This window comes from Pollicipes pollicipes, unplaced genomic scaffold (genome assembly GCF_011947565.3).
Source record: "Pollicipes pollicipes isolate AB1234 unplaced genomic scaffold, Ppol_2.1 Scaffold_7262;HRSCAF=8765_pilon_pilon_pilon, whole genome shotgun sequence".
Taxonomy (NCBI): domain Eukaryota; kingdom Metazoa; phylum Arthropoda; class Thecostraca; order Pollicipedomorpha; family Pollicipedidae; genus Pollicipes; species Pollicipes pollicipes.
In genome coordinates, this window is record NW_023597055.1 from 3,361,962 (window position 1) to 3,487,745 (window position 125,784).

The 125,784-nt window shown below is 57.5% G+C and overlaps 9 protein-coding genes and 1 non-coding gene across 11 annotated transcripts in view; 6 read left to right on the forward strand and 4 right to left on the reverse strand.

Moving 5' to 3' along the window:
- The window catches only part of l(2)09851 (WD repeat-containing protein 1 l(2)09851), a 7,989-nt gene extending 6,432 nt beyond the window's left edge, over positions 1 to 1,557 (reverse strand). For both annotated transcript variants that reach the window (XM_037237691.1, XM_037237690.1), the window contains exons 1-5: positions 1,508 to 1,557; positions 1,268 to 1,301; positions 768 to 835; positions 528 to 561; positions 166 to 197 (exon numbers count right to left, since the gene is read on the reverse strand). The gene's annotated coding sequence lies outside the window, so the exon portion shown is untranslated. The remainder of the gene's footprint in view (positions 1 to 165; positions 198 to 527; positions 562 to 767; positions 836 to 1,267; positions 1,302 to 1,507) is intronic.
- A 1,673-nt stretch (positions 1,558 to 3,230) lies between these two features.
- Mrgn1 (Mahogunin ring finger 1) lies at positions 3,231 to 19,862 on the forward strand. The gene is given in 14 exon segments (XM_037238314.1): positions 3,231 to 3,311; positions 4,769 to 4,928; positions 5,896 to 5,927; positions 5,929 to 6,015; positions 6,797 to 7,029; positions 7,708 to 7,892; positions 9,657 to 9,811; positions 10,509 to 10,663; positions 11,121 to 11,193; positions 11,564 to 11,694; positions 12,435 to 12,506; positions 18,441 to 18,576; positions 18,621 to 19,289; positions 19,836 to 19,862. Coding segments are annotated over 13 exon segments (2,043 nt in total). The 5' UTR covers positions 3,231 to 3,311; positions 4,769 to 4,840.
- TRNAV-AAC (transfer RNA valine (anticodon AAC)) lies at positions 8,273 to 8,345 on the reverse strand. Its single transcript has one exon. It is a non-coding gene; the product is annotated as a tRNA-Val (tRNA).
- A 489-nt stretch (positions 19,863 to 20,351) lies between the features above and the next one.
- LOC119113919 (uncharacterized) lies at positions 20,352 to 21,724 on the forward strand. Its single transcript, XM_037238144.1, has 2 exons — positions 20,352 to 20,434; positions 20,950 to 21,724. The coding sequence occupies exons 1-2, from the start codon at positions 20,366 to 20,368 to the stop codon at positions 21,268 to 21,270; spliced, it is 390 nt and encodes a 129-aa protein (XP_037094039.1). The 5' UTR covers positions 20,352 to 20,365; the 3' UTR covers positions 21,271 to 21,724.
- Positions 21,725 to 40,323: 18,599 nt separating this feature from the next.
- LOC119114036 (cysteine-rich motor neuron 1 protein-like) lies at positions 40,324 to 50,406 on the forward strand. The gene is made up of 4 exons (XM_037238266.1): positions 40,324 to 40,427; positions 46,434 to 46,537; positions 48,874 to 49,021; positions 49,505 to 50,406. The coding sequence occupies exons 1-4, from the start codon at positions 40,370 to 40,372 to the stop codon at positions 49,534 to 49,536; spliced, it is 342 nt and encodes a 113-aa protein (XP_037094161.1). The 5' UTR covers positions 40,324 to 40,369; the 3' UTR covers positions 49,537 to 50,406.
- Positions 50,407 to 60,494: 10,088 nt separating this feature from the next.
- Positions 60,495 to 76,183, forward strand: LOC119114096 (uridine 5'-monophosphate synthase). The gene is made up of 11 exons (XM_037238315.1): positions 60,495 to 60,515; positions 60,820 to 60,975; positions 62,476 to 62,589; positions 66,308 to 66,451; positions 67,077 to 67,199; positions 68,284 to 68,392; positions 69,528 to 69,700; positions 70,132 to 70,253; positions 71,108 to 71,322; positions 71,888 to 72,090; positions 76,169 to 76,183. Exons 2-11 carry the CDS (start codon positions 60,826 to 60,828, stop codon positions 76,181 to 76,183), a joined length of 1,368 nt encoding a protein of 455 aa, XP_037094210.1. The 5' UTR covers positions 60,495 to 60,515; positions 60,820 to 60,825.
- A 112-nt stretch (positions 76,184 to 76,295) lies between these two features.
- Positions 76,296 to 95,918, reverse strand: LOC119114097 (uncharacterized). The gene is made up of 9 exons (XM_037238316.1): positions 95,767 to 95,918; positions 82,320 to 82,419; positions 81,756 to 81,924; positions 80,479 to 80,637; positions 79,883 to 80,025; positions 78,840 to 78,887; positions 77,776 to 77,886; positions 77,186 to 77,311; positions 76,296 to 76,691 (listed from the first exon to the last, which is right to left on the reverse strand). The coding sequence occupies exons 1-9, from the start codon at positions 95,916 to 95,918 to the stop codon at positions 76,539 to 76,541; spliced, it is 1,161 nt and encodes a 386-aa protein (XP_037094211.1). The 3' UTR covers positions 76,296 to 76,538.
- Positions 95,919 to 96,221: 303 nt separating this feature from the next.
- LOC119114098 (centrosomal protein of 95 kDa) lies at positions 96,222 to 105,131 on the forward strand. The gene is made up of 11 exons (XM_037238317.1): positions 96,222 to 96,234; positions 96,493 to 96,582; positions 97,143 to 97,212; positions 97,576 to 97,707; positions 100,237 to 100,437; positions 100,767 to 100,888; positions 101,174 to 101,280; positions 103,072 to 103,362; positions 103,420 to 103,510; positions 104,568 to 104,702; positions 105,060 to 105,131. The coding sequence occupies exons 3-11, from the start codon at positions 97,185 to 97,187 to the stop codon at positions 105,129 to 105,131; spliced, it is 1,179 nt and encodes a 392-aa protein (XP_037094212.1). The 5' UTR covers positions 96,222 to 96,234; positions 96,493 to 96,582; positions 97,143 to 97,184.
- Positions 105,132 to 106,136: 1,005 nt separating this feature from the next.
- LOC119114387 (centrosomal protein of 95 kDa) lies at positions 106,137 to 111,849 on the forward strand. The gene is made up of 8 exons (XM_037238581.1): positions 106,137 to 106,263; positions 106,688 to 106,820; positions 107,329 to 107,433; positions 107,703 to 107,854; positions 109,009 to 109,124; positions 109,417 to 109,528; positions 110,205 to 110,527; positions 111,132 to 111,849. Coding segments are annotated over exons 2-8 (876 nt in total). The 5' UTR covers positions 106,137 to 106,263; positions 106,688 to 106,819; the 3' UTR covers positions 111,199 to 111,849.
- Positions 111,850 to 112,560: 711 nt separating this feature from the next.
- Positions 112,561 to 121,483, reverse strand: LOC119114099 (putative PE-PGRS family protein PE_PGRS54). The gene is made up of 8 exons (XM_037238318.1): positions 121,435 to 121,483; positions 120,614 to 120,950; positions 117,895 to 118,967; positions 116,688 to 116,798; positions 116,101 to 116,235; positions 115,579 to 115,718; positions 114,202 to 114,310; positions 112,561 to 113,099 (listed from the first exon to the last, which is right to left on the reverse strand). Exons 1-8 carry the CDS (start codon positions 121,481 to 121,483, stop codon positions 112,801 to 112,803), a joined length of 2,253 nt encoding a protein of 750 aa, XP_037094213.1. The 3' UTR covers positions 112,561 to 112,800.
- Positions 121,484 to 125,784: the final 4,301 nt, after the last annotated feature.

Here is a 125,784-nt window from a genome sequence, read left to right on the forward strand (position 1 = left end):
GCATGTTAAGTTTCAGCTTTTAATGTTGATCAGCTTAAGGGCTTATATTTGCTTACCATGTTGATTGTTACAGCCAAAGAATGCACTTAACTGCAAGCACAAGACTAGTGCACCATCAATACCAAAATAAGTATGGCCACAAGGCCATATAACTGTGTATCTTACCTTCAAAAATTACTCAGCCTTGTGCCACAACTCTGGAATCAGTAACAGTGAGTGTAAGAAAGGGGGGGCTGCAATCTTCACAAACAGCCTCAATATAAGCATCAGTAACATGTAAGAGGCATCACACATGCTCAGAGTTGGATATCGGTATTCATCATGTTTGTCACAAACACATGATTATGGACATATTTCTGGGTAGGTTGTGCTCAACATTGCGGCATGTTAAACTTCAGATTGGCATGCATATATTAGATCAAAACATTGATTACTGCTGCCAAATAATTGTGTAACTGCAAACACAAGATAAATACACCATCTATATGTAGACAGCAGCCACAAAGTGAGATGGCCATATAGCTTACCTTTAATGAAGATTTTCAGGTTTGCTCAACAACTCTGGAATCAGTTAACACTGTGTATTAGAAATGGGGAATGCAGGGCTCACAAACAGCCTCAGTACTAATAATCAGTAACATGTAGAGGCATCACATATGCTCAGAGTTGGATATCGATATTCATCATACTTGTTACAAACATCTGGACAACAAAGTTCTGTGAGCCTCATCATGCCCACACCAGACAAGAGAACAGATTACACTCACCTGGTCCCAAAAAACAAGGTCACCTGGGATATACAAGTACAGGTTCAATAGCTTGCATCACATATCCCCTGTAAAAGGGCATCAGTCAGCTTAACCTGTGACTGCATGCTAACAACACAACTGGGAGATAGTGATGAAGATTGCAGCTGGGCTTCTGTGGTCTGTTTGTGTTGAAATTCATTAATCATTGCTCTATAAAAACTTAAGACTTGTACAAAATCCATAAATATAAATAAGCACAATATACAGAGCATAGACTACAGTGTGACCAGAGATTTCACTAGCAAACTCATCATGTTTGCCACAAAGACATAAATATGGAGATATGTCAGGGTAGGTTGTGGTGAACATTGCAGCATGTTAAACTTCTGATTGTCATGCTTATATTAGATTATAACATCAATCACTGCTGTCAAATAATTGTGTAACTGCAAATACAAGACAAATACACCATCTATATGAAGACCACAACTGCAAGGTGAGATGGCCATATAGCTTACCTTTAAGGAAGGATTTCAGGTTTGCTCAACGACTCTGGAATCAGTTAACACTGTGTATTAGAAATGGGGAATGCAGGGCTCACAAACAGCCTCAGTACTAATAATCAGTAACATGTAGAGGCATCACATATGCTCAGAGTTGGATATCAATATTCATCATACTTGTTACAAACATCTGGACAACAAAGTTCCATGAGCCTCATCATGCCCACACCAGACAAGAGAACAGATTACACTCACCTGGTCCCAAAAAACAAGGTCACCTGGGATATACAAGCAGAGGTTCAATAGCTTGCATCACATATCCCCTGTAAAAGGGTATCAGTCAGCTTAACCTGCAACTGCATGCTAACAACACAACTGGGAGATAGTGATGAAGATTGCAGCTGGGCTTCTGTGGTCTGTTTGTGTTGAAATTCATTAATCATTGCTCTATAAAAACTTAAGACTTGTACAAAATCCATAAATATAAATAAGCACAATATACAGATCATAGACTACAGTGTGACCAGAGATTTCACTAGCCAACTCACACATGCTCAAAGTTGCATTGGAAAGTGTACCATGTGAGCTAGGGCTTTGCTCAATATATTTACATATCAAATATCTGAGCCTGATCAATAAATGAATCCATAATAAACACACACTATGGCAGGTGGGTGGGTGGGTTGGATTCCTCCAAAAGGATTTTGCAGAATAACTACTGAATGGTTTTTATAAATTTGGTCCAAACCCTTTGAATGGATATGTAAGCCTGATCAATATATAAAAACAATATATAAGCCTGATCAATCCATGAATCCATAATAAACACACACTATGGCAGGTGGGCAGGTGGGTTGGATTCCCCCCTAAAGGATTTTGCAGAATAACTACTGTTTTTTATAAATTTGGACCAAGCCCTTTGAATGGATGGATTTGTGGGATCAGCACTCATGCTAAGTGGTCAATTGTTCCCCATCTATTTTCCACCAATCTCATGGTCATTCCTGTTAAATTGTAAAAAATCTGGTCAGACATGTTGCTTTGGCACCTGTCATTTGACCCAGACTGAGATAGTCTGCAGACAGTATTACTGCTGCTCAAGATCAAATGAGGTCAGAGGCAGGGCAGTTGACACTGTGCAAGCATTACAGCATATTAATTTAAGCAATACAATTCTGCTGATTCACCAAAATTTAATTAAGTGATAGTGGTGTCAGGGATAACCAAACAAGCCCTGCTTAGTGTATACTCTGATCCAGGAATGAAATCTATGAAAATGTTGATAATTAATATGTCTTTGGAGACACCACACTGCCAAGAGAATTACGCCCACTGATGGCTAAAACGGAGCACATCTACATTAGTAAAACAACGAACCCAATGCAAAACGGAACCCTCACTTTGATTAGCAGCATGTTCGTACTACATAGGTACCCCTTACTATCCCCCGTTGAATCAAAATATATTTCGCAAACGAAGCTGCCAGGAAGAACGAGAAGGGCGCAGCCAACCGGTTGGCAGGGTTTGCTAAGGAGACAGCTAAACAACTCACAAAAACAGCAATTCCCTTCCAGACACATAGGATGCTGCTAATTTGCACCAAGTCATAGTAAAAACAATTTCCCAGTATCTCCAATTCCCAAATCCCAAACCTCCATAAACAACCACGTGGCCCACGCGCTCACACGTGCTGCGGCAAAATGCAAGGCACGAAGTTGTACGGCTTAGCCCAACTGTTGTTCGGTAAAATATGATGTTGACCTCAAGTATCCTATCATTGGTTGCTAGAAAAATTCACTGACAAGATGAGCATTGTTCATCGCAGCTGACAGGGTTAGTGATTGGAGACACTGGAAATCAAAGTCTATTATATGCTTTTGAAAACTTATTTTATCCAATGAGGGACAAGAACTTCGTATTTAATAGAGGCTGAACAGGCTGGTTTTGTCTAATGTGCGCCGTTATCTATTTGTTTGGATTCATTGTTTCGTCTGCTACCAAAACGAGTGGGGGAACAGTGTGCAAGGGCCCAGAGCTGAGTGTGTGTACAGCCTGACTGGTAATTCGGTTTGGGTGTGGTGCTGCGGTGAGAGAGCTGTGGGGGGGGGGGGGGCGAGGGACTTGATCTGTTGTTTTTTTCGAGAAGAGCTATTGCATAATTACGTGCAGCCTACAGCACGGCTTGCAGTGTTCCAGTCCAGTTGCTGTCCAATACTCACCATGCCTAAGACATATTTTCATGGGTGTTTCATGGGTTCATGTGGTTTATGAAGCCAATCACCTGACCCAAGTGCTCAGTATGGTTAACAAGTACAGATAATCCATTCAGGGTTGTAGTTTCCTATGCATTTCAGGTGAGGGGGGGGGGGGCACCAGACCCCAAATTTGGGTTCCAGCCCCTCCCCCAAACATTGGCTCTGCCCCCTCCCCCCCATTTGGGGAAGAAAGTGGCCCATATCCATCAAGAGACTTGTTGGCCAGATGTTACAAATACTTCCATCCCTGACATGTGGTGCAACAGCCACACAGGGCAGCTATTTCAGTATGTGCACACCACAAGTCTGTGAGCCCAGAGTTTGCAGCACAGTTGCCACCATGATGGCATGATAGGCAATGTTTCAAGATATTATAATTTTGTTAGAGTATTTTTGGGCAAAATACTTCTCACTTATGTTCTCTAGAAAGAAAATTAAAGATTAGAACAATTTATCCTGGTTTGGGTTTGGTATATGCCTGTTCCAGGGTCAGTACATCAGTCATGTAAACATAAGTGTATAGTGGATGGAGATGTTGCAGCCTGGTGTCTTGGCACATTTTATGGTAGGATAAGTAATTTTTCACTGCTCAGCCTCCTAACCAGGGTTGTGGTTTCCTATTCAGCTGGGTTTATCAGCCCCCAAGCATTGAGAAGAAAGTGGGCCATGTGCTAGGAGGAATCCTGGGCCCTTAAACCCCAAACCCTGAAACCCCCATCTTCCACAAATCCTAGATATGTGACATTAGGATTAGGATATGTCACTCGAGAGAGTGAGTCCGCAATGATTTACACAAGAACCACCTCTCCCCTCCCCCACTGTGAGCCTGAGTCCCACCCTCCCTGGCTGCATGTCTCCACACAGACTATCAAGCAATCCTCCACCTCATGGTAGTGTTTGTGAGACTGTGCCTGTCCTGTTCTTAAACCAATATGCGTACATAGGTATGCGTTGAGCACATGCAAGTAGGTTATGTAGCAGTCAAACTTTATTCCTAAGTGTCATGGTTACAGCTTTTGTGTGGGTTTTGTGTGGACAAACTCATTGTGCCATGCATCTTGGGGATATAGGCCCTGCCCCCCCCCCTCCATTGAATTATGTGACTGTTGGGCTTTTTGGTGGTTGTATCAGTGTGTATGTGTGTGTATGTGGGGTAGGGGAAGGGGGATAAGGTCAGTGTGCAGCTTTGAAGCATAAGCCCTCATGCATACATGATGTTGTTTATTTCTGAAATACAGTTTGTGTGTTCTTGTGTCTGCAGGCAGCCATCAAGTACTGGAGTTAGCAGAAAACTTGCACCACACCCATCAGTGGGAGCATCAGCTGTGCCGCTATGGGGTCTCTGGCCAGCCGTCAGGAGGGCACCACCGAGGAGCTGGACCCAGAGCATGTGCACTCCTACAAGTACCCACCAAAGTCAGGTCAGTTTACAGCTCTGTGTGTCTCCAGTGTGTTGCTTCTAGCTTTGTGTGTCTCCAGTGTGTTGCTTCTAGCTTGGTGTGTCGCCAGTGTGTTGCTTCTAGCTCTGTATGTCTCCAGTGTGTTGCTTTTAGCTCTGTGTGTCTCCAGTGTGTTGCTTCCAGCTCTGTGTGTCTCCAGTGTGTTGCTTCTAGCTCTGTGTGTCATCAGTGTGTTGCCTGCATGTATGTTGGCACCTAGAAAGGGGTGTGAACCATAAGGTATTGCTAAAATACCTCCTCATAGAATCATTGCCCCCTTCACTCTCAAGACTACAAGTGAAAATTACAAGTACTTGGCCAACATGGGCAATCCCAAACCTGCTGGTGTATGTTAGTTACTTTGTTAGCCTGCATCAGCAGGTACTTTAGCCCAGGTACTTCAGCCTTTTGTGTCTTACTGCATTGTGAATTTTGTGTTTCCCATTTCACAGCAGCATTGATGTACTAGTATATGATATGTCAGTGCAATGTGATTTTAAAAAAGTTGGTCCATTATGTTATTTGCCATGGGCACCATGTGATAGCATGCTGGGGTCCCAGACATCCCCCATGCATAACTTGGTCGGGGGAGCAGATGCAGTGCTTGTTGTGCAACTCATAGGTTGGTCTGCAGAATCACATTACCCATACCTCTTGATCATGAGATCATAATGAGCACAATATTAAAGCCAAAGGTGTGATATTAAAAGTATCACTGTCTCAAAAATGGGAGCTGCATAGATTGTGAACCCATGTGCCAAAAACCTCGGCGAATCTCTCTTCATATGTGCCATGGATGGCATAAGTGCCTCCCTCTCAGTTGAAGGGTGCATGGCATGAAGGTATATGAGCACTGGGGTGCAGCATTGCCTACTCATTACCTGAGGAGCTATTATAGTGATAAACTGGTAGGCTGGTGTGTTATTGTATGGCCATTGCTCATTTTCAGGCAATTATTTTGGCACCCATTTTATAATGGGAGGGTGACAAGTTTGAGACACCACAACCGGAAGCCTATCTGTTTGGAGAGAACAGCGACCTGAACTTCCTCAGCAGCAAACCGGCGCCGGTAGGTGGACCGCCTTTGGGGGGTGACATGACCACCTCAGTGGCGCGCCCACGCACCCCAATAAACAACAAAAAGTGGACTGCCTAGCAGTAAGTCTATTCTTGCCGCATTCCTTTTTTACAAGGCTGTGTTGGAAGTCAATGCGCCATATAGATTTGTTATCGCTCTACGCTCTACACTTTAACACTTTAACATTTTATTGGGAAAGGATACGGGAATGCCGCCAGCCATTCGTCGGTTGCCGTGTTTTTGTGTTATGGAGAAAACTAGGAACTGCTGGTTGTTTTTTTTCGCCAGTAAAAATGAAGCGAATTTTTTCCTGGTGACCATTTCCGTCTGTTTGCTATGCAGCATTTGCCACTTGCAGGATGCTATACTACCTAACATTAGATAAATGAGGTGGCTTTTACAGGCAGTTTACCTCTGCAAATTTCAATTCAGTTCCTGTAAATCTATCTGCCAATAAATGTTTCTTCGTGGTGGACGGACTTGTATGTCGTATGTTTGCCATGAATTTGGGCGTCGTATGAAATAAGGATTGTAATTAAGTTTTGTGTCATCAAATTCATTCATTGGCGTGACAGGTGGACCTCGTCATGACAGGTGGCTGTCATATGACATCAGGATGGTCAATGAGTTTCGTGTCATCAAGTTCATTTATTTGTCTACTTGTTAACTTCTTTGTGAAAGGTAGCAGGTGGAAAACGCAGTCCTTTTGCACATTGGTCGGCTTTATGCGATGTGGTGTCCTGTATCCTGTTCATTGACTGGTTGTCGGCAGTGTCCGTATGCCCTGTCGGCGCCTAACGAGCCGTCGAAAACACTCAAGTCCGTCATCAACATCCGCAAGGACTCGCTGCGATTGGTCCGCTACACGCCGGAGGGCGGAGCCAGTGCCGACGGCTCGCCCAATCAGCAGCTGTTCAACATCGAGTTCACGTTTGACTGCGACGTGCGCTGCTCGATCACCATCCACTACTTCTGCAGCGAGGAAGTCACCCGGAATGGCCTAATGTAAGTCGCTAAACGTCGGGCGAGAGGTCGAATTTCCTAGGCGTTCTGCGTACTAACTAAGCTTTGCCAACCGCGAGCTGTGATCATATCGAAAAGATGTCGTTTTCTCTGCCCTTTGGCTGTATCTGAACGACACCTGACGGCGTGGGCAGTGGCGGTGATTATGTTTGGGACGAGGACACGTTTTGTCCCACCGCCATTTGTATGGGTTAGGGGCGTTGGAACGGGGATTCGTTAGCCCCTCTGCACCCCATGCTCCGAGAACGCCTAACAATTTTACAATGGGACGCATGGAAAGAAACCGGCAAACAATCGGCTTTGGTGTTCCCAATTTATGAGACGCTCATTCGCCTCTTGTTATGACCTGTAGTGCATTGCGAGACGGCGGCGGTAACAGCTGAGCCCATTGTCCGCCGCGGGGCGCGAGTCCGGAGGGCGGCACCCAGCCCATTGTCTGGAGCGTGAGGCCGGTCCCGGTGTACGATACCTCACAGTGGTGGCGGCCTGTCTCAGGAAGGGGGTGGAGCAAAACTCTCCCGTACCTAGTAATGCATCAAAAGGGTCGACCTTAAAAGGCGCGAAACCTGAGACGATGCCTGTACGCCCATGCCGCGGTAGGCGGTCAGTGATGCGGGGTGAGGGTGCAGTGCGTGACGCCTGGTGCCGTGGCGGCGGCAGGTACCGGCCCCGGGACGCCTCCATGTCGTCCGAGACGTACCGCTACAAGTGCGGCGCGGCGCAGACATTCAGCCAGCGGCAGCACCTGCTGGAGCCGGCGCTCTACACCGACGCCGAGCTGGCCTACAACCCCGACGTCGAGCTCTACCCAGTGGTGGTGGTCTGCCAGGCGGAGGAAGGGGACGGTAGGTCGTGCTGCACCTGATGGTGGTGGTGGTCTACCAGGCGGATGGGGGGAGGAGGGGGACGGTAGGTCGCGCCGCACCCGGTGGTGGTGGTCTGCCAAGCGGAGGAGGGGGACGGTAGGTCATGCGGCATGTCGACATACTGGCAGGGCAAGGGACGATCGGTCGTGAAGCACTGCGACGCGACGGTGAAGGGTGCAAGTCCTGAGCTATGCAGCGTAGATCATACTACGCGAACACGAGAATGTGGTAGGCTGTAGCGTGGGTCTAACAGTGGGCGTTAAAGAGAGGTGGCTTAGATATTGCTTTGGGTTGCGGTGGCTGCTGAATAAGGGGCTGTGTACTTTGAAAACTGGATGGGTGCAATTTTTTCAAAACTCTGTTTCCGCCCGGGATCGAACCGGGGACCTTCCGCGTGTTAGGCGGATGTGATAACCACTACACCACGGAAACAGCTGACCAGTTGCCTCAACCAGTGCGATGGGCCACAAGTGGTTACGGTCCATGGTTGCATTGAAGTGAACGATATTTTCGGCTTTCGTGCTGTATCTCTAGATAGTCTAGGTTTGCCGGTACTCTGTGCGGAATCGATGCAGTAATGTTTCACATTCTGAATTAAAAATAAGGCAAACTCATTGGCTATGTGAATCGGCGTGGGGAAAAAAGCTAATACATCCAGGGTATGGACATCAGGAGCGGCGAATTAGTGTGTGTGCTACGTGTGTTGGGGATGAGTGGAAGACATAATCCCTCTCCCCAACGGCCAACCCAATTGGACATAAACGCGATGGGGATGCACATAATAAAACAAGGTAGAGACTGTTCCCCAACCATCTCCACACAAGCTCAACAAATACCACTGCCGCCAATCAAGCTTCCAATAAAAAGCAAGCAATCCCGTAGAATCAGCTAGCAGCTGAGAACGTCTCGTGTGGAAACGCCCAGGACGTCAGGCAAAGACTGGGGTTTCCTCACAACGCTCCCGCTTGAGGCCGTCCACGGCGGTCCATTGAGCTGCCTCATTATAGTCTTGGAAGAAAACCGGGCACCTGTGATGTGCTAGGGCCTCTGAAAAGGCTATCGGGGCCTGCTCTGTACAGCATGATTTGTAGGAAGCTGCCAGCAAAATGCGTGGATGATATTATGGTACAGAAATAAGAGAACCAGATCAAATTCTGGGATCAGGACCTCATCGCTTATCAGCCCATGCAACCAAAGAAATTCTTGAGGGACTAAAGTCCCGTGAAAACTTCCTTGCCCTGACACGTTTCACCTTCCTCAGACGTGCTCAGGATAACCAAGCTTTGACATCGATGATGGCAATAATTACAAGCTTCAAATGCACAACAGACGTGCAGACATGGCTTCAACCATCGAGCCTTCATCGTTTTTTTTCGTTTTTTTGTTTGTTGCCAAATTTTTTTTTTCTGGACCTGGATTTTTTTCGTTTCTGGACACAAAATAAGTTCAAGTAGTGGCTGCAAACACCATTGCTGAACTTCGTGCTCTACAAATTGCGGAGGGCCAGCCCCCCCCCCCCCCCCGCTTCTACTCAGTTACCACGCCTGTGGTGTTATGCCCAGCTTTGGCTGACTTGTGGTCCTCGGGTGCGTCACGGCCTGGCTAAGTCGCAGAACATCACGCGGCGCGCAGCCTCGGCCTGTCGCCGTCACGCGACCTCAGTCCGCCAACCCTTGCCAGGGTCACGTGACTGCGACGCGCCCACAGCTCCCCCTGTGACGCGTCACGTGTTCCGCACCGCAGATCCGCGCCAGTGTCACGTGACCACGGGCTACGTGGACCGGATGTCGGACGGCTCGTACATGCTGAAGCCGCTGAAGCAGAAGCAGTACATCGACGGCCTGGTCTTCCTCCTGCAGGAGATCTATGGCATCGAGAACAAGCTCGTCGACAACAAGGTGGGTGGGAGGAGGAGGGAGGGGGGGGGGGGGGCTCGATCCTGGTGCGATGCATTATCGGCCGTGTCTCAACCCCGGGATCCTGAGCCAGGCATTGCTAGTCTCCTGCTCAAGCGTGCCTTTCCCCACTGGCGCTGTTGTGTTAGCGTGGTCAATTACAGTGAAAAATGTTACGCGGAGGTGGGTTGAGGGCGTGGTTGTCCTTCCTTATGTGGCGGTGGTCATCACAGGATTTGAATGATGGGTACGTAGTTCATCAAGCACCCTAACCCGTGCTTCGTTTTGGCGCAGGGATGATTCGTTAGTTAAGCTTGGTAGTTACTGTTAACCACACTGGAAAAGACGCATTGCCTAGTGTCTCTGCGCGTCAGGTCTGACACTGTAGCACACTGGCGCCCGGGGATGATAACACGATCGCTGGGAGCCGAGAGTGTCATCTGTATGTCAGATATGACACACTACATGTGTCCTCCAGTCGGTGGACGGCGACGCGGAGGATTGTGTCATCCGCATGTCGGATCTGACACACTGCACGTGTTCGCTAGCCTGTGAACGACAACACGGAGGGTTGTGTCATCTGTATGTCGGATCTGACACACTGCACGTGTCCGTCAGTCGGTGGACGACGACGCGGAGGACTCGGGGGCCGAGTGTGTCATCCATATGTCGAATCTGACATACTGCGCGCGACCCCCAGTCGGTGGACGACGACACGGAGGACTCGGGGGCCGAGTGTGTCATCTGTATGTCGGACCTGCGTGACACGCTGATCCTGCCGTGCCGCCATCTCTGCGTCTGCAATTGCTGCGCCGATCACCTGCGCTACCAGGCCAACAACTGCCCCATCTGTCGGTCAGTCGGAGAGGTGCCGTCTGCCAGGCTGGCCGACAGGTGACACATCGGCCAGCTTGCAAAGATGGCGTGAGCTCAGTGTTGGCTGCAAGGCCGTCAGCGTTCAAACTGGTCGGCATCAAGGTCGGTGTGGCTCGGGGCTCACCAATTATCTCAATACGAATGATCAAGTCACGATCCGAAAGTTGTTTTTGCCGTATGGCTCTTACTGAAATGTCACTTCCATTTTTACCAGCTGATGATGATGACGATGTTTTACGTCAACTTCACACATTATGTGTGCATGAATGTATTAGAAGGTTCTCACTTCTTCGCTTGTGTGCAGCCCAAGTCCCCAATATATGCTAGGGTGCAGGTCATCATTGTGCCTCTGCTGACATCGGGTGTTGACCTGTGCGGCCCTGCGCCGTGCCCCGGCCGGGTCGGCCGCTGACTGTGGGCGTGGTCTCGCGTGCAGGGCGCCGTTCCGAGCCCTGCTGCAGCTGCGGGCCGTGCAGAGGGTGCCGCCCGGAGGTCAGCCGCCGCTAGAGGTCAGTCGCCCCCTCCCGGCCACGGCATTATCGCCCCTCCGGGCACGGCGTCCCCCAGACGCGCGCGGCAGTCGGCCCAGACTGCTCGGCCGGCGCCTTCGGAGGTCTGAGCCGCGCTCTGAGTGGCGGGATTGCCGTCTGTGTGGCGTGGCCAGACGCGGCGTTTTGGCGATGCCGCTACGCTACTAGCTTCTCGTGCGCCTGAGGCGACACAACGCCGCGCGTGGAGTGGAGTGTTGCCTCTCGCTGGAGCCTCACCAGCCTAGCGTCCCTGCCCGGCCTGACCCGCAGCGCCAGCGGCGCGCCGGGGGGGGGGGGGGGGGGGGGCTCGCCGCCGCCGGACGCTCACCGTCGCCGCGCCCTTCGGCAGGGCGTGGACGGCGTACCGCCCGGCTACGAGCCCGTGGCCCTGGTGGAGGCGCTCAACGGGCCAATCGCGGCGCCGCGCGACGCCAGCTCGCCGGTGACGTCACGCAACGCCTCCGGCACGGTCCGGCCCCGGTACGTCAGCCGCTCGGCGACGCTGACGGGCCGGGCGGGCCGCTGTGGTCGCCGGGAGCGAACACGGCGCCGGCGAGCTGTTCACGGGCTGCTCATGCCGGCCAGGGCCGTGCGATGTGTTTGAACATGTGGTAGAATGGCAGCTGCATCAAATCGATGGGCTGCTTTTAGTTGTTGGCAATTTTATTTTGTCGTCGCGTCCGCCTCTGTGATGTTGTTCACTTGGCCGCTGCGGCTCTTCGTGGTGTCCCTGCCCACTCACCACCGTATCGTGTGGCGCTTCTCCCGTTGTTGCCGGTATCCTCTGTGATGCTCATCACCTACTCGCCGTAATGTGCTGTCTGCCTGTCGGCCTCGCTCCTCGGCAGCGCTCCCCGTCTGTCGGCCTCGCTCCTTGACAGCCTCTGCCTGTCGGCCTCGCTCCTCGGCAGCGCTCCCCTGCCTGCCGACCTCGCTCCTCGGCAGCACTCCCCGCCTGCCGGCTTCGCTCCTCGGCAGCGCCCCCCCCCCCCCCCACCTGTCGGCCTCGCTCCTCGGTAGCGCTCCCCGCCTGTCGGCTTCGCTCCTCGGCAGCGCCCCCCCCCCCTCCCCCACCTGTCGGCCTCGCTCCTCGGCAGCGCTCCCCGTCTGTCGGCCTCGCTCCTCGGCAGCGCTCCCCGCCTGTCGGCCTCGCTCCTCGGCAGCGCTCCTCGGCGGCGCTCCCCGCCCTCTAACCGATGCATGTCCCGCCTGTCGGCCAGGCCGTCGCTGAAGCGGAACCCGTCGGCAGTCAGCGAGAGGGGCGCCAGCCGCGACGGCCTGCCGCCCGTCACCTCGGCCGCCGTCCCGCCCGAGGTAGGTGGCGCCACTGCTGCCGGCGCTTAGCTTGTGGGTAGTGAGATGGGCAGTAGAGCAGTCAGCGGCACGTGCGTGGCCATGAAAGCCCAGCGTCGTGCTAGCAAAAACAAAGTGCCGACGCCACAGATCCAAGCACACAAGCTGTTTGCGCTCGTCTTCGGGCGCACAGGCCACATTTTGGTGATGGGTAAGGGTGTAGCAACAAGTGACGGTTCAGCTCGCGCAGAAAACGTGGTGACGGGTCGCCCTATCGGGGGTGGGTGACGTTACACTGAGTAGGGGTTTAAAGGCTGGACAACGGAGGTGCTGCCTGGCCATCTCGGCGCGTGACTTGGGGGACGCACCGGCCACAGGAACGCCCGATGTGCGGCTCAGGAGTCCCGGCATCGGTCCCCAGGCTGGCGTGAGGTGGGATGCGCAGTGCTCTGCGCTCAGACAGGCTTCAAAACGCACCCGCCTCGTTAAGCTAGGGGTCTAGGACCAGTGTGGTGCTAGTGTGAGCTCATACAGAGAATGTGTGTAAACATGAGCCCGGTAAAGATAGTGAAATGAGATTAACATGGCCTTGAAGTCAACGCGTTCCACGAAGGTTCAGTTATCCAGAGGCCCTTGTAGACATGCGTAGATGTATACATCAAGCTGGGTCTATATTTTTGAATTTGCGTTAACCACACGTGTGGAGCTTGGGCTGCGATGCCTTCCGCTCGGGTCGGTGGGGCGAGCCTCCGCTCCGCCGTTCGCTCATCACTGGTCACTAGAGGCTGGGACGCGACCTGTGCGGGGACATGGAGGCCCGAGAGGGCCGCAGCGTGGCGTTAGCTCTGGCTGTGTCTTGTGCTGCAGCGCCCTGGGCTGCGCCGCCGAGCGCGGTCCAATCTCTCCGGTCTCGTCATTCCCGGGGGCTGGGCTCGGGAGGGCTGGCAGTGTCCTGGGCCGCGCCGCCGAGCGCGGTCCGATCTCTCCGGTCTCGTCATTCCCCGGGGCTGGGCTCGGGAGGGCTGGCAGTGTCCTGGGCCGCGCCGCCGAGCGTGGTCCGATCTCTCCGGTCTCGTCATTCCCCGGGGCTGGGCTCGGGAGGGCTGGCGGTGTCCTGGGCCGCGCCGCCGAGCGCGGTCAGATATCTTCGGTCTCGTCATTCCCCGGGGGCTGGGCTCGGGAGGGCTGGCAGTTTCCAGTGCAACGAGTGGTCACCGAGTCCAGTAGGATTTTAAGTGTTCCGGCATTCTTTGGCTTTTCGCCACGCATTTTGTGACCGCCGGCGTTTTTTACGATCTTGTCGACGCGCGGAGTGCCCGGTGTGTGCCACGCGAACGTTTCGTTTCTTGTCCTACGCCGGTGTAGCGCTGAAGAGATGCAAGGGAGAGCTGCGTTTTGCATACCGTGAGTATGAAACCTTTTTTCTCTCTTGTGGCGTGGAGCGCTCTTCTTTTTGTTTCCCGTGCAATGCCCCGATGCCATTTTGGTCAGCTCCAACAGAATGCATCGCGATGTCTATTCAGCTTTCCAAATTGTGAACCGAGTTGCTGGTCATTATAGGCTAAACAGCGATTTGTTGTGACAAAGTGACAAATTATGACTGTGCCATTGAACCAAGGTCCTGTTCTGATATGTCGGTCATGTCGCCTCATTTGTCTGTGGCTCGTTTTCCGTGGCATCGAACATTTGGGGCATCGTGGCGATCATACTACACATCGAGGAATTAAAAAGCCATGAAGTGGCGACCCTGACTGCTGTAGGGTATGGACGTTACTGAAGGTTTGCCGGCAAGCGACATTTCATGTTTGAAAGGCACGGGCGCTGACAGAGGCGCTTCGTACTTTAAGGGTGCGTTCGTGTTGTGTGCCATGAACGGTCACGTGACTATACACACCTTACGACACAAAAACCCAGCTTTGTCGCAGAAAAGAACTAAGTAGTTGCGGGCGCAACGTGCGGCTTATTATGTCCATAATTGGACTTGTGCCGAGGCAACTATAAGACTGCTTCACAGCAGCCTGCTTTGCCGCAGCCTTTTGTGTGTCGTATAGCCTGAGGCGGTACAACGAACTCTATCTACTGCGCTGATGGCTGAGCTCGGACAGCCATAATGTCTGCGTTGCGTTGCTAGGCAACGGCAAGACAGCGCACCTGGGCGCGGCCACTGGACCGTACGACGCTTGCGTGCCTGCTCGCCCGCGCCAGAAGGCGGGTCTCGAAGCGAAAATGCACGACACGTCCCCCCACGACGGCGTCGTCAAACTATATTAGACGGACATAGCCTACATCCGTAGATCTGTTTTGGTTATTTATTATTAAAGAGTCAACATCAGAGTACAAATCGGGACTGGTTCCGACCCGCACCCACCGCCTAAAACCGGAAGCGCCTGTGCTCCACCTGGAGATACCGTCACATGCGGGGTTTCGCCTTCGCGCGACGAGCATGCCTGCGCCGTTCCACCAAAAAGCGGCATTCATCGTTCTGTTGGTGTCAAGCGAGCGACTGGGGGCTGAAGCCGGCACGGGGCGTGGCGCGCCGGCTGCCGGGTGCTCCCCGGGGCGTGCCGGCCGCCGGTCTGTTTGACTTGCGCCCATTGACCGGCCCGGCCGCCGCCGGCTTTGTCTCAGACCATTACCTGTCGCGGAATGAGCGGCGCGCGCCCCCGACGTGGATGGGCGCAATCCATCAGGCTGATGAGTGACATTGGCTGTGACCTGTTAGTTGGGGCGGCCGCGGGCGGGCGTCCGGTGTTTGAATGCCGCTGTTTGCCGAGCGCCGAGTCCTCCGCCGCCCTTGTTCTTGTCGGCGTTGGGGGTCAGGGACACCGTTGGCGCCGCGGACCGCCCGGCGGGCGGCGTCGTTTGTCCCGTGGCTAGTCTGTGCCGACGCGCGGACCGGGTCGCAGACCGGGTCGGCTGCCGGCGCCGCGTTCAGGGTGAGCGGTGAGCGGTCAGAGGGTTAGTAGCGCTCGGCAGGCTGGCGGCCGTTTCATCGAGCTCGCTGGCTCCCCGGGCGCCGTCCGTGGGCTGCTTTGTTTGAGGATGTCCCCCCCCATGTCCACGCTATGTCCGTGTGTGACGTAAGATGTCCCCTACCGGTTGCGCCAAGCGAAGGGTCCCTATTGGAACACTTTTTTGGAATGGTCCTGATGATGCGCACCTATTCAGGTAGTTGAGAAATAATAGCGGTAGGCGGAAGGGGTTACGTCTATGCATCGAGGATAAGGATTTTGGACTGTCATTCACGAAACTGGAGTGGTTGCAGAAAAAATGTGCTTGTTTGTATGGAAATGGTGTGATATGTATTACTTCTGCTATTATTTATAGGGAGGCGAACATTTTTTAAACATGATGTACAGGGCTCGTGTCGCCCCGGCTGTGACCGGCGCCTCAGAAGGCGAACTTTGGCACTGTGGGCCCGGCGAACCCGCAGAGCACTACGCTGTCTGCGAATGAACACACTCTGTTGTCAGACCGGCGCAGTGAGCCGTGCTCTGACGGAAGACCACCATACTTCCTAGTTATTCGGCCAGAGCCGACGGCTTTTCAAATGGTAAAAGTGTCTTGGCGATCTATCGCACAGGCCCAGGGCAATGTCAGCTGCTTTGGCCTGAGATAACCCCGCCCTCTTTCACGACAGCTGAACCGACCTGGGGTCGCCTCGTTTCGTAGTGTACCGAAAACTCATTGTTGCATCGAACGGCGAAATCTTGAAAGCGATCGTATCCGTTTACATCAGCGGCAAGTCTGTGGAACATCAACCTTGACTCCCCGGGGGTGGAGTTGACCTGATAAGTCCTAGCACACGCTCAGAACATGGAACTGCTTGCAAATGCACGAGCGGCGTTTGACAAATGGATTTAGCGGCGGTTGATCTGGCTCAATGTCTCCATGCTCGGAGGCCCCGGGTTATCGATGTTATCGATGCAGGTCATCGGGTTAGCGATGGCAGTTCGACTGATTGCGTGTGTGACCGCGAGCCGAGGGAATTTTGCTTTAACTTTGGTGAAACTTTCAACCTCGGATGGCCTGTCCCGATCGTCACTCCGTCTAAAAGCTGATAAACTACTGATCGCAAGTTCATGCAACTTTTGGCGGCAGAAAGTATAATTCCTTAAAGACTATATATGAACAGTTGCACATTTACGTGCAAGCTGTTTGATCAGGCGGGCTTGCCATGCAGAACTAGTCACCTTCAGTTTCGTTCCCATTCGCTTCAGCAAAAGCGTAACATTATCCACGTGAGAAGAAGCTGATGAACACGTGGGCTCCGATGGAGCGGGAAACGGACCAGTGTTGTGACAGGAACGTGCGGCGATATGTCTAGGCGGTAGAGCCATAGCGAACGTCAACCACAGGTTGCCCGGTCTGGGACGGTTTTGAGCGTTAATGTCAGATGCCAGTGACCCGAGCAAATTAACGCAGATGCAACATAATCAATGTATTTTATTTTGCGTAACATGACATTATTTTTACGTTATTCATTTGTGTAACATAAATTGTAACAAATTGACATAAATGCAGCGCGCAGGCGAATACAGCGGTCAGGTGTTGGCCTGCATCTGCGTCATTTCAGGCATCTTTCACGTGACAACGGCTGACCATTGCTTCAGCTGTGATGGCCTCGGTAGTCCCGCGCCGCGTAGCCCATCTTACTGGCAAAGGTTTCGCTACGCCACATGGGCTGAGTGCACATAGATTTAGGTCGTTATGGTCATCGCTTACCGTTCTATGCTGTGTGTGCGTGAGTTTGTTTTCCTCCAGCTCCACGTTGCCCAACCAAAAAAGTCGAACACCCAAACTGGCTAGGACGCATTGCTTAGACATTTTTGCTATAGAGTAAGTGAACTCGCAACCCGGAGGAAGATGCTGTTTTTTGCAACTGCAAGTCAACAACGATATCGGAGCAACTGCCGTGAGCGTGTAACAGCTTGCTGTACGAACCATCAGATTAAATGCAGCGTTTCTGCTATTTTTAAAATAAACGGGTGTTCCGGCAGCATTTTAGCCACATATAAAAATTATTCCCACTTGCAAAGAACAGTTACAATGAGGTGGTTAAAATTGCCACACTTGCTGTCAATCATCCCGGCGTTGAAGCATGCCTGTGGGGACATGAAGGTATTTGCGGTGAGGTGCTATCGTTGCGTTGCGCAGTTGCGTGATTTAACTCGGTTTTCATGAAAAATCGGGCACTTCCTGTATGGTACATTCTGTCAGCATAGTGTGGCAGAAAAGACGAGCGGAAGGAACTGCCGAAGTGCCATGTCAGTACATCTTCGAGGCTGCACTCTCCTTGGTGTAAATATTTCTGCCGGAATACGTATTATTATCCCTTTTCGACAATGCTGTCGGTATTTTTGTAGTACTCGATATGTCGACATATTTGCATGTATTTAATGTGTATAATGTATACAGGATAATGTATTCAATATTATTTGGTAAGTGGTAAGTGGTGGCTGATAATGCAGTCGCAGCCAACATGTTCCTGTCATGGTTGCATGTATCTATTACCATTGTATCTAGGATATAGTATGTCAGTATAAAGCATTACGACACTTAATGATGACGGGAATAGTATATATTTGTTGGCGTGCCTCTGCCTTGTATCGAATCGTATCGATACAGTATCGAAATTAGCACAATCCTTTCCAGCAATGAATTACATTTTGAAATAATAACTCGCCTATATATCGTAATCTGGAAATGCCGCAAATTTTGTGTTGTGCCTGCCATTTCATATCTTAAATGCATGTTTCAGAAACTCTCGAGTGGCCAAGTCCGTGTGCTTCCCCGGGGGCCGTCCGCTGCCCGTGCCTCGTGCACCGCCGTCTGCCAAACCGTCTGCGTAACCGGCTCCACTACCGTCTGCCGAACCGTGTGCGGCCCGTCTACGACACCGTCTGCGGCACTGTCTGCGCCACTGTTTGCAGCACGGTCCGCGCCACCGTCTGCAGCACGGTCTGCGCCACTGCCTGCACCACTGTCTGCGCCACCGTTTGCAGCACGCTCTGCGGCACCGTCTGCGCCACCGTTTGCAGCACGGTCTGCGACACCGTCTACAGCACCGTCTGCGCCACCGTCGCCACGCCGCCCCGATGCCGTCGTTGCAGGCGTCGCTCCGCTCCGTAGTGCTGTCCACCTGCCAGGTGGCTCTGGGCCTGGCCTGGCTGTACGTGGCGTACGGGCGCTACCAGCTGCAGCGGCGGGAGCTGCTCACGTCCAGCGTGGCGGTCGAGCCGGTAGCCTTTCCTGCCATCACGGTCTGCCCCGAACTCCAACTCAACTACTACCGCGTGGTCAGCCTCAACAACGGCACCGGGTGGCCGCGCGACCTGTGGCGGCTGTACCGGCCGGCACGCGACGGCAGCGCGGCGGATTTCCTGCTGGGACTGAGCGCGCGCGTCGAACAGCTGGTGGAGCACTGCTTCGGCGCCGGCTGCGACCACTGGCGCCCGCTGCTGACCCGCGAGGGCGTCTGCTACACGCTGGTGCCGCCGGCCGGCGGCGCGCACGGTAAGCAGGTGGAGCTGAGGCTCAGCTTGTACCGCTACGTGAGGGGACTGGTGTGGCCCGGCTGGAGCAACTACCGCGTGTTCGTGCACGGTACGGAGCGGCCGGTGGTACTGCAGGACGGCTTTCTCAGCCTCAACGCCTGGGTGCTCGTCGACGTGGGCGATATGAGCATGCACCCGGCGGTGCTGGTGAGCGTAAGGCGCACCGTCACCAGCAACATCCGCCGCCGCCCCTGCCGCGAGCAGCCCGACTACCAGCAGACACTGGTGAGGTTCCGGCGGGCCGGCGGTCTCAGCGGCGCCGCGACCGCCGCCTTTGGCGGGACGGCCTCCGATCAATGCCTCTCATGCTTGCAGTCGCCCGTCGAAAGCGACGCTCGACACAGCGGGAAGGCCGCGTCGCAGGAATGCCTCGGCGCTTCAGACGAACATCGTTTGCCTGCCGGATGATGCGTTGTGGTGTATGATTACGAAAGCGGCCGAGAATGAGGAATGTCACGCGTGGCCCAGTTCGCCAGCGTTGTCTCACCGTTGATCGTGGTGGCTCGGAAGCTCGTGATCAACGGCGTCACAGACCGGCCGTGAACCGCCAGTGTCTGCAGCGGTGTCTGCGTTACTGACCGCCGTCCGCCACCAGTGTCTGCAGCAGTGTCTGCGTTACTGACCGCCGTCCGCCACCAGTGTCTGCAGCAGTACTGTGTTACTGACCGCCGTTTGCCACCATTGTCTGCAGCGGTGTCTGTGTCACAGACCGACCGCGAACCGCCAGTGTCTGCAGCGGTGTCTGCGTTACTGACCGCCGTTTGCCACCAGTGTCTGCAGCAGTGTCTGCGTTACTAACCGCCGTCTGCCACCAGTGTCTGTAGCAGTGTCTGTGTTACTGACTGCCGTCTGCCACCATTGTCTGCAGCAGTGTCTGCGTTACTGACCGCCGTCCGCCACCAGTGTGCAGCAGTGTCTGCGTTACTGACCGCCGTCCGCCATCAGTGTCTGTGTTACTGACCGCCGTCCGCCACCAGTGTCTGCAGCAGTGCTGTGTTACTGACCGCCGTTTGCCACCATTGTCTGCAGCGGTGTCTGCGTCACAGACCGGCCGCGAGCTGCCAATGTCTGCAGCAGTGTCTGCGTTACTGACCGCCGTCCGCCACCGGTGTCTGCAGCAGTGTCTGCGTTACTGACCGCCGTCCGCCACCAGTGTCTGCAGCAGTGTCTGTGTTACTGACTGTCGTCTGCCACCAGTGTCTGCAGCGGTGTCTGCGTTACTGACCGCCGTCCGCCACCAGTGTCTGCAGCAGTGCCTGTGGCGGCGCGCCGCCGGCCCTGTAGGCTGTCGCGGCCCCTGGATGCAGCTGGATGAGCTTCCTCTCTGCACAAATGGAGACCTGTTGCAGACGGTCGCCGACTCTGAACGAGTGAGAATCGCCCCCCCCCCCCCCCCTCCTTTCCCTGTCCCCTCGGGCATTCGTTCATCCGTCCGTCCGTCCGCATGCTTGCGCGCATGCATGTGTTCGTTCGTTCGTTCATTCGTTCGTTAGTTTTTGGCCATTCGTTTGATCAATCGTTCGTTCTACAGCGGTTGTTCTCCGCCCGCCCTTCATTGAAAGCCGTTCTTACGGGCGCCATATGACCATTGTAGTCGGCGCTCCCCAAGCCCAAATCATCATCACGAGAGCCGTCCTTAAAGCTCACAGCAACCGATTCAACGGCCCGAGCATTCCTAGTACGTTCTGCTACCCTGCAGTCGCGCCGCGCCGAGGGAGTGACGTAGCTAGCAATGCGCGTCCACACAGTCACCGCTGTCTCTTCGGCTGGCTCTCGTTCAGAGACTGCCGTGTGTGTATGTGATCCGTCGCTGGTGTCATGACACTCCCGGCCGTGTGCGCTGTCCCGGTGCTGCTATCGCCTCGTTCTCTCTCTCCGACGGCAGACACAGCTGCGGGGCAAGTCGCGCGTGCAGCTGGAGGCAATGTGCGGCTGCCTGCCGCGGTGCTCTGTCGACACGGTCATGATCGAGCGCCACACCCTCAAGCGCAACCGTAACAACGTAATCCAAGCGGTCGAATTCGCGTTCGACGAGGAGGTGGAGGTGGTGACGAACTCGTTGACGTACGACATCCCGGCGATGTTGTCCGAGGTGGGAGGCAACGCCGGCCTCTACCTGGGCTACTCGCTGCTGACCCTGCTGGACGCGGCTGTTGATCTGCTGGAGTGGAGCATCCGCAAGCTGCCGGCCTCCGCAGCAAAATAGCTCGGGTTACGAGGCTGAGCCAGCGCCAGAGGGCCCGGCGGCTGCGCGTCGTGGCGGCTCTCCAGATGCACTAAAGATGCTGATCACCACACCGGGGAAGGATCATGATTACGACCACATTACACGAGATGCTGATTAACACACCGCGGCGCGTTGGCATCAAGGCAGTCGTCATGTCAGAAGGGGAGTAACGCATTTGCCAACATCATGCGGTTCGTAACCGTAAAAAATGTTCTCACAGTTATGAAAGACATGGCGATAAGTGTGATGATATTGTCGGTATTATAGGGCTTGCGTTGACTTTGAGTGGTCGACTTTCGCACTCTGGTATTCTCGTGAGAAAAAGACGCCATGCTGATGATCTTACGCTAGATTAAAACTGAGAGCGACAAAACGGGCGCCAGGCACGTGGCCGCCTAGGTCACGCACGGTCAGGCGAGAGTTAGCGGCGCCGTCTGGGCTGCGCAAGGGTCGCACGCATGTGCGCCACGGTCAGCTGCGCGGCAGTGGGAGGGGGGAGGGGGCAGCCCCCGACGTTCGTGGTGTCACGTGCTCGTCGCTGTGCACCACGTGACCCGCTCGTGCCCACACTCACCCTGTAGCGCTTGCGTCTCTGGCGGGGTGCCGGTAGTGTAGTGGTTAACGCGCCTGCATTAACCAATGCGCGTCTGGGAGACGAGAGATACGGGGTTCGATTCCCCGCGGTGCCCGCCCTTCCTGCCAGGGTGAGAGGCAGGCGGCGCCATATAGCCTCAGCAGCTGAGTGCGTCGTAAAGCCCCAGTGGCACATACGATTGCATCTCTGGGCGAAACGCTGCGTCACTCGCATCAGACGATGTTGAAGAAGACGGTTTGAGCCTGCTTGACGGGTATCAGCGGCCTTGGTGTGTCGTCGATATGGGATCTACCTTTTTATGTACACTTCGTTTGTGCATTACCACTCTTATGAGCACACTTTCCTCAGCAGTCGGCGCCCGGAACCGCAGTTAACCAAAAAAGTAAGTTGCAATTTAAGCATGTGAGCTATGCTCGTCTGTTCCTTGCAATGGCGCTGAAACAGGTGATACTTGGGGGGCACACGTGTGGTGAATTTCGGTGTGGGTTTTATTGTTTTTGGTATTGTCTCGCTAAATGTGGTGACCCTGCGCTGTCTAGCGTTTCAGGCAGTTGACGTCCGTTGCTTGGAGACCGCATACGCGGTATGATCGTTGCGTGTCACTACCACGGACGTTGTTTGGCACTCCGCACCACGTGGTGGTCGCCAGTGACGATGATCACTGGGCCTTCACCAAGGGAGCGTCCTCAGCATACCCGCGCGCGCTGCTCCTAAAGCCCTCCGCTCGAAACGCAGCCGGTAACCTTGGTAACCTTGGTAACCGGTAACCTTGGGCGCGCTCTCGCACCGTGCTGTGGTGCCCGGCAGTGAGGCCGCAAGAGCTGTGTGGCCGTCACCGTGGGGGCGTGCCTGTCATCGGTGTCGCGCCGGTGTCCGACCGGCTGTGTCTCGGCCCGGGGTCGCGGCCGCCCGCTCGCGGTCTGCCGCCGTGTGAGACTGCTGCTCTCTGCCTCCGGACGTGTCGTACCAGGGCGTGGCGTGCTGCACTAGTGTTACGCTCTTCAGCACATCCGCAGGTGTCGCGCGTGTTTCGTGTCGTGTTGTCGCAAAATATAAACGTCGTCAGGCTGGAAGGCCAACCGCTTTTGTCACCGTCGCCATTGCCTGGTGTTTGGAAACGCCCTGGTCCAGCTAGCGTGTTAGTCCCATGCACTGGGTAGTTACGCCGTCGTGCCCGTGTTAGAGGCGGGAGTGGGAGACTGTGCGCCGTTGTCGCGGAAGCCTAGGATCTCCCCGCCTAAGACCACAGTCCCCTCAGAGTAATTTCTTCGGAGCATCAGACGATGCGCGACTGGACACGCAAAGTCGAGTTCCTGGGTGAGCCTGCAGCAAATCAACTTTACTGCAGAGAGATGCGTTGGCGGTAGCTAATCAGTCGCGGGGAACCGGTAGCGAAGTGGCTAAGCCGCGCATCTGGGGAACCAGAGGTACGGGGTTCGATTCCCCGCAGTGCCCGCCCTTCCGGCCAGGGTGAGAGGCGGGCAACGCCATATAGCCCCAGCAGCGGCGTGCGTCGTAAAGCCCCAATGACGAACCAACCGTCTAATCGTGCAGTTTTAAGTTGCATTCTTACATACCTATTGCTGGGATTTTCAGGTGCATCTTGTGTAACTGGGAGTCGGCTAGGTAGTCAATGTTTCTTTTTCGTGAGTTGCGACACTGGTTGAAACCCCGAGACTCACGCTCATGGACACTGAATGACAATGCTACGTCACTTCTTGTGTTCGCATGCTCACTAGCTGCTGCAGAGAACAAATCATTTGCCTGCGTCTGAACATATGTGCTAAATTCAAAGTGTTTCAGCCTTGTGCCCAACTGAATGGAATATGACGATTTGTGTGGCGCGAACGGGGCAGACGGCTGCAGGTCTGCAAGCTGTCAGCCGTTACGTAGATGATGCCAAGAGGCAAGCTCAGTGAAATAGCACCTGTGGCACCTTCAGCAGCCGATATCACCGGTTTTCATCGATGCGTTGATAGGTCTACCTTTCATGAACATTTTTAACGAATGGAAAGCGCTCATGCGGCATTTGCTTGCCAGTTCACGAACAGTTGACTCGACAAATGAATGCTTATGGGTGGCGTCAGGTCCGGCTATAGCAATCGAGGACATCGACGTACTCGCGTTTATCTACGGTTTTTACAATTTGGACCAGAGTATTGCAAACGACAATATCTTGCGTGGCTATGTGTCACAATAAGCATGGCTGCGCGCGTGTGTAGCACTCATGGCCAGTGTTCCATCACGGTCGGTCTGCCGGCGGCTCCGCCACATCCACGTGCCGCTGGGTCGCTCTGTGGCATCGGCCTGACTGGTGCCCGCACCACCCCGCCCCGCCCGGCAGGGGCGCTGGGCACCACAGGGCCGCGCGGTTGGGTGTCTGCTTCACCTGTCTGCTTGTTTGTTTTTGTGTGAAAAACAAACGTATATTTTTGTGTGTACAAAGGGGACACGACGCACGTCATTGCGCACCGTTTGATGGAGCGTCAGCGACTGCGTTATCTAATGAGTGCGAGGGGAGGGGGGGGGGGCATTGGTGCGACTGGGATTCGAACCTGAGTCTCTACGTGGGAGCCGAGGGCGCTAACCACCCGGCTATCGGCGCGGGGTGCGAGCGTGACCAGCACCAGTGCCGGCTCGTCCGCCAGGTGCGCCGCCGCGTGCTGGAGGAGCGGGGTCGGGCCGAGCTGGAGGTGACCACCCCGGAGGGCGCCACCGCCGCCAGCCGATCGCGCACCCCCTCCCGCGAGAAGGGCAAGCAGGAGGACGGCATCGCCGGTGACGCGGAGGAGGTGAGCACGGCGCGATCCGGCCTGGAGTCCTTCCGACCGGGTCTCCTCCCTCTCCTTCTCCCCCTCCCCTCCCCCTCCCCCTCCCCCTCCCCCTCCCCCTCCCCCTCCCTCAACGAATATGTGGTAACGAATCTGGTTGCGTGGAGATCGGTCCGTGGCGACGCGTGGCAGGTCCACCGTCACCCGTCACACACAGCGTGGCAGGTCCACCGTCACCCGTCACACACAGCGCGAGCTGCCGTGTGACGGATGGCGGTATGAGCTGCAGCTAGTCGGCTGCGGCGCGGCAGCTTGCTGTGTGATGCGAAAGCCGCTGTGTGGCGCGGCAGCTGCTGTGCGGCGCGGCAGCTGTTGTGCGGCGGGCGAAGCTACCGCGCGCCCGCTGAGCCTCTCCCGACAGGCAAGCTCCGCGCGCTGCGCGCGCGGCCGCTTCTCAGGAGTGTGACCCCTGTGACCCCCGCCCGTGCGCGCAGTGCGAGCGCCGCTCTCTGCTCGAGTCGCCGCCGCCGCCGCCGCCGCCGGCGTCCGACGCGCCGGGCCCGGCCTGCCGGGCCCCGACCGGCGACTCGTCCGACTCGGACGACTCGGACGCCAGGAACTCGCGACTCGTCACCGTCATCCCCATCGAGCACGACTCCCGTGAGTTGCAGAGTGTGCTGAGTGTGCGGAGTGTGCGGAGTTGGAAGCGGAGGCCGGTCGTCAGTGTCGCGGGCGGCGGGGGTCGGAATGAATGAGCGTTTGTAAGTTGGCTGATGCGTGTGCTATGGCATGAATTTGCGAGAAGGATACGTCCGATAGAAATGGAGATAGAGAGGGATACCGGGCGGCCTTTGTGTTTAAAGGAGTCCGCGTATGTTTGGACTAACTGTATTAACTGCGACACGTCCTGTTTCACGACCCACATCCACCGATAGGCCATCCTGACAGGTTCTCGGAGAGTGGACGACGCGGGCCCGAAGCTTGTTCCGAGATTAACCATCCAGCTTGCCGCTTTTCCCATTGAGCACCGCCTCTCTCCATTCTAGAGACATGGGCGAATTCTGCTGTCGATTTTCCTGAACCGAAAATGGAAGACGCTCGAGGCAAGTCGGTTTTGTCTTGTGACGCTTGTGGCGCGCACGCGGCTTGGTCGACGCCGTCCGTGTACGCGCGGGCTTGTCGAACTTTTGATAGATAGCATCGGTAGAGTGAATTCTGTAGATAGTGCGTGCAACTCTCTAGGATGTAGAGGCCTATGCCATTCTCCATATTCTGGTTCCATAAAACGAAACCACGAACCCGCAACTTTTTAAGGCATGTCGTATGGGCTTTCAGAGTGGAAATGGGTCAGTTTTCGGATATGTTTAATTCATGCGCCTTTCGCTGGCGAACGGGTCGATACCGCCTCGTCACTCGTTGTACGCATGCTCATGCGACGTGGCTTAACATCACGTAGACTCGTCGTTTCGGCGAAAATCGCCGTGGTCGCGACCAGGAGGGCGCATCGGCCGTAGTTGGCTTGCCCTGCGCATATCTTGTCCCCGACGGAGCGGTGATGGTTCCGCTCTGTCGTCGGTTCGAGCAGCCGCGCTGGCCGTTCTGCTGCGAGCGCACCTTAGCTGGACCGCCTCTCCGGTGGCGCGTGCGGCCTAACTGCGCACATCTGGGGCGTCGGCGGCACGCGCCAGTGGGGCGGCGCGCCGCCGGCCTGTCCTCCGTGCGTCCGCCGCGGCGGGGTGCAGCAGCAGGCGGGCTGGAGCCTGCGGCGACATCGTCCGGAGGGTGGCGGGCGAGCTTGTCCCTCGTGCCTTGTGTGTGTCGAATTGTCAGTTTCCTTAAAGCCAGCAAGGCGCAAATAAGGTCATCGCTACGATGAGTTCGATTGCTCCTGCGATTTATCCCGACCGCAGCGCGCGCGGCCGTGTTTCCGCGCGCCGTCAGCGCTCTGACGTTGTCGACTGCGCGTGTGTCCTCAGACATGCAGCTGGAGGAATACCAGGACACGGAGGATGAGACGATCGAGGAGCAGTGTCGCCCGGGCGACGTGACGCCTCCCAACACCGCCCAGACCGTTACCAGCGCCCCTACCGGCCAGCGGGCCAAACACAAGGTGATGAAACACAAGGAATGGGAAACACACGGACCGAGCGGGACTGTCTTTTCGGCGGCCGGTCCGCCGCTGGGCGCGGCCAACCCTCCGTGCGTTGTTGGTGTGTTCTGCTCAACTATACCTCCAGGGTGCGGCAAATTCATCCGATCGCTTGTGAGACGTGCGTGTTGATTGTCTGGCCCTCTGTGGCTTGTGACCTGTCAGGTGATCTCTGACCGCTCCCAGTCTGCTGAGGCTTGTGTGCGGACTTGTGGCTGACTCCGCCTGCCCTGTGGTCTGACTACGGTGCCCGGATTTTCGACTTTGTGCGACCCTGTGTGACCTTTAATCTGGCACTGTGCGACCCGCAACCCCTTCATTATGCGCGCGATAACCGTGACCCTTGTGTGGTGCGCGCGATGGCTTCTGTCTGACGCTCTGTGACGTATGCGTAACCCTCGTAACCCTGTTTTAGCCTCCATGTCACCTCCGCATCTGAAGTGACCTCCGATCGGCCTCGTCCTGCTGAGGTGCGCGTGCTGACCGTGTGTGACCTGCCTGACCCTTCGTGACCCCCGCCCGCCGGTGATCGTTGGCGCCTTGTGACCCTGGGCCCTTGACCTCTGATGGGTCACAACGTTCTGAGGTGCTCATGGTCACGCTTACTGGACAGGGTATAAGCCCCAGCTTTTTACCAGTGTTGTGTGTCATCGACCTCTGTGAGACGCCTGGCCCATCAGGTGACCTCTGTTCAGCGGCAGAGATCTGAGGTGTGCCTACTGTCCTATTCTGGCCCTACTTGACCTCTGGCCGTGAGGTGACCTCCGATCAGCCTCAGTCCGTTGAGCTGTGTTACTATCCCGGTCTGACACTGTTTGACCTCTTGCTCTCAGGTGACCCCCCCCCCCCCGATTGGCCCCAGCCCGCTGAGGTGCGCGTGATGTTCCGTTCTGACCCTGTTTGACCCCTGACCCTCAGGTGACCTCCGATCGGCCCCAGCCCGCCGAGGTGCGCGTGCTGACGTCGGAGTCGCCGGCCAGCCGCTCCAGCCGGGGCAGCCTCAGCAGCAGCGGCAGCACCCGACTCCTCATCTCCGGAGTCTCCCGCGAGACGGAGATGTGAGCGTCACGCGACGCCGAGATGGAATTCGTCTTTGAAGCGGACGGGGGAGTCGGCCCAGACGCTGGGCAGGAGACTCCCGGCACACGGAGACGTGTCTCCCGGAGCGGGTGATATGGGAGCACAGAATGCTGAGAAGTGATTTCTTCCGGATATTAGATACGGCTCCGAAGGCAATGGAGAATGAGTCTCCTCGCAGCGTCAAATAGAATGCCCTGAGCCCTGGAGGGGGAGCGCCTGGCTCCCAGATGTCAGCTTGTTGATGGCGGACGGAAGTCTCTTGAGATTTGAAGAAGTCTCGTCTGTCGGAGGCCAAGCCCAGGACTCATTTCTAGAGCGCTGGCGGTGCTCGCCATCCGCGGTCGTCTCCTAGGCAGTATGACGTAACCTCTCCGTCTGCACCAGCACCGCTGCAACCGATCTGGGGGCGTTCTAGAAAAGCGCGGAAGCTCCCGTGCCCAGAGTAGAGGTATGAGTCTCATTGCGGGCGATGCGGTGGTCTCTCCTGGGTGGAACAACGCGGAGCTGCCCGAAGGACTTAAGTCCGAATCTCGCACAGATCGGAGACGCAGCTGTCTCTGAGAGGCCGACACGCCTCTCGCACCTGAGTATTCGCCGAGGCCCGGTGAGGGCGGCGCGCCCGGCGGCAGGCGCGAGCCGGTTGGCCGGACGTCTGCGCCAGTGCCGGATGTGCTGGGGGTGCCGCGTGGTCCGGACGCTCCAGGGGGGACATCTGCACAGTGGCGGCGGCGGCGGCATCGGAACGGCGTGAAGTGTTTTAACGCCGCGCTCTTCCGATGCGTTTACTTTCGGTGACTGGCTGTTAGCGAAGCGGCGCGAAGTCCGCGTGTCCCGTGGTGACACTGAAGCACGGCTGTCTTGTAGGCACCTGTTCGCTCTGAATGAGCCGCCATCATGGGAGCACGCCCGCGTGCGCTGGCTTGCGCTCATTTAACGCGGTGGCGGACTGTCCACCACGTGCGTGGGCCTCACAGCTTCACCGTTGTCAACGGCCCGCGGCTGTGCGGCTGTGTAATTCCGTTGCCCTGTGCGTCTGCCGTCCACAGGCAAAAAGGCCGAAGTTCCATTGTTTAACATAGCACTTAGGCCTTTTTGCCCTTGGACAGCAGTTGTACTGTACATGCGCATCGGCTTTGTCAGCCATGTTTTAGAGGAGACCTGCTGGCGTGCTCCGCGACCGCAGCGATGGCGGCTTCAGACCTGCGGCGATGCCGTATTTCCTCTGGCGGGTTCGGTCTATGTCGGCCCAATACACGGGACCATGCGGACTGGCCGTGTGTGTTTGTTTTTTACCCAGCGGACCCGGGTCAGCAACGGGGCTGGTCTAACTTACCTTCAGCGGACCCCTTCCTGGAGAAGAGCATACTGATCGGTGCAGCCCCCCCCCCCTCCCCCCAGCGTGCTTACAGAGGGGGGAGGCAGGGAGATGTACGCAAGCTGCAGCGGACGAACGGGATAGGGGAACGTGTTTCGCTCAACTGCGGGCAGATGGCGATAGTGGGTGATTCTACTTGCATTATTGCACTCAGCAGTACTGCGCCGCTGCTGTGCACCAGTACTAATATGTGTTGTACACCCGCCGCACCTATAAGATTAAGACCCATTAGCGCCGCTGCCATTCTAGCAACATTTCGTTTTTAGAAAAACAAAGATGCCGTTGAAAGTAGGCCGTGATTGATGCATCGCTCTACGTGTGTTAACAATTGTTACGCATTCAAAGAAGCGAAACAACGCGCTCCACCTTATATGTAGAGTTTTGACTGATCACCAAGATGCGTGATTTCCGATTAGTCATTGATTTAAACCTGTAAACTTTCTCAGTCGCAGGACGTTTGTTAAGTAATGCACGAGTTATCTTCCGCTTGTAGTATCTGACATATCCATGACAGAAACGGCGCCGATCGCATGAATCCGAACATTGCAAATTGCTATTTACAAGTTGATGTGCACGGTATTATATTTAGTGAACTTGGCTAACTGCAGTGCTCAAGAATCTCGAACTAGAGCCAACCCCGCGTTTCGACGATCACTCGGTGGGAGAAGAGTCCTCCCACCTCATCTCGTATCTAGGACGCGTCAACGAAACTCGTGGGCTGCCCATCTCCTCATCCAGTTCCAGCGCGGTTGGAGGCCATTTGCGGCACAGCCTTCACCACAAGTATCGCGATGCCGAGAAGAAAGTCGAACAAAAGGGGCTCCGCGTCCGGCCCGCGGGCTGTGGTGCCAGAGACCGTCATAGTGGAGCCAGCCGGGGACGAGCCTCCGGCCCCTGCTCAGACGCCGCCGCCGCCTTCCGAGGCAGAACCCGAGCCGGAGCAGGACGTCCAGGAGGACGAAGATGAAGAGGACGGTGAGGAAGAAGAGGAGCAAGAGGAGGAGAAGCAGGAGGAGGAGGAGGCAGAAGACCTGCTGAGCTCTCTGTTGTCGTCCGGCCTGTCGGAGCTCTCCGTCTCGCTGAAGGAGGCCGGCAACGTCTGCACCCGGCTCACACTGACGCATAAGGAGATCGAGGACATCAGCTACATCTCCTGCTGCCCGAGTCTACGCCACGTAAACCTCTCTCACAACAACATCAGCGACCTTACCCCGCTGGGTGACATCCGCTACCTGATGACGTTGGACTGCAGCCACAATCGACTGACGACCACGCTGGGCTTCAGGCCGGGCTACTGGCTGCAGATGGCCGACCTGTCTTACAACACCATCACCAGTCTGCCCGACATCGGCGGCTTCTGGGCCCTCACAGCGCTGCGGTTGGACCACAACAACATCCAAAGTCTGGGTGAGGACGGGCTGCATCAACCGCGGGGAAGGGAGGGGAGGCGGACCGGTGCAGGCCAGAGAACGCGAGTCATGTGGGCTGCTCTATTCGCTCACCTTTTTAGATACATCAAATCAGTCGCTGTCAACAACTAGGCGTACGCCAACTTGCAACTTACCAGAGTATTAACATGCCAAGTGTGACGCATCATGGAGCTGCGCTTTTGTCAACAGCTTTGGCACAACCTTGAGAAACTCGGCATCCGGCATGTGCTTGGCACAACTTCAGCGGAACCGACTCCGACTCCGACTCACAGGGCATGGGCTGACTCCGTACAGCACAACACACGCTCCGACTCCGACTCAAAGAGATGCGACCAAAATCCGGAATGGATGTATGAATGGACCATCGGAAATAAACGATTAGGATGTAGCCAGTCCTGATGACAGAAATTATTTGCTATCGCAGTTGTAGTTGAGTTCACTCACTGATGGCTCGGTTGACTAAATTTAATATCTGGTTTGCAATGAAGACTCAAAGGAATCGGATACATCCTGACTTAACGCAACTTTGATTAGTTCCGGAATCCATTCATTTCCCAGGATCTGCTTGGCAGCATTACCTTCCACAAAATTTTGTCGATTCTGTACACAATGTAGTACCAGCCAGTCATCTGCAACTCAAGGCCCTGATAGTTACCTGCATTCTATGATCCAGCGTCTATTCTGCGCGCATGAACCGAGAGCACCATCTCAGAAATATGCCGTGGCACCAAAGCTAGTCACCTTTTCACCGAAATGTACATAAGTAGGCACCCCGCAACAAACAAAGCAGTCCTTTCATGCTTGCCTTTCACGGAACACGCCGCCAAGCTCCCTCCAACTCCCAACGCCTTGGCGTTTAAGCCATACCTTGTGCTCTTCAGTTGTCAGATCTATTTTTGATTATTTCAGGTGCTTCAATTAATGAAGACGAGTGCATTTATTTCGGTGTTTAGGCTGCTTCATATAATTTCTTGATTTGCATAGCTCTAACGAATTCTTCCAGTCCCATAAGCCAGACGCGTCGGGTAGCTGTACCCGCCCGGGGCATTCTCAGATGCACCGATGCAGGGCCCGCCGGCTGTCAGCCGTACTAAAGCGACCGACTTATTCCGTCATCCACAGAGGGGATCCAGGGCTGCAAGCATCTGCGCGTGCTGACTGCCAGCCACAACGAGCTGCGCCGGTCCGACGGCGTGCAGGGGCTGCCGCTGCGAACGTTAGACCTGAGCCACAACAAGGTGGAGACGACCGCCCTGCTGTGCACGCTGGGCCAGCTGCGCTACCTCGACCTCAGCTGGAACCGGCTGGAGCGGCTGCGCCAGCTGCGCGGCATGAACCACCTGCGCCGGCTGAGCCTGCGCGCCAACCCGGTCGCCGACTTGAGCGAGCTGAACGGCCTGCGCGAGCTGCCCAGCCTCACCAGCCTCGACCTGCGACTCTGTCCGCTGGCCGACTGGCCGTTCTACCGCGCCGCAGTGCTGTTCCACCTGCCGCTGCTGACCTGGCTCGACCAGGAGCCGGTCGCCGACCGCGAGATGGTGGCCGCCGCCAACGCGTTCGACCCACGGCCGGCGCGGCGCGCCGCGGTCGATCACGCGCACCTGACCTCGCTGCGCCTGCGACGGCCGGCCGAGCTGGCGCCGGCGCCGCCGGCCGACGCCGCGCCGCTGCCCTGGGACGCGCTCGTGCTGGTCGGCCCGCCGGGCGCCGGCAAGCAGCTGCTGCTGCACAACCTGCTGGAGCGGCTGCCGGCCGGCCGGTTCTGCCGCGGCGTGTCGCACACGAGCCGGCCGCGCCGGCCCGGGGAGACGAGCGGCGTCGAGTACGTGTTCGTCAGTGCCGAGCACTTCGCGCGGCTCAAACACAGCGGCCGCCTGCTGGAGAGTTCGGAGGTGTTCGAGAGCCACTTCGGCCTGTCCGAGGCGGCCGTGCACCGGGCGCGCCGCTCCGGCCGCGTGCTCGTCACGCACACGGACCTGGCCGGCGCACTGAGCCTGCAGCGCCGCCTGGTGCGCGTCCAGCTGGTGCTGGTGCTGCCGCTGACCGAGTCGATCCATGCGGCGCGGCTGCGGCAGAAGGAGCGCACCGAGGCCGACCAGCGGCAGCGGCGCTGGCGGCGGCGCGGCCTGGCCGCCGTCGAGCGGCGCTCGCTGCTCTCGGAACACCTGGCTGGCGATGCGCTCACGCCGAGGACCGAGACGCTGGCGCCCAGCGACGGCCAGATCACGCGCACCGCCTCGCTGGACGAGGCGCGCACGCCGCAGCTGGCCGCGCAGCAGCTGCGCCGCCGCCGCGCCACGGTTGTGCCCGTGCTCGAGATGGAGCGCACCTGCGAGGTGACGTCTCTGCAGTCGGTGCGCGGCTCCAGCGCCGCCTCGGCTGGCCGGCGCGACTCGGAGCTCGACGCGTTCGAGGCGGCCGCGCCCGACACGACTACCGAGCCGACCGACTCGCGCGGCGACTCGCGCTCCGCCTCGCCTGCCGCCTCGTCCGCCGCCACGCCCGCCGCCACGGCGGAGGCGCAGGCTGACATGGACGCGCCGCTGGCGGCTGCCGACGCCGGCTCGCCCACCGCGGCCTCCTCTGAGACCGGCGCGCCCGCCGCCGGCGTATCGCGGCCAGACACGCCCTCCGCCGACGCCGCGGCCGACGGCGCCGACGCCGCCGACGCCGGCACGACGGCAGGCTCGTCGGCAACCGGCTCCGGGTCTCGCACGCAGGCGGCCTCCGCCGGCGGGCATAGCGTGCGTTTCCCGGACGAGACGACCTCGGGCGAGACCGCCGCGGCCGAGGAGGAGGCAGAGGAGGCAGAGGAGGCAGAGGAGGAAGACATCGTGGTGCCGCGCGCCACCGACTCGCTGTGGAGCGTGCAGCGCTCCTGGTTGCGCTTCCCGGACACGGACGAGTGTGCGGGCATGACGACGGAGCGGCTGACGGAGATACCCAGCTACGGATCATTCAGGTCAGCGGCTGCCGGCTGGCAGAGGTCGCCGGCTTCGGCCGAAAACGAGGCGCGTTTGTCATAGACTTGCTGCGGTCACGGTCCGCCAGCGGGCAGAGGCAGGTGGAGGTCCCGGACCGACGGCGGGTATGAGCACGCGGCCGTAACATTCGCTGCCACAGACATGGACTATCGTGGATGGCAGCAGTTATGGAAGCAGGCAGTCGGGGCCCAGTCAGTCACTGACACGACGGTCACGGTTCGGCTACACTCGCCACGGGCAGCTGACGGCGCTGGCCTGACATGAGTCACGCTTACAGGAATACCATTAGAGAGCAATCATGCACCCACGGCAGCCACGCGGGCAAACACCAGTCGGACACGCACGCCCCGAGCGTCTCGCATCGTTCCGACGAAGCCCCGGGCAGCGGAAGTCACGCCCGTCGGCAGCTGTCACGAACGCGGGTCACGTGTCGTTGATTTCTGCTCCGGAGGCGGGGACACGTGGCGGGCGCCGCGGTCGCGCTGGCCGGCGGCGTCGGCGCGGCGGTCCGCTGGACTCCCGGCACCGAGCGGGCACGGTCCCAGCAGCTGCTAGGGCTGCGCGCAGCCGCCCAACGGCCGTCGTGGCTCGACCGGGATCAGCTGTGTGGCGGGCAGTGATGTGCTGCATGCCCCAGCGGACAGCTGACGCCTGTCGCTGTGCTTTGGGCAGTAATGGGATGGTGGATTTTGGACGTCGTAGGTATAGGAGGAGAGGCGGGGCGGTGTTTGTGCGTGGCATGAGGCATTCACTTGCCGCGAGTACTGGCCGTTAACCTACGACGCTGCTTCGAAAGAATCGGCTTCAAAGTTGGTCAGCCAACCAACGTTCTGAGAACTTCCTTTGCTTATTCCGGACACTGTGACGGGACGCTAAAGTGTGGGCCTTTTTATTATAACGGCGGTACAAACCGTGCGTCATAGTGCGGTTTTTGTGCAGCGGCGCCACTACATGGCCAAACTGACGCCCAACGCCCACAATCACATTGGAGAGTCGAGGCCCGGCCTGAACTGCAATCCGACGGTCTACCGACGCTACCGCATCACGCTGCCCACGTGCGCCATGCTGTAGGTTCAACCGGCCTGCTCCACTGACGGGAGCTGAGCTGCCGCGCTCGCCTGGCGGACGCTGTGACGTGCAGTGTGCTGTAGCTGACCTGCCGCGCTCACTCGGTGAAGGCTGTGACGTGCAGTGTGTTGCGGCTAAGCTGCCGCGCTCGCCTGGCGGGGACGCTGCGACGGGCAGTGTGTTGTGGCTGACCTGCCGCGCTCACTCGGTGAAGGCTGTGACGTGCAGTGTGTTGTGGCTGGGGCCTGCCGGAAGCTGTGACGTGCAGTGTGCTGTGGCTGCGCTGCCGTGCTCGCCTGCCGGACGCTGTGACGTGCAGTGTGCTGTAGCTGACCTGCCGCGCTCACTCGGTGGACGCTGTGACGTGCAGTGTGTTGTAGCTGAGGCCTGCCGGAAGCTGTGACGTGCAGTGTGCTGTGGTTGAGGCCTGCCGGACGCTGTGACGTGCAGTGTGCTGTGGCTGAGCTGCCGCGCTCGCCTGCCGGACGCTGTGACGTGCAGTGTGCTGTGGCTGAGCTACCGCGCTTGCCCTGCGGACGCTGTGACGTGCAGCGTGTTGTGGCTGAGCTGCCGCGCTCTCCCTGCGGACGCTGTGACGAGCAGTGTGTTGCGGCTGAGCTACCGTGCTCGCCTGCCGACACTATGACGTGTAGTGTGTTGTGGCTGAGCTGCCGTGCTCGTCTGGCAGCATGATGGACCGATGGGCGCGCGCCGGCGCCGTGCCGGAGGTGCTCGGCTCGCCGCCCTACCTGGGCGTCGAGAGCCGCGCCATCTGGGAGAAGTCGGAGCCCTGCCTGCCTATCGAGGCCATGGATAGACAACAGGTCAGTGGGCTCCTTCGGCACATCACTGCCGTCCTCGTCCAGTGTCCTACTGACTTGCTGAACAGCTATTGTGCATGACGGATGGCGTGATTGCGTAACCTGTCGTCCTCGTGTAGTGTGCTAGTATGTACACGGTTCGTTCACCTGTAGTGATTCCGCCTTGGCACGTCACTGTCGTGCTTTATCGTTACGTCGTTGTGACGTCACTGTCCGTCTCCATGTATTTTACTTCTTAAAAATACGTCCTTATCACTGTAGGTGCCTCGGCAGTTGCCGAAAGCAGGCGCAAAGTGCCGACACTATCGTCATTCCCGATGACCAAAGGTTTTCTATCACCTGGCGCGGTGTGTGTGGCCGTTTGGTAGCCCTGCACTAGTGCCGTCAACCGCACGTGGGTTCGCCTCCCCCGCTCGACAAAAACTTTCTTTTTTAAAACGGCACGGCAGTTTTGGCACCCGGGTTTCCAGTTGAGTTGTGCCGTCACTGGTGTCCTCAGCACTTGTTTTTATTAATCCGACTTCATCATAAATCCGTGTATACCTCTCGGCTCAGGGGACATGTTCCTTATAGCCATAAACTGAGAGGGGCAGAACTACCGACCAAACCTGTAGACTACCCCATGCTTTGATCCTATGGTGCTGATCGACACCAGACTTTCACCATTTGTGCCGCTTGGTTGATAATCTGTTCTTTCCAGAATGTGATGACCTTGGGTCAGACCAAAAGTCACCGAAAATAAGAAAAACAGAAATTTATGGTTGCAGATAACCCGGCACAAATCCTTTAGCAATCGATGCATCATGGTCGATACCCTGTGATTTCCAGAGCATCGTGACCTGGGATAAGGCCAGGGATCCCACAAACGCCTATTGCCAACAAAGTTGGCTTCAGACAACCCCATGTACCGAGCCTATGGAACCAATCGGTACAAAACGTTGACCAATCAATGCGCCATGGCTGGTGTCCTATCTTTTCCAGAGCATGATGAGCTTGGGTCAGGTCATAGGTCACCAAAAAACGGTCGAAGCCACCTAGAATTAGTTTACGGACAACCCCATGCTCCGAGCCTATGACACCTGTCGTCACGAATCCTTCCCAAAGTGCAATTCGAATTCTGATTATCTAGTTTATTCTTTAATTGATTATCAACAAAAGGTCTCGCTTAACTACAACAGCGCATGGTAATCCAGAAAAGGGCCTCCCGATGCATAGAGAGGCCTCCAAATCCGGAGCAGGATGCTTACAATGCACGAAGGGGGCTTCCGAATCTGGCCAGGCGGCCTCGCTGTCCCAAAACAGGGCATCCTGATCCGGAGCCGCGGCCATCTGACGCATGAAAGGGCCCCTCCTGTCCCAGAAATGAGGCGTCCTGAATAAAGATGGTGCCTCCTTAGCAAGGCATTGGGTCTCCTGATCTAGAGCATTGGCTATCTCATTCGTAAAAGTGGTCCCAATGCCCAGAAAACCATTCATTGCGCAAAACCATCATATTATCCAAACTCTAAATGTTTAGCAACATGTATGCATTCGGTTATGCAAGGGTTTTCGTTGACTGTATTTGCTCGTATAAACGCTGCCATTTGCACAAATGCGTTTGATGAACGGTTTCGTTCCAACCACGGCATTTGTTCGCGTGGCGACTTTGCGTGCATGACGGTCCGTTTTTGTCCAGATACGTTCGTTCATACGATGCACCATTCATACCAATAAGTCCATTCGTACGAATGCATTCGCATCTTGGTATGTATGTATCGGTACAAATGTATTGGTTTGTGACAATGCGTCAGTTTGCACGAAGGCATTAATCCATGCAAATGCATTTGTTTACAGAGAGCAGTCTGTCTAAATTCGTAGTTCATTTGCACAAATCTATTGGATCTCACAGGATCATTTGCGTCGGTGCCATCACGTCATTACGATGCAGGTGTGACGTCACACACGAAGCCTGTCACCTTCCGATGTCGAAATGCCCCTGATTGCCTCGGCATAGTATGCGCTGCATGAGAACCCCAGCCGTTCATCCTGCACGACGGCAGAGCCTCCCGACATCCATTCGACAGCCTCTGCCATTTGTAGCGCCTCGTAATGTGATTTAGGTGGTTTAAACTGTGAGGCAATTGAGATGACACTGAGGGAGCAATGTCGTGACAACCGGACACAAATCGCTGCTCGTGCGTGCCTTGTTCGCCAGGCGCTGCGGGGTGACGCGCGGCTGCCGGCCTACTCGGAGCCGCAGCTGGCGGCCATCCTGCGCGAGCGGCAGACCTACCTCTCCTACCACCTGGAGCAGCCGGGCCTCTTCCTGCTGGCGGTCAACTCGGACCGGCTGGACGCGGCGCTGCAGCAGCTATGCGACCAGCTGTCGCGCCGCCTGCCGCTGCAGCCGGCCGAGGCCAGCCAGCCGCGCTGGGCCTGGATGGAGCGGCTGCTGCGCACGGCTCCGATCGTCAGCGACGCAGCCGCCCAGCAGCTGCGCCAGGAGCTGCGCGACATGGAGAGCGTAGCCACAGGCGGGCGTCAGCAATGACGGCAGCTGCAACCGCCCAGCAGCTGCACTAGGAGCAGCGCGACATGGGGAGCGTAGCCACAGGCGGGTGACAGCATTGACGGCGGCTGCAGCCGCCCAGCTGCGCCGACGGCTGGGGGCATCATTGGGCGAGGCCATACGCAGCCGGTAGCGCTATGGGAAGCTGGGGGCGCCACTCAGCAGCTACGAGCGTGGGGGCGTGGTTACCCTCGGACGGCGGCAGTTGGAGCAGCTGACCAGCTGTGAAGTTGGGCGGGGTAGGTGGCCGGTTGTCTTGCACAGAGGGCGGTGCAGGAACGGTCGAGTTAAGCATGGGGAAGAGAGCGGCGGGATGATGACGCATGTTTCTGTTTGATGGATGAAATATAATTAATTGCTGAGTGACTGGTTTGATGTCTGATTCGCAAAGGATGACTCCACCCGCTTCGTAAGAGCCGTCCAGGCAAACTGCCAAATGACAAGTGAATGACCATTGTAAGGCCATCAGACCGCCTTCCCGGTGTCTAAGTGCTGCGCGCAAGATACCTTCCGCCCCCTAAGATGGCGAGCCATGACTTTACGAACCTTACTTTATGTGCATGACAACAGTCCTGGCAGGCTGTTGGAATCAGCACCAGCGGGCTTTTCAAGAATGCAGTACGTTGTGTGCGTCCCGTGGGAGCGCTAACGAAGCGAATTATCACGGAGTCGAACGTCCTACTTAGTGCCCAACCACTTTGTTTTCAGCGAGCGTTATCTTGAAAGCCTGCTGCTGATCATAAATCTAAGCTGTCCCCAGTCGCAGATTGCAGCATTTTTATTTTCGCACCCTTGATTTGCAGCGCGTTTTGACGACAGAACTTCACACGACCGCGAAGCTTAGCCTGCAGCACTGCAAACAGGTCCCGGCACCCCGGTGATGGAGAGCCTTCTCTGAACGCGTTATGGCTCTCGAGGTCGCCCTTTGCCCCGCCGGTCTTCCGCATTGTGCAGCGGGTGCAGGGCGGCGAGGGTTTGTGACAAGCGGAGGTCTTTGACTGGCGGCCGGAGGTAGAGCCTGATATGCTGGTCGGACCAGTGGCTGCTGCTAATGGCCTCATGTCTAGCGGTGAGAGCCGTGAACATCGTGCAGTGGTGTCTGTTTTAGCGCTCAGAGAGGTGCTAAAGGGCCCTCGGTCTCTTCGGGACGGGCTGAAGTGTCAAGAGAATTAGCGACGGGCTGAATATCTCACCCGCCTGCCCCGGCGACGGCGTACATCATCATTTCACTCGTCACTCGTGCTCGAGAAATAACACTACGCTGACGCTGAACAAACGGCGCACCTCATTGTAAAGAGCTTCGTCAGGGGCCTACGCTGCGGCCACTGAGATGATGTCCGTGATCTTGGGCGTTCATCATTACGTACCGCGGTAACAGAATGATAAATCACCGACTCTGCATAACAAAGGGGTGTGAATACCACTACCATGACTATACAAATAGATTAGACACCATCGTTCATCCTCACACTCCAGTCACGGTCACAGCCAGCCTGTAAAGCTGCTGTCCATGAGTTGAATCACCGGGATAGCATCAACTAATCTGAATGAATCTGATCTCTGTGTCAGCCGTTGTCCGCGCGCTGCTCAGTGACGGAAGACGGCACAAAGCGACAGGCCTCTCCAAAGCTAAACAATGGGATACTATTGAAGTGTCTTCGAATCATGTGATGGCTTGATGCTACCGTTAGAAAAATAGTGCGACGCACGCTTTATTTCCAACACATTGGAAAAAATGGAACCAGTTTAAGGAAGTGCATAGTTAACGTGCCATGAGCGATGACTGACTGTTCTTCATCGACAGCGAAGCCCGCTTCGTGTTTGTGTATCACATATTTTGAAACGGATCAATGGTCACACAAACTGACAAGCAAAATCAAACTATGAACATCTTGAAGATAAACTGATGTCGTAACGACACTCCAAGGCAAAATTGGCATAGCTGCACTTGCATGCGGCGCATGTCTTCATGCCGGTGCGAGACATGACATTGCTGAAGACCATCTCATCAAAGGTCAGAGGTCAAACGCTCCTTCAGCGCGCCGACCCCACCCGGAGAGCAACGGAGCCGAGTCGAGTCAAACCGAGTCGGGTGAGTCTCGCGAGTCGCGTGTGTCGAGCCCGTCCGGCGCCGGTCCAGTCCACCGCCCCCAGAGCGGGGAGAACCGGCGGTGAAAGCAGTGCGCCACCGCCGCCGCCGCCGCCGCCGCCGCCGGTCGACAGGCGTCAGTCAGCCTCCAGACGCCAGCCGCCCGACATGTCTCCGCTCGGACGCGTCCTCGTGCCGCTGGCGCTCTCCCTGCTCGCACTGTCCGGTGAGTCAAGTCTCTGTCCCTTCTCGTGCACCGTCCGTTCACTGCGACATGTGGTGCGTCCCCTGCCGTGCGTACCCTATCTGATAGTGGAGTCGCTGACATCTTCTCGCTCTCAGCCTGCACTGTGAATGCTACCATCATGCAGTCCTCTGCAAAGTCGGCTTGTGGCTCCCCTCGCACTCGTGCTCTCTACGCAAAGTCAGTCATGCCTCGACTCTACGCAAAGTCGAGGCATGTCTAGATAAAGCCAGTTATGCCTCGACTCAACGCAAAGTCGAGGCATGTCTACACAAAGTCAGTCATGCCTCGACTCAACGCAAAGTCGAGGCATGTCTAGACAAAGTCAGTCATGCCTCGACTCAACGCAAAGTCGAGGCATGTCTAGACAAAGTCAGTCATGCCTCGACTCAACGCAAAGTCGAGGCATGTCTAGACAAAGTCAGTCGTGCCCGGACTCTACGCAAAGTCGAGGCATGTCTAGACAAAGTCAGTCATGCCTCGACTCTACGCAAAGTCGAGGCATGTCTAGGCAAAGCCAGTCGTGCCCCGACTCTAGGCAAAGTCGAGGCATGACTTTTGACGACATGACATGACGGCATGATGACATGACATGACGAGCCACGTTGTTCGGTAAGGCATGTCCCAGCTTCCTTTTATGTGCTCCTCGCCTTCTTTGACAAGTGCCATGGCTCTGGCTCATCTCGATAATAATTGTCGCCACTTCCCCACATGTGCCCGAGCAAAGCTCTTGGGTGATCGCCACAAATGGAGTCTGCACTTCAAATGGCGCGGTGTGTGGGCGCATCCAGAGACGAACTTCCCGTCGCTCACTGGCCGGTTACGGACAGACGAATGAATGAAATTATGAATGAATGCTGCTGGATTACTGAATGACGTATTCCAAAGCAACAATGCGAGTTCTTTAGCTATTCAGCTTCCATGATGCGCACAAAAGTACGGCCGTCGTCAGTGGGGCTTTACGACTCACTCAGCTGCTGAGGTTATACGGCGTCGCCTGTCTTCCACGCTGGCAAGAGCACCAGGCACCGCAGGAAATCGGACCCTGTATCTCAGACTTTCCAGAAAGTACGGCGCGAATTAAATTACCAATGCATCGACTTACCAATGCTCAAGCTTATGCTTAACATCAGGGAATGAGAACATGATGAGTATTGTGAATGTGGATGCCCGCCAGTGGCGTTCAATGCGTATGGTTCGCTTTGCTGCGTATTTCTGGTCGAAATCACTAACATCGACATTGTCAGCATTATTACCACCGTTGCTGTAGATGTCATTATTCGCGCTTTGAACCGAACTACCCATTCCGTATGCCAACTGAAACATGTTAGTTCCGCGGTTGTTAGTGCCTGACGCAACAACGTTGACCCGACCCCAGACAGGCTGGGCCAGCCACTGACCCCGGGGACCAGCCGTGGTCTGCAGTGTGTTCCACCTGCTCCCAGAACGTCGCCCGTCTGCAGAGCCAGCGAACTGTGTGCTCTGGGGCATGGCTGACCGAATGTGTAACTGTGTAACCGCTATGTACACCCCGGCGGAATGCATGATGTACGTCGTATAACAGATCTTCAGCTAGCACTGCAGGTCCAGGGTACCGTAAGTTTAGCTTTGGTTTTGACTCGAAGAGTTTATCTTGAATATGCACAGCGATGTACGCTTGCGCTTGACTTAAGCAAACGTGCACGCTCCGTCAATTATCAATGGTCAGTTTTTCTGCCTGACCTGCGCAAAGCTGTGGGATGGGTAGTTGTAACCGGCAAGGATGCATCAACTGAGATCATATCGCATTCACCTCACTTAAGTAAGGGCTCTCCAGTTTTTTTTTTCTTTTTGTTCTGCTCTGCTGGCTGGTAGTTCCGAAAAAAGCTAGGAAAATCACAGCGCGTGAAACTCTCCACTGTCGGTTTTCGCCGACGGCAGATCCTGACAACCGGTCTGCGTTCAGTCGGAGCCCAGTCCAGGGATGAGCACCGCGCAGCCGCGTCCGGCCGGCGCGGGCGCCGCCCGTGTTCCGGTCCGCGCCGTCACGCCGTGACGCCCGTTCGTGACGCGTCCACGGTCCGTCGCCGCCAGCTGATCAGCGTCGGAGTTCCGGCAGCGGGGGCGCTGAGCCCCCCCCCCCCCCCCCACCTCCGAGTACTCCTCCGGGCGTGCGATGGCTCGGCTTGCCCCGCTTGCCCGGAAAACTCAGAGCATCAGCATACGGGAGAGCCGTTACCGGTGGCAGGTGGCTGAGTAACGTTAGGCAAGGCAGGGCAGCGGGTTTGCTGTTCATACGGGATGAAGATATATTCCGACGCTGAATGTCATCGGCATTGATGGTGTGATATTGCAATGAACAAAGAAACGCAGAATATATGTATATATATATATATATATATATATATATATATATATATATATATAATTGTAGGACTATGCCGTCCGCGGAATTCCGAGATTTTGAATCTTCGTTTTGAAATAATTGTGGCAGCAATTGTCTCTCTCAATGTTGGCGCTACGACCCGTGTAGATGTTGTTTACCTTTGACCAAACTTTGTTCGTATGCAACCCGCGAGTGATATGCAAGCTAACTATAATGGACATTATCGTCATGCCGTGGGTTTCGCTTGCATTAAATGGGCAGGCCGAGCGCCCCCTCCCCCGAGTTCTCCGAACCTCATGGACCAGTCTGACGACTAGATTTTAAGCGAAAATTAGCGGTCCGACTCAGTTTTTCTTGTTGCAATTCATATGGCAGCTTTTGTTCTCCCCATCCCATGATGGATTTTTTTTCTAGAAATACTCCAACTCACTGGCAAATGTAGAGAGCAAGAAGCTGGTTAAGAAATTATGTCTTCACCATAGCATTGAAATATGTATAAACCATAACAACTGCCCCTCTTGCCTTTTATCCCTGCAGCCGACGTCGGCTATGTGACTTATGCATCCGCCTCTGCGGCATTCGAACCCTGCTGGAGCTTCGTTACCACTTGGTTATCAATTAATGACACGTTTGAAATAGTCCAGGTTAATATTTAAACATCGCCTGCTTAGCAGTACTCAGTTCCGTCTTTCTAACCCCTATCTGTGTCTTTAATATTTCTGCTTGTGTTTCTGCAAAAAGCAACGGCAGTTAAAGCAGTCTTCAGACCCTTCAAATCTAGAACATTTCAAATATTGCCGTTTTGCGCTTTGTCTTCGGCCGCAACATTGTGGACTAAAACAATGCCACAATTCAAGTACTAGCACGTGCTACTCGTCCCTTCCCAGGCATTGTGTCTAAGTGAAGGCAAAAGCTTTCCACAATTATTATCATGTAAAGAGTAGCGCCAAAAGAAGTCCTGCAGAAAAAAAAACAACAACACGGTAACGCATATGTAATTTGTCTGGCGATTTCCTGATCAGCCCAATGTCTCCAGATTAAAAGCCGGTTTGCTTCCACTTTTGCCATATGCCGGCGCCCCGACACCGGGCCGTGCTAGGAGGAGCGCGTGCTGTGCCCTGTGCCCCCCCCCCCCCTCTCAACGGTTCGCTGCTGGCGCGCGTTACCCACGCTAAGGCACGACAGTCAGCTGAACGACCTGTGACCTCTGACCCGCGCACGTGTTGTGGCGACCCGTGACCGAGCCCGTAACCGCGAGCGTGCTTGAGGTCAGCGTTCCTTTTGCATTTTCCGGACTCCACCGGCACTTTATTCGTCTTCACTTTTTATAGGACACAACATTCACTTGGAAGTGAAATACCACTCATTTCTTCACACGCTTGGCGCGGCCGGCGGTGCATTTACATGCAATACATGTGTAGATCTGGCAGATAAACGCATTTGATCACGCTAGTATCCTTTGACAACTTGTTATGCATTATACGTATTCAAGGGGTGTAAATGCACCATGAAACACAGTGAGCACAATCTTCCCCAATCGGGTCCAAAAATGGTTTGTATGCGCATCATACCAACGAAGATGCGCTTGTATCGTCCCGCGAAAAGCTGAGCTACCTACCGCCATCCTTGCACGCGACTTGTGCACACCGTTCAACAGTATCAGGTCCTGCGCAGATCGGTTATCTATGCGTGGCTGTAGATTAAACGTCAGCTTCGACGTTGGAGCTGACTAGTTGCCGCATTTGAACATTGTTCTTCTCCATCTGTCTGCTGGTCGAAAAGACAGTCAGGGGTATCTTAATATGTGGTGTGCCGCGAACCCATTTCACTCAACATTTAACTTCGCACGTGCACTCAACATTTTAAACATGCCGTCGGTATTTTTATACACTACTTGGGCCTACCCGCAATTTCCAGACGACACTTTTCGGCCAGCTCGGCAGCGCGGTCAATGAAGCGTCGGAGGCGTTCCAGGGTCTGGGTGTGCTCCACGTGTCTCCGACCTGATGGAGGAGTGGAGTGGAGAAAACGCGCCGCTTTTAACATCCGATAATCTGGAGCCGTAGTGTCCAGACCGGGCGAAGCGTATCAACTTTCCCTCAATACCCCATATTCCCGATTTCTACCTCTATCTTTTCCTCCTCCTCCCTTTATCTCGGGCCACTTTTCACTGACTGACCGGCTGGCTTCTCACTCGCCCATTTCCACCCTTACTCGCCCACTCCTACCTTTCTTCGCACTCACTGACTCACTCTCGCTCACTTCTGCCGTGCGAAGCTCACTTACTCGCTGTAGACCAAAGCAATGACGAATCAGCCACATGGCCAGCCTTCGGCGTGGGGGGGGGGGGGGGGACGGTGAATGCCCTGATTCGACTCGAGGTCGGATCGAGGTCGCCGGCCCGGGACGACACCACCCACCAACACCCCTCCAGCCCCTCCCCCCGCACCCCCGGAACCCAGTCAACGCCTCATCACCTATCCACTTTTTTGTCTGCACTATAGCGAACTTTTCCTTGGGCGGTTTTTCGACAGATCGGGTGAAAACCGTACTGTATTGTATCACGTGCCGGTAGATCCACCCACACTGGTGGCCATCCATACGCCCGTCGCAATGATATAAATTAGACGATGATTAGGAAGGGTAGGGAAAGGCAAGACAGAATGGCGAATGACAGGACGCACCGCAGTACACGGTTTGAGCAGACGTGGACGGTAGCCAGACTACACCGATTACAAGACGCCGAGCAAATTGCGCGTCGCCATCGGAGCGTTGTTTTATGGTCCCGTCTCGGGGGCACCGTGCACGCGCTGTACTCGGGCGTGATGTTTGATGTCCTGTCTGACTTGGTGAGTCATGTATAGAACTGCTCCCGAATCGTTGCAGCACTTTTCACCGAGTTCCGCGCTGAATCTGGAGATTTGACGAACCATATTGCCCAGGTGGGCTGCTAAAACCTTCTGTACATGTTGGAGGCCTGGTGTAGCTTACCTCAAAATGCGGCCACTGGTGAATCATTCGCTAGTAGGCTCATAACTTGTCCATCCAGTTGTACGGTAAACTGCCCAGAAATGCTGTTAAGCTGTCTGGTAAGCACACCAGGAAGTTATACAGTGAAATGCACGGTTGACTGTCCAGCTCGCTCACCTGTCCAGTGTGTTTTCCGTCAGCTGTGCACCGACTGTTCTTACGCTCTCGGGTCAACTGTCCGGTCACCTCCCCAGTGAAGCGTGTGGTTGTATCACCGGTGAACTGAACACTTGCCCTCCCGGTGAACTACCTGGTCATCACCTGTTGAACCGTCCGTCTTACCGTGGACGTTCTGTTCATCTCCCGGCAAATCTCTTCGATGAGCTTTCCGTTAATCTTTCCGGTGAATTATCACCTGCCCTGTCTGTCTGGTGATATCCCCAGTGAACTGTCTGGTTGCCGTCCGATAAGCCTGCCCCGCTCTCGCTGCTCTGTCTCGTGACGGCCCGCTGCCGGCGCCCCCGCGTGGCGGCGGTGTGCCGGCCGTCCGGACCACGCGCTCGGCCGGGCGCCGCGCAGCCGGCCACCGCCCGGCCGGAACCACCACATGGTGGAGGCGGCGGCAGTCACTGACCGCGGCCCGCTGTCCGCAGACGGTGCTGCCGCCGGGCGTCGCCTCCAGCGCTCGCCGGAGGCTCCGGCTCAGGTCCCGCCCACCTGCCAGCTGAGCCGCATCAGCTACAACTCCGGCGAGATGGTGAGCCGGTTACCATGGCGACGACAGACGCGGGCAGTGCTCTGGTGGAAGGCTTACGAGATCATGGTGGGGGTGGAAAACTCAGCCGTGAATACTGCTATTGTTTAGTGCAGGTTGACATCGCTGGAGATTACAAGGGTGTGTGCATGCTTCATAATGCTTCCAGTACGGAGAATGCATACCGAGCTGAGAATTCATAAATATTATTGCTTTCGAGCCGGTGTGCATTACTTACTAGACAACTGTCACATCCATGCCATTACCATTATACCATACCATACCATTGTACCATTATTGGAAATTCCTTTAGATGTCACTAATGTTCCACAGTTACCAGCGTTAAAAGCTGAAGCGCATACGGCCCGCCCACTTCGTGCTGCATTTAAAGTGCACTATAGTCAGCTGTTAATTCGTGGAGACAGTGCGAAAATGAACAGCCTAAAAATCTTGCACATAAACAATAAACAAATGACGAGGCACAATCAACGGTCACCAGCGTCGCTAGCTCTACGTACGACACCGCGCTGTGCCAGTATCCCGCACCATGAAGAATGCTGATGATTCTGCAGCGCGAATGATGCCCCCCCCCCCGAGCTATGCCACTCCGTGCTGTTCCCGTGGGACGGCTGGTGGAAAGCCGCGTGCCCTGGGCGCCACTTGGGACGGCGAACTCAGTGCAATCCGAGAAATTACCGGACGCGGTCGCGGATTGTGGCAACAGCCCACGTGCAGAATTTCGCACGTCCTCGGTCCGAAAGTCGGCATGCCTCCCACGAATTCCACAGTGGGTGGTCTTTCCACGCTTTTCCACACTTTCGGCGCCTCGCGTGGAGGCATCCGCCTTTGTCCCACGTGGTCGCGGTTTCCGTTTACCAGGCTGACCGAGCTGGAGCGGATGTGGTCCGAACCATAAATCTCGCCGCTTTGTTTCCATCGCCTCTTTTTACTTCCCGTGTCAGGTCAACCACCTGGCGCCTGCTGCCTTCGTGGCCGCCGATTTTATAATTAGGCACGGACCCAGCCAGGTCCCGCAAATTGCTCGCGTCCCGGGCGAAACAGGAAATCTCAGAGCAGTGGGCACTTGGGCGAGAAATCTACAGCCCCTCTCTGCCAACCTGGCCATGTGGACAGGCATCGATTTTGGAGAGGAATCTGTTGCCCCTTCCTGCTGACCTGGCCATGTGGACAGGGGCAGGCATCGATTTTGGAGAGGAATCTACTGTCCCTTCCTGCTGACCTGTCCTCGTGGACATGGGGCAGGCATCGACACTGTTCTTTATGCAAACCGATGCCGACAACAGACGATTGGCCGGGCAGCGGACGCCCCCTTGTACGGTACCGCCCCCCCCCCCTTCCCCTGTGCGACAACAGACGTCCTCCCCGCCGCGCGGCAGCAAACAGCGGGATGGGCTGGCGGTCAAGCGCTTTGCGTTGCGCATTGCAGCCTGACAGCAGCAATGTAATCGCCGCGGTCAGGCGGTAAATTAATTGCTAAATGCTTGCAGCTCGTAAACTCAGCTTAGCTTCTCTTACGATTGTCAGGTAATGGTTATCCCACGTTATGCCTGGGTGTCCTGTAATGAGCTGCCTCAGCTTCTGTCTCACCGCCAAAGACGATTCAGCCCTCGTAATGCAAGCTCATCAAACTGATGCTTCCTATTTACCATCATGACTTGTTATCACTTATGGTTTCGAGCTGTTATTTTTGGTATATCGCTTCTGGTATATGTTCCCTATTCGGCATAGATCATGACGATGCCCCTTTGGTCAAAAATATTGAGCGTTACCGACCGTTAATTTAATTTTATCTTGATGGTCGAAACCTAATTGGGTCACGTCCAATCTAAAGTCCGACTTGCCACTGCCTGACCTTCGCGACCGCCGCTCAACGCTGTCCCACTGCGCTCTTCTGGATGACAAACCTCAGTAACCCCTGTATGGCCCGAACCAGCCCCGTGTGGCCCGTGTGACCTCTAGGTGACCTTGTTCCAGGCACATGTCGAGAGCACGGATCCCTGTTCCTTAACTCTGGTGGCTCCTGCCCGACCACTGTAACCTGCCTGACCGTTAGGACATTTGTTTAGCCGTTTTAACAGCTGACTACTCCACGTGACCTCTGTCTGACCTGTGTGATCCCTTATCGACCCATGTGATCTCTTACCGACCCATGCGAGCCCTTCCGATCCGTGTCTTTGCATGACCCGCGTGACCACTGGTTGAGTCATTTGACCTCGGGTTGACATGCTTGACCATTGGTTGACTTGCTTGGCCTTTGCTCGACCCCTTTGACCTGTCCGATTCGTGTGAATCCGGGCTGATCTCGCTCCCCGGCACAGATCGAGCGGAAGAACCCGTGCGACTTCTGCTTCTGCTACAAGGGCGAGGTGCTGTGCTGGAAGAAGCAGTGCCCGCCGCCGCCCCAGAACGGCGACAAGTGCTCGCCCAAATACGTGGAGCGCGAGTGTTGCCCGCGCTACATGTGCGGTGAGTCCTCGTCCCAGAGTCACGTCATAGCTACTGCAGCAGAGCTGCTCTGTGAGAGGGGAGCAGGGGCGCTTGGTGTGTGGAGTTTGTCTCCATGAGCAAAGCTTGAAGCGCCGAGTTTTGCCAAAATGGCCAATGCTTTCCTGCTGACGTCGTTTAAGCAGTATATCCTGGTATACGGATCTTGTTAATTAAGAGTCGACTTGTGAGAGTTAGCGCTCACTGCTCACATGCTGACAACCAGGAGGGCAAGGACTTTCTTGCTGATATCAAGGCGTTTGTTGTCTGGATCCATGATCATTTCTTAGAAGACATTGCTAAGACTGCATCCCGTCGTGAGTACAATTTGGGAGCAGAAATTCGAGCTGATTGGATGTTATCTTTCTTTGGAATGTTTTGCACCCATCAGTAAACACCTCAGGTCTGTGACACCGCGAAAAGATGGCGGCATTCCGTGACACTGACGTCATTTCTGTGTTCCAGAGGGCATGGGTGAGAGGTTCAACCTCATTTAGTTGGCGAGCCTTCGTGACGCCCAAAGGGCCGCCAGCTGTAACAACAGTTGGCTGCACCGTGGCGCGGCGGCGTTATTATTGTTATTATTATTTCCGTTTTTTTTTTTTGCTTCTTGCTTGAAGGTTGTGAGAGTGACCGGAAGCGATGCCGCTGTGACGAACAACGGCGACGGCACGTGATACGATGAGGTCCCGTGACCTTGGTGATCTGAGATTTGGTCTCTGTGGAGATCGGACTAGCAGGGGCGTGACGTGGGGGTGCGAGTTGACCCTGGCGGCCGCGCGGACGGCGGCCAGCCCGGGGCGGAGGAGCGACATTTTGTAGCGAGCGGGGTCATAGCGGCGCGCAGTGTCATGGCGCGCGTGGTATCATGCGGTGTGTGGCTTTACAGGGCGGTCGACGTCGAAATCGTCATGCAGCCTGTGATAAAAATTGAGCAATGCAAGGCGGAAGGTTGGGCTAGATTGCTCCCACAAGTTTGCAGTTCTGTCTCGGGTAATGGCGTCCCACACATCTCAACGTTAACCGATCGAAGTTCTTCAGTTTTTTTTGTGAGGAGAGTCACGCACGACAGAGTCGAGCACCTATCCGAAGCAGCGTGCACCCCTCCTTTGGCATCTCTGTGGCCGCAGATTTGGTAGCGGAAAGCGGTTGCCAGGTGCTAAAACAAGCCTTCCGCCAATTGTGTGCTGCAAGTTGGGTATGCTTCGTAGTATTTAATCAAACAGAATCATTGAACGTGGCGCAGGCATACACTGATGTCGAAAATGGATGCGCATTCCGTTTTAGACGAATACGTGTTTTGAACCTACTGGCTGCATGTCGTGTAAGATGCTGGGCAATTTTCAAAATAAATGCGGATGACAGTGTGATTTCTATGCCCAGCGCACAAACCGCGCTCCAACTGGGACAATGCAGAGAAGAAAGCTGCGTGGCTGGCGAAACGTCTGAACAAGTCAACCGAGTCAACGCAGTCCTCGGCGTCGTCGCAGGGTCATCTCCAAACATCATCCGAGCCAAAGCAGCTGATGGTTGCGAAACATCCATCGCTCGGTATAGGAAACCAATACCCGCCTCACGCGACGCGGCGGGGAGACGTGGTCACCAAAAAGGGTCGATATTCGGCAGAACAGCCCAAGCCGTAGCGGCAGGGGTACGGACGGTTCCTTGATCTGCACAGATGGCATGGGTCGTTCCGAAACGAGGGCATCGTCCCGAAACCAAAACAAACATTGGAGGTGTCATCGATAGTTCACTCACGCGAGTGCACGTATGTCTAGGCTTCTCTGAGGCCCCGCAGGTGGTAAGTATACCGACATCAATATAAGTGAGGTCAAACCTTCAGACACTTCAGAACGGTAAAGACACAAAGACGCCAGCAGCTACGTGTCCTGACAGGTTAGACTTAGAAGTGACTTTCACCTGATTCAGAACCGGTCTTGTCTGCACTCGCCGAGCGTCGTTGGTGCCGATTGTCCAGAGAGTCCAGAGGCCGGCGCCGGACCGGGCCTTGGGGTCTGGGGCGGAGTGGCTGGGAGGGGTCCATGCGTGCAGACCAGGCGTTAAACATTGACATAAAGTGAGGACCACGGCCGGTAGTTAAGGTTGGAAGAGTAAGCAGCAGTGGATAAAGATGAGAATATCGACAGTCTCTTCGCCACTCGCATTACATTTGTTTGTGCAGAGCCGAGCTCCGAATGTTTACCGTCAGTAAACTAAACTGAACTGAGTTGAGCTAATAAGCACACAACTCGCAAACTGGTCTGTCGTTTGCCGGAGCCGGGGTAGGTTTCATCGTCATCCAAAGGTGGTCCTGGTTGGTCATTCAAAGGCAGCGCGAATGTATCAAGTCGCCGCGCAACGTCCGGAGAAATTTGGTTAAACCGGAAAAATCGGTGAACCGGCTCCGCAGCCTTAGTTTTGAGCTGTTGGAGCAAGGGGCTTTTGGGGGCTAAAGCCTCCTAAGGCATTACCAGAACTTGATCCTGATGAGCTGATCGGACCTAGGCCTCCAGAGCACAACCTGAGTCTGACGCATAGGTCACAGGCTGCCCCCCCCCCTCCCCTCCCCAAGTGACAGTTTGCTGGTGCTGAATGCGCGACCTGCGGCCAAGGGTAATACACTATTACAAACTATTGGAGCAGTCTCACATGGACTTTATGATTTTGCCACACAAGGTCCGTATTCAGAATGAGAGCCATTCCGGGAGAGCACCTGCCCTTCATCGTGGCGGTGAGGGCTAAAAACCCATACCAAACACGGCCTGACCCATACTCGAGTGGTGACCTGACCTGCGGCGACCTCGTGGCCAGACTGATCCGACCAGTCGGACGGCATGGGCCAGCCGGCGCCCCGCTCATCCTCGCGCGAATCGGGGCCCAGCGACGCAAAGCCCGGCTGCTCCGGCACGCCCGGTCGCCGAGCTAGGCCGGGTCTGGCGGCCCATGTCCCAGATCACGCCGGAGCCGGCGATCCGCGCTCCTGTCGAGGACCAGAGCCGGGCTGGCAGCCGGCACCGGCCCCGGGAAAGTCCGCACTCGCATGTAGGGCGCCGCCGCACCACCGAGCGAGAGCAGATCGTTCTGCGCGAGGCGCTGCACCGGATCGGGGCCAGCAAGGCGCGGAGACAATACGGAGGCCGGCGCCGACGGCCGGCGCGCGCGGCCGGTGGCCGCAGATGAGGCCGTGATAGCCCTGCCGTCGGAGCGATCCATCACGCCTGGATGGATCACAACACCCGGCGCTATTGTGGGCCTCACCCGACTGGCCGTGTCGGACATCGGTCACGCCTGATTGGTGGGTCCGGCGAGCGGCGCGTGCTCGATGTTGCCGCTCCAGCGAACGGGTCATTATGCGACGGTGCTCAGTCGGAAGCTCGCGCGCGCCGGCCGAAGCGCGTCCGATGCCAACCGTTCCCCGAACGCAGCCGCCGGCCGTCCCGTTACTGCGACCAGTTGTGCGGCGAGCATCGGGCGCTTTCGGCTGGGCGAGCCGCTGGAGCGCTGTCGCTTGGTCGTGACGTAAGCCTCCGGCGCGGATGCCGGCCGCGCAGCGTCCCGACCCGCCGCCGGTAAAAGCGGCTTGCAAGTACCGTTGTTCGTAAGTGAGCCCATTCTCGTCTACGCTCGCGTGCTGGCTCGCTCATTTGGGTGCACACAAATCAGTTACACGCTGGTGGGCCCGACAGCTGTGCACGTCATGATCGCGCTCGGCCGCGCTCCACGAACCGAGCGCCGGACTTGGCGCGGGGCTCGAGATGGCCGGCGCGCCCGCAAGCAGCTGTCTATGTAAGACCCGCTGCTGCAGTGCAGGAATCGTGCCGTAAGAGGACGAGTAATTCTGAGGCACCGCGCGTGCTTTTAATGACGGCCGCTTCGAGTCCCGTACCCCGGTTTCATCCTCGAAATGCATCCACTTATCGCTGCCGTGCTTGATGTGGAGCCACAAGCTGCCACCCTGCCCGCTCCCACGGCGCGAGCGAACGGCGTGTACACCTGCCGGCGAATCTGGCACTCGGTCCGTCGGCCCCCGCCGCGGGCGCTCCGAGGGGTCAGAGGTCAGGCGAGCAGCAGAAGTAGACCGCGCGGCGCCGCCGCCCGCCGCCGGCGACCTCTCTCATCTCGGCCGGCGGCAGGCGCGTGTCGAGCGGACCGCCGAGTGAGGATTGCACGTGCGGGACGGTGCGGTGTCAGGAAGCAGTGTCAAGCGGTGTCAAGAGGTGGGAAAGTGTCAGTCACGACTGCGTGACATCCCTTGTGACGTGGAACTGCAGTACTGAATTTTCCAGCAATGTATCTTTTCACCGCCGAGGGGCAATTGTGCTCTGGTTTCATGCGGCGTCTCCGCGCCAGACAGAACTCTGGGCTCGCCATTGACGCGAGTCCGTGAACGCAGCGGTCAGGGCTGTGCCTCGGGCGCATGCGCCGCCTGCTGGTGGGAGGGCGCCGCAGGAAGACCGGACGTTTGCCGCCTCGGTGCGCGCTGATTTGGCCGCGTCGGTTAAGGCTGCTGCCCGGCGGCGTCACATCACAAGAACGCGTCGTGCACGTGACGTGACGTCAGTAACGTGCACCGCTAAATATAGCCGGCTGCGTTTGCTATTCAGTTCGAGGGACGGCAATGGGCGCAGCCAGACCCATGGCAAAGGGAGGGGGGGGGGGGGCACAGTTAGCAAAAGACCTTGACAGTGAGACTGCTCCCCCAGGAAGAAGAAAAAGACATCGCCGGATATGTCTCATTCATTGATGAGACCATGTTTTCTTCCGTTACTTCTATTTTTTGCTTTTATAGCATGGACAGCAGCCAGAAGCGGCCGCGAGATCAATTCTGTCTGAAATTCGAAGTTAATGCACTGAAAAAGTCAAGCGTCAAACGACTGTATGAAATAGATCACCGGCGCTCTTCATTTTATAATGGCCCAGTCGGCTCTTCCCGAACCGATAAAACTCGAAGCCTTGCCGGAATCTAATCTAGGTTCTACAGACGTTCGAACCCCGGGAATGTTGATCGCGTATCGAGATAGGTTGGCAATTTGCATCAACATGGGCAAGCCAAGTTTGCCTGGAATTGATCAACATTCATTCAGAGTCGATAAGTGTTACAAATTATGTAACGTAGCTTTCAACAAGCGCGCATGCAGATATTTGCAACAAAACCTCGACACCAGGCGTTGCAGTCTCCGTAGGCCGCGCAGCGCGGGCCCCGCAGCTAGCTCTTGGTTGTGGCCAATGGGTGAACGAAAATGACAACGTATCTAAAAAAGTACATTTGAAAGCGTTAGAACATCAGATCGTACATTTAGGAGGTAGTGCGGACGTATATTTCACATGTGCGATTTTTAGATTGATGATAGGAGCGAATTGGCCTTCACAACAAAGAGCCCCACCATTGTTTCAGGGGCCCAGCCCAATACAAATCGTGGCCACGGCTTTGGGAAACGGCTGCTTGGGAAGTCCCCCCCCCCCCCGGGGTTCAGATTGAGGGGGAGCCAACCGCTCGGTGTTAGTGGTCTATGGCCGACTGAGGGCACCCGCGTTGACTTAAGGGGGTCCTCAAGAGTTCAGGAGTCCTGAGGTATCAGGCGGAGGGCCTCTTCCAAAGGCCCTCTGGCTGATATTACAGGTCACGACCCTACGGACCGCAAATATTCATGTGGCCTGAAGCTAGACCTTCGGGCTCTTATGCCCTCCAACCGGGCTTTTGATTGTCGTTTCCGGTGGGCCGCCCGGACCTTCTTCGGGCCTCATCAAATGTTACCCGTTGTCGGCTTCGGGCTCCTTGCGAAACCGGAACCCCTTGCTAGGCGATATGGGCCCCTGACAGACACAGGAGCCTTACCAGTGTGAATCGCTAGCCCCGGCCCTGCATCTGATTGGGAAGTGGGCCCTCAGGACCATACCGGCACGGAGCCGACTGAGCGGTAATGGTGGTGCTTGACCGACGTATAGGCCCATATACGGGACGTATAGGCCCGTATAGACGTATAGGCCCATATCGACTCAGGGCTCCGCGATCGGCGTAAAAGGCCCTCTTACTGTGATTTGAGGGCTCGTTCCCGCAGGCCGGGACCCCTGAATAAGACTACGACCAGCCCTTCGTGCCCTTAGGCCATCCCATCGGGCCCTGGATCGTCGGTCGCGGTGGGCCCTCTAGGCTCTTTGGGCCTCCTCGATTTCTGCCCCTGGTTGACTCTGCGTCCCTTGCCAGCACAGAGCCCTCTGTTAGGTGCTATGGGGGTCTGACAGACGCTGGATCCGCGACCAGTCTAAACCGTTGACTCCGGCTTCCTGTGAAATGAGCCATCAGGGCTCAGGCCCATGCTAACGCGGAGTTGGCTGTGCGTTACTGGTCGTGTCTGACCGACATATAGGCCCTTATCGACTCACGGGGCCGCCGATCAGCGCGCAGGGCCCTCTGGCTGGCATTGGAGTGCCCGACCCTGCGGGCCGGGTCCCCGAATACGACCTCCAACCGGCCCTTCGGGCCCTTCGTGTCATTCAATCGGGCCCTTAGTCGCAGGTTCCGAGAGGCCCTTTGGGTCCCTCGGAACCTAGGTGGAGGGGGGGGGGGTTGACATGGCCCCCCTGTGCCCCCTGACTGTGCCACTGTGGAAGGGGAGGGCTAGCCCCCCCCCCCACTTTGAGAAGAAAGCGGGCCAGATCCGTGGAGAAAGCAGTTTGCTGACATATTTTGAGACAAGTTTCGTCATTTCTTACTGCTCAGCCCCCAACTCAGTTTGCGAAACTACGACCATGAATGTAGCAAAGCATAGCAATTATTTTTAAGTCTGACTTAGCCAGGCTCGTTACCAGCCTGGAACACGGGGTACTAGTGGTGGTCTTTGGTGGTCAGTGTGAACTGGTGGCCGATATGAACTGGTGGCCGGTGGTGACCGTTCTGGTGATCAGTGTGAACTGGTGGCCGGTGTGAACTGGTGACCGGTATGAAGTGGTGGCCGGTGGTGACCCTCCTGGTGGCCGGTGTAACCTGGTGGCCGTTGCGAACTAGTGACCGGTGGTGGTCGTCCTGGTAGCCGGTGTGAACTGGTGGTCCGTGTGAACTGGTGGCCGGCGTGAACTGGTGGCCGGCGTGAGCTGGTGGCCGGCGGTGAACCACACGTCCTGGTGGCCGGTGTGAATTGGTGACCGGTGATGACCCTCCTGGTGGCCGGTGTGAACGGACAAGTGTCCGGGGATGGACGGGCGGCGATGTGTCACTTGTGCCCGCCATCCGTGCCCGTCCCTGAATCATGGGCTGAAGGCCCCTCCGCCAGGGCAGACGGCCGTGCACGCGGCTCAATGCGCTGAAAATGGCTCCGTCGTGATGGGACCATTTCAACACTGAGTCACTGCAAATAAAGCGGACTCGTAAAAGGAGATGTTCCAGAACCATTTCAACACTGAGTCACTGCAAGCAAAGCGGACTCGTGAAAGGAGATGTTCCTTTCTCGTGTCGACTTGGACGAAGCCATGGGCGTCAAACACAGCCAGCAAATAAAGAACGGTGGGTTTGACCACATGGGCCAATCACTGCCAACATTGTTCTCAAACATTCTCAGTGACGGACATATTCAGCCAAACAAGCAAAGCCATTATCATTCATACTGGAGAACGTTGCCACTCATCCAAGACATCGAGAGTTGACCAGAGCTGCGGAGCCCGGCCTGCGCTGCGGGACGGGCGCGGGAGGGACGGCGATGGCTGTGGTCTGGGCGCCGTTGGCGGAGCCCGGTCTGCGCTGCGAGTCGGGAGGGGAGGTAGAAGACGCCTGTGGTGTGGGCGCCATCGGCGGGGCTCGCTGCAGCGGGCCGGCTACGGCGGCCGGCGCTGACCCACGGCATATTGCGTCCAGACATGCCCGTCCCACGGCCACCGTCGGCTGGCCCCAATCCTGCACGTTCCGGGCACCGACAACCAGACAACACGCTGTTATAAGCTGCAAGAAAACGGTGCTCGGTCGTCCCGCTCGTTATTTGGGGTCTGCAAATGGTAAAGCTGTCAGAGATGGCTTCACCCTGGCTGAGACCTGTCCGGCTGATTAGGCTAAGCCGGAGGTCAAGAAACGGGCAAAAGGCCGGCTGGTGGCGAGCTTCCTGTTGAAATCTCCTTTTAGAAGAGTCGGAATGGCAAGGGTGGATCCGGGGGAGAGACCCAGGAGGGCCGTGGCTTCTCCCATGGGAGGACCTACTAATGGACTGCGTGCGTGAAGGTCCCCCCTTAGAAGACACGGGCCTGGTGCGCAAAATTGCTGGAGTTGGTTCTTGACTCTGGGAACAGAAAGAACACCGTGACTACTTTGAAATGAAGGCAGAGGTCCAGCAAACAGAGGGATCCAAGAGGAAGACCCATCTCGGGGCTGTGCCGGGACTCTGCAAGAACTCAGATTCGGTGTCAAGTACAGGGAACCAGCGAGGACCAGGCGATGCTTGGCATTCCTAGCAGGGACCAGTGCGCATGTAAAAAATGTCAGTACATATGCACATACATATGTGTATATACAACACGTTTAACTGTAAGCACTGACAAATGTAGCCCGACCTGACGTTCATAAATGAACCAATGTGAGCCAGAAACTGGTCTTCAATAGGAAACAAAAACCAAACCTTGTTTCTACATAACAACTAATGGGAACCAGGAACCTGGATTTAGTTTATGTCAAAATACCATAAAGTATCTGGCCAGATGCCAGAGTCTAACGCTGGTAAAACTTGGAAACAACCCGTGTTAACCAAAATGCGATAGAAGCATTGGGCAGCTACTTTTGCACGTGCGCAAATGCCGACCGTTTCCACGTGCCCTGCGCGTAATAACTATATTACCGAGCCTTTTATGTGTTGTTTCGTAGCCTTGCCAAGTCTAAGGTCTCCATAATGCCTTATCTTCCTTGGATTATAAATTTCGGCGGATTATTTGCGCTGTAACGTTGCAGTTGATGCTTGGTTTGACCAATCCTGTCGCAACTCAACTACGTACTTTTCTATACGATCCCATTCCTTCCATTCGTTGGCCGCGCTCAATCTTAGTGCGATTGATGAATATTTATAAACATCTGTTAAAAGCGCCCTGTTGTTGTATTAAACTTCACATTTTACAGCCCAAAATGTCATTATCCAATTCAATCATTTCTCCATAGAGTGTTTTCTTCGGAATATCTTTATCTTGCACGTTTTTTTAACCTGTACGTTTAACCTCCATCCAACGCGACATTCGTGCTGTTTTATCACTATCCCGCACGGTCTCAATCTGGCGCTTTATCTCCCCAGCGCGAACTTTGTCTCACAGGTTCTTCATCAGCTTGGTATAAGTAACTTGAACTGTTTGTATCGTTTTCTCTCTATTCTATCGGCTCTTTACATGGTTTATGTTGTACCATGTTACATTTAGTATTTGTCTCGCGTGATCTTTATGCGTGCGATCTTTACCTTGGGTGATGTTAAATCCGTTTTGCCATGCGGTTTTTACGGTGCCTTTATCTTTGCAGCACAACTCGTTTTAGAACTAATGCAATCTTCAACCCAAGTCATCTACTGGAAAGTCGCAATCAGGGTGACCAAAACTGACTTTCCTTGCTAAAGGAAAGCCTTACAGCGCTCATGGGAAGTACCAAAGGCCAAATTTTGCACAAATGCATGAAAGTGTGCTGTTTATTTTCACCATGTAACTCTCTTTTGGTGATTTGCTATGTACGTTGTAGAGGGAGAGCAGGCGTAGTATAACCGTACCGAAGTTACGAATTTCAGTTCGTTATGCTCAGACTTGTGCGTGACTCTGGGGGAAGTTGTGCAGACCCCTGGAATCAACCACATATTTGTGAATTCAGGAAGGAATCGCGGCTTTGAAAAAAAATTGCATGAGTCGGATGTCGAAGATGACTTAACCGTTTCTCCTGTAATTTTGGATGACGTTTCACACACATAGAAATGTGGGTAGGTCAACAGCTCATTGTTGTTCAGCTGGCAACTCGTAGACATACGAACAGACGTGATGCATGGCCACTAGATGTTCCGCAGTTTCACAAAAGCACACGTGAACAGCAGGCTTTTGTGTCCCAAAGAACGGTATGGCTTCTGAACCGTAATGATCTGATTCAACTTCATCGGTCAAGGAACTATTCACCGGAGTCAGATTACGGGTGATGCCGCCGGGTAGGCGAAGAAAGGCCGCTGTGGACCTCGCAGTCGACCGTGCTGCCGTCGGGCAGGGCGGGCGAACGCGTCTGCTTACCCACCATTCAGGTTCGCGAGGTCTCCCGAAAGCCGTATAGCTCTAGCATAGACTCATATTCAGCAGCCCGAGCCCAAAGGTCGTAACCTAGGAACATCAAAAGTTTGACGCATGTCAGTCCAGTCAGTCCAGGCCAACCTACTCCGTGAATTCGGTGTCTCTAGCTTTCATAACTTTCTGAGATCTCAGGGGGTCAAGCTGACCTTACCCGAGCGAGAGGCATTCGCCGGCTACCACGGTGTGGTGTTAAAAAGTAACATTCGGCGTAAAAAACTCTATAACTAAATCACATAGCGCCCAGAAAGGCTCGTACAGAAGGGTTCGTACAAACGCAGGCGTACACCTATCCACATTTGCATGCTCATTTTCGCTCAACACAACTTAAATCATACCCTTAAAAAGTCACCGACCTCATGTTTAAAGCGCCTATGTGGCGCCACTCCGGCGGCGGCGGGTGTAAAGCTACGCGGCTCTGTATAGGGGGCGCCGCTTACCGGCATGAACTGTCGGAGATCCAGATCAATGTCCTTGTGATTTTTTCAAGAGCGGAGATCGTAGAAGTCGAGGGCAAAGCGAGAGCCTGTGCTTCTCCAGCACTGCAAATGTAAAGGCCTGTACAACTGGTGGGCAGCGTACCAGCCCTGTTTATGTCACTGGCGGCGTCACGTCCGATCCCGCTGGTGTCAATGTCCGTCCTGTCCTGTTAGATCTTATCCGGTCACCTCCGGTCCTGATCTAGCTGATATGTCCTGTCCAATGGCGTACCTAAGGGGAAAGCTTATCGGACCTTGGGCCCCTCTGTAGGTGGTGGGGCCTCCGAGGCCAAGGGTTCCAATGCCCTTAAGCTGTTTAAGACGCCTGTGGATATTGTTCAACACAAAGCAGTGTCACGGAGGAAAGAATAGGTTGCCGAGCCTGAACAGGTCCCCTTAATCCAAAAAGAGGGTTCCTTTGACGACGAAGTGTGGGCTCCTTAGCTGAATGGGTACTTTTTCACCCGCTTAACACCCCCCTTCTCCTGAAGGAAAAAATGACTGCGCCAGTTGCCACAGACTCTGCCTCAAAGCTCCTTTTGATACTCATTCTTTCGACATAACCGCCAGTGACGTAAAGCAGTTGTCGCTGGGTGGGAGTAACCTTGAACCCTATCGGCTGTCAATCTGGCAGCCTTGAATCGACCAATGAGATCACATCACTCGCCGGCAGAGAGCGGAGGACACGTGGGTCCGGACGTGGTGCCGGGCGTCAGGCAGCTGTGAGTCCACGGGCTGAGGAGCGCGCGGCGTGCTGTCTAAAAGAGGTTGTTGTGGAGTGCGGAGTTCACGTCGAAACCATACGTCACAACAACATTGGGGTGGGAAGATGAGCATGTTCTTGTTTCGAGGATGCTTGTTTTTGGTGTCTAATGCGCGAGGTGAATGTTTGTTTTTGAGGTTGCCGCGTCAGGGTCTCACAGTATTGATGCTTGGGACCTGGTGAGACGTCTATACTTTAAAGCTTATGGCCTGTGTATCGCCAGAAATGACTGGCGTTCACTACAAATGAGATGTTCGTTGCAGGCTGACATGATGTCATTTGAGGAGAGGGTTGAAGATGTGGTACTGCGCCTCTTTGCTGTGGAGGGAGTCAAGTTTGGCCAGTTCACACTGAAGAGTGGACTTCTGTCTCCAATTTATTTTGACCTAAGGGTAGTTGTCAGCTACCCTGAACTTATGGTAAGCATGCAGAGTATAAGTGGGAGTTTGACGCAATTTTGTCACTGTCATATCTGTCATGGTGGCTCATTCTGCAGGTGTTTTGGTGATGTGACTTAAAGACAGTTGTCCTGGTACTTTTTGGTGTACATCAAACACTTGTCCTGTATGAATGGAGTTGACTGTGCCATGGTGTGATACATTTGCAAGTTCTCTGTATTTGACATACAGAAATTTTATCATTTTTAGGTTAGCACCTTCCTGAGCTATAAATGTTGTGTACTCCTACTGGTTTCAACCTTAAGGCAGCCCTACTGCCTATAGACCAATTTTTGAATGGTTAAGATAAATTGATTTATATTTTGAACATAAACTAGCTTTCAACTTACTCCTGGTCTCTTTATTCTTTTTGAACTGCACAATATTAAGGGATTAGTTCCCCTATTCAGCCTATAAAGCCTCCATGCTGCTTCTGCTGGCAGCAGCCCCATGCTGATTACCATCCCCTGCATCGAATGGCACCCCTGCGTTGTTCCTGACAGTAACACTGTGCAGAGCAGTCCTTTGGTGAATGGTGTCCTCGGTGTTGTCTCCAAGCACTAGCTTGTGTTTAAACCTGATCAGTGAAGCACTAGCTTATGTTTAAACCCTGCAGATGACTTTTTCCTCAGCTGGAGTGCATGCTAGCCTAGCCATGAAAGTGTGCTGACAGGAGTGATGACCTGACCTGACCTGACCCTGCCTCCAAACTAGGACTCTGGCTCACCTAACCAAGATCTTGATCATTCATAGTGCCCTGTTCTGTCTTGATCCTCAAATTGTCCCCCTCAGGATTCTGTGACTAAGCTGGCTTCAGCTGTGTCCTGCTGTGTCAGCTGTGTCCTGTCATGGATGGCCTTCCCAGACCTGACCTCACCTCCCTGGCAGACATCTGGGGCTGAGCACACCATGCAATCATTCACAGCAACATGCCCTGACTTGGTGTCATCATGTGGGTACTGCAGAAGTCAGCAGCAGACCTGTGGCAGAGGTGGTAGTGCAGGCATGGTGACCCCATCTTCCCATCCCATCCTGGCTGAACCATATTCTTTCACATCAACCCAACTGACCTGGCCCTATGCCCCCAAGAGGGTCTGAAGCTGACCTGTTGTGGGAGTGCTAGGGCAAGTCTGTGACCCCTATGCAGTACCCATGCTAATCTAACCTCATAACCCCCATAGTACCCTGACCTGACCTGACACCATGTCACTAACAGATATCAGTGATGCATTCCACTGTGGGAGCACCAGCCTGACCCTGGACAGCTCTCCAGTCTGACCTGACCCCATGCCCGCCAGCAGGGGTCGGTGGCTGACCTGCTGTGGGAGCACTGGCCTAGGTTCTGACCTCGCACAGCTCTCCGGCCTGACCTGACCCTGTGCCTGTCAGCAGGAGTCGGTGGCCGAGCTGCTGTGGGAGCACCGGCCTGAGCTCTGACTCCACACAGCTCCCAGTCTGACCTGACCCCATGCCCGCCGGCAGGAGTCGGTGGCCGACCTGCTGTGGGAGCGCCGGCCCGAGGACGTGCAGTTCGCCTCCGTCTGTGGCGTGCCGTACACCGCCCTGCCCATGGCCACCATCATCGCCACCAAGCAGGTGGGTGATGACGGCTGCTGCTCGGGACCGGGTCGCGGCGCTGACGAATGCGGCAGGCCGCCGCTGCTGCCTCTGACGCAACGGACATGGCTGGAAATGGGATCAGCAGTCCGCGGAGATCAGTCCCGGACCCCGAGCTTGATGGTGGTGATGATTCGGACTCACGTGCGCATCTTCTGCTCAGTCATATTCCGCCAATTCTGACTCAAAGCAACGCCCAGTTTTCAGCAAACGTCTCCTGTGTTCTCGATACTTTTGGCCGAGGGTACGAGGGTATTGGGCCGCACCAGGGTACGGCCCAGTTCCTTGGTCCATTGCATTAGGCCTGCTTTATTTACAGCGGGGTGGAATGTAACCATGTATGCTAACTACGTGCAAGCAGCCCCATACAAGGCCTATGTGCGGTAATTTCAACCTCTCGATAACTTGCCCATTTGCCGCGTGTGTGGTCGGACAGAACAGAGCTGGGGTCGTGGCGTGCCGGCCGGTCGTCTTCGGACCGGCCTCTGGACAGCGCTGCCGACACAGGCCGCGTCAGCTGTCTCGGTCCGCCCGGCCTCGGTGGCCGATGTTGGGTGCGCGGTGGGCGGTGCGCCGGGGCCGTGGCGCGGTCTCCCGCGCCGGCGTCTGGCGCTGCCGTCAGGCCCGGCCGCGTGTGACGGGAGCAGCGGACGCCACAGCGGCCCGCGCCGGGCTCGGCGCCAGCGGCGGCGACTCCGGCCGACTCCTGGATTACCGGGGGCTGGCTCCGTCCCACGGCCAGAGACAGCGCGAACCTTGGGCGGGCGCGGCGGTTTGGATTCTGATTCTGACTCCGGAGATGCTGACCAGACCGTGATTCATTTACGGCGAAGTCGGGTCCATAGTACTGCAGCGCGGCTCGTGATGCGCTGCGGTGCAATGGTCCATGCGGGGCAGTTGTTTATACTTTCAGACGGGATCTCACAACCCCGCTCCGTCAAGCACGAGTCTGGAAGCCGGGCGTCGGGCTGTTGAGTGTGCTGGTTTGTCGTCCCCGGTGCCCGGGGGGTCGGGGTGTGCAAATGCCGTGACCGGCGCCGTCACCCGACACTGACCGGCCTGCCGGCCGTCAACCCAGCTGCTGATGCGGCGTCTGGAGAGGCCGGACGTGTCCACCATATCTGTTGGGGTGTGGGGGGCACGACAGGCAAGCCGGTGATGGGTTGTGGGGGACACGACGGGCAGGCCGGTGATGGGGGGGGGGGGGGAGGGGGACACGACAGGCAGGCCCGGTGATGAAGTGTAGTGGCACCACAGGCAGACCCAGTGATGGGGTGTGGGGGACACGACAGGCAGGCTCGGTGGTGGGGTGCGGGGGACACCACAAGCAAGCCGGTGATGGGGTGTGGGGGACACGACAGGCAGACCCAGTGATGGGGGTGTGGGGGACACGACAGGCAGGCTCGGTGATGAGGTGTGGGGACACCACAGGCAGGCCGGTGGTGGGGTGTGGGGGACACGACAGGCATGCTCGGTGATAAAGTGTGGGGGACACTACAGGCCGACCCGGGGACGCTGCGTGCCGACCCGACCTGGCCTCGTGCCGTCCTGTGGTACGGCAGAACAGCCTGCTTTGGGTCCCTCCCTACACAGAATGGAGCGATACGCTGTTTCGCAGTACCGCGGGACCCTGGACCTCTCCCATACCTGGTCCATGCCTCGCGGTCGCAATCCCTGGCCAGCAGGCTCACGTTCACGTTACGCTCAGGGGGTGCGTGGTGATATGGACATCTCCCCCAATCATAAGATGGTATTGACGCTCTCGGCAGCGTTTGAATACCCTGGTGCCACATGCTTTTAGCGGTAGGCATGGGGTGCATTTGCGGTGGTCTCCTGCTGCCGGAAAATCCTGTTAACTCCGGTTAGAACAGCGGGAGGTTCGCTGATTGTGAATTCGTTGATGGGATGTTTCCGGATGATCGGCACGACATAAACTGACCACTTCCTTCATTCGTAACTCCGGATAGCCAACAGTACTGCTACGTCACCTGTTAACGCTTCGGAGCTTAACCCGCTCTATCTGACTCTTCCTTTTCTATCTCTTCCTCTCCATCACTCCTTGTACATCTCCCTCCCTCCCAGCACATCCCCCTCTCCCTCCCTGTATACATCCCTCTTCCTTCCTGTACATATCTCTGTCGTTCTCTGTACATCTCTCCCTCCTCTCCCTCTCCCTCTCTCTCTCTCTCTCTTTATCTCTTTATCTCTTTCACTTTCCCTCCCTCTCTTTTTCTTTCTTTTGGTCCTCGTGTCCGGTTTTGCAGACGTACACAGTGCGCACGCAGCCAACGCGTCGCGTGCCCTTGACGGAGGTCATTGCATACTGCGTCTCCTCGGTGTTACACGCTAGCGTTACTGGGCTCTGTAGTGGTCTGCAGCTGGCAACGCGATGCACCTCACCCCGTAGTGAGGGCTGAAATCTGGCTAGAGCTGTTTTTATTCATCATATTTTTGCCAGGCTTTTTGTGTAAGCGCAGGACAATTGCGCTCGATTTGACCCCATCTGTGACGTGATTGACGTTGCGCAAATCATTAGTCTCGGGGTCAACCATGAGCATTAGACAAACGCGCATGCGTAGAGGCGTCAGCGTTCTTAAACAGAGCGACAGCCACGTGCCGATCCTTGCAGGAAAATCATTGACTCGCAGTCGTTGAAAATCGCATATATTGATGATTGCAAATCGGAAAACGGAAAATCGTGGAAAACCGCAATATACTGATGACTTATATCGAAATGCTCGTAGTCAGCCCATCTTTTTGCATGCAACATTAGCGACAATGGGTGAACGGAACAAGGGTCACATCAGGCCGGTACAACTGCCAGATTTCCGTGATCGCAAGGCATTGAATTTGCGTAAGCCGCGGGAGGACTTTGACCTTGCGCTGCCTATTCTAACAGATCGCACACTCCGTGCACGGTTCGTGAGGGGCTTATTGCTACCAAATCGCACCAAAACTGAGATCTTGCGCCAAAGGTCACGTGTCCGTGGCTGAAAGGCTCACCCAGCGTAAGCTGCACGGTGTCCTACCAAAGACGGAGCATTGTTAATCCCTTACGAGCCCATTAAACTCCTACTTGTATCTGGCCAACCACATGCAATTTCCTGTTCACGTGTTAGAGTCCCAGGCTGTCCAGCTCCCTAGGGTGTGCGGAAGCGGGGGGGGGGGGGGGGGGGCACGAGATTGTTAAGGTTGGCTTAGCAGCCCGTGACAAACAGAGGTCGGATTAATGCGGCCGGCACCGGTGCCGCCGTGCCGTCCGGACCGGAGGTCGTCGACCCGGCGTCCGGCTGTTGCGGCTGCAGACCAAGGTGACCTTGAGGACGGGTTCGCTGGGAGCGGGCGGGCCGGCGACTGGGGTGGGTCAGTTCCGCTGCTGCGGACTCCACGGGAGGGGGGGGGGGCGGTGAGTAGGTCAGTTCTGTGGCCGCCTCCTCTCCTCCCCTCCTGGCGGGGTCAGGGTCGAATTTGCTGCGGACAGGAAATCGCATGATTTTATGAGTTTGCATGGCAAAATACCTCGGCGGCGGACCGTGCCTCGCGGTGCGCCCCGTGACGTCGCGACAGAGACGCCCACCGCCACACGGCGCCACTGAGGCCTCCACCCCCGCCTACAGAAGCTGCCGATGCTAATACGGCGGGAGAAGAAGTCGTACGCCACCAAACGGCTCACTAACGGCTCCACTCCCGCCTGCAGAAACTGCCGATGCTGATCCGGCGGAAGGAGGAGAAGTCGTACGGCACCAAGCGGCTCATCGAAGGCCACTTCAAGCCGGGCGACAACTGCTTCATCATCGAGGACGTCATCGTCAGCGGCTCCAGCGTCTATGAGACGGCCGTGGTGAGCGCCCCGTCCATAGCATGGCTGTTGCGGACGTTGGAGCGTGTTCGGAGCAGCGATAATCTTCTGCTGGGCGTGGCACGGAGTCCGAAACGCGGATAAGTGTACTGTCGAGATATGTGTAACACTCGGGTTGCGTCTCACTGCTGTGCTAGCTTTCGGTGTGTGATGTTGGGGTGTGGTTCACACCGAGCGTCGGGAGGTGCGTGAATTCCGCGTGGCCCATCCGATTGACCCCTGGAATTAGATCGGAGTGGAATTAACTAATCTCCGTCATTGTAATCCTTGATTTTGTCAATGCAGCTCAATCCTAGTTACGAAAAACGTCGTTCCGACTCAATATCCCCATATGAGCGTTCACCAGCTGATTGAATGGTGTGCTTTCAGCTCGCCCGTTCGTGCTTCCGTTTTTTGAGTTATTTCCGTTATAACCTGAGGATGTCACCGGAACAACAAACTCTCTCATGGGCAGATTTCAGACGAATCTCGTGCTCGGATGCCGTGTTCGGCATCAGTTCGCGTCTATAACTCACCTGTGTATCCAGTGCGTCTCCGCGCGCGCCTGTTCCGTCCGCCCCGACCGGCTGACATGTTGACCCCGGCTGACGGGCGGCGCCGCCGGCAGTCGCTGCGCTCCTGCGGCTTGGAGGTGACGGACGCCGTGGTGTTCGTGGACCGGCAGCAGGGCGCGACGGCCAACCTGCGCAAGCTCGGCGTCGCCATCCGCTCCGTGTGCGACATGCAGCAGGTGGGGCGTGCCCGAGGCCGCGCCAGGGTGCCAGGCCGGGTATGAGGGGCGTGTACACGGTAGGAGCGGGGCAGCGTCCAGCCCCGGGGGGTCACGGTCTCTTGGGCGTGCCCGGGGCCGCGCCGGGGCGCCCGGCCGGGTATGAGTGGCGTGTTCACGGTAGGAGCGGGGCAGCGTCCAGCCCCGGGGGGTCGTGGTCTCTGGGACGCGCCCGGGGCCTCGCCAGGGTGCCAGGCCGGGTGTGAGGGGCTTGTTCACGGTAGGAGCGGGGCAGCGTCCAGGCCCGCGGGTCATGGGCTCGGGGAAGGGTCGCCGCCGGCCGGCCGGTCCTCGCCGGTCGTCCCTGGCCGAGCCTGCGTGTTCCGGGATCGCTCTCTGTCGTTGTCTACGGTAACGAGACACGTAACCAACATTTGCTTCAGTGGGGTAGGGCGGGCGTATGCCAAAGTTTCTCCAAAATCGTGCGAATTTGGACCAAAGTCCTGCAAAATTACCCAGTATATCATGTAAACTGCTTGCCTAGGATGGGAGGGGCCAAGGAACATGCTCCCTTGGTCCTCCCCTTACCCACGTCCCTGGTTATGACACATGAAGGGTGCCGCCAGTCAGTGCGCGCAGTGAACAGCTGGCTGCTAGGCATGTTTAAATGGACTCAGCTGGTGATAAGTAACCGATCAGGTGTTGTTCCGCCGCTGTGGTGACGCTAGGTGCGCTCGATCCTCCGAGCGAGACATCAGCTGACCTGTCAGTACCGGCCACGCTTGTCTATTATCATCGCTCCGCGGCGCGGTAGCAGTGGGGGCCCCTGTGTCCTGATCCAGGCCGCGGTGGAGACCCTGTGCGCTGGTCCAGGCCGCGGTGGAGGCCCCCCGTGTCCTGGTCCTGACCGCAGTGGGCCCGTTTTCCGTGCCAGGCCGGGTTGAAGGCCCCAGTGTACTGGACCATGCTGCAGTGCAGGCCCCCTCGTCCCGGTCCGAGCGCAAGGTGGAGGCCCCGTGTCCTGGTCCCGGTGCACGGTGGAGGCCCGTGTCCTGGTCCCGGCGCGTGGTCAGCGTGGTGACACCTGGTCCGTTATGCCGGCCAGATGCTCGCCATCCTGCTGCGACACGGCAAGATCGATGACAAGCAGGTGGAGGCGGTCAACGCGTTCCTCAAGGACAGCCAGGAGACCATCATCCGACGGGAACCGAACGGTGCGCGCACCTCCCCGCTGTGCCTGTGACCCATGTGACCCCGGCACGGACCTCTGTGATCCCTGTGTGACCCCTGTGACCCCTGGTGCGACCTCCCGGGCCCACCGCGCACGCTGGGGTCGCCGGCCAGTGTTAAGGTCAATTTCAGTAGGCAGAGGAATATGGAAAGCGTGATCACTGTTGTCATCACCGCGTGTATGTGCCTGCGCGGAGGGAGAGATGTGGTTTTGAATGGCACATTCCAGTGTGGCAGGATGTAGGTCGTGACTTGGTGTGCCATGACGCTTGTTGTGCTGTGATGTGTGTTTTACTGTGACGCGTGTTGTGATGTGACTTGTTTTGTGCTGTGACGTGTGTTGTAATGTGACGTGTGTTGTGCCGTTGTTGTGACGTGTGTTGTTCCGTGACGTGTTGTGCTGTGACGTGTGCTGTGATGTGACTTGTTTTGTGCTGTGACGTGTGCTGTTGCTGTGACGTGTGTTGTTCCGTGACGTGTTGTGCTGTGACGTGTGTTGTGATATAACTTGTTTTGTGCTGTGACGTGTGCTGTGATGCGACTTGTTTTGTGCTATGACGTGCATTGTAATGTGACGTGTGGTGCTGTGACGCGTGATGTGCTGTGACCTGTGTTTAATGTGACGTGATCCATGCCTCGATGCGAAGTGATGGGGTCTTGTGCCGATGCGATGCGGGATGCACCGCCGTCTTGCAGTGTTTCAAGACGCAACGCCTGCGCTAATCGCTTCGGCACCCCCGCCAAATGAAGAATTTTAGCGCGAGTGCCTGTTCTGCGAGGCTGTAGAAGCATGAAATGTATAGGCAATGTGAAAAGGCCATATTTCCGTTTGTCTCACAAGACTTATACAGTCCTACGTATGGTGGGAGGAGCCTTGGTTGCACGCGCTTAGCAGATAAGAGTGAACAAATACGAACTGCGGAGAGACGCATAAAAACAGCTGCGTGTCATGCTGCACCTGAATCGGAAATCAATGACATGCCATGTGCCTGACCTGACCTTGGCCTGAGCTGACCTGGGGTGGCGTGCGATGCGCCGCGGCGGGGCGGCGATGACATGCTGTGTGCCTGACCTGACCCCGACCTGAGCTGACCTGGGGTGACGTGCGACGCGCCGCAGACGGAGTGGCCGAGTCGGCCGGCCGCCTGCGGATGTCGTTCGGCGCGCGCGCGGCCACCACCTCCCAGGCGCTGGTGCGCCGCCTGCTGCGCCTCATGGAGGAGAAGCGCACCAACCTTTGCGTGGCGGCCGACCTCGGCACCAGCCAGGCGGCGCTGCAGCTGGCCGATCAGGTGGGTCCTGCGGCGACACGGGCGCCGGGCCCGGCCGTCGCGGCCCGGCCCGGCCGTCGCGGCCCGGCCCGGCCGTCGCGGCCCGGCCCGGCCCGGCCCGGCCCGGCCCGCTCGGCGCGCTGTCAGTAGCAGGAGGTGGACCGCGCTGGGCTCACCGGCACGGACGGTCGCCCCGGGAGCGCCGTACCGGCTCTGCTGCGGTGCTCGGCAGTGACCGCGTCCTGGTCCGTGTTGAGTGCGCTGTGCGCTGTCGTTGGTGCGTTGCTGGCCACACGCCGGTTTCGTCCGCCCCCGGCCGTGGTCGGGGGGTGGGGGAGGGGGTCGTGTCGCAGCTCGAGACGACTGAGCTGGTGCCCCCCCCCTCCCCGGCCGTGGTCGGGCGGTCGTGTCGCAGCTCGAGGCGGCTGAGCCCGTGCCCCGCTTCCCGCCAGGTGGGGCCGCACATCTGCATGCTGAAGACGCACGTCGACATCATGACGGACTTCAGCGAGGCGTTCCCGCGGCAGCTGCGCGAGCTGGCGCTCAAGCACAACTTCCTCATCTGCGAGGACAGGTGGGCTGCGGCGCCGCCCCGCCCCTGCCGCCCTGTCAGCTGGCGGTCGCGGCGTCAACCCGCCCCTGCGGTCCTGTCAGCTAAAAGCGGGGTCTGTGGCCGTGGATGATCACTGGCTGCTGCTCCCGCACACGTTATGCTGGCATCAAAAACCGGACTTCTCGTGCAGCACACTCACGTTGGTGTGAGGAGAGCTACGGAATTTTCTTAGAACCGTAGGGGCTGGAACTAGTGTCTTGCAACATGCCAATTGTGCTGTTTTGGCAAATGTGTGATATCCAGTGCAACAAGTAACGGATGTTTTTGGAACGACTAGGGTACTTTCGGTCTCATGTCAAATCCATTTCGTGACAATTGCTGTGGAGACTTATCGTCTCCACGCATCCGTATTTCTAACCTTCGCCGATTGGTAGAAGGTTGGTAACGCTCTGATGGTCCGTACGACTCTTCCAACCTTCACAATCGTGCTGACATCCCGTGATCCCGGCTGACCTCCCGGTGACCCCGTCTGACCTCTCATAATCCTGGCTGACCTTCCGTGACACCAGCTGACCTCGTATGCATGTATGACACCAGCTGACACCATGACACCACGTATGCCACTAGCTGACCTCGTATGTTCTCTCGTGACCCAGGCTGACCTCCCGTGATCCCAGCTCGCCTGATGATCTCGTCTGACCTCTCGTGACCCCGGCCGAACTCCGCTGACCCCGGCCGACTTCCGCTGACCCCGTCTGACCTCCCGGCGACCCCGGCTGGCCTCTCGTGACCCCGTCTAAACGTTCGTGGCACCGGCATACCTCTCGTGACCCCAGCCGACCTCCGCTGACCCCGGCTGACCGCCCTCCCCGCAGGAAGTTCGCCGACATCGGCAGCATGTCGGCGGCGCAGTTCGCCGACGGCCCGTTCGCCATCTGCGACTGGGCCGACCTGGTGACGATGCACCCGCTGCCGGGCGAGGGTCTGCTGACGGCGCTGTCGGCGCGCGCCGAGGGCCGCCAGCGCGGCGCCCTGCTCGTGGCGCAGATGTCAAGCCGCGGCTGTCTCGCCACCGCCCAGTACACGGCCGGTCAGTGGGCGCCGGCTGAGGGGCGGGAGGCGGCGCGAGCGGGCGGGGCTTGAGGGGCTTGCACCGGATGGTGCTCGGCTGGCGGAGGTCCCTCGTCTGGCAACGCCGGTGCCGGTGCCGCCCATCAGGGCGGGGACGGGGCGGGGGAGGGGGGGGGGGGGAGGGGTGAACAGGACAGGACTGTTGGTCGAGCACGTGTTACCAAGGCGCTGTCGGCTGCCGGCAGTCCCGGGGCAGCCCGACCATCCACCGGATCGTGGCGTGGCGCTCGTCCGCCGCGGATGCTGCACACTGCGGACAGGCCTGTGTGCCCCGGTGTCATTGTCTGTGAAGGGGGCCTGTGCACGTGCGTGCGCGGGTTGCCCAATCCGCTCGTTGGAGGCGCCGCGCTAGCCCTATCATGACTGCTGCCGCTCTGAGGTCTGCGTTCGTCACCATCACCGTGCTGTGCAGTATCATCACAGCGTTGTGTGACGTGTGGTTCGCCTCCCTGACTGCCTGCGTCCCCCTGCCCATCCCACAGCCGTCCCCGCTTCTAACGCCCCCTCCTCTCGCCTCTCCGCAGCGGCGGTCAAGATGGCCGAGGCGCACCCGTACTTCGCGTGCGGGTTCGTGGCGCAGTCGTCGGTGACGTCGGACCCGCGCTTCCTCGTGCTCACGCCGGGCGTCAGCGTCAGCGCCGCCGCCGACGCGCACGGCCAGCAGTACAGCTCGCCGGAGCGGGCCGTCGGCGAGTGCGGCGCCGACGTGGTCATCGTCGGCCGTGGCGTGACGCGCGCCGAGAGCCCCGCGGAGGCGGCCGGCGAGTACGCCCGCCGCGCCTACGCCGCCTACCTGCAGAGGATCGGCTGACCGGGCCGGGGAGGGGCGAGGCGGAGGGGCGGAGGGCGGAGGTCGCGGCGGTGCGTGGAGAGCGGAGCGGTGACGTCGGTGGGGATGGGTTGGCGGTCTGTTACCGAGCGTATACGCAGCGCAGCGGGCCCGCCTTGATGGAGGCGGTGGTAGGTCGTGCGTCGGCTTGCGTAACTGGAGGTCGGAGGCAGCGGCGGGGGAAGGCTGGCGGCATGGCGGGTTGCACCCCGCAGCCGTCGAATAGTACTGACCACCCCGCTCCCACTGGCGGGATGTTGAGTAGCTTAGATAACGGTGGCGGGTTCGATGTTTTATACGCCACGTCACGCCTAGACAATATTAGCATCAAATTATCCATGGTGTATCCGATGTATGCACAAACTAGCGCTCCCATACACAGCGCCGTGTGCCGTGTCATTGATGCCGTGGCTGTCATGGTAGCATTGCCATTCTGTGGCCTGTGCGAACAGGCAGTGGACGTTGGAACTCGGCAAGGAGACGGCGAAGGTCACGAAATGCATTCCAGTCAACGTAGACGGCCCACATTCCATGCGTGTGTGAAGCTGCTGAGGCAATTTATGCAGGCGACGCGTAGGGGCCACCGCTGCCGAACGGTAGCCACAAACTTGTTGTTTTCGTGATGGCGCATGTGAGGCATTCCACATATGGCTTGCGCATTCCACGTGCAATGTATACCCCAGTCCCTGGAGAGGACCCGCTCAACCCAGTGCCATGTTATCAGTGCAACCAGAGCAATACAGATCTGACCTTTTTTGTTATTGTCGCGGACTTTTGGTGGGCAGTGCTCGTTGAGGCTTGCTCGCTGCGTTTTCGTACCCGACGAGTATAGGCAGGAGTATACAGACAATACCGCCGCGCCATTGGTTAGCGTTTCGAAAGGGATACCAGTCCACCAAAGAATGAATCGCCTTTGGCCTACGCCCACCAGCGTACAGGCGTCATCGTCTGCACGTGTATAAATATATACGCCTTATGTATGCAGCTTATATGTGCAGCATATATATATATATATATATATATATATATATATATATATATGTATGCAGCGTATCTATGTATGCATGTCGATACGTTATATGTATATGGCGTCGTCTAAGGGTGTAATTACCAGTCAGTTCCCCCTTAGCAACACCAGTTCTAAGCCGCCAGGGTGGGCCATCCGGACGCCGGGGATGCCGCGATCTGCCACGTCACGTGACCACGCGATCACACAGGCGGACCGCGGCAACGGCCAGGGTGCCGCAGTCTGTCAGACCACGTGACCACGCGATCACGCAGGCGGACCACGGCAGCGGCGATGGGTTGGTGCTTCTGCCTGGCCCGTAAGGGGCGACAGCGCGGTGCCGTGTGTGTCTACCGTGCGAACACAGGCAGGGAATACCTCCTCTTTCCAGACCCTTGCGGAAGGACCCCATTAGGCAAGCTTATGCTTGCTTTTATATAATCCATTTTTAGATTTGATCTTTGTTTTGACTGTCATTCCTACATTGACTGCCGCCCTGCATGCTTGTGATGCTTGTAGCCCCAACCATGCCAGTTGCAGGGACATCCTCACGATGGTGTGTATCTGTAGCGCTGTTGCGTTCGCAGCGCCACTGTCGATTCTTTCCGGTAATCTCGGTGCGGCTCGGCATGCACACAACGGTCACCACTTCCCGTTGGTAGACAGCACAAGGCGTTGTCGGTTGAGCACGGCGGTTGTTCCCCTGGAGTGGGCCTTAGAACTAGTGGACCAAACCCATCGAGCCGATAAACTAGGCATCAGTGCGTAATTAACGTCTTCGAACTGCCGCCGTCAAATGACCACTCCATTTGAGCACCACTGATCTCTGCTCCGCGCACTGTAGCTCTACTGGACGAGGCGACCGCCTCAAAGGTTTGAAAGACATGTCGGACATGCGCGTTGCTTGAAAGACCACATTAGGCATGCGTTCCAAAACCAGGCGAGAACCAACCACCGCTCAGAAGAGGGACCAGGACGGAAACCCAAGTTTCTTGAAGCGAACGTGATGAGCTTCGTCATGCGCACGTCTGTGAGGCACCGGCGACTGCAGCAGCCATATTTGTGTACTTAGAGAGTACGGTGCAACCAGGATTCGAGCCCTCCCTTTCATCCACGTGATGGTGGATGGTATTTTTCCACATGATGGTGGATGGTATTTTTCAAAACATTTTTATCACCATTGTTAGGATCATACTTGTCGATAGCGTAACCAATTTGGGACGGGAAATGCTCGATATAACATCTTCTTTGTCTTTTATCACGACGATACGCCATCCCATGAAGCAGTAAAATGCGTTTTACGGCACATGGCGAGCGGGTGATCACAGACTTGAGGGATATGACCATGTAAACGACACACAAATAGAAACGATTCCAGTCCGCCGCCTTCGAGAGCCCGCACAAAGGCACGGCGTTAATGTACGGCATCACCGCACCTCTACCAGACGGCATGTACGGCACCTCTAGCAGACGGATCGACGAATTCGGGGCAGCTTACGTTTTTGGTACATGTGACAGAATCAGTGAAAAACGCATATATTCTGGACAGATATTGGTTGCACAACAGCGAGCCTCAGTCCATGCAGTTTCGTTGGCAGTCTCCCTTGATTTAAGCCACAGCGTGCTATACTCGGGGCCGGTTTCGAGAAGTTCAAATCGACGGCCCAATTTGCAACTGACGCACTTTTTGGTCGGACCTGGGTCGGACGGTGCTGGCATCGTTCATCATTTGTAGGCGGTGCACGCGCCTGTAACTGGCGTCACGTGCACTGGAGTCGGTTTTACGCCTTTTCTCGCTCTGGCTGCCGAGGTGACTATCGCAAAAAAAAACATTCCGAAGCGACGGATCCATGCTTTCCATCATCAGTGCTTCACTGCAAACATGGGCCCACATTTTTGTCATATAGATTACCTATTTTCTCTCCCGTTAAGCCGCGTTGGTCTTTCGTCGCTACTGCGCCTGACCGTTGGCGTATCGATCAAGTTTCCATTAGTGTTTTCAGCTTCTTCGCAATTTCAATATTTTCCCACCCAACCAACCGAACCATGGGACGTAGACATAATTAGTGATATCGGATTATGGAAAAGAATCTCACGCGATCATACAGCGTGCATACTAATGGCTTAAAAACGTTACAATGCAGGCTTCAAAGCACTGCGCCGCTTATTGCCGGTGCCTTTCCAACAGGGCCGGTGAGTGCAGTGGTTGAACGACGTAAGCTCGCCAAAAATCTGGCAGGATGGTCCAAGCCATTGAGGCCACACAATTTCGGCCATTCCATATAGATCATTTACAGCCCGCTGGCACGCCTATCTTTCCGTTCACGGTAATAATGATCTTACAACGGCGCTGGCAAAACAGCTGCTAGAGGTATTACTGCCCATCGTGGATGAGACCAAGGAGCTCTGTATGTCAAGACACCAGCCAACGACTTTCCTGGCGGTCTGAAGGAACGCTGCGAGGCACGCTATAGCCATAAATACGAATTCAACTCACTGAAAGAAAAACTGAACCGAACGGACACAAACCACCCGTTTAGCTGGCATTAGTCCACGGGTTAGTGCAGTTCACGTTGCCGCAATAGCTTACGCTTAGCAGCTACTGATCTCGAAGGAGCTCATCCCTACAAAGCAATCGGTCAAATTGCTGAAGAGCATAATGACACAGCTAAGCGCATATCCCACGCGGGTGCACTCCACACTGAGTGCGGAACAGAGGCATAGACTACAAAGCCCCAGATTGTTCAATTTGGCTGCACTCCAGCCTCGTGCGAGCGTACGCGCTGGAAACGAGTTAGGCGCGTGAAAAGCAAATCAATCGGCTAGCAATGAAAAGGAGCCAACGACGCATTTGACATTTTCTCGCCGTGGAGCTGAAGTTCGTGTACGGATAGCGCAGGCACGGGCAGCTGTCAGGCTCACACCGAACACAGGGCAGCGTGCCGTCTCCACCCGCGTCTTACTCCGCAGCTGCCCGGCCGCTGAACCTGACCGGACGTCCGCAGTCGACGGGCGCACCTCCAGCACCGCCGCGTCCACCACCGCTCTCCGGCGACACCGCCACTCCTCTCCCCAGAAAACAGGCGGCTCATCGTCTGAATGTATTGTGTGCGGATGAGGGGCGGCGCGACCGCCGCTGGCGCGCCGCCACGGCCGCGCCGCCGGCCAACACTGGAATGGAAACGGCCCGCCAGCCCGCGAACGCCCGTCCCGCCGCAGAGGTATGTCTATAAAAATAGTCGCGCCGGCGTCCGACGGCCCAGGCGACGCGTCCCTGGCATAATGTGTACTATGTGTGTGGTGTAGTGTCGCCGGCGTACGCGCGTCCGCCGGCCGCCGCTTACTCGGCGCCCGGCCCATCCGGCTTGGCGCGCTTGGCCGCCGGCTCGTCCTCGCTCTGGCGCTCGTCCGCGCTCCGCTTCGGCTCGTCGGCCGGCTCGTCGGCGGCGGGCGCGGCCGGCGGCGGCATCGAGACCGAGTCGTCGGCGGCCGACTGCCGGCGGCCGGAGCGCGGGTTAGCCGGGAGGGGGTCGGCGAAGCACACGGGTCAGAGGAGCGGGGCCGAGCACGCCCACCCGGGGAACAGGGCAGCGACCAGACAATGGACACATGTACAGTGGTGGGCACACGGCAAAATCGAGCGCATAAGATGCTTGCACACTTGTGGAATACACAAACAACTCCAGCACGCAGCAGCCAGAGACCACGTACTGCCTACATCGCGTGTCGAACAAGATCTTTAAATAAACCTGACATGACGCCATCTCATTTTGGCCATCCTACATTCAGCGTCTAGAACCACAAACATTGATTGTAAGCGTCGTCATGACCGGACCTTTCTAAATGCCACAGCAAACTGCACTAAAGCTGCTCACACACCAAATGACAACATTTCAGCTGCTGACAAACAATGCACGTGCTCGGCGGCCTCTGCCGTCCTGCGCTGAGCAGGCCCAGCCGCCAGCCGCACCCTCGGCGACCGCTCACCAGAATGCCGTCCTCCGCCGTGTTTGATTCATCGCCGGTGTTTGAGATGTCTTCAAAGTTCGACTCGTCGCCCATGTTGGAGTCTTCGAACGGGGCGATGCCCGAAGAGGCCTCTGTTGACGGAATCTGCAAGCACAGGTTCGTCACGGCTCTGTCACACCGCCGGCGGCGTACCGGGACGAGCTCGGCGGCATCGGCGCCGTCACTGGACCGACTGCTGAGCGAGGGGGACGAATAGAGGTGCTGGTGCAGCCGCACGACTCCGGGGACCGTAGCGCGCATCGGACCGGTGGCGTCGCGGTGGGGGAGGCGGTCTCACAGCGTACCACACCAATAGACGGCCTGCACACCGCGCAAGCAAAGCGCGACGCAAGCTTGTGCACAATGTATGCAACATGAACAGATGACGTAACAGAATTCACGATGACACATTCCGTACACGCCAGCCGCTGCTACGCTGACACACAAACAACCCAATCTTTGACAAACGTTTGCAGTCGTCCAACAGCTCAGAAGAAGACGGGATAGGGACCGTGGATGGCCGGCAGAAAGCGAGCGAAGCCGGGCGACAGAGGCCGGCGGACACGCACCGAGTCGTTGGTGCAGTCGTCCAATTCGGCGGCCGAGGTGGAGGCGGCGCCATCGCAGCTGTTTTCCGTCGAGCCGCCGGGCTCGCCCGGTAGGCTCTGGTCGCCGTTGGCCTGCCGCCGCACGTGACCGCCCATCAGACCGAGCCCAGCTCATCACGGGGGACGCCGGGGAGAGGCAGACGCCGCCACACGTGACCGCCCATCAGACTGAGGTCACAGCCCAGCGCCAGGGGGACGCCGGCACGGAGAGAGGCAGACGCCGCCACAAGTGACCGCCCATCAGACTGAGGTCAGCTCAACACGGGGGACGCCGGCACGGAGAGAGGCAGACGCCGCCACACGTAACCACCCATCAGACCGAGGCCAGCTCAACACGGGGGACGCCAGGGATACGCAGACGGCGGCGGTCACGCAAGACTGCGGTACATCTCAGAGTGCACAGACGCCCACCGGGCCAACGCTGCCACAGCAGACAGGAGGCGGGAAGAGACAGCCACAGCAACAGACACACACACGGAGTCCGGCATGCGCTCCAACACCCGATCACAGCCCACAGCGACCTCTCACGGGACAGAACACAAACGGGAGCACCGACGAATGGTGCGGAGACGACTCTGGGCTGGGCCGGACTGGGCTGGGCAGCAGTACTGATTCACTGGCTTCACGAAGCGCCTATTGTTTCATCCAAAGTGGATCAAATACGTCATACGCGCGACTGTCGATCAAATACGTCATACGCACGACTGTCGATCAAATACGTCATACGCACGACTGTCGATCAAATACGCCGTACGCACGTCTGTCGATCAAATACGCCATACGCACGACTGTCGATCAAATATGTCAAGCGCACGACCGTCGATCAAACACGCCATACGCACGACTGTCGATCAAATATGTCAAGCGCACGACCGTCGATCAGACACGCCATACGCACGACTGCCGATCAAATACGTCAAGCGCACGACCGTCTATCAAATACGTCCAGCGCACGATCCCAGTCCGTGTATCGGACCATCTCAACCGCCGCCGCTCGTCCCGGCCTGCGCGGGGCGCCAGCTCACCTTGGCCTCCGTGTCCACCTGCTTCAGCTCTTCCACGGCGGCGCCGTTCTGTGGTGCGAGAGGACAGCACAGTCAGACCGGGGTGCCCGTGCCCAGAAACAGCCAGTGGCCTTCACAGAGGATGACACAGAGGGACCCGCCCGCACGTGCCGGCTGGCTCACACGGAACTGTGTGGCAAAGCACTCGCCCTACGCGTCCGAGCGAACACGACACACTGAACACGCCGCAGTAGCTTCAGGGGCAAATGCCACTAGTCGCAGTTCCGCGGCCGTGTAGAAGCAACATTCCGGGCCTCCGTCGGCGGCTATCCCAACGGGAACACAGTACGGACGACGGGACGCACCCATCCCGCGCCAACATCGTCACTAGTCCTGCACTGGCTCACAGACGAGTTCCCCAGCTATACCGGGAGCCGCTAATGGCACACACGCGTCGCTACGGCGTCAGGCCTCCCCTGGAACAATGACCCCCAGGCAACCGCCTCCAAGCTTTGCGCAATGGCCCATCCCGCCACCGCCGGTGTTCAGGGGCACGTGAAACCGCCAATGGCAATAGGGTGCCCAACTGTGGTGCCAGTGCGGACCAGTGAAAGTTTCCTCAAGCCGGCACTGAACCCACTTGCATCCCCTGGTCCATGACATAGGCCTTTTTAAGGGAACGCAACGGACGTCGTCATCCTCTTTTCAGAAGCAACAGCAAGCTGTATTGACCATGTAGCACTCAGGAGCCGTGTTCCTACCAGGATTCGAGCCCGGATCCCCCTCCCCCACGTGGAATTCCAGGCACCGACCATCCGGCCCTTACTCCCTCCCACCCCCCCCCCCCCCCCGACACACACCAGCCCCTCACTACCGTCGCCACGGCGGCTGGCTCACCTCGCTCTTACTTCCCTCCACGACACATACCACCTCCTCGCTACCGTCGCCACGGCGGCTGACTCACCTCGCTCTTATTCCTCTCCACAACGCGCACCACCCCCTCAGCTACCGTCGCCACGACACACACCACCCGCTCAGCCACCGTCGCCACAGCAGAAGCTCACCTCGCTGCTGTCGCCCCCGCCGTTGGCGTCTCCGTTAGATGTGAAGCCCGGCATGCCGTCCAGCAGCTCCGGCTTGTTGTTGGCAATCACGTGGTGCGCGAACACCACCTGCTCGATCTTGTGGGGCGTCCACTCACTGTTACCTGCGCGGCGCGACGACAGATGGCAGTGCGTTAGCGGAGCCGAGTCCAGCGCACGGCTGCGCCCGCGACGGGCAGCGGACACCGCGCTAGACAAGATAAGCTGTGATCAACATCCCAAACGCCAGAAGATGTCCACTCCTGGCGTACCTCATAACCCGACACAACACTGAAATCCTAGCAACAGGTAGCAGACGTGAGTCACCGCGCTCTCCAACATCGGTGACGCCCAACAACGATCCGAACAATCAAATCCCGGCGCAATACCCTGCCCAGTCACTGCATCCACACCGGAAGGCCGCATCCCTCGTCATGCGCGCGCCGCAGATGGTCAGCAGCCAGCCTGCCGCGTTTGCTTCTACAGTCCTCCAGCCAGCCGGCCCGCTGGCGATTGCGGTCCTGCCGCCACACGGCGGGCGCCTGCAAACGCGCGGCCTCGCCGCGGCCGCCGCTCACCGTTCTGCGACAGCCGCTGGCAGGCGGTCTGCACGTGCGCCACCATGCGCAGGTACTCCTTGTTGGTGTAGTCGATGGAGCCCTCGACGTCCGGTATGGCCAGCATGCACTCGTCGGACATGAACGGGATCTTGTCCGGCTGCGCCACCGACAGCACGGCTGCGGCGCACAGGGCGGCGGCGGTCAGCGGGGCGGCGCAGACACAGCGGTCACCGTGTGGACGGGTGGGAGTGCGGCGTAGCGGCCGGTGCCGAGAGAGGCCGGTCCGAGGGGCCGAGAGACCCGGGAGGGAGAGGGGGGGGGGGGGGCGACGCAGCACGGCTCGGCCTCTGGCATCGACAGAGGCCGGTGCGAAGAGGCCAGGAGCCCCGGGGGGGGGGCTGGGGATATGACTCGGTCTTCAGCACCGACAGAGGTCGGTCCGGGGGGGCCGAAAGCCCCAGGGGGCGGGGGAGGGTGGGACAGGGACGGGGAACGGCACGGTACGGTTCGGTCTTCGGCGCCTGCTCCGGATACCAGGGAACACGCCTCTGAACGGAAACACGAACCGCTCCATTTCGGATTTGTGGTCATCGGATTGTGTGGTCGGATCAACCTGGAGTTCGTGCCAAACACCCGCTGTTTGCCCGTCTGCAGTCGCACTTATGAAGTTGTCCGAGTCTGCCCCGCCGACAGCCTATCCACGCGGTCCAGACACCAGGCAGCCAGGCATCCGCGTGGCCCAGACACCAAGCAGCTAGACATCCGCGTGGTCCAGACACCAGGCAGCCTATCCACGCGGTCCAGACACCATTCAGCCAGGCATCCGCGTGGTCCAGACACCATTCAGCCACGCATCCGCGTGGTCCAGACACCAGGCAGCCTATCCACGCGGTCCAGACACCATTCAGCCAGGCATCCGCGTGGTCCAGACACCATTCAGCCACGCATCCACGTGGCCTAGACACCAGACAGCCTATCCATGCGGTCCAAACACCATTCAGCCACGCATCCACGTGGTCCAGACACCAGGCAGCCTGTCCATGCGGTCCAGACACCATTCAGCCACGCATCCACGTGATCCAGACACCAGGCAGCCTGTCCATGCGGTTCAGACACCACACAGCCTATCGGCGCGGTCCAGACGCCCCACACTAGATTGTCAGTCAGACCAAAGCCTGTACGGGGACTCACACTCCAACAGAACACGTTGGGCCGTTTATCACTATTGCTCGCAACCCGGTCGAACAAATCGGCCAACAATGGCTGGGACAGGCGGGCGGGACGTCGCGGCTCACCTGACGCCATGGCCGGCCCGACACCCTTCAGGTTGCACATGGCCTGGATGGCGGCGTTGAGGTCGTCCTTCTTCAGCAGCTGGCGGATCGCCTTCTTGGTCTCCAGCTGGACCAGCCGCGGCGTGTTCATCGTCACCAGCTCCCGCAGTCTCGGACGCCATTTGCCGCGCTGCGGGGGTCAGGCGAGGTCAGGTCAGGGCGCAGGACAGACAGACGAGAGCGGCGCGTCGGATACGGGAATCCAACGGCGACACAGCTGGTGCGAGGCAAAGGTGAGGTCAACACACTCCCGAGACCAACACGCCTTCGCCTAGACAACGAAACCAAACTATCTCCAAACTGGGCGCAAGCTGATACGACTCCGATCTCGACCACGCTGCCAATCTGCCGTCTGTTAGCCATTTGGCAGCGGTGCCGCTCGCCGCTATTTCACGACAAACGAGCCTGCTGTCAGCACCACCCCGGCTGCAAACGCCGGCATCACAAGCTTTTAGTGCTAATTCAGCTAACGGTCCGTTTTGCTGACACTGGCCGCTGAGAGACGGCCGGGCGCGGGCTACTCACGGCCAGTTTCCATTTGATAGTCTGCACCAGCTCCTCGTGGGTCAGGTAGCCACCCTCTTTGGCGCGTGACAGGATCTTCTTTGGCAGCTCATCGTGGTACCTGCCGGGCGGAGGAGGCGTGGCGGTCACGTCTGTGGGGCGGGCGGCAGCCGGGCGGCGGGCGGCGGGCGGTGGGCAGCGGGCGGCGGGCGGCGGGCGGCGGGCGGCGGGCGGTGGGCAGCGGGCGGCGGCAACGCGGTCTCTGCCCCACACCACCGCGGATGCGCCGCTGTCTGTCCGGCACAGCTGCCGTCGGGCCTGTACCTGTCCAATGCTGCCTCTGCTACGCATGCACGTGCTACCGTCGTACTACTGGACATATTGACGGCCACCCCACGACCGCTGGCGGGGTGCCCGACCAAGCGCAGCCGCACCCATCATCACATCACGGTTCTAGACGGCTATCAGCTCGACCGAGCGTCCTCAGCCGGGTAGGACCCGCTTGCCGGCAGCCCGGCTCCCATCAGATAACCAAGTACGGCGCCGCCCGTCCTCATCAGCATCCCATTACCGCCCGCCAGTTACGTGGCCGTTTCGGAGGTTTAGTCTTGGAGGATCCCGCTTGAATAGCGCCACGTGCTTTCCGGACCCACGCGAAATATCTCGCGAAAAGAGAACAAAACACAACCACTCCTGCAGCAGCACACGGATGTCCGAGGCTCGAAGACATGCTTTCCTGTCTCCAGCACGCCACGTCTTGCTCACGGCACGGCGGCACTGTTAAGCGTAGTACACATTCCTTCCGTTTAACAGGCGCAGACAGCGCACTACGCCTCCATAAACCGGACAGGCACACCAAGCTGTGCCAAGCAACAAACCCGCTGTGGGGTGTTTCACTGCTGTGTTAACAAATAATGTAATAGTATTAATAAATATCTGTTATTATAACTGCAGATGAGCTTCGGCAATAGCAACACATGCACAGTGTAAGCCTAGCACGCAGGCGCCAGTTCGAAAAATCCTGACCATACTTCCTGCTGCTGCACACACTCTGGCACAGCCGTGTGTGTCGCGTAGCGTAATGGTTAACCAGCAATGTTTAACCAAATGTTTAGCGTTTGACCAACAACCAGTGCCTTCCGGTATCGCGAAGGCAGCTTGTTTCTGGCATCCGTCCTCCCGACTTATAATGCCGCGAAACCAGCAGCTCAAGGGCGTCTTTCTTATACAAAGTGCGAAGTCTGGTCCGCATCTCCACTGACACCCCTGCGCGGAGCAAAGCTGCCGGAAGCGACGTCTGCAACTTGTCGGACCCACTCCGACACGAAATCACCGGCCGGCCGTGAAGGCAGGACACGCGCGGTAGTTCCGCGACGCTCCCGGCCGGCGCCGACGAGCGGCGGCGGGCAGATGGTTCGCCGCGCGGCCGACGGTGACGCCACCGTCGCCCCCCGGCGCCGTCGGTATCGACGCCCGCCCGCCGAGGCGACGGAGCACGCGGCCACTTCCGCCCAGCGACGCACGGCCGCCGCCGCCGCCGACCGCGGGCGACCGCGGGCGGCCGCAGGCGGTCGCGCTCTGGCCAACCGGACATCGGCTGATAGAATACACCGGACGGGGGGAGAACGCCGGACATGCGTTCAGCAGTCCTGACCCTGGACAGTGCAGGCTTATCTTATTGGGCTTACTTGAAAGTCTTCCCCAGAGCTTCAGTGTCATTGTGATTGGGTTAAGGGAGCGCCGAAATATGGGGCTACATTAAGCCCAAAAGGTCCGAGATAAAAGTAAACGTCAGCGCCGTTTAAAGTCGTTCGTACAAATTGGCTGACGCCCATATGGTCGGTGTCGTAAGATTACTCTAACGGCCGCCGAAACGCCCTCACGCCTCGCCCTCAACACGGTGAAGTAGATTCAAGACCCAGACGCCCGCGGAAAGCACACTCACCGGCCTCCACAGAGAGGGGCAGCCCGCTGACGGACACGTGCTGATTGACTGGCACTGAAGCGGGGGTGGGGGACCGGTGAGCGATCTAACACTGGGCGCCGGCCTACCAGCACCGGACACTCGTAGGGCCTGGGCTGTGCGAATAAGTGCACAGTGCAGAGAGGAGGCGGGCCTGGCAAATCACGGCTGTGCAGCACACCCCGCGATGATCGCGCAAACCGCGTTGTGAATTTGGAGAGGACTAGCCACCATATCGCACTGCTGCATGCCGTACAGCTCATTCCGTGTGGATGGTTGTCCTCACCACATCATACATCATTACTATATGATGTGAACAGGACAACCATCATATTACACCCCATCACATATCATTACCGTTTCATCATCACTATATTCGGTACCCCGTCACTGCCGCTTCCGGTGCCGGACCCGACCCGACCCGTCTGCCTCTGGACGTCACGTCACGGACGTGACGACGCTCGAGGGCGCGGCAGACCCGCCGCGGGGGGCCATCAGAGGCGGATGGCCACCGAGGCTCGGACAGCGTGACTGCACGTGACGCCGTCACGCCACCGCAGCAAGACAGAGCACGCGGCCGCCGCACACGCACACCTGGCTGCGCGGAGTTGAAAACGGAGACAGTGTATGCCGGCCGAGGTCCGAAGTTCAAGTCTACGTACGAAACGGCGAAACTCTGTTGGATCTACCATGTTTTCTGAAGCATAAAATACGTTTTCCAAGAATCAGAAACCCGTGGCTGGCCACGCCTCGCTCGCCAATCCATACCAGCACGAACACAACAATTCCCCGAGTAGCGAGGGACGCTGATCAAAGGCAGCGCGTCCGCCCGCCAGGGGACCGGCGCCGGCGCGCCGCCGTGACGTCACAACGCGCGCGCCGGGCGGCCGCACCTGGCCCGCCAGCTGCCGGCCGGCGCGGCGCGGCGGCCGGGCGCGCGCGCCGTGACGTCACGCCGCCGGCCGGCCGCCATTGGTCGGCGGCCGCGATCGGGGGCGCGCGTCACGCTCGCCGGCGGCCGGAGCGCGGCCCGGGCGGCGCGGCGGCGGCCGCGCGGCCTAGCCGGGACCGTTTCCAAAATCGGTGAGCTGGAGGGGGCACGTCATGGCTACAGCCGTGTTTTCACAACGCTTCACGGGCTCCGTGCCAAACACGGGCCCAATGAGCCGACAACGCTCATACGCCTCATATCGTAGCCTGGAAATATCGACAGGAGGCTCGAGCCAGTAAATCGGAGGGAGGTTCTACCAGAGCCTCGCAGCCTCCGCCAACATAGCATGGGGGTATTCATTTGCAAGGTGCTAAGGCGAAGCAAACCACGACCGCACGTGCTGAGAACGGGCAATATGCAGCCTCGGCCGTCTTTGGCAAGCACGTCCTTGCAAAAATAACGGGTAGAGCCGAGACGGTGACCTGATGCGGACATGTCCAACTGCGGAGCCTCCTCGGCTCCGGCGGTGCGCATGAGTCGACAGTGACCCGTTCCGCACCAGTTAGCAGACATGGCTTCTGCATCTCAGGCTCGATCGGCTTCCGCCAGACAGTACCGCATATCGCCAGACGGCGGGCGTGGCAGGACCGACGGAGCCAGCGACGTACCGCCCCCCTGGGTCACAGCCGCCGCCGGGCTGAGACCGCGCGGCTCAGCCTCTCCCCGCCCGCCAGGCTCGGCCGGCGTCCGACGCGTGCCCATGGACCGACGTCTAAGCCTCTCCCCACTCTCCCCCCCCCCCCTCCCGGGTCGGCCGGCGTCCGACGTGTACCCATGGACCGGCGGCTCAACCTCTGCCCGTCTTCCTCCCCCCCCCCTCCCCTGCCGGGTCGGCCGGCGTCCGACGTGTACCCATGGACCGGCGGCTCAACCTCTACCCGTCTTCCTCCCCCCTCCCCTGCCGGGTCGGCTGACGTCCGACGTGTACCCATGGACCGGCGGCTCAACCTCTGCCCGTCCTCCTCCCCCCTCCCCTGCCGGGTCGGCTGACGTCCGATGTGTACCCATGGACCGGCGGCTCAACCTCTGCCCGTCCTCCTCCCCCTCCCCTGCCGGGTCGGCTGACGTCCGATGTGTACCCATGGACCGGCGGCCAGGCCGTGACCACACATAGTCGGCCGGGATGACACAGCGGCCGTAGGCACGTCTGCGTCAGGAGGTCGTGCATGTACTGGTGTTACCAAAGGCAGTTTGACACTCGTATTACTTCTAGGAATGCATGCGCAAAGACAAAAGGGACATATATATATATATATATATATATATATATATATATATATATACAATGACTTGAGACTATATACCAATTGGCGAGGATTGTGCCAACACAAGAACGCACAATTCCCAACACATGGAGCCTTCTTTTTATTTCCTACAGGTGTTTGGATCGAAAATTGAGCGGGCAGACAAACTGCGGTGGTGGCCGGGGCCCCTACAAGGAGCTACAAAGCTTCCCCGCCGGCAGCGCGCGCCCTCGTGAGTCAGACGGCCGGACACGCTCGCCGAAGCTGGTGCTGCGTGGCTGCGTGAGCGGGTACGGGCGTAGGACCGCCCGGTCAGTCAGCCTGCTACGATCGGCGCTGGCGCCGAAGACACCGGCTGACTCTGGTTTGTTCACTGGCGCGCCCCACCGACAACAATGCATACATAGGAGAGCTTTACTGCGTGACCTGTGGAACCGAAGCGGCATGAAAACCAGTCCCGGCCACCCCAACCATGACCAAGACTGTGGGCCACTGTCTGGCGGCGTGTCTCAAGTCCCGACGGACAACAAGACCCGGTGCCGGGATCTTCTGTTGGCTGTCGGGATCTACTGTTGGTGCCGGGATCTACTGTCGGGCGCGTACCTGGAGGACCGTTCGCGGCGCCGACGCCCAGCGACGCGCGCTGCTGCGCCGCCTGCCGCGGCCACCGGCACCGGCACTGGCCGTCAGTCGCTGGGTCGGACCGGGTCAGCCGGACCGGGTCAGCCGGGCCGGGCCGTCCGCCCCCCCCCCCCCGCCCCCGGGCCTCCTCATCTTCAGGGTTCTGACAGGTAGCGCGCGACATCCACGGAGGCGCCCGTGCTCTGCGGCGACGTAGATCACTGGCGTCCGCGGGGACGACTCCGTGGACCTCCGGGGTGCACACACAGCAGCGTTTAATACGCTCTGGCTGTCCGCAGAGTGCGCACGGATGTCCGACATCAGATCGGCGATATGGCGCGGGCTGGGACATTGATCCCAGACAGGTATTTAACTAAGACATGATCAGTAGGAGTGAACACCCACTACCGACTCCAAACACTCGGCAGCGGCTGTGAAAGTCGAGTGCACGACAGGCCCATCACCAACACAGCGCCACGATACGTGGCTCCGTTCTCTGACTTGCATCTCGCAGTACTGCGGCCGCGCCGGCGGCGGCCGCCGTGTGCGGACAAGCCCGCACGTCAAACAAAGCCGCCGCGGGAGCCGCCGAGACGCCCACGTGCGCAGCTGGCCTGACCCGGCCCCCGCGGTCGACGGCGGCCGGCCGCGCTGACGTCACAGAGCGTGACGTCAGGCGGACGGCCACGGCCGGCCGGTGGTTCCCCGCCGCCGGCGCCGATCAGCTGATCCGACCTGTCGCGGCGGCGCGGGCGCCGCTCAGCTGACCGGCGGCCGCCGGCGGCGCTGCCGGCCGCCGCCGTCTGCTGCTGCAGAGTAAACAACGGCGCGGCGCGGCGTGGCCGGCTGGCGGCCGCCGTGCAGCGCCGCGCTCTGCGCGTGCAGGGCAGTCCGAGCCGCGCCCCCGCAGGCCTCGCCAGCATGCGCCGATCTCACCTGTCCGGTGCTTTAAATGGCTCCCATGGCTGGCGTAAAGCCCACGTAAGCAAAACAAAATAATGCCGGCGTCCGGTTCCGGGTTCTCCCTCATGCTTCTGACGCATGGCAGCGCTCACCGATTGTGCGACAGGCCGCAGTTCTTCCAGCCCACTGGCGCGGAGGTCGCCGTACAGCGGGCTTTTCTGGCGGTTTCAGTGCGGAGCCCGCGGTCCGAGTGTCCCGCTCGTCGGCCGAGGCCGGGCGCCGGGCCAACACTGCCCTCGAGAGCGCCAACACGGCGACAGCGATCTACGCCGGCCAGACGGCTGCCTGCCGCCCAGACAGATCCCAGCCGGGCCCGGCGAGCGCGCGCAAAACATGGCCACCGCCGCCGGCGCCGCCCGCCCGCCGAGCCGGCGTCGTTCCCGGAGCGCCACGCTCTCTTTTCCTACCGGGAACGTGACGCACGGCGCCGCGTCTTCCACGGACCGTCAGCGAGCGCGGTGGCCGAGGTCAGCACAGCGCTCAGGCGTCACGACGCGACCGGGATTCGAACTCGGACCGGCCACCAGCGGGCTGAATTCCCGGGCCGCCCGGCCGGGGTCCGTCCCGCCGCGCCGTGGGCCCGGCGGCGGCGGCGGCGGCGGCGGCGCGTGGAATCCCGGCCGGCGGCGCTGTGACGTCACGCCGGCTGACTCAGGCCGGCCCGAGAGGCCGGCGCGCCAGACGTCCGCCGGCCGACGCTTCGGCGCCGGCGGAGGCCGAACGTCTTCTAAATCGCCCGGGGACACAGCTGGATCTCAAGTCAATCTGCTCCCAAAAACACCAATGGGCCCAATGTTAACCGTGCGGAAACAGAAGATTGGGGGAATTCGAGACAACATATGCATGGAATTTTCCACGCACCAGCGAAGGACAGACAGCGAATAAGTGGGCGCAGCGACTTAACTCCACGAATCCCGCCGAATGGGACTCAGGCTCCATAAGGCTAGGCTCAGCGATATATATATATATATATATATATATATATATATATATATATATATATATATCTCTCTCTCTCTCTCTCTCTCTCTCTCTCTCTCTCTCTCTCTCTCTCTCTCTCTCTCTCTCTCTCTCTATCTATCTATCTATCTATCTATCTATCTATCTATTTATGTATCTATGTATCTATCGATCATCTATTTATATATATATATATATATATACATATATATATATATATGTATATATATACATATATATATATATGTATATATATACATATATATATATATGCATATATATATATACATATATATATATATATATATATATATATATATATACATATATATATATATATATATACACATATATATATATATATATATATATATATATATATATATATATATATATATATATATATATATATGTATATATATACAGGGCTACTTGCATATAGGGCTCAGGTTTTATTGTGCGAAAATCACGAACCCATTTTACGACTCCCTAGAATCTCCATACACCAGTCCCACTTCCGTGCACCAGCCGTCCACATGACTTGCATCTCACAGCCAGATGCTGCAAAGCCGGGCATTCCCTCGACTGGGCAGCGGAACAGAGCCGGTTCACGGCCTCCCCAGAACTGAGGATGACCCGGCCGACGCCGCCGCTACACGCCACGGGGGCTGCCGGGCACCGACGGGGCCGAGCACAGTCTCGGTCCTCCGTTCGCTCCGTTCCCGCGCCCCTGATGAGCGGGCGTCCCCCTACTGACCCACACAGCGGCCGGCGTCAGATTCCGCGCCGCTGCAGCGGCGTGACTCAGCACGCGGCACGGGGACGGTACCTGGAACCGCCGCGGTGACGCCGGCGCCGCTCCGCCACGGGCTTCGGCACCGGGCCGGCCGGCAGTGGCACCGCCTCTCGCCGCCACCAGCGGCGCCGGCCGGCGGTGGGGCCTGCTCACCGGCGCTGCCGGCACCGGCATCGAGTCTCCCCGCCGCCAGCGGCGCCGGCCTGCGGTGGCGCCCCGCTCAGCGGCGCCGCGCGCGAAAGCTGACTGGCGGCGCGGGCGCAGTCTGCCGGAACCGGCCGGCGCCGCGCCGCCGCCACGCAGGACGGCCACCCGCGGCGAGCAGCGCCGCCGGCTTTCCGTCGAAAGCGCCGGCCGACATGCACGCCGAACTCATCGCAACTCTGTGACGTCAGCCGAGCTCGGCTCCCGGCGATCGTCGCGTGCAGCTCTGGCCAACGGAGCCGGCTGCCGCCCCGCCCCGGCGGCTCCTCGGAAATGGCGGGGACTCGAACAGGGCGGACGTCAGCGCCATCTCGCGTTCGCTCCCTTCCATACAACGGCGTGAGTTTACATACGACGGCGTGAGTTTAACGCTGATTTTTGTTTCTGGAGTCGGGCTGGCATCCTATCATCCCCCCTTCGCACCGTCAGTTTTCTTTTCCTAAAGAAGACTGTAAGAATCACTGATACAAAGTATCTGCACCCCCGATTGTCGGGCATGAACATCATTTCCCTGCCATCCCATTAACTTCGCAAGATAATGGATCGGACCTGTCATATTGCAACGTAATGGTTAGCTCAAAGCGATCCTGTCGGTGGGGGCTAACGGGTGCCGCTGGTGACACATGAGGCCTAACGGGTGCTGCTGGTGACACACACATGATGCACATGGGCCGCACAGCATTAACGCTACATGACGTCACAAACTGAATCATAATGCACTCCGCTCCAGACGATACGAGCAGAAACAGTCGAAACGTTCGCGTGTTTGTAAATAGCGTTGCTAAGAATAACATCCAGCACCTCTGGTTCTTTTTACGAATAAGTATTGATTTCGGTAGCACGAATAGAATGGACGGCCTCTTTTTCTTCACACATTTTGGTGAACCCAAGCTATGGTCAGTCTGTCGGAGTGGTACAACGACCTAGCGCCCAACTTCGTCCTATTTGCAGTCTAAGAACGCGCGAAGTATATACTGTGCAGTGCTAATGAGCAGAGTGAGTACAGCGTTTGTCCTAACCAAATATTGGCTTCCCTGGTGGTGCCCAGCGAACTCTATTTTCTTTCCAACAATATTAACTATGTAACAGGTTACCGACACTGGGAGCTTTAACTGCAACGTAACACTGTTTTTATTCGCAACAGCTGTCGGGCTCACTTACATAACTGGTTTGCAACTGTCAATTTACGCAACCATCACTGGAGCGACTGTTTACACCTCCCCAGCGCAAGCCGTCAACTGACATCAGAATACATGTCAGAATTGGTCGGAAGTTGGTGCCGTATAACCAGGTAACACCCCAAACCAAGTCTCAAACGGACTTACCGCATAACCATGTAACACCCCAAACCAGCATCAAACGGACTAGCAGTGTGGCCAGGTAACACCCCAAACCAGCAGCAAACGGACTCGCCGCGTAGCCAGGTAACACCCCAAACCAGCATCAAACGGACCAATCGCGAGATTAACACTGACGTCTCGAGCGGTTCGCCAGCAGGGCCTGCTGACAGCCGGCCTGCACGCCCCAACACCGGCGACGTGGGTAACACGACGCTCCAAGCACCATCGCCACGTGTTCTCGGGCCCGGTGTCGGGTCGACACGGCTGGCCGGCGGACGGCGCGGGTCCGGCTGCAGGCCTCAGCCGACCGTTTGCTATGCAGACACTTGCGCCGGCATGTCGCCGTTCTCGTCCGCGCCGGTAACGGCCGTGAAACGCTGACGTTATCTGGGAGGCCACAGAGGCAAGGGGGCATACGTCCATGACGCGTGTACAAATGGTGGAGTGGGATGGAGGAGTGGGATGATGATGATGATTTGGGGTTTTAGGGCGCATCAACTGCTGAAGGTCATGCAGCGCCCATATGGAGGAGTGGGAGGAGTGGGATGGAGGGAAGGGGTAGTGATGACTGCATCACGCGGCTTGATTCACGTTACACAGCAGTAACGCTACAAGTCATGGCGCCAGTGTGACGCCTGGTCTATGGGGATCCAGCTGCTGTTATGGAGCCAGCAAACAGATATTGCAGGATGATAAAAGCACTGAAGCAGTGGCATCGGTGTTGGTTCCAGGGAGTCACACAAGACCTCCCTTCCCTCCCCACTGACAACGTCCATGGACACAACGCTTGCAGGCTGCAGGATCAGAAGACAACGACAATGCACTCAAGCTCATTGCAACGCGACAAAACACAACAACGTGGACTCCCACCAGAATCACTCCTTTTCGTTACCGTTCCCATACTTCCCGCCACCTATAATCCAAGCGACCCACTTTGATGCACGAACCCTCCATCTCGGCGAGCTCGGGACGCACCGCCATGAAGTCCGCCAGCACTGGCAGCGCGCAACGCCCGGACCGCGCGGGACGCTCCCACACTCCGCAGCGAGCATCGGCTACAGGCGCCGCCGATAATATCACCGAACGCGGAGAGCGTCCGCCAACTCAGCCGACAGCAACTGCCCGGCCGCGGCCGCGAAAACGCGCCGGCGCCGCGCCGTGGGCGATCCTCCGCGGCCCCCCTGCGTTCAGTTGACGTCCTTGTTCGTTGCAAAGCAGGCAGAAAAGGCCTCTGGCGGACTCGACAGTGTGCAGGAAAACATGGAGCCGACTTCCCGCAGCGGGGGTGCACCGCACGGCGGCGTCATCCACCTGCCGTTGTCCAGTTACCGGCGGCGTGTCACACCCGCATGATGGCGTGATGATGATTTGAGTGACGATGATATGAATGATATGATGATGACGAATAGGGTTTAAGAGCACGCCGATTTGCGAGGTCATTTTGCGCCCACTGCATGGTGGTGTCCGCGACGCTAGGGGACGCCCAGGTTACTGCCGCTGCCGGGGCGTCTTCCCGGCCACGGATCGCCAGTAATCGACCAGTTACTGCCGCTGCCGGGGCGTCTTCCCGGCCACGGATCGCCAGTAATCGCCCAGTTACTGGCGGCCGTTGCGAGACGGGTTCAGGGTACCGAAACAGCTGCGTCAGGAGAATTGTCAACGGAAAGTTTTCCCGCAGAACACAAGTGCCCCGCAGTCCAGCCAGCACGAAGGTCCAGCCAGCACAGCCGGCGGGGGGAGGGGGAGAAGGAAGTCCGCCAAAAATGCCCAGATCCCCGTGGCTCCGCGGAGGCCTTGGGCGAGCAGCGGCCAGCCCATTGTTCCGACCGTCCGTCCCGCTGCAGCGCACGCGTTTGTGCCACCCGCTCCATCCAGAGCACCGTCTTGGACCGCGGTCATCGGTTACTCCCCCCCCCCCCCTCCCTTCCTCCAAGCGCCATGCCGGCCCGGTGACGTCCCTGCCCAGCGGTCTTACAGAGCGCCGCAGAGCACCGTCTCTGGACAATCCCGCCAAGTGGAACGTCAGGTCATCAGAATGTTGCAGCAGACGTTGATCAGTATAGCCAGATCGTCACGCTTGGTCTCGTCTTATTCGCTTCGCGAACATCTCTTCATCAGAGAGAGGCAGTTTGGAAAACGAATAAATAGGAACGTCATTCCAGGCCTTTAAAAGAAAGCGTGCGTGACATGGTGACCGAAACACGTTTGATATAACGACGGATGTCAAACATAATAACTGGATGATGTGCGGGAAACGCCAAAACACTGCCAAAAATACGTGGACAAATGTAGCATGCAGCACAAGTGGGAAGGCACAAAATGAAGGCAGAGGCGCCAGTGTTACGGCTTTGTTCGGCTTATCCACCGGCGTTTTTCAGCAAATGACGCATGCACACAGGTAGTTCCCCAAACAACCCCAATAAGCACTCGCTACAATGAGTGCATGGCACTAGAACATACCAAATGTAGAATAAAAGGAGCTGGCACTGCAGAAAACTTGACTTGACGCAGCGGCCACACTACTACACCAGTGGCTCAGTGGCGCACGACCGGGTCACTGGCAATAGCGGCACCACGACATCCACACAAACCCGACTCGACGACAGCTCAGACCGCCCGCACGCCCCGCTCGTCGCAACCATCCCTGAAAAACGGCGGTCAGCCGGCCGGTGGCTCAGCCAATCACAATAATCTCCACGCGCGAGCGAGCGCGCGCCAGTGTCGCCAACACGGTGGCAGCAGCGCGAATTCCACCAAAAATATAAACAGGGAAAGGCCGGGCGGCGCTCAACAGCTGCCACTTGTCCCGACCATACCGACCTGCCGGTCTGGGACGGAAGCGTGCCCCAGCCGACTGATCGTCGCCTGCCGGGTCGGGGTCGGGCGCAGGCGGGTGTCTTCCGACCCACCACATGAAACGACGCTCAGAGGGAGGCGCTGTACAACTGGCCGCTGTGAGAGCGCCGTTTTCGACCGGTGCGAGTTTCAAAAAATCGGGGGCGTGCCCCACCAATCCGACACCTTCCAGCCTGTCCACATCCAGCACCCAGGGGGCACGGATTGGGCAGGGGTCAAAATAACTGGCAACCGGAGTTCAAACGATTTCCTGGAGGGGAATACGCAGGTTCTATGAGGGGGGGGAAGGGGGTACACCGATTACTAACAACACGGTCGAAACAAAAGAGTCACCACTGCCTCCCGAGGAGAGGCACAGACGCTCACATTCCAGCCCCCCCCCCCCCGACCGCATTGGAGAAAACCCTGCCTGCAACCCAAATCGTCTCCTGTAATGTGTTTGAATCGCCTGTCATTCTGCGCGAAGACAGCGCCCTACAGCGTCATCAGTTATCCAGATAGCTATGGCGACTGTCGGCACAGGCACGAGCCTCCGTCCGATAGCATTCCAGCCGCCGGGGTGACACCCCGCGCGACGAGAAGGCGAAAATTAAGACGAGTGTGCTGCCTGAGAAATTTATCTAGGTTCGCGTTGTTTCCTTTCCGTTCCGTCGCGTTCTCCCGTTCTGTTTTCCCCAAAATATTCAACTTGCGAAAAAGTCTGACGTAAAAGGCATGCACCGTATGTCTCAGCCAGAACCCGAGCCGCCGAGCAAACATGTGCAGGGACCTGAACAGAACACCTACTCAGAACATCAGTTGTCTTAACTCGCTATTTCTGCCCCGCACCTGCGGCTGCGTGAACGCGTGGTCCGAAATGAAGAAATCGCGTATGGCACAAATACGAACAATATATGAGGGGCACACGCACTAATCTTGAAGAAATAGGTCCTGCACAGGTCCCTGTTCATATGTCAAAGCTATATTCCTACAAATGCGGTAAACTTCCAGATAGAAATGCTTGCCAATGGCCATCCCACCCACAGGGCTGCGCTCAAAATCACCAAAAGAGCGCGCGAGCTACGGCCCAAGAACCGAGGTTCTTTGTCTCCATTTTGTTTCACAACCACGCCGACCAACTCCATGTCGGATATCACGATCCTGAGTATCACATCCACAGACAACCGAAGTATGGAAAAGTAAAGCAAAGAGCACATCAAACATGCTCACTGGCGACCATGTTCATGCCCCGGCAACGGGCCACAGTCCTACAATTTGATTCCGCGATCTCGTCCAAGGCCGCCGCTGCCGGACACGCAGGCGGACAGCGGCAGTCCCACCGTGCTCGCGAATCGACGTCGACCCCTCTCTCGGATGACCAACATACTGGCGGCACGCCGGTTGAGCTGCCGCCAGACGTGCGCCCCCGTGGCGCTGCGATCAAAAAGGGGCGCAACCCGACACACAAACAATCATTCCTCACAGTCTCGCGGGCCGCACACAAAGCAGGTTCATTGACTCGGCCCTCGCCAGGTTAGCACGATTTCTTACCATTGGTCGAGCTTCTTCAGTTCATCTGGCTTCTTATTCTTTGTCTGTGACTTCAGAGCTAATGCTTGAGGGTATAATTTGAACACAAACTGAAACTGAGCACTGTTTCCTTTCGCTAAAAGGACAGACGTATTTCTCAGTTCTGTCTCCATCACGACGCGTTTCCCGGCCGCCAACGAACGCCGCCTGACAGAGATTACAGACATGCCGCACCGCGGCGCTGTCGTCGAGGTTTTCCGTTCTCGCCGTGGGCGTCTACCGCTCTACCGACTCTACTGTGCAGATAATTGGTCGAATACCACGTGGTATCGCTTGGTCGTTGTCTTGGAAACGACACCCAAGCATTCCGATCATGTTGTTTACGTCCAAAGTGACATGGGAAGGGGGGCATTGGGGGCGGGTGGGGGAGAAATTGTCCATTGTTTTCGTTGGGGGAAGGGAGGGTCTGGTGGGGAGTGCGATTAGAAGGTACGTGGAACATAAAAAGTTGTGTTGATCGCGTGCAGGACGATCGTGATCTTTTTAACCATGACAGGGCGTATGACATGTCAAGGTGTCTAGGTATCTAGTCGTAAACTCGGAAGCTGTCAGGCACTATCCTCTCACTTAATTGGGTAATAAAGTTAGGCTTTATCATGAGCAAGAGGTTGTTGACATATTTATGAGTGTTCCTGCCTGGCATAAATAATTTGACTCAACAGTGTTGGTGCTCTCATGTAGTTTCAGTGCATCAAAACCATTTGGGTGTCACCCAGGTCTCAACCTTCCACAGTGGATCAAGTGTGGGAGGCCAAGGTCCCAAAACACCATGTCACAGTGAGATACTGTGTATTTTGGTGCATTAAGCCAGCACATGTTGCCCAAATGTATTGGTTTCTATCCCAAATAGGGCAAGGTTCAGTCTGTTCCAGATGTTTTTTGCCATCCTTGCCATGGTTTGCCTTTTTGGACCCTGGTCTGGTCTGCAAAAATTTTTGCCTTCTGTGCCAGGATGCCTATCCGACAACAATGTGGTGAACCGTGTGTTTGCTTGTGCCATACTCAGGCCAGACTAATTGCAATTGGTTTTTAACTTATTTTTATATGAAAAATCAAGGTACTTATGCTTAAAAATGCCTTTTCAATCTCTGAATTATTTGAAGCACTGGTGCTAAACATGAGCACTGTCAATGAAAATAAATGAAACTATTTCACCCTACCTCCACTGCAGGTGTAACAAGATGTATTTGTGTGGTTTGGGCCCGGTCATCAAGAACTGTGGTTAGTGATATGCATACACCCTTAGGCATTTAAGTGTTAGATCATAGATGCCAGGCAATATGTTTCAAGCTTATGACCTACCATGTCTTGCAGTTTTGTTTTGCTCTTTGTTCCAGGGATTTTCTAATTTTCTGGCATTCTAAAATTTGGCGCTCAAGATGGGAGACAGAAAAATCAGGAAAAAAGGTATGGTGCAATCTGCATGTTTTATCATTCCTTTGCTAAGCATAGCTGCCCTGTGAGTTTAAAAAGGGGCAAATGTGTGATGCCAACATTGTTTTTGCAAAGGCTCTTTTTGTGGGTATCTGCTGCATCAAATAACAAAAGAGTGCATGTCAACATAGAGGGCAAGTATTTTTTAACGGCTGATGGCCAGATACTGTTTGCTCATTGCTAAAATTGGTTACAGTTGCTTTCACATATATTTAGGTGATTGACAATTATGAGAGACTAAATAATTTAAGTATTGACATAACAGTGAACATAGGAATGAGTTGAGCAAATGAGGGCCCAATGAGACATGTGATGTTTGATAACCTTGGCTTACAGACTGTGTGAGGCTGTCAAACAAGATCATTGAAAGATGCCAGCTGTCAGTTCCACCTGTCACCAACATTAGTGACATCCGGTCCAACCTGTTCACCAGCCTGCTGGAGGTCCTGTGTGGTCAGCTTCCAGAAGGTAGGACTGCAGCTTCATCATGAGCTGCAAAGCAATGGCCGTTGTTGTGTTTTGAAGGATGAGACTATGCTGATTAATCCTGCTGTTGGCAGTTTTAATAGTATGGTGGTGTAACCCTACCTGCCACTGCATAGTTAAGCTTAGGTACAGCAAAAGTCAAAAGCAGTTTGGTTTAGGAAGAAGTTAGCATGTGTAAGGGCTTGTCAATGAAACCCATTGTCTTTTAAGGTCATGCAAATATGCTGTTAGTTTGGGAGACAGCACAATGGTTGCATAAGTCTAAAGCATGTGGATAGAAAGGGAATTTCACGAAAATTGTATCCACACTGTTTCACAAAATCCGCCATAGCTGGGAGAAAAAGAGAACGTGGACATCAGCTTGATACGAATTGTACCTGCGCACATATACACGTGGAACGAAGTCCGGGAGCATCATGAAATTTCGGTCAGTTTGATGCACACGGGTTTTTGTTTGGATAATTTTTTTTTGGTGCGGGACGGCTAACTTTATTTGTTCTCGGCTTGCCGCGAAATCATTGTAGCAGCGCGAGCATGCGAGGTTGTAGCGCAAGTTACCATGGCGACGGCACGCGATGCGTAAACAACTTCGGCGGGCACGCTATGTCCGCGGAGGTCAGCCGCGTCGTGCGACGGTGTAGGGACGCACGCGGCCGCCATGCCCAGATGTGTCCCGGGGTCGTGACCGTCGCGCACCGGCGCGATAGCATGTGCGAACATCAAACGCAGGCATGGTGTTAAACGTTGCCACCATTCACCGGCTTCACATTGGACCACAATCCACCGATATAATATTGGGCGTGAATAACACGCGTCCATCGAATTATTAGTGGCCGCCGTAACCGGTACGGTACCACATGGGGCAATCATAGGCCGGTGTGATGTCACACGCGACGGCCTCACACCAGCTTGATAGCACAGGTGCCACCGTACACCAGAATAAGACAACACGTGACCCGCCTTACACCGGCACGTCACGTGCGACACCTCGGCACCGTTGTCACGTTACATGTGACTACCACACACCGGTGCGACATCACACGTGATGGCTATACACGTGTATAACGTCCCACGTGAGCACCGCACGCAGGTACACCATACACCGCACCGTGCACCGGTATATGTCATACGTGACCACTATACACCGGTGTACGTCATACGTGACCACCATACACAGGTATATGTCATACGTGACCACCATACACGGGTACATGTCATACGTGACCACCATACACAGGTATATGTCATACGTGACCAATATACACCGGTATACGTCACACGTGACCACCATACACCAGTATGTGCCATACGTGACCACCGTACGCCAGTATATGTCACGCGTGACCACCATACACCGGTATATGTCATACGTGACCACCATACACCGGTATATGTCATACGTGACCACCATACACGGGTATATGTCATACGTGACCACCATACACCGGTATATGTCATACGTGACCACCATACACGGGTATATGTCATACGTGACTACCATACACGGGTACATGTCATACGTGACCACCATACACCGGTATATGTCATACGTGACCACCATACACCGGTGTACGTCGCACGTGACCACCATACACCGGTACATGCCATACGTGACCACCATACACCGTGTATATCATACGTGACCACCATACACCAGTGTTCGTCGCACGTGACCACCATACACCGGTATATGTCATACGTGACCACCATACACCGGTGTACGTCATACGTGACCACCGTACACCGGTACATGTCATACGTGACCACCATACACGGGTATATGTCATACGTGACCACCATACACGGGTATATGTCATACGTGACCACCATACACCGGTGTACGTCATACGTGACCACCGTGCACCGGTACATGCCATACGTGACCACCATACACGAGTATATGTCATACGTGACCACCGCACACCGGTGACATCACAGCCTTTTAGCTGTTCTCCAAAGATGCCAGCACCGCTGGGAAAGGCTGCATTTTAGCACGAACGGTGGTGGCTGGCTTTGCATGATGCATCGCCGTATGTTGTTAACTGTCGAGCACGTACATCCATGATTAGTGGTTAACTCAACACTCATGCGCGGGTGTTAATTTTGCTGTCGCTGTGGGGTCATCATGGAGCGTTTTTGTTTGGGCTCGGTATTTGGGACTAGCGCTGCTGAGCCGTTATCCAAGGCCACCACCAGAGACCGACGCCATGGCCACCCTTGTTGACCTGAAGTGTCGCGATAGTGGACTGGTGTTAGTGGCTGACACCACTGCGGCTTCACGCCGTGCTAGTCTGTCATTCTGTCATCGGCGGCTCCTCACCCTCGCGGCGACAGATGACTCTCGCTTTCACCTTTCACACTTCGACCTTTCATTCCACGTCATGTGCTCCTCCACGAGCTCATCCACCGCGGCAGCTCCAGCACCCCTTTCCCCCTCCCCACCGCCGCGCCGTGAGAACACGCGGGTCGGTGAATCCAGCAGGCCCTGACGACCGCGCCCCCTCCCCGTAGGCGTGCTCCGCGAGCCGGTCGGCGACGAGGAGGAGGCTGCCAACGTACAGGCCATCATCAACCACCTGGCGCTGGACCTGATTAACGTCGACCTCTCGCACATCTCGGGCGCCAACATCATCGCCGGCGATCCGCGCGCCATCTACAACCTGCTGGAGATCTTCTGCGGCCTGCACAAGTACCTCAGCTCCACGTCCGTCGGTGGGTGCCGCGGCGGCTGGCGGTCAGACCTGATAAGGGGGCGGACACACTGGCTGCGGTCCGGAATTGTATTTATGTTATGCTGAGTGCCGCGGACTATAAGCCACCCGGCTGGTGACCGGCTGGTCTGATTCTCGACGGCGTTAAAAAAGCAGGCTTGTAATCTCAGGACGCCTTGTTGCCGCCCACGTGGTTACATCGTGCGGTGAAATCTACGCGGGTTTAACACTGCATTGGTAAGATGATGCCCGCGGGCCATCCACGGGTGACGGCAAATGTGATGCCCGCCTTAACGCACTGGGTGTCGGCTGGCGCCTGCCGTCCGGCAGACAAGTGGAACCTGGAGGAGAGTCTGACGGAAACGGAGGAGGAGCTGAGCAGCGCGGGCTCCTCCTCGGAGGAGCCGCCCCCGGACGGGCAGGACGCGGTGCCAGCCGACGACGCCGCCCCGGTGAGCCCGCCCGCCGCCGAGAGCTGGGCGATGAGGGGCCCAGCGACGGGAACCTAGAGTGGGACGGGGTGGTGTTCCCGTTTTGGGGAGGGGTGAATGGAGGCAAGGTGTGTTTTTTGCTCTTTGTACGGACAACCTAGTGGATTTGAGCCCTCATTTTAAAGACTTCCGTGTGAATCAACGCCTGGTAGCATGTTTGCTACGACTGGCAGCGGATGTCCTGTGCGCTGTCGGGTGCCCACACCCTGCTGTCTATGTACGGGACGGCCGGCCGTGTCGCCGCAGGAGGCCGGCGCCGACGCGGCGCCAGCGGCCGCAGAGGGCGACGCCGCCGCCGCCGCCGCCGAGGCCGCTCCGTCCACGCCCGAGGCCGACCAGCCGGCCAAAACGCCGTGAGTAACGCGATGTCCACAGTCCGCGCCGGCCGGGCGGGTCGGCGGCGGCCGCCACTGAGTGGCGACCGTCTCGGGGTGGGCTCTCGGGACTCGGGCGCGTCGGGGAGGCGCGATTTCCCGAGGGGTCGTGGGTCGGTTCGTGATCTGACCGACGTGATTTCCCGGGGGTGTTCGGAGTCGTTCCACAGCGGTGCTCGTGCCTTGACTGTGTCCTGTGACTGGTGGTGTTTATCGTTGTGGCACCAGATTTCATCGGACTACGCGTCCCCTCGTTCCCTTCTCATATCCCACGGAGTCTTACGCATTTTCCGGGGGTGCCATTGGATCTTACACCTGCAGGCGTCAACGCACGTCCCATCAGACCTCCCATCTGGTCTGTAGGTCTTCTGCAGGTGCCATTACGTCCCACATCCCTTCCATAGGTCGAGCAAAGCATCGGTTTCGGTGCGCTCCTCGTCCACCGTCGGGGCTCGTGCCACCGGTAGCAGCTCGTCCGCTGGCGGGGCTCGTGCCACTGGCAGCGGCTCGTCCACTGGCGGGGCTCGTGCCACCGGCAGCGGCTCGTCCACCGGCGGGGCTCGTCCCACCGGCAGCGGCTCGTCCACTGGCGGGGCACGTCCCACCGGCAGCGGCTCGTCCACTGGTGGGGCCCGTCCCACCGGCAGCGCCTCGTCCACTGGCGGGGCTCGTCCCAGCGGCAGCGCCTCGTCCACCAGCGGGGCTCGTCCCACCGGCAGTGGCTCGTCCGCCGGTGGAGCTCGTCCCACCGGCGGCGGCTCGTCCACTGGCGGGGCTCGTCCCACCGGCAGCGGCTCGTCCACTGGCGGGGCTCGTCCCACCGGCAGCGGCTCGTCGGCTCGCCGGTCGGTCTCGAGCGCGGCCGGCACGCCGCCGCGCTCGGCCAGTCGGTCCGGGTCGGGCGCGCTGCCGCCGTCTGGCTCCCCCAGCTCCCGCGGCTCCCGCGGCTCGGTGGCCGGCCCGGCCGCGGGCTCCCGCGGCTCGGCGACGGGCAGCCCGACGCGCGGCCGCTCGGGCGAGCTGGCGCCGACCTCGTCCGCCTCCGTGGCGGCCGCCTCGTCGGCGTCCGGCTCGGGCGGCATGCCCGGCACGTGCACGGCGAGCCTGGCCAGCGCCAGCGCCACCACCAGCGCCAGCGCCACCACCAGCGGCAGTGCCGGGGTCAGCTGTGAGTGTCGACTGATACTGCCTGCTGTGGATCCCAGGTGTCAGCGGCGCGCGGTGTGCGGCGGCAGCGGAGGGGGAGGGAGAGGGGTGGGGGTGGAAGAGGGTTGTGTGCGTCGGTTGCGGTCCGTTAAGGTTAGTGGCTGTTGGCTGGGCGACGGCGCCCACAATGATACGACCAACGTTCAGCGCGGCTGCTGGGGAAGCGCTCACCACCCCACACTACACCGTACTCACCTTAGACCTCACCACTGCGTGCCCGCACCACCGCCATCCAACACCCTGCGCTTCGGCATTGTACGTCCCCCTCGTGCCGCCATGCGCCCCTTACACCGTCTGAACATGCGCCCCTTCGCCATCTGTCCCTGCACCGTGGCTCACCTGTGCCGTCCACTAGCGCTCTATGCCATACCATGCCGTACCGTGCCGTGCCGTGCCGTGCCGTGCCGTGTCCCCGCTGGTCGGCTGACACCGTGCCATCGGCTGTCCCACCGCAGTCCCGGAGTCCGACTTCTCGTTGGAGCAGGAGCTGCCGCTGTCGCCGCCCCGCTCCGGCGTGGTGGCCGCCGCCGGTACCGCCTGGGGCGAGAAGGCGGCCCCGGCCAGCAAGACGGCCGCGGCGGCGCCGGTCAAGGAGGAGCCGGACCCGGTGGACCAGGAGTCTGCCCTGGTGGACCCGGGAATGTCTCCAGAAGACCAGGAGAGCTCACTGACAGAGGTGGAGGGACAGGAGGAGACGGAGCAGGAGGAGACGGAGCGGGAGGAGACGGAGCAGGAGGACACGGAGCAGGAGGAGGCGGAGCAGGAGTCAGGAGAGCAGGTCTCGGGAGAGCAGGAGTCGGCAGAGCAGGCTTCAGGAGAGCAGGAGTCAGGAGACCAGGAGTCGGGGGAGCAGGAGTCCGGCGCCGCTGACGACGAGACGACGGAGGGCGGCCCGTCCTCGGGGTCGACCAGCCGGGAGTCGCCGGCTGCCGAGGACGACGAGCCGAGGATGCCCCGCGGCTCGTTCGTGCCGCGACACTTCGATTTCGTCGAGGACACGGAGGTGAGATGCCGCTGGCGGCAGCCGTACGCGCGGAGAGGCAGGGCCGACTCAGACCGGGACCGGGAGTTGCGAGAAATGCAGCTTCCCGACACTTTGTGGCTACGGACCCGCCCAAGGTTCATGGGTTTCAAGCCCTACGTATTGGGTTTTGTTAGGGTCGCTGTGCGACGTGGATGCTGTTTTAGTTGTGTGCGGAAAACAAACAGTGTCCTGGGAATTGCGTCCGAGTTAGGATCGGTGGCGCGGAAGGCCGCGACGCCCTGCGTTCTGTATGCTTTTGGGCTTTTGTGTACAGGCGAACTGGAGTGTCTGTGCAGTCTTATATATTTGATATTTGAAGGTCGAATAAGCGTCGATGACTATCAAGATTGGTTACAAGAAATCTTGGTGTCGCAGCTTGCGTGTTCACATCGTTCGTTTTCACTCCTTGTTATCGGACAAGTAGCACCAAGCACGGACACCGCTTTTGAAGCACCGATGTGTCGCCAACCACACCTGTGGATCTTTGTCCTTGTAAAATCCGCTTATGTCGTACCGGGCTCTCGGGGTCGATGGCTCTGACGTAATGGTGACGTCATTGTGACGTCAGGCGCGGCCGGCGGCGGACGATCGGGCGGGCGGTGACGAGTACCAAAACGTGGCCTTTGACGCCGACGATGACTCGCTGTGAGGTGGGTCCCTCTGCCGTCCTCGCAGCGCAGCAGCACTCTCGGTCATCGCCATCACTCATAACCCCTTCGTCGTCCGCCCCCGCGCCCGCCGCACGGGCTGTTTGGGAGGTGGGTCGGTCCGGGGGCCAGCGACGAATCAGCCAAACAACGCGGCCGGTTTACTTTGCTAGGGTGATTCAGGTGGCCGCCGTCGAATTGTGTAGCGCGGCAATCGGTCTGCCGCGTCTTGGACGCGTGAGGGGTGAATGGCGTAGCGTATGGGCGTGAGACTGGCGGCGCCGTGGCGTGTGAGCGTGAGACTGGCGGCGCCGTGGCGTGTGAGCGTGAGACTGGCGGCGCCGTGGCGTGCCGGCGTCCGATGACGCGTGTGCCGGCCGGCCCGCCAGACGTCGGCGGACGAGGGCACCAGCAGCGTGGAGGCCACCGAGGCCGAGGAGCCGGCGCCGCCCGCCGGCGACATCAGCCGCAAGCTCAGCCAGGAGATGCAGCAGATGCGCGAGACCAAGCCTGAGTCCGAGGAGGTAGGCCCGCCACCCGGCCTGGTGTCGGCAGCCGCCCCACCCCGCCCCTCCCCCGGTTGTCGGATGGCCCGACCGACCGCCGCCGCTGCCGTCCGGCTGGCATCTGTGGTCGCTGGTGATTTTGCAGTCACATGCATGTGTAGATAACTCGTCGCCAGATTTAGTGTGTCGGTGGTGGGCTTAAAGTATCGTCGAAGCAAGTATGGTTGTCTTAGGAAAGTCGAGTACTAGCATAAAGCATAGCTTTCATTTCGCCGACGATGTTAATTGTATTGTACGCCGCTGGTGCTCCGGTGTGTGAGGTATATCCGCTTCAGTTGTTAGTGAGCATCGTCCGTGACGAACTATGTTTTTCAGGTGAGCAAGCCTGTCGAGAAGCCCAAGCCACCACCGCCAGCCGCGGTAAGATCTCTCAGCACTGCTAGTTAGCTGTTAGTGTCGGCGCGATCGCCGCCGGTGGCGATGCTCTGGCGATCCGTAGACAAGTTACTGGGACCAGCGACCCATTCTAGACTTAACAGACAACTTATTTTGGTCCATATCAGTGGATGTTTAGCAGATAGATTCTTCGTCTCATACGTATATACCCTGATCACGTCAAGTTTGTCTTTTATTATCACTTTGTCTCTGTTCTCTCGATACAATCTTCTCTTCACTAGCTTAAGTTTTTTTTACAGCCCCTCGCCTCGTCATGTTGCTTGTACCGCCTCAGCCCGCAGCGTATCTGCTCGTCCGTTCCCTCGCCTAGCTGTATGCCCACCATGTGGGAGAGAAAGCAGAAGGGGAGGCGATTCCATCATCGGTCGCATCACTGCCCCGTGTTTAGGCGCGCGCTTCCGTGGTCCTCCCTTGCCGGCTCCCCGGCTGCCCGGCTCATACTGGCCCGCCGCTCCACCTCCCCGTGCCCCGCGGCCGCCATTTGCCGGCTGTGCCGGTCTGTCTGTGTGGTGCGGTCCCCCGGTGGTGTCGGCACCGGCTGGTGCGACCGGGTACCGATCCACGTGCCTTGGTCGCGGACCCGCGTGCCCCGGTCACTGACCACGTGCCCCGGTCACGGACCACATGCCTTGGTCATCGACCCACGTGCCCTGGTCATCGACCCCGTGCCCCTGTCACCGACCCCGTGCCCCTGTCACCGACCACATGTCCCGGTCACCGATTACGTGCCCTGGTCATCGACTACGTGCCCTGGTCATCTACCATGTGCCACAGTCACTGACCCACGTGTCATGGTCACCGCCACGTGCCACGGTTACGTGTCCCGGTCACCACTCCGTCCGCCATCACGGCTCGGCGCGTCCGACAGCCGTCGGAGCCGACCAGCTCCGCGCCGGAGCCGACCACCACCACAGACACGACGGGCCGGCGGCGGCGGCGCGGCCCCTGCGCCCGGCTGTGGGCCGACTCGCGGCCGCGCCGCAGCGCGCCCTGCCAGGCGGCGGCCGAGGCGCGCGACCGCCGGCGCCGCTCCAGCGACCGCAGCTCGGCCAGCGACCCGGGCGTCAACCGGCGCCCGCTCTGCCGCCGCCTGCTGACCAGGAACATCGAGACCATCGCCGAGGTCAGTGGCCAGAGTTCGAGGTCAGAGGTCAGAGGTCAAAGCCATCGTGGAGAAGGGGGGGGGGGACGGAACAGGCTGCGTGGATGACCTGGGAGTAGAGAGATGGCTGCACGGGGATGGACTTGGAGCCGAGCGTTGGCGGCTGGTGTAAACGGACAGTGGAGTAGATACAAGTGGCTGCTGCAGGGCGGCGGCACACACGAATCACTGGCGTCGCTCAAAGCGAGGTCAGGCCCCGCGAGCCGAAGTCCGGGATCTGTCGCGTCGCGCCCGTCCCCCACGTGACGTTCGCCTCGTGCCCTGAGGTCCGTGAGCGTCGGTTCCAGCTCTCCGCTATCCGCGAGTGCTCGTCTCGCCGCCGCCGTCTCGGCAGATGTGCGAGTTACTTCTGTCTGCCCGCCTGACGTCGGCTGCGTGCCGGCAGATACACGAGTCTGGCGGCGAGCGGGCGGTGACGCGCACCACCCGGGAGCAGGCCGGGGAGGAGCTCTGCAAGGAGACGGTGCAGCGCGAGGTGCGCAGGAAGGTGCGCAGCGCGCCCCAGCCCAGCCGCCGCAGTGAGTGTGAGGTGTGGCGGTCCGGCCTCTGCCGCCGTCGCCGCCGACGCCGGGCCCGGCGGCGGCGGCGCGGTCGAGGCGCGTGGTGCCCGTGTAAATATGTCATGGTGTGTCGTTATAGAAATGGTGATAGTGACCTTGGATGGGATCGCGCATGTGATGGGTAAGCGTGGGGACATAGGTGGTTGTAGAGAAGTGTTGTGCAGGTCGACTATGTCGATGAAACGAACGCAGGCCGTATTACTGCTGACTGTTTTGTTATTGCTTGCGCTGTTTCAGTGTCGTGCAGCGGAGGCTGGACGCTTCAGGGGCTGAATGTGTGCTCTGTGTTTCAGTGGCTGGCGTGTTTCAGTGGCTGGCTGTGTGTCCTCTGTCGGTATCCGGGCGTGTGTCCGGGTTCAACAGCCTTGTCTGCCGATGTGCCCGGACGTGTGTTCAGCAGCCATGTCCGTTGGTGTGTCCGGGCGCGTGTCCTGGTCCAGCAGCCACGCCCGTTCCCCTGTTTCAGTGTCGTACAGCAAGGCTTCGTCTCGCCGCTCGGTGTGCAGTGACGGCGTGCTGCAGTGGCTCGAGTCCCAGGTAGACGACACCCAAGTCCAGGTGCAGGGGCAAGGTGAGAGGCTGCAGCCGCCCTCGGCTGCCGGCCGGTGCGCCTGCTGGCGCCGCCTGGCGGCGAAATAGGTCGGATGTTGTGTCTCATATGCTGAAGGGTGACGCTTGGTGTTGATGTGTTCCCAATGTTCATCATGGAAACGTCACTGAAAGTATATTTATTCTAAGGTGCTGTCAGAGGCGGCGTGCTACTAACATGCGGTTCGTTGTCAGCCCTGCTGACAGACTGACACTGTCAGCCGATACGAGCCGTACCCACCCTGCTGGCAGAGGCGGACGTGTTCGAGTTTCTGCGCCGCGAGTTCCCGTACGTGCACGTTTCGGAGGAGACCAAGCGGAAGCTGCTGACGGAGTACCGCCGCCAGATGAAGTACATCATGAGCATGGTGGAGCCCATGGAGACGAGGAAGTACAAGATCCGGGTGAGCTCGCCAACTGCTCTATCCTGTCCTGGGAACCTGTCGGCTCAGTGGGGCGATCTAGTAGGCCTTGGGATGGTGGGAACAGAGTGGGACTCGCGGAAGCACGGTGAAGAAGTCCGGTTTCCGGTCGGTGCTGGCCCGAACTTGAACCATAGAGCTCAACAACATCCAGTCTCATTTGTCCGCGTTATCTGTGGCAGTTCAGGGTTTCCAGACGTGTAATTGCCTCCGGCAACGCGGCACCGGCTCAAGCTGTCGACCGCCGGCGTCTGCCCTGTCTGTGCCAGACATCGAGACGAGCATCGGACTGCGCCTGGTCTGTCCTGCCGCCAGGGGTGCGGGCCAGCTGGGCCGAATGGGGGCCGAGCATTCACCTCTCATGCGATCAGCCGTCAATAACGGCATTGGATGCATCTGGCACCCTGCAGAACAATTCCTAAGCGATTCGGCCGTACCCTGACCTGACCTGACCTGACTTGGCCCGGCCGGTCCTGGCCGACCGGGGGTCTTACATCGTGAGATGTCACCAAAGCTGACCCGTCTTGCGGTGTGTCTGTCTGACGTGTGCTGATATACCCCTGACCTTTAGTGGCCCCGCCGGACCTGTGTCAGGCGAGTTTGACCTGGCCTGGGCTAGCCCTTCCCGTATGTTCCGTGTGGATGGGCATCATTGATCTTTTGCCTCTGATGTGCATGAACATTGCGACCTTTTTACCATCGCTTTTAATTTTTAACGCTGGACACTTTATTTTCGTTTGGTGTCATGGACCGCCATATCCTGATCGTGTATCCCGTCCTGTTCCGCTCTTGTCTTTCCCCGTCTCGCCCTGGCCCGGTCCTGTCCTGACCTGACCTGTCCTGTCCTGTCCTGTCCTGTCCTGTCCTGTCCTGTCCTGTCCTGTCCTGTCCTGTCCTGTCCTGTCCTGTCCTGTCCTGACCTGACCTGACCTGACCTGACCGGGCCGGACCTGGTTTGACCTGTCCTGTCCTGCCCTGTCCTGACCTGACCCAACCTAACCTAACCTAACCTAATCTAACCTAACCCAACCTAACCCAACCTAACCCAACCTAACCTAACCTAACCTATCCTAACTTATCCTAACCTAACCTGACCTGACCTGGCTTGACCTGTCCTGTCCTGTTACCGGCTGCAGCGGCAGGACGTGCTGCGGCGGCAGGCGCTGCTGACTGACATCATGCACCAGCATAAGACGCACGAGAGGCGCTTCCGGAAGATCTGCGACGACAGGCGGCGCGAGATCCGCGAGCGGTGAGCGGCGGGGGCGGCGCCGGACCCGGCGCGGTGCGTTTCTCCGGTGCAGGGCCGACGGCGCGGCCGGCGGTGAGGCCGGGCGCCAGACGAGATGTAGGGGGAGGGGGGAGGGGGAGGGGGAGAGGCCGACGGTGCGCCCAGCACAGGCTCGTACGGCCCCGCGCGGCAGGCTCTACCGCTCACGCCAGCTGGCGGGGCCTGCTGTGACCGGCACCGCCGCCCGTCCGTGCTGCCGTGGCCGGCCGGCCGCCGCCCGCTGCCGCCGTATGACTGCCGTCCTGACCGACAGGAATAAACCGCGTGACGATAAGATCTCGTGCCTGCGCGCCCAGAAGTACGTCGACTCGTTCAAGCAGCAGTTCCAGTCTCGGATGGCGCTCAACAAGAGCAGGGAGGAGCTGGTGAGGGCCCGGTCCGCTAGTGCGTTCGTCGGCACACTTGGCGGCAAATGGCGGACCGAATTGAGCGCGCCTTAAGATAACATTTTTGCTGGTGATGTGCTATTCTGAGTGGTCTGCACTTACTCGGCAGTCGCCGGTTCTTTTTTTTTTATCCCGGCTGCCCGCGGCTGCTTCTGGGGTCCGTTTCGCCCCACCCCCAGATGAGGCGCCGCGTGACGTTTCGCCGTCGATGGGTCTGAAAACCCCATATCGTCATCGTCCCCAGACCATTACGACTATTGGGGTTTCGGTCTTCTCCCGTGTTCTCCAGCTAATGCGATGGGTTTCACCCTGGTGTGGTGATTCACATTGGTTCGTTTATTCAGTTCCGTTACGTTCGTATTTTGCAGTCACAGATCATTGTCGGGATTTAAATTACCGCCTCCGTTTATGAGCATTGCTGTTGAAGATTGTGTAGGTTGAAGCCGTGTCCGCTGGTGACAATTATGCAGCCAATTTGTGTAAAACTAAGAAAGAAACTGGTCTAACGGGCCCGTATATATATATATATATATATATATATATATATATATATATGCATTTGTATGCATTTGTTCGAGATTACAATGTACTGTATTGCTCTATAGTGATGCCTAGCAGCGCCCCCGAGACTGACTGCCTGATCGTCTGCCGCCAGCTGCTGAAGGCCGTGTTCGAGGAGATGCTGGAGATCCAGCGGCGCCGGCTGCGCACGGTCCGCAGCCTCGAAAAGCGCGCCATCAAGGAGTTCTACGGCGAGGACGGCTACACGAGCCAGCTGAACCGCGTGCACCAGTTCTACGAGGCCAACTTCCGGGACCTGTCGCAGCTGCTGGCGCGCGAGAAGACCGAACTGCAGATCTCGGAGAAGGAGCAGACCAAGCTGGCGGACAGGATCCGCCGCGAGTTCCGCGACTACATGGAGTCGGACGTGCGCAGCCTCAACGACAAGATCGTCAACAGTTGGCAGCCGCAGTACAGGTCGGTCAGCGGCTGGTGGCGGGGGGGGGGGGGGAGAACTGGCTCGGTTTGCTCCGGTGCTGCAGTGACGTTGTCGCTGGTCCCGTCTGCTTCTTGGCTGTTTTTTCCACGCGAGATGGGATCGCTGGGGGCCGCTGGCTTCTGCCGGCGCTGTCGTCGCTGCGTGGAGGGTTGTTGACGTGACCGTGTGCGTCAGCTGAGCACGTCAATAGTCGGCACCGTGCGCCCTGCCCCTGTGGACTGCTGGGCCATGGACAGTCTGTGTGAGTGGCCACACTGCTGGACAGCCTGGGCGAGCCCGTCACAGTATATCCTGTGACGATGTGCTGTGACGAACGGGCTATCACAGTGTATCCTGTCTGTCGATCCGGGAGCCGTGTTCACTGTGCCCGCTGTGCGCCTGATCACGTGGTCGGGACCGTGAGCCGTCGGGTGTTCGAGGCGTGGGGCGGATGCTTGGGAGGGCTGAGTTCAGTTCTCGCCTCACGAGACCTCGCTGACCGAAGCCGGTCTGCGCCATGGTGTTCCGACGGTGGTGACGGTGGCTTCGCCTGCTGATAAACAGCCCGGCAGCCGTCACAAAGGCGGCGCGCTCGTGCCGCAGGGAGCTGGACGCTGACCGCATACGGAGTGACCTGTACCAGGCCAACTGGAGGTTCTGCGTCACGTAGCGGCGCCGGCGGCCGTCCATCTGTCCGTCCGTCCCGTCCCGTCCCGTCTCGGTCTGCGCTGCTCCGCTTCGTGCCCGCGTCTGTGCGAGCTGCCGCCGGCCACCGCCGCGTCTCTCCGCCCGTCTGTGGCGCCGGGGGCGGCGTCGCGTCGCCAAATCAGTGCGAGCGCGCGTCGGCTCCGCGTTCGCCCCGAGGTCAGGTCCCTGTCGCGGCGTCCGTGTGGGGTTTGCCGCCGTGTGCCGTGCGTGGTGGTCCGTGTGTGGTCCGCCGTGATGCCCCACGCCCCGGCGGCGGGCCGTGGCGTGGTCCGCCGGCTCTGGGTGGTCTGGTCTGTGGCGGCCGGCGGTCCGCGCCGGTCTCCGCGGCTGGTCTGCTGGTCTGCGTGGCTGGTCTGCTGGTCGGGCTGGTCTGCGTGGCATCCGGGGCGGACCGCCCGCGGCGCCCCCGCGGCAGTCCCGCCCTGGTGCTCGCCCATCTCTGCCACCTGAGCCGCTGATGGTTCGTCAGCACCAGCGTGGACGGGTCTGTTTTCCAGCGGAAGGGATGGGGTCCTCCGCTCCTGGTCTCGACGTAAAGGTCCCGTGCAAAATCTCTGGCCGAGTGTTGTTGTCTGAATTGCGGCGACTGCTGCATCCGTGGTGCTAAATATTACTGTGATATTACGTTTTATGACCATGGTTTTTTCTTAACTTCTGGTAGTTACGAAGTATGATGGGAGCGTAAGCACCGAAAGGTACTTTTGCGGGATACGTGAGAGATTTAGCGATGCAGAGCTGGCTTATCTTGAACGCGTATGGGGACGGAGAAGTGGCGCGGTGTGAGTGCAGCCACATTTTCCCCAGAGTCCGGACGGTCGAGGTCGAGGCACGCTGTTCGCGTCGGTACATGGATAGACCCGTCAGGTCCGCGTGATTATTTTATTTGTCCGTTGGCGGCTATTGACAACTTTTCCCATGCAGTGCATCACGTCGTAATGGTGAAGCTATTTAAAAACCGGCGGTACACGAGCAATGCTACGATCTATCACAGAATCGTTGGCCGCGAGCGTGGAAGGTCACGTGCGAAGGCGCCTCGGATTCGACAAATCACCGGGCGTTCTCCAGTCCGCTCGGTGCGCACGCGTCGCTCACACCGCTAGTAAGCCAGGGGGTAGCGTTACACGCACCGGTACGGCCAACGCCTTTGTGCGTGTTGCCTTTCCGAACGGGGTCTTCCAGTGGGGCGTTGATCGCTCGCGTGTAGCTTACGCGCACCGCGGCACCCTGGAGCGATGTTGATTGGCTGCTGTTGCGTGAGCAACGGCCCATAAAGAACATGGCGATGGCCAGGACGTGGCCAAGTCGGGACGCGCGCGCACGCACATACACTAAAACAGTTGGCACCAGTCTGGGTACATTGATAAGAAAGTCGAATGCCTCGACCACTATGCCCTAACGTTTGTGGCCCCGCGGGGCAGACAATGCCCTCGCGCTCGTCGGCGCCGCGCTAACAAATAACACGACCGCGTATGGGTCGTCCGGTGCTGTCGACCAGGCCGGTCTCAACTGTTCGCCGAGGCGGCCCAGAGATGGCAGCACTAGCGCCGCCAGTCGGAAGCCGGCTCTAGAACAGGCCACGCGCCCGGCGGTACCCGTTCATCTCCCGGTATCCGCCGGTGGCGCGGAGGTGTGGCCTGCCGGCAGCCACGCCCGGCCTGAACCTGTACACCTGCTTCTCCCCCTGGGCGAAGAACCAGTCCAGGTCGTCCTCCGAGAGGACGCGCACGTCCTCGGGGCTGGGCGGCGCGCGCAGACTGAGCAGCGTCGTGGCGTCCTTGGCGCAGGACTGAGCCTGCGCGGCCGGCGCGCACCGCTCGCGCTCCGGACTGTACACGTAGCGCTCCGGGCAGCGGTACAGCAGCGCTGTGGAACGAGGTACCGGTCAGGAGTGGGCGGTTGTCAGCAGCGCTGCGTAACGAGGCACTGGTCAGGTGTGGACGGTTATCAGCGTTACAGCAGCGCTGCGTAACGAGGCACTGGTCAGGTGTGGACGGTTATCAGCGTTATCAGCAGCGCTGCGTAACGAGGTACTGGTCAGGTGTGGACGGTTATCAGCGGTACAGCAGCGCTGTGGAACGAGGTACTGGTCAGGTGTGGGCGGTTATCAGCAGCGCTGCATGACGAGGTACTAGTCAGGCTTGGACGGTTATCGGCCGAGCAAACGTGCTTACGCGTAGCGCATCTCGGCTTAATGGTTATCAGTGATAAAGCAACGCTGCAGAAGTGGGGTCATTTAGGGGCGTGGAGTTAAAAGCACAAACAGCGGCACGGTGTACAAAAACAGAAGTTAACAGAGTTTGTAACAATCGGCTGGCGAAGTGGGACGCGGGATGGGGTCTGCGCGTTACTACTGCTACATAAGGGCTATAGAGTGGCAACGATGCTGGGGTTACATCGCTGACGGCTCAGTTGAACTTTATTCGCTGTCATGGGCTGCGCCCCAACACAGCGGGGGTACGTTGAGGTCCGATGACCGCCAGGGATACAAGGGACGCGTCAGGACAGGTGTGTTAGACCCGGCTCTTGTGATAATGAAGCTGACGCGTTTTGGTTAACGCGTGCAAGCGCTTTGGTGTCGAAACAACGTACGTAACGACGCATCCCGGCCTGTGCGGGCGGCGGTGGTATAGTGGTTAGGCCGGTTGGCTCTGAACCCGTTGGTTCTGGGAGTCCCTCCGACGCCACTGCCATGTCATATCCCACATGGTGCCTTATAGAAGCGTCCCGTCTCGAAATGGCCCTGGCAGTTGGTGATAGGCATTATTGTAATAGGTATCGGGACGATGTTCATGTGCTTATCGCCACTTCCTCTTACCTGCCGCGCCGGTTTACACCGGCTGCTTCTGCGCACGGGTGCTAACTGCGCCGACCTGTGCACCAGGCCAATGTACGGCACGCACCCGCTCCGCACCCCCCCCCCCCTTCCTGCCCGCCCCCCCCCCCCTCGCTTGTCCGCCGCACTCACTGGTCAGTTCGCCGGAGTCGAGGAAGACGCAGCGGTAGAAGTGGATGCAGTCGGCCTCGAACTCGTAGAATCCGGGAGCTTGGCACTGGAACTGCTCGCCCACCGTTACCTGGGAAAAATGCGTCGAAGCCGGTCATTTGAAGCGGCGAACACCGCCCATGCGAGCTGCACAGCCATGCAGCAGCCAAATGAGTGTTGAAAGGCACGGAAGCACGGGTGCTATTTCAGACGCGCTTGAGAAAATCCCACGTGCGGCGCGCGGTGATGCGTTACGTCCCGCGCCCAGCTGACGGGTCTGATTAGGCCTAGTTTGCGTCGTTATTTAAGTTTATGGGCAATTACGTAGGCGTCGTGGTGGGGAAACTCATGCAGTTGATATAGAGATGGTAGGGGAGCCTCATTCCACCATGCGATGTAAGAATGCCCACCAAGCCAGGCGAGACCGGACGTTAGGTATGCCGTTGTACACGAGGCCGGACAGTGCCTACTGAACCAGGCAAGACCGGCCTTTAGGTATGCCGTATGTACACGAGACCGGACAGTGTCTACTGAACCAGGCGAGACAGGACTTTACGTATACAGTGTGTACACGAGGCCGGACAGCGCCTACTGAACTAGGCGGGACCGGACTTTAGGTATACCGTGTCTACACGAGGCCGGACGATGCCTGCCAAGCTAGGCGAGACCGGACTTAAGGTATGCTGTGTGTACACACACACACAAATCGAATGGATATAGCAGCACCTGAATCACTACTTGCTGGATATCGTAAATGCGCCAGCTGAGCTAAGTCGGGTAGCGAATTCACTCCACATTGTCGCAACATTCGATTTCTTGGCTTAATTCGCGACCTCTAGGTACATTGGCTGGCAATGTGCCGCCAGCCGTGCAACGGAAACTGTATTGTGTAAAGAAGAGGTGCCCATTTTGATACCTCTCTTAATCACTGTAATTTTTATGATGGATTTTGCATAGCTATTTCTACATTTACTGAGTCAAATACCTTGTATGTATCTAAGGCACCCCGAAATGTGTTAAGGCATTCGTGCCGATGGAAACGGGTAAAGAGAACCCACGGTAGGGAAGCGCATCGCGCACCCACTGTGTTTTAAAGGTACGAAAGCAAAAACGAAATGGGAGGAGAGGCTAGCCTAGTACCAGTGCAGCATCTGGTCGATTTTCGCCGAGTCTTGTCACGAATTTGTGCCACATCGTCACATTTTCGCATTTCGCCCCAGGTTTGGTGATGTTGATAAGCGATGTCAACATCCGTGTCAGATGTTGGCAGCCTCTTTGCCTTTGGAGAAATAGCAGTCCAACGTCTGTCCATGACCGGATGTGGACGTCAGGGAGCAGGGTATGGGTACCACCACCTACCACTTGGTCACCGGAGCCGCTGATTACTTCTGTGTCATCGCTCTCAACCGTCATCCCAGATGGCAGCCCGCTGCCGTCGCCGATAGATGGCACCAGCGGCGTTCCCAGGGCCGCGCCGTCTCTGCACGTTTCGCCGTCGCCTGTTGGTGAGATCGATGCACAGGTAAGGGATGGCAGAAGGCGAGCGGCATTCGGGCCAGGGCAAATCCGACTCACTGCCCCTGTGGCGGTAAGAAAATGAAGGACAGCTTACGGGAATACGGTCACAATCGAGAACACTTATCAAAAGCCGTGTTAGTAGTTTGCACACCAACGATGCTTTAAACGCGGAACAACGTGGAGGGATGAGGCCACATGCCTTACAACTTCACTTTTCTGTGAGAATCGCTCGAGAGCAGCCTAGGTTCCGCAGAGCAATAACAATCCCTTAACTTGAAGTCTGATCATTCCAGTGGCCCTGATCATATACCGATCATACACCCATAAAGATATTGTATATAGCGGATAGTTTGTTCGGCTCACCTCTCGGCTGGCACAGCTGCAGCTGCTCGCTGTAGACAAAGCCTGGCGCGCAGGAGGCCACGAGGAACGTCCAGAACTTGCCGTTCCACACGCACTGGTAGAATTGATTGCAGAAAATGGGGTGCCGTAGATAGCCTTCTCGCCCGCATATCAGACCAAACTCAGTGTGTGAAGACGAAGAGCCTCCCGATCCTCCAGAGCCTCCTGGTCCACCAGAGCCCCATGATCCGCCAGAGCCTCCTGACCCGCCGGAGCCTCCCGACCCACTAGAACCTCCTGATCCACCAGAGCCCCATGATCCGCCAGAACCTCCTGATCCTCCAGAGCCTTCTGATCCACCAGAGCCTCCTGATCCACCAGAGCCCCATGATCCGCCAGAGCCTCCTGACCCGCTGGAGCCTCCCGATCCACTAGAGCCTCCTGATCCACCAGAGCCCCATGATCCTCCCGAGCCTCCTGACCCGCCAGAGCCTCCCGATCCACTAGAGCCTTCTGATCCACCAGAGCCCCATGATCCGCCAGAACCTCCTGATCCTGCAGAGCCCCCTGATCCACCAGAGCCCCATGATCCGCCAGAGCCTCCTGACCCACTAGAGCCTCCTGATCCACCGGAGCCTCCTGATCCTCCAGAGCCTCCTGATCCTCCAGAGCCTCCTGATTCTCCAGAACCTTCTGATCCTCCAGAGCCTCCTGATCCACTAGAGCCCCATGATCCGCCAGAGCTTCCTGACCCTCCAGAGACTTCCGACCCGCCAGAGCCTCCCGATCCACCAGAGCCCCATGATCCGCCAGAGCCTCCCGACCCACTAGATCCTCCTGATCCACCGGAGCCCCATGATCCGCTAGAGCCTCCTGACCCACCGGAGCCTTCCGACCCACTAGATCCTCCTGATCCACCAGAGCCCCATGATCCTCCAGAGCCTCCTGTCCCGCCAGATCCTCCCGACCCATTAGAACCTCCTGATCCGCCAGAGCCCCATGAACCACCAGATCCTCCCTGGGATCCAGAACTTCCTGATCCGCCAGATCCTCCCTCAGAGCCTGATCCTCCTGATCCACCAGCACCTCCCTGGGAACCAGAGCTTCCTGACCCACCGGATCCTCCTTCAGAGCCGGAGCCCTCTGACCCACCAGATCCCCCCATAGAATCTATGTTTCCTGATCCGCCAGAGCCTCCTAATCCACCAGAGCCCCCTGACCCACCAGTGCCTCCGGATCCTCCTTCAGAGCCAGAGCCCCCTGATCCCCCAGATCCTCCCTCAGAACTGGACCCGCCCTCGGAACCCGAGCCTCCCTGAGAACTAGAACCTCCCTGGGACCCAGAACCTCCCGCTCCACCTGATCCCCAAGATCCTCCTTCCGAGCCGGAGCCTCCAGATCCTTCAGATCCTCCTCCAGAACCAGCTCCCCCCTCAGCGCCGCTTCCCCCTGATCCACCAGATGCACCCTCAGAACCAGAGCTTCCTGATCCACCAGAGCCCCCTTCCGAACCAGATCCACCGGATCCTTGTGACCCACCAGTACCTCCCGACCCACTCGAGCCACCAACGCTTGATCCTTCAGTCCCACTTGAACCACTGGAACCACCAGATCCACTTGATCCTCCCGATACACCTGATTCCCAAGAGCCACCTGATGCGCTGGAGCCACCAGATTCATTTGATCCACCCGATCCACTAATACCACCTGATCCACTTGATCCCCCAGAGCCACCAGATTCGCCGGAGCCACCAGATTCGCTAGAACCACCAGATTCGCTCGATCCACCAGCACCACCTGATTCACTCGATCCACCAGAGCCACCAGATCCGCCGGAGCCGCTAGATCCACTGGAACCACCTGCTCCACTTGATCCACCCGATCCACCAGCACCACCTGATCCATTTGATCCAGCGGAACCACCAGAACCACCAGAACCGCCTGATCCACTTGATCCGCCTAATCCACCTGATCCACCGGATCCACCTGACCCGCTTGATCCGCCTGATCCACCGGAGCCACTTGATCCACCAGATCCACCGGAACCCCAAGATCCACCTGATCCGCCAGAGCCACTGGAGCCGCCTGATCCACTTGATCCACCGGATCCACCGGATCCACCTGAACCACCTGAACCACCAGATCCGGCAGAGCCACCCGATCCACTAGATCCACCTGATCCACTTGAGCCACTTGATCCACCAGATCCACCGGAACCCCAAGATCCACCTGATCCGCCAGAGCCGCCGGAGCCGCCTGATCCACTTGATCCACCGGATCCACCTGAACCACCTGATCCAGCGGATCCGGTAGAGCCACCAGACCCACCAGATCCACCTGGTCCACTTGAGCCACTTGATCCACCAGATCCGCCGGAACCCCAAGATCCACCTGATCCGCCAGAGCCGCCGGAGCCGCCTGATCCACTTGATCCACCGGATCCACCTGAACCACCAGATCCACCAGATCCGGCAGAGCCACCAGATCCACTAGATCCACCTGATCCACTTGAACCACTTGATCCACCAGATCCACTGGCACCGCCAGATCCACCTGATCCGCCAGAGCTGCCGGAGCCGCCTGATCCACTTGATCCACCGGATCCACCTGAACCACCTGATCCAGCGGATCCGGTAGAGCCACCAGACCCACCAGATCCACCTGATCCACTTGAGCCACCCGATCCACCAGAACCGCCCGATCCACCGGAACCTCCAGATCCGCCGGCGCCCCCCTCAGCTCCGCCCAGGCAGTCGGGTGGGGGCTCGATCCAGTCGGGGTGGTTACAGATGTCCAATGTGTCATCGAAGAGAGTGCCCGCCGGGCAGTCGAACTCGTACGCCGAGAACCAGGAGCCGTCACCCATCCAGTCTACGCAGCGGTAGAACCTGTCGGAGCAGCGCGGGGTCACAGGTCAGCGTGAGGGTCATGTTCGCGGGGTCACAGGTCAGCGTGCGGGTCATGTCCACGGAGTCACTGGTCAGCGTGAGGGTCATTTTCGCGGGGTCACAGGTCACTTGAGGGTCCTGTTTGCGGGATCACAGGTCACGTGAGAGTCCTGTTCGCGGGGTCACAGGTCAGCGTACGGGTCATTTCCGCGGAGTCACTGGGCAGCAACCTTGACACGGGTGCTGTAGGATCGCCGCTGTGTGATGAGGCGTCGTGGTCCTGGCGGGTATATGGTCCTAACGGGTGCATGGCCCCACCGCGCACATGGCCCTGGTGAGTAAATAGTGGGTACATGGCCCAACAGGCACATGACCCCAGTCCCTCACATTGGCCACACCCTTGGTCAGGTGCCATGCGGCTGGCCGGGAATATCCGGCGGACAGGCGGCGGAACGGCACTGCTGAGCGGCTTTCGACCGAAATAAATATGCGAGACGACCATTAAGATGCACTTTACGGCCTCTGGCGATGTGCTACGTGCTGGTGGTCAATGGAATTTGGGCACTTAACACGCGCCCGGGTGGCCGGTTGGATAACCTTCGCTCGGGTGAGGGAGTCGATTTGACACCCTCACCCCCCGCTGAGATCTCAGAAAACAAGAGAGTCAGAAACATCAAATTCACAGGGTGTGTTGACCTATACATGAACTCAGTCGGGTCAAAGTTTGAGGCTCCTAGGTCATGACCTTTGGACCAAATAGGGTAAAACAAGGTCAAATTCCAGATTGGTCTCTAAAGGGTCCTTAGAACCTAGATAACTGTTCTAAGCAAAAGGTCACGTGCTCACTAAGGTCAGTGACCTTGTTTGACTTCAAAGGGCATTTTGACCAAAATCATACGAGACTGCTTTTGAGTTTTGCATTTGAATAAGCGGCAAGGATTACGCTAGGCAGTATGCTTCTGAAAACAAAATGTTAACCTGGGTCATTTTAAGTAAGTGACCTATTCTGACCTGTAAGAAATCCACAGGTGTATAATGCGGTTCTTGTTATCAATAAATTTAATTGGGCGCCAGAAACTACCCCATACAGCGGGCTCTAAAATGGTAAAACAGGTTGGTCTTGACCTTGGTCTGACCTTCATACCTGACCCTAGGCCAATGAAATTTGTTCATTCAATTGTTGTATTACCTAAGAAAGTATGTTGTTTGATCAGATTGAACGATTTCCTAGAAATTGCCTTTGCTCAAACCATGGCCTGCATTTTGCCTGCCATATGTCAGCGACTTTTCAAGGTGCATGTAAATTGTTGATGTCAGACGATCCGCTATTCAATTGTCTACAGTTATGCAAAATTGGGCGTGGCCGCGCCGCCCCGTTCGGAAAACATTCCAGAAAAAAACCTTTGAGTGGAGTCAATTTGACCTCCACCCGAGCGCGTGTTAATGTGGGCCATAAGTCTGCTGTTCTATCCTTTAGCGTGGTCAATTAAGTCAAATACTAACAAATAATCAAGGTACATGCCTAGACGTCCACCAAGATGGTGTCGGCACAGACGACCAGTATAACAGCTTACATGTTTTTGCTGTGCAAGGATGATTCAAAGGGCGTCATGAGATGGCGCTGGCGGCCGCACTCGTGCTCTCACCTGGCGCAGTTCCCCGGGTAGGGGAAGTACCCGGCCTCAGAGCAGGGCAGCTGGCTGCCGCCACCCCCGCCGGACCCTTCTTCCACTGCGCCTTCCCCCTGCCCACTGCCCTGCTGTCCGTTCTGGCCTGTTCCCCAGCCGCTGCCCTGTTGCCAATTGTTGCCCTGTTGCCAGTGGTTGCCCTGCTGCCAGTTGTTGCCCTGCTGCCAGTTGTTGCCCTGCTGCCAGTTGTTGCTCTGTTCCCAGTTGTTGCCCTGCTGGCCGTTGTTACTCTGTTCCCAGCTGTTGTTCTGCTCCCAGTTGGGAGGGAAGTGCCGGGCTTGGTCACATAGTACAACTGAAAAAGGGCGGGATGAGGTGAATGGATCACAAGTGCATCCATCCATCAGCGTGTTTCCGCCTGACATTCAAGCAAACTCCAGATCACATTCGACGAGACGCCTATCTTGTAACGTCACAAGATAAGCGCTCTGCGCTTACCGCCCCGATGGCGGAGTGGCTTGGGCAGTGGCATAGGCCCGCTGCCAATGGTAGACGCGATGAGGGCGATTCACAACAGCAGGTGGTTTCGGATCACACCCCAGGCATCGCAGATTCCCGGCGAAGGGGGGGGGGGAGCTTACTACCGGACGGTCGTGGTTATGACATTGCTGAGCGTTGGCATTGTAAAGGCACGTCACGGTTCCGGAACATTTTTGGCAACGACTGCATTTACGAAAAGACTGATACTGAGAGAAGGCATACGCGAGAATATCTATAGCCCAACAATCGCGTGAAATGTTTCACGGCTGTCTGGCCGTGTCGGAATTGTCTGGACTCACCTGGATAATGGCCCGCTGCGCAGAGCAGTAGCTGCCGGCCCAGTGCCATGACCACCGAGCTTGGGAGGACCCTAGAACACACCAGAGCTCCGTTATTTGTCACGTCCGGCTGGACCTGGGACGGGCAGGGCTTTCGGTGAGTTTTGGTCAGTGGGTCAGAGCGTACTTGGCCAGCAACCTGCGTGGAGCTCCTGGTACAGGGGTACAGGGCTCCCTGTGGAACAGAAGCTACTGCGGGACGGTGTTCAACTATCCCTGGTAATCCCCGACATCGGGAAATGCCCCGCCTTGTCCCGCACAGGAGACGCAGGCCGGAGCTGTGCGGGCACCCGCTCGTCTCCCAGCGGAGACGCGGTGAGTTCGAGCAATGGCTGATGACCGCAGCGTGCTGCTGAAGTCTATGAGTTTTGGGACGTGGAACGCAAAGGGTGGCCGATTTTCTTCCGATCATCATCCTTCGTCATCCGATCGACATCCTTCGAAATGTCCGAGGGCGTGGGTACTCTGTCAGTCAATTGGGGTCACCTAAGAGGCTTGACAGAGAGACTTCATGCAGCTTTGTAAGCGCGCTGGGTTACTGCGCGTGCGAGCAACTGACGCGATGCTCCTCCGGCATCATCGCAGTGTCCGTCGAGCCAACACACGAGGATCACATTCGGCCAAAGGGTTAACGAGGCCTGAGCGCAGCCGGTCGCGTAACTCAGTTGGCGGAACGTTGGACATTCTGACGAACATATGGAATCACGTCACGAAAATCAAGGTTATGCAACTCGCGAGTGACGCTCGGCGGTTTGGTTGGCGACTGACTAAGAGCATCAGGGCCGAAATAAGACCGGCAGCTCTTTATCTTTTACATGGCATATCAAACCTTACGGGAAAAACGAGTGGTTTAAACTTGAATTACTCTTTTGAGGTGGTGAACTCGGAAAAAAAATCACTTCATATTCTGATGATTTAGCCATGTGGTTTGGAAAAAGCATCGGCACACACCTTGTCGGCTTCACACGTGCTAAAAGCCACAGCAAAATTAAATGCCGACATTCCTGGGTTCCCAGCCTTTTGCCCGCGTTCGTCCATTGGCCCAACGCAACACGTTCCCATCCTTAACAATCAGAGTTGCGGGGTACTGTCAGCAGAATCCTTAGTACGTTAAACCTCTTATTTGGCATCTAGAACTACAGCAGCCCGTCATTTTCCACCAATTTTGAATTCTGACACATTGCTGCCCCCCCACCGGCGGTGTTCTGACCGTGGCATCGGACCGATCGGACCGACTGTCCCCCGGCCCTATCGGGCTGCAGTACCGTGTCCAATCACCACTGACCGGGCGCGGTCACACGTGTGGTCGGCACCGGCGCGCCGCCCGCCGCACTCCCACGGGAGCGCGCCGCCAGTGCCGCGCTCTGGAGCGGGTCCGGTGACGGGCGGCGCGCGGCCGGCGGATGACCGACCGGGCGGCCGCGCTGCTGACGGACCGTCAGCGGCCGCGCTGCTGGCGGAGTGGCAAGCGGGCCGCGCCGGCGGCGGGAGGCGACAGGCGGCCGTTGCTGACGGCGGGAGCGACAGCGGGCCCGCGCTGCTGGCGGCGGGAGGCGACAGCGGCCGCGCTGCTGACGGAGCGTCAGCGGGCCGCGCCGGCGGCGGGAGCGCCAGCGGCCGTGCTGGCGACGGGAGCGGGCAGCGGCCGGTGGCTGGCGGCGGGGGAGCGATAGCGGCCAGTGCTGGGCTGGCAGGGAGCTGACCTGGGCCTCAGGTTGCATCCCTGAACAGTCCGTCCCGAGGCCTGGGCTGGACCGGAAGTGGAATGCGAAAGGAATGCCAGCTCTGGATTCAGCCTGAACCTGCCTACTTCTACGTTAACTGAGTTTAACTAGACGGAGTTATGACAGGTTTTGACAGTTTATCTGAACCCGTCTCGGCTACCTCAGCCCGAGTGGAGTCTACATGAAGGAAGCGTATGACCAATGACGTGTCCGTAGACTCGGTAGAACACCTCGATCCAGGGTGGCAGCCTCATGCGCGAACCGGAAGCGACGCGGGGCGCTCGGAGGGCGTTCGACAAAAGAGAGGCGGTTTTGTTTGCCCTCTGTGTGGCGTCGCCATCGCGATAAGCACACCTCACATCCACCGCGGCAGCGGCGGAGGTGTCGATTCCCCGCCGGCCGTCCAGAACGACCGCAAACCGCCGGCGGGCTCGTCATTATGCAGCGTCGGCGTTCGAAGCACGTGCCGGAGCCGGGGCGCGCCGCCGCCGTCTGCACGACGCGCCGTCATCACACTGCATAACGCCGAGACGAGGCGTTTGCGCCGCATGTAATCAGCATACGTAATCGGGCAGTGTCCGTTGGTCATCGGCACGGTAAATGGGTGGCGCCCCGCCCCCGCGTGTGATGCGACTGTCTGGCGAGGCGCTTCCGAGCTGGGGCAGCGGAGGTCGGCTTCTGACCCGTGGCGAACCGATCGGAGGCTCCCTCCGCTCTGGCGTCCCAGGCTCGGTGAGGCGCGCACGTGGGATGCTGGTTGTAGGAACTGCTGTGCTTGACGGACAACCTCGCGTTTGTGGATTCTGGCTACCGGATGCGTTTTGGACTCTCCAGTTGCAACTCCAGTCCATTTGGACTCTACTTGGATTGGCGCGCAACAGTGCGACTCTGGTACCCTAGGTTAGTGGTCTTTAGATGGTATGGGGACACATCCACGCGTCTTGGCGCCTAACGAAGCACCTGTTGAGATGACTGAATGTGAATAGAGGTTGGGAACGTTGTGAAAAAGGCCAAGCAGATGAATGGTGGAAGGAGGAATGCAGGTGAAAGTAACGGGACAGCTTGTTTTCTGTCATTGAACAGTTTGGAGAACAGAGCAGTCGCAGCACAGTAACATGCAGCTAAAATGCACCAGCGTAGAGTCGGTGGCAGAACGCCCCAGTTACGCACAAACGCTAGTTTACGGCATTGTCATCCAGCGTCGGCCTTGCCAGAACTGCGCCTGTTCAATTATCTGCCGCATAACAATAATGTTATCGTGAATCACAAGCTTCGGTGCTAAAACTGCCTGCTGGACAGGTCAAAAGATCTCGAAGGCTCCATCCAACCGCGCTCTTTAAAAGGAGAACAAAGACTTTTGTTGTTTACTGTCGCATCACATGACAGATCGAGCATCGATCACGAAAAATTCGAAGGGATCGCTCTGGGAAGGCCCTCGCTGCCTCGCCATTGATAATTATTTGCACGCTGCGTCGTGCATGCTTTTCATGAATCGCAGCCGTTACTGTTCGGAAGCTCATGTCGCTGAGTGTTTGCAAAGTACGCATCGAAATAACAACAGGATCATTGAGAGCGTGCTACTGTGCTGGAAGTGCCGTTTCAGTGACCTGGACGAAATTGTCTGCCGCTGGCAAGGCCGTGATGACCGGTCGGTGACCTCAGATGACCTCAGGTGTCGCTGAGTCGCTGCCGGTGGCGGGCTCTTGATGATGTTCCCGTCCGAGACTGAACCTCGAGAGACTGAATCTCGAGAGACTGAATCTCGAGAGACTGAATCTCGAGGGACTAAACCTCGAGATACTGAACCTCGGGAGACTGAGTCTCAGGAGACTGAACCTCGAGAGACTGAACCTCGGGAGACTGAACCTCGGCAGGAGCGGGCAGAAACATTTTCAGGCCACGGCCCATAGCCACTTGACAGAGCGCGGCTATCTACTGAAGACCAACAAGAAGCGTGACTATTCGATATAGTGCTCCGAACCCTCATTTGGCAAGAAATTTGCATAAAAGTATGCGGCAAAACCGCGATGGGAATTTCGCTGCGACACTGAACTGACTGGTGACCTTGTTTGGCGAGCACATCGGTTCATGTTCGGCGGCTGTGGTTTCTTGACATGCAGTATCTCGAATATTTCACTTTGAGAATTGCGTTGCATTCTAACTTGATCCGCGCAATAGTTTAAAAGGAATGTGGGTAAGAGAATAACGATAAAATAACCCAATTTTCAGTTGTGAATTCTAGTAGTTAACTACTTAGGTAATCGCAATACCTACGTGCAATAAACAATACCTGCGTGCCTCATTGACAATGCACAGCGAGGCAGTAAACATCTGTTTTAGGGGTATTTGGTTCGCAAGGTCACCACATGACCCCCTTTTTGCACGAAGTCCGACGTACTCTGGGGGCAAGTTACGATGCAGACGCCAAGACTGCAGGCTGTTTCTCGAGCTGTCGTAAAAAACCGACCCCAGATGACCCCTCACCTCAAACTGGACAGCGAGCGCCTCTAACTCAACTAACAAACCATAATACGTCCATCACATGCATTCGGAGATGACGGCAGGGCACCGCAAGGGGGGGGGGGCG

What these genes read in the sequence shown, in the direction of transcription:
- LOC119113919 (XM_037238144.1), top strand. Translation starts at nt 20,366, where the DNA reads ATGCAGCTGGATGAGCTTCCTCTCTGCACAAATGGAGACCTGTTGCAG. An exon ending in CGGTCGCCGACTCTGAACGA is followed by an intron (nt 20,435 to 20,949) that starts GTGAGAATCGCC and finishes CTCCGACGGCAG; the next exon opens with ACACAGCTGCGGGGCAAGTC.
- LOC119114036 (XM_037238266.1), top strand. Translation starts at nt 40,370, where the DNA reads ATGTCTCCGCTCGGACGCGTCCTCGTGCCGCTGGCGCTCTCCCTGCTC. An exon ending in CTCCCTGCTCGCACTGTCCG is followed by an intron (nt 40,428 to 46,433) that starts GTGAGTCAAGTC and finishes CGCTGTCCGCAG; the next exon opens with ACGGTGCTGCCGCCGGGCGT. An exon ending in GCTACAACTCCGGCGAGATG is followed by an intron (nt 46,538 to 48,873) that starts GTGAGCCGGTTA and finishes TCCCCGGCACAG; the next exon opens with ATCGAGCGGAAGAACCCGTG.
- LOC119114096 (XM_037238315.1), top strand. Translation starts at nt 60,826, where the DNA reads ATGATGTCATTTGAGGAGAGGGTTGAAGATGTGGTACTGCGCCTCTTT. An exon ending in TTCCTCATCTGCGAGGACAG is followed by an intron (nt 70,254 to 71,107) that starts GTGGGCTGCGGC and finishes CCCTCCCCGCAG; the next exon opens with GAAGTTCGCCGACATCGGCA. An exon ending in CACCGCCCAGTACACGGCCG is followed by an intron (nt 71,323 to 71,887) that starts GTCAGTGGGCGC and finishes GCCTCTCCGCAG; the next exon opens with CGGCGGTCAAGATGGCCGAG.
- LOC119114097 (XM_037238316.1), bottom strand. Translation starts at nt 95,918, where the DNA reads ATGGAGACAGAACTGAGAAATACGTCTGTCCTTTTAGCGAAAGGAAAC. An exon ending in AGGTGGACACGGAGGCCAAG is followed by an intron (nt 77,887 to 78,839) that starts GTGAGCTGGCGC and finishes GTGCGGCGGCAG; the next exon opens with GCCAACGGCGACCAGAGCCT. An exon ending in CGGCGGAGGACGGCATTCTG is followed by an intron (nt 76,692 to 77,185) that starts GTGAGCGGTCGC and finishes GGCCGCCGGCAG; the next exon opens with TCGGCCGCCGACGACTCGGT.
- LOC119114098 (XM_037238317.1), top strand. Translation starts at nt 97,185, where the DNA reads ATGGGAGACAGAAAAATCAGGAAAAAAG. An exon ending in CAGAAAAATCAGGAAAAAAG is followed by an intron (nt 97,213 to 97,575) that starts GTATGGTGCAAT and finishes CTTGGCTTACAG; the next exon opens with ACTGTGTGAGGCTGTCAAAC. An exon ending in CCAAGCCTGAGTCCGAGGAG is followed by an intron (nt 104,703 to 105,059) that starts GTAGGCCCGCCA and finishes TATGTTTTTCAG; the next exon opens with GTGAGCAAGCCTGTCGAGAA.
- LOC119114387 (XM_037238581.1), top strand. An exon ending in CGGCGCGAGATCCGCGAGCG is followed by an intron (nt 109,125 to 109,416) that starts GTGAGCGGCGGG and finishes CCTGACCGACAG; the next exon opens with GAATAAACCGCGTGACGATA. An exon ending in ACAAGAGCAGGGAGGAGCTG is followed by an intron (nt 109,529 to 110,204) that starts GTGAGGGCCCGG and finishes GTCTGCCGCCAG; the next exon opens with CTGCTGAAGGCCGTGTTCGA.
- LOC119114099 (XM_037238318.1), bottom strand. Translation starts at nt 121,483, where the DNA reads ATGGCACTGGGCCGGCAGCTACTGCTCTGCGCAGCGGGCCATTATCCA. An exon ending in CGCAGCGGGCCATTATCCAG is followed by an intron (nt 120,951 to 121,434) that starts GTGAGTCCAGAC and finishes GCCCTTTTTCAG; the next exon opens with TTGTACTATGTGACCAAGCC. An exon ending in GCGGCTCCGGTGACCAAGTG is followed by an intron (nt 114,311 to 115,578) that starts GTAGGTGGTGGT and finishes CATTTTTCCCAG; the next exon opens with GTAACGGTGGGCGAGCAGTT.